The sequence below is a fragment of the Callorhinchus milii genome, unplaced genomic scaffold (genome assembly GCF_018977255.1).
Source record: "Callorhinchus milii isolate IMCB2004 unplaced genomic scaffold, IMCB_Cmil_1.0 Scaffold9, whole genome shotgun sequence".
Lineage (NCBI taxonomy): Eukaryota > Metazoa > Chordata > Chondrichthyes > Chimaeriformes > Callorhinchidae > Callorhinchus > Callorhinchus milii.
Genome location: NW_024704750.1, coordinates 16,716,656 through 16,847,366, shown reverse-complemented (window position 1 = coordinate 16,847,366; position 130,711 = coordinate 16,716,656). Strand labels below are relative to the sequence as shown.

The window sequence follows — 130,711 nt, the reverse complement described above, 5'->3', positions numbered from 1 at the left end:
TGGAGATATTGATAGCAATTAATTCTGTATGGATGAGTTAACCTTAACAGTGGACCCATCCATTATATGGAGGAGTACTAAAGCTCTTTCTGGCCTCATCATAGATATGGATGATTATACTTCTAGTTATACTGTATGAGGTCTCCAGTTATTGTAGGGCAATGTCACAGTACTGCACTACATGAACAGATGGAGTTCAGTTATGCTCTCCCTTGATTCAGTGTACTGTACAGTTTTAGGATTACCAATGTTTTGCATAATTACAGTGCTAGCTACAGCTCAATCTGAGAGCACAATAAAGCAGATGTTTCATTAGCTATAATGAGAATACTGAGAGGGCTTGACACTTAGGGCAAGCCTGTCAATTGGATAGAACCATATCATTCCATTTTCGCCCACAAAATATATAGTCAGTCCACTTTACAATATATTCTGTGAAGCGCTTTGAGACATCTCAACGATGTGATAAGGCACTGTATCAAATGTCCATGATTCTTGCTCTTCAATTGTCCTGCCTGTACTCAGTTCCCTGTCAGAATACATCTGAATGTCTATTACGGCTTAAATTCTATGTATTTAAAGCCAAAATCTTTGGGCCACAGAAATGCAGGGTGTTATTTTCAGAAGCCTCCAATGGGTTCAGTAGTGTGGAGATGGAAACAAGGAGTTGCCTTTCTCAATAGACATTTAGCACCCTGGAATTTGTCCTAAAATATCCCATTACGTCAGAGAAAAGGAGCGGGGAAATAGGCCCTTATTCAAGATAAAGTCAAAAGGGCTGCACTCTCCAGCTTAATCCTGCCACTCAAAATTACAATTTTTTTCATCCACAATCAATTCACTTTACAATATATTCGTGAAAAGTTTTGAGACATCTCAAATGACATGTTATGGCACTATATCAAAATGCAACGATTATAATTATTATTGCTATTATTATTATTACAATACAATACAAATTAGGATTTATACAGTGCCTATCACAATAGGAGGACATCCAAAAGTGCTTGACACTGCTGGTGGAAGCCGAGGGTGGTGAGCAGGGGAAAGCGAGGTCAAAGAGGTAGGTGTTGAGACAGATCTTGAATGAGGTGAGGGAGGGAGGGAGTCAAAGGGACTTGTTAATGGATGGACAAAGAGTGGGGGCAAAATGGCTGATAGCATGTCTGCACCTTTGGTGAACACTCTCCAGGGAGAGAGAGGGTACTCCATTCCAGCAATCTATCTCTGGAATTCCCATGTGTAGGTGCGACGCATGGAATTCTCCATTCGGTTTGAATACTCTTAACCATGGTGATGGGTTTCCACAGGTGTCAGACACCAGGAAGGTTAGGGTGGGGGACATGAAGCAGGGTGGTGATCGCTGAGCTAAACAACTTCATCAGGCAGGAAGAAACTCTGCTGAAAGCAGCGATTGTTCTGCTTGAGGATGCCATTTGTGGGGACAGTGGGTGTTCCTGTCTGCGTGAGCAAGAGCCAAGCTCAAGCTGCAGGCGTGCGATCAGCCCAAATGGATGAGCTGGGGAAGGGCTGGCAAGCATCGCAGCGTTCTGTAATGACAGTGCATCAGCCACCTCACTGCACATTACAGATGACAAGAAAATGATGGGAATATGCAAAATGTCATGGCTTCCCACAGCTTCATCCTTTTTTAAGGATGTATTTAAGATGCTTTTTTTGTCCATCTGTGCAATTGAATCAATTGGACGTTTTTTAAAAAAAAACTATTGTGAAAGCCGTCTTGAGCGGTGGTGAAGATCAGTCAGTGAACGGCTGTTGAGGTCAGTGGCATCGGAGGGACAGAGCGATGGAAAGAAAGAGCTGCTCTTTTTCAACACCTGGGAGGAAGTGACAACGAAGAGGCCTGGCAATAGGTACAGATGGACAGTGGGGACAGCTGGCAATGGATTCAGAGTGACAATGGGTTAGAACAGCAGTAGGTTCAAGTGACAGTGGAGCTAACTGGCAGTACGCTAGGAATAACAGTGGGTACGACTGGCAGTGGTTTCAGTGTGACAGAGGGGAGGACAGGCAATGCAGTCAGAGGGACAGTGGTATTAGGTTCACAGTAACAGGTTCTTTGAACCTCCCGGCCACAGACTTGCAGAGACCAGAGAGGAGGACAAAAGAGAGAAACAATAAAGGGTAAAATCTCACAGGTGGTAGAGTGACAGTAGGTTCAGAGCGACAGTGGAGCCAACTGGCATTACGCTCCCGAATAAATCCTTTCCACGCAGATAGTTTCCATTGTCCTGCAAGGCTTTCGGCTGCTGCTGTGTGGTAATTGCTCAGCTCTCATTATTTCACTCAATTTCACAAATAAAATAAGCGATTGAAATTTCTGGCCAAGAAATTCCTGCGTTGAGCTACAAACTAAAGCACGAGCTACCAGTGACCTTACCTGCTACTGGAAGGTGGTCGACTTAAGATGTATGTCCTGGCTGGCGGCAACACAGCACAGGTTGAATGAAATAGGAAGGGAAAATCAACAGGCCTGTCAGTCACCCTGCCCTATTCTGTGACTCCAGACACCCGGATAGAACAACAACGATATACCCCCAAATGTTCAGGTCACTTTCCCCTACACTTGTCAGGGCTTGGGATATGATACAAATGTGTCTAAGAGTGAAAGTGAATTTAAAATTGGAAATAAAAAAAGACAAAGGTGAACAAATATTCCTTATCTGGGTGTCAGCCTGGCTCGGTCGGCAGCACTCTCGTCCTCTAAGTCAGAAGATTTTGGGTACGTACAGTCTAGGCTTATACCTAATGTATAACAACAACAAAAAAATTATATTTGCATAGCGCCTTTCACATTGGGAGGAGGTCCCAAGGTGCTGGACAGATAGAGTTACGGACCCGAGCCGGGGGTCGGGGGCGGGAGGGTGGAGGGCAGGGGTGGGAAGCAGGGAGATCGAAAGCACGGTCGATGAGGAGGGTCTTGAGATGGGTCTTGAAGGTGGCGAGGGAGAGGGAGAGGCGGAGGGATTGCGGGATGGAGTTCCAGAGGGTGGCAGAGTGGCGGAAGGCCCGCCCGCCAATGTAGTGCTAGAGGTGTGCTGTATTTTTGGAGGTGCCGTCCTTCGGAATTTTTGACAATATATTTCCACCCTCCCCATCTCCTGAAGGTGTTGCTTCTAGCTGGGATTCAGTACCCTGAGCTCTGGCCAACCTCCAGGGCTGGATAGTCAATGCAGGGTCAGAAAGCAGAGTTTGACACTGCCATCAGATATCCACACAGTTTCTAGTAGGGCTCATCTTATAGCAAGAAAGAAAAGAAACAACTTGTATTTTGATAACGCCTTTATGTCAAAATGTCTCAAAGTGCTTTACATTAGTTTACTGTACTTACCTGCTACTTACCAGTAGTTTACAAAACGTGTAGTGACTGTTTTTATGTAGGCAAACATGCAGTCATTTGGTATACATCAAAGTGCCACAGATAACCATGAGGTGAATGACCAATTAATCTAGAGGATTGCTGGCCAGGACACTGGGAGAGAATGGTGATTTAACACTTCAAATCAACAACAACAACAAAAAAAATACATTTGCATCTTACCTTTCATGTCAACAGGCTGTCCCAAGATGCTAGACAATCAGGGTTTCGGACTAGAGCTGAGGGTCGGGATCGGGAACGTTGGAGGGCAGACCAAAGGCACCAAAGAGGAGGGTCTTGAGATGGTTCTTGAAGGAGGCAAGGGAGGGGGCGAGATGGAAGGACTATGGGATGGAGCTCTAGAGGATGTGGGCAGAGTGAGGCCCGCCTGCCAATGGTGGGGTGGGCGAGGTGGGGAACATGAAGCAGGCTGTTTTCTGGGCTTACGAATAAAGAAAGAAAGATTGGATGAAGACTTTTTTGTGAAGACTTCAATCGTCCTCTTTAATTCTCTCACTCTGATCAGGAGTGAAGCCTGACTGATAAGTTTTCCCTTTCCCTGGCTCAGCATGTTGAGGTCAGTATTAGCTGCCAAATCCTGTCCTAGCTGAGGTCAGCTAACTCTGTGCAGCCCAGAGATGGAACATGCCTGCCAGGTCCCTGGTATATATAGTTTGGTTTCATACAGAACAGTGACTTTATCAAAGCATGTGGGGTTTGCTGAAAAGTCAATTTAGTGCCAAATTACGGGCAGTTTTGTGGAGTGGAGGTTTGCCTACTGAGAACTAGGTGAAGACTTTGCCAAGTTTATTTCTCTTAGGACTCTTACAGCTTGGGCTGGATTCAAAAGCTGATCCCTGAGGTGACAGGACAGTGAGCTGTCAAATAGCACCACCCAGTCCCTTGAGAGGTATATATATATACACACACACACACACAGCTTGCCAGATCATTTACTCTGTTAAAGTTGAGAGTGCGATTTTGATTGAATGGTATTTTGAGGAAGCTGTGTATTGTTTTTGGATCAGCTCCTGGTATATCCCAGATCAGCCGGGAGGGAGCCAGCTGCAGCTTTAGTGCTGGAGGTTTAAAGGGCCACTGGCTTCATAGAACAAAAGTTTGTCAAACTTTCCTTGTTTTGTTTAGTGCAAGAGTACTGCCGCAAGAGCTGTTTCCATCATATGATGCTATCTCAAATCGTATAATGATACCCTTGAATGCAATTCAAATTGAGTCCTGTAGTACATTGGTTAGAGCTCTCGCCTCGCTGGGTTTGATTCCTGGGCAGGGCAAAACCTGAGGCAAGTTTCTTTACTCTACACGCCTCTGTTTACCTAGCAGTATGTAGGAACCCGGTTGTTAGTCGATTGGCGGATCGCTTTTCTGAGGGTAATAATCCCTTCAAAATGATATAATAATAACTTGGACACTCAATCCGCGATTGTTTGTGGGACACTGCTGTATGCAAATGGCTGTCGAGTTTCGCTCCCAAAATATACAGTCAATTCACTTCTGTGAAACGCTTTGAGACGTGAAAAGGCGCTACATTTAAATGCAAGGATCATTATCAAATCACTGTTTTCAGGGGTTCAACAACAACTTGCACTTATATAGCACACTCTACGCAGGGTAGGGTCTCAGAGTGCTTAACAGTGGTGAAGCCTGACTCCGAGCTGGGGCGTGGGGGTGGGGTGGGAGGTGGCCATAAGCAGGGACAAACAGGAAGGTTTTCAGGCAGGACTTGGAAAAAGGGGAGAGAAGAGGCAAGGCGGAGGGATTGAGGGAGAGTGTTCCAGAGTTTCAGGGCGTAGTGGAATTCCGATGGTGGGGAGGAGGTTGTGGGGAACAAGCAGGAGGCCGGTGCCAATCGAATGGAGGCGCTGGGTAGTGGATTGGGGTGTGAGGAGGTCGGAGAGGTAAGGAGGTGCCAGGGAGTGAAGGGATTTGAACATGAGTGTGAGGTTCCTGAAGTCGATCTGTTCAGTGATGGGGAGCCAGTGGAGCCTGGCCAGAACTGGTGGGATGTGGGTACGGAGTTTGGTCCAGGTAAGTATACGGTAAAGTAAGAAAGATTTGGTGATCAACACGTTTTCAAGAAGACTTTAATTGTCCTCTCGAATGCTGTTTTGTTAAGAAGGGAAGTGCAGTTTTGTGCGCCAAGTTTTGGGCAGGTAAATGGAATGGAAAGCATTGCTCTTTACAAGAATGGCCTTCTTCTGTCCTGTGGTTCTATTTCACTTCTTTGTTTTTCACAAGTCAGCAATGGTGAAAAAAAACAAATTACATTTACCCAAAAACTCACATACTGTTCATGCAGTGGTGAGAAAGGGTGGAATTTCTCCCCATTGACTTGGTGGCTGACAGTAATGTATATCCAATGCACTAATTCTATCTGTGCCTGTTGCTGTGCAGAGCCCCAGGGACCTCTTGATGTACAGATTCAACTTTGCAACTTCCAGATCAAACAATGCTTTCAAAACCAAGATAATGAAACCAAGTTTAATGAAAACCCAACTTGCTACACAGCCACACCCTTTCCATTTTCTCCCCTTACTGTAAATTAATATACAGACAGACAAAGTCATACACCATACAATACGCAGCATCACAGGACTTACCTCAATCAACCATTGGTTATTTAATCATTCCAGTGGCAGGAATATCACCATTATTGATCTCTTAATGCCATAACACTGACAAGAGTTTTTGTCCTTAAATTTGAAGAATCATAGAATTGTAGAATTAAACAGCACAGAAGGAGGCCATTCGGCCCATCATGTCTGTGCTGGCTAATTGAAAAGAGCTATCCAATTCAATCCCATTCCCCCATTCTCTCCCCATGGTCCTGCAAATTTGTCCTTCCCAAATAATTATCTACCTCTCTCTTAAAAGTTGTTATAGAATCCGCTTCCACCATCCCTTCAGGCAATGCATTCCAGATCTGAACAACTCGCTGTGTGAAAAAAATTCTCCTCATCTCCCCTCTGTTTCTTTTAACAACTATTTTAAATTGGTGTCCTCAGGTTGCCGACCCACCCGCCAGTGGAAATAGTTTCTCTTTGTTCACCCTATCGAATTCCCTCATAATTTTGAAAACTTTTATTAAGTCTCCTCTTAACCTTCTCTGCTCCAAGGAGAATAATCTTAGCTTCTCTGGCCTCTCCTGATAACTGAATTTCCTTATTCCTGGTACCATCCTGGCAAATCTCCTTTGCACCCTCTCCAATGCCTTAACATCCTTCCTAAAGTGTGGTGCCCAGAACTGAACACAGTCTCGAGCTGAAGTCTAACCAGTGTTTTATGAAGGTTCATCATAATTTCCTGACTTTTGTATTCTATGCTCCTACTTATAAAGCTTAGTATCCCGTATGCTTTTTTTTAAACAGCTTTATCTACCTGTCCTGCCACCTTCAAAGATTTACTTATATGAACCCCCAGGTCTCTCTGTTCCTTCACCCCCTTTAAGATTGTACCATCGGCTTATATCGCCTCTCCTCATTCTTCCTCCCAAAATGCATCGCTTTGCATTTCTCCACATTAAATGTCATCTGCCCCGTGTCTGCCCATTTTACCAGTCTGTCTATGTCCATTTGTAGTCTGCTACGATCCTCCTCACTGTTGACTACTTTTCCTAGCTTAGTATCATCTGCAAACTTGGAAATTGTACTCTCTATACCCAAGTCCAGGTCATTTATACAGATCAAAAACAGCAGTGGTCCCAATACTGACCCCTGGGGGACACCATTGCACACTTCCCTCCAGTCAGAAAAACAACCATTTTCCATCACACTCTTGCTTTCTGTCTCCCAGCCAGTTCTATATCCATGCTGCCATGTCCCTTTAATACCGTGGGCTTCTATTTTGCTTACAAGTCTCCTATGTAGCACTAATAATAATCCCTCCAAAACAAAAAACCCAATAATAAATTAGTCATTTTCAATCTACGACTGTTTGTGGGACATTGCTGTGCGCAATTGGCTGCCGCGTTTGCCCACAAATATACAGTCAATTCACTTTACAGTATATTCTGTGAAGTGCTTTGGGACGTCTAGAAGACATGAAAAGCACTATATCAAATGCAAGGATTATTATTATTATTATTTATCAAACGCCTTTTGAAAATCCATATAAACTACATCAACTGCACTACCTTCATCCACCCTCTCCAATATTTCAGTTTATTTATTAAACTCCCTGTGAGGACATTGGTCCCAGTGCTGTTCAGGTGTAACCCATCCACCTTCCACAGGTCCCACCTGCCCCAGAACTGGTCCCAGTGATCCACGAACCTGAAGCCCTCCTTTCTGCACAAAAAATGCATTCATGTGTTTGATCCTGCTGTTTTGATATTCACTTGCATAAGGCACTGGGAGTAATCCAGAGATCACCACCTTTAAGGTCCTACTCTTTAGCTTTTTCCCTAGCTTCTGTCGCTCTCCCTGTAGGTTCTCAGCCCCTTTTTTCCCTATGTCATGGATCCCAACATGGACCACGAATTCTGGATATTCCCCTTTGCCCAGAAGATCGTTTTGCACCAGTTCTGTGATGTCTTCAACCCTGGCACAAGGGAGGCAACATACCATGCAAAAGTCACATCTTTGGTTGCAAAAATGTCTCTACTCCTTTCACCGTTGTATCCCCAATGATAATTGCACTGACACTCTTCCCTGTTTCCTCCTGTGCATCCATTGGCTTTTGACACCTCTCCTCAGAGGTGTCATCACCCTCACCGTGATTCAGTACAGAAAGCCGGTTTGTGAATACCACATATCAGGGGATTTCTGCACTGCCTGTACCCTCTTCCATGCCGGGTGGTCACCCACGCACACTCCTTATGAACCCTGAGTGGCAGTGGGGTGACCACCTCCTGATCCATTAACTCTTCAGCCTCCGGTATGCTATGTAGTGACATCAGCCTCTCCTCAAGCTCAGAAATCCTGAGTTCAAGCTCGAGCAGTCGGAAGTACTTCCTACACACGTGTTTGTCCAGAGCACACAAATCCTGGCGTTCCCACATGGTACACATTGTACATGCAACCGGTCTCAGCTGCCCTGCCATATTCCTAGACATGTTTTATATTGTTTTAATATAAATATATATTTTATTATTATGCACCGCTTTCCCCCTCTGCACCGAATTTCCACTGTCACCAAATTCCTTAACAGAATTCTCACTCTGCTCCCTCCTCATGCTCTTTGCTCAAGATTAAACTATTGTTATTTGTAAAATTATGTGTTGTGAAGCTTGAGCAAACAGGAGGCAAAATGGCCTCACAACTGCAAGCAAAACTGCTCCATACAACATACATAATATTTTACAAATGACAATAGTCTAATCTTAAACTTTAGTGATGGTATAAACTGCTGGAGCTTTCCTATTTTGTGATCTGATTTTAAACCTTCAATTTGATTACAATCTTGCAACTCACTCCTAGAATATTACCTACATCTTGGAGCTCTTCATTCTTAGTGATCCATTAGTCCATACATAATTCAGAACCCCTCGATGACACACTACACCTTATAACGCACTCCTGGGGATCTATCAATCTAGTCTATGTATAAACCACCCAAACATCTCAGTTAGATTCCAGCCTGCAGCTCGCTCTTCAGGAAACCTTATTTTATACATAAATACTCAGACCTCCTTCATCAGAATACAGCCTTGTATTCACTCCTGGGTATCCATTAGTCTCCAATACAGTCATGTATATTTGTCAACAACTGCTTTGCAGGCGAATGGCTGGATTTGGTCAGTGTCTACCTGCAGGTGGGAGATCTGATTTCAGCCTCCCCTACAGTGAATGTCAGATGTGACACTCTATTCCTGTATCTGTCCGAGTGTAGATTGACACGGGTGAAGGGAGCTGGGGGACTGTCTTAGTCTGTGATCTTGCACTTTTAGCTGTAGCAAGATGTGTTGTTGTAGGGTGTAGGGTAAAAGGAATAAATTGTGTGGTGTGTGTGTGTGGGGGGGGAAAGTGGGGGGGTGGTGGCAGGGAAGGAGATGGTTGTGTGAAGGAGGAGGGAAGGAAATGATAAAGCATTTACAAGTTTCTGAATAGTGTAATTACCAGTGCTACTTAATTCATGAAATGGCAAGTAGACCTGCTGTGACAGTACTGAAAACCACAATCTTACCGTCACTGAGGCATGAGTCAGACACAATGCTATTAAAAGAAACAGAGAGTGAAGGATTAATAAATGCATAAGTCCCTTATTGTGAATGGCAGTGGTGCCACAGTCCATCAGTGTAGAGGAGAGCCAGCCAAAAGCAGTCCTTGAACCCATGGGAAACCATTAGGACTGAAGGCAAATGTTAACTCTGTAGTGGTTTCCCCTGCACCCATTGAATCCACTGTGAGCCGCAAGGGAAAGATGGTCCAGCTGACTGCTAAACAGCTGGAAGTGAGTATTAATTGGCATTTGGCAAAGACAGGATCAAGCTTCACTTTCACCTGACCTCCCCGAAGGAAAAACTATAATAATTAATAATAATCCTTACATTTGATACAACCCCTTTCATGTTAGGAGGATGTTCTAAAGCGCTTCATGGAATATACTGTCAAGTGCAATGACTGTGTTTTGAGGGCAAACACGGTAGCCAATTTGCACAATTTGTGTAAAAGGAAGAAAACTTGATGGTGCCAATAATAACTCCGTCTTTCGGATGAGATGTTAAACCGAGCAGTCTTCCCCCAATGGTCTTTTGGTAAAGGGATAACACATAGGGTGCAGCTTCGGAATCTGGACATAACTAAGTTAGCTGACCTAAACTGGGGTGAGAGGTAAGCACTGTGTGCTATATTGTGCACTTACCACTACCACCTTCGGGGGAAGCTGGCTCAGTGTCTCTGTTAATTATCTCCACCATCTGCCAACTTCTTCATTTTAATTTTGTCCTCCGGAGAGGTCAGCTGAAAGCGAACTCTGATCCTGTCCTCAGCGGATGCCAATGCATACTCGCCTCCAGCTGGTTAGGAATCAGGAGAAGGAACGCCAGCTGATCGTTACAACGGGTAAGACTGGCCTTGGTTAAGAAAGGGAATGCTAGTGGGCCCTACTCCCGATTGCTATACAACATTGCTATACAGTTGGTGTATGTGTGGATATTGGGTAAGAACGGGAATGGCTTGGTGCCTGATGTCCTATCTTCCTCACCCCCTAGGCTACTCACCATCAAGGCTCAGCTGGTGATTAGCTGAGGTGCCCTGTACACATCATTCAACACCAGGAGAAGGAGGCAATGGAATGAACTGGTGCAGACATTCCCAAGGGATAAAAACCAAAGAGACTTTCATATGTCAATAGAATCATCTTTCACTCCATGGTTGTTTGTGGGACATGACTGTGCGCAACTTAGCTGCAGCGTTCGTGCACAAAACACACAGTCACTCCACTTTACAGTATATCGGCCAAAGCACTTTGGAACTTCCTCCCGATGTGAAAGGTGCTATATTAAATGTAAGGATTGTTATTGTTATGTCCAATGATTCTGACTTAAATTGCTGGAGAGATGAGGATCATTTACAGGGTCTCTCAAGTTGCAAAGGAAAGCTGAGGGGTAATACACCCCTTGCATCATGCTGCCTATTATAAAGTGCACAGCACACAGTATGAGCAGAGCAGAGTAGAACAGCTAGGTCGTGCAGCTGAAATAATGAAGACACTCAAGTTATTGCAGTATTTTTCATTACTTCCGTCATGTTTTTCAGTGATTTAAAAAAATGAAAAACATTAAGATGCAATGATATATCATGTATTATAAACTAATTGGCTGCTATCCACATATTAGCAAAAAGCAGTTCATCAGAGGAGGCATTTCTGCTACTTCAGAGCTAATTATGTGGTATGAAAAGCTAAAAGAGACTCAGCCAACCTGCCTGGAGCCCCAGTCAAAGTAACATACTTGAAAGAGCCTCATTTGTTGTTGTTTCTCAAACAAAAAGCAATACTGTTAAACTACTGTACAACTAAAACCGTACTGCGGGAAAGCAGCATTTGTTACTCAATAAGAATCAGTCGAGATGATGGTGCAGTGGGAAGGATATATCACATTGAACCAAACCAAGACTTAACAGGGCTGGTTGTGTTGTCAAGATTTACCTTTCGCCCCCTCATGTCTCATTTCCAACATAGCAGAGCTGGCACAGATCTGAGTACCAACTGGTTCTCAGTTGATTGGCTGTTCGCTTTCCAGGGATAATAATCCCTTTTAAAAAAATTTGGTCACTCAATCCACAACGGTTTGTGGGACACTGCTGTGCAGAATTGGCTGCTGCGTTTTGCCCACAAAATATCCAGTCAATCCACTTTACAATATATTCTTCATGCGCTTTGAGACATCTCAACGACATGATATATGAAACTATATGAAATGCAAGGATTATTATTATTAATTCTAGTGGGAGATGTGGTAGAGAATGGCAATGACCATGGAGCTGAGATATTGGACTGAGATTCTTGCTGGTATCCTGTACTATGATACAGATCTAGTGATCTGGTGATCCTTCGATACAAGAGGAAGGAGATTATACATGTGTCTGAAAATGTAATTAAATCAATCATGTGTATCTATTTCACTAATTATTGGAGAGTTTCTTGTTGGCTTGTGAAACTGAGCTCAAACTACAATATAAGCCTAAGAGTAAAGTTCCAAGATTCAACAGCAGATCTGTATCTCTATTTACCTGTATCTCCACAAACATTCTCTCAGATAAAATTGGTCTTTCATTTCACAGACGTTTGTGGGACAGTGCTGTGTGTGAATTGGCTGCCACATTCGCCTGCAAAATACGTTACAGTTATTATACTTTACAGTATATCTTGTGAAATGCCTTGAGGTGTCCTTCTGACATAAAAGGCATCATATCAAATGCAAGGATTATTATTATTTTTTTCAGGTTAACCAGTCTCCATAATCACACCATGGGGATTTAATACAAAATTCTCACTTTGATGATGAACAATCTTTTATATCACCAGTTAATTGGATAGGACAGAGGAAATTATCAGCATCAGGCATACAAAACACACTGGGGTATATTAAAGTAAATAGCCTCATTGATAACGTTTGCATTGGCTGGATCCCAAATAATGCAAAAGCAATGCTCGATTGAGATATTGGTGAAGATGAGTAGAAGTAACGGGTGATGTAGTATCAGCTCCACTTCAGGAGATACAACCCCACTCATGTGTGTCAGTGTGGCTCAGTTGGTAACACTCTTGCCTTTAAGTCAGATGGCTGTGGGTACAAGCCCCACGTTGGTACTTTGAATTCATATCGTCTAGGCTGACATTTCAATGTAGTGCTGCATTGTTAAACCAAGGTCCCATCTGTCTATTTAGGTGCATGTTAAAGATCCCACGGCATTTTTCGAAAAGAGAAGGGAGCTTCTCCTGGGCAACAATCCACTGAATAAGAAAAAGTCATTCGGGTTCATTCACTCCTGTCCACAGTAAATCCTGTGAGGCGCTTTGAGACGTCCTCCCGACATGAGAAAGGCGCTATACCAAATGTAAGCATTATTATTATATACAAGTCTTACTGCAGAGCTGGAAATGATGCAGCAAATCTCCTTCCTTATTCAGCCACACATGAAAGATGTGGTCATATCAAGAACTTTCAGTCTACCTTGTGCAGTGGGGATTGGCTGATCGAACATTCAGCAGCAGCGATAGCAATAAAATAATTTACCGTAGCCTAGTGCTTAGAATTAAAAGCAAAATGTCTGTAAAAGCACTGACTGCTCAAAGTAGCTTTGAGGGCAGTAAGTGGGAGGTGTACCAAGTGTGCTACCACAAATAGGATGTGTGGGTTTATCTAACGCTGGCCCGTGACCCAGCAATGAAAACAATTATGACTGGAGAGATGCTTGGTGGGTGATATGATTTATAAAGGGAGCTTGCAGCAGATGTTAATAATAACATCACACTGACTGAGCTCATTTTTCCCTAAGTTGCATATCCTACAAATGAGCATTTCCATGGTGATATAAATCGCCCGTTTTTTTTCTCTCTCTGCCTGTGAATCTCATTGCACACTGGATAATCAAGGGGATTGTAGCTAACGTTTAGAAAGTGAAAGAAATATTACAGCGCGTGGGAGGTATAAGCGCAGGCATGGCTGAAATCTCAAACACACGAGTGCTGTAATTGGATTATGATTTTTCATGAAAAAAGTTATACAGATGGGCGAACAAACATAACACCTGACTGTCTTTTCCCTCCGCTGCACCCCCTCGCAACACACATGCTGCTGTCATAGTGTCAGTCCGCTGCTGCATCTGCTCATGTAGTCCGGTTCGTGAGCCAGGTGGGTCCTGTGCACTGCTGATGGCAGCCCAACCAGCCTGGCTCATCAGTAGGACCTGAAAGGGCAGACCAGTCAGTCGCTGGTTCCTGTTTACCCTGCAAGCCACAGCCCTAACAGATAGGCTGGTCCTAGCAGGACTAGCAGCGGGAAAGCTTGCCAAACAACAACAAGATTACATTTGAATAGCGCCATAAGGCTCTCAAAGGTGAGCTATGTGGTTTTAGTGGGTTAAACTCCACCAGTACTCCAACGCACACTCTGGGTCCCCAAGCCTTGGTTCCCTCTCGACTCTCTACCCCCTTCTCGCTCCCTCCCTCCCTTCCATCCCCTCACCCTGACCATTTCCTCCCTGCTCGGGTCCCGACCCAACTATCCAGCGCCTTGGGACGTCCTCCCGACGTGAAAGGCGCTCTATAACTGAAATCTTGTTGTTGTTGTTCCTCAGCCTGCGCCTAATAGTCTCCGGAATTTAGGTAAACAAGGCGCATTCCTCCAGGGAAAGAGTGTGCATTGTGTTCTAATAGACAGGAATGTCCATGCGCCGGTAGGTTGCATGGAACTCTGGTTTGGATACTCTTAAGCATGGCAATGGGTTTATGAATGTGTTAGGCTGCTCTCAAATGCAGCCCCTCTCATTTCAGTATTAGTTATACTCTGGAAAGTGCTTTGGGGCATTTATTTTATAGGAAAGGCGCATTCCAAATGCACGTTACTCTATTATTAAAACCAGCTAACTCAATCCAGAGTTGGATTTGTACCTTGTAGCCTTCTGGTAAGTTACATTTTGTAACCAAGCTTCCAGTCATTGTTGATGGTTACCAATTAGATGATATCTGGTTTACTAAGTATCCTACAAAGCGCCTATCCCAAAGCTCTGCACACTTAGCAATAAGTTGCCCTGAGAATGCAATATCAGCCTTGGCTTAAACTCTCTGTAATTCAGTGCAAGCGTGCAGTTTAGATGATTCTGTCAGAGCAGAATCCAGGAAGAAAGGTTGATGTCACAATTAAGGAGATAGAGGAGACTCAGAACCAGTCCTTAATCTTGGCAAGGACATCAGACCCCAATTCTAGTCCTAAGTGTATCTAAGGAACAATACAATTGGAGATTCGGCAGTCAGGCTGAATGAGCTGTAACAACCGGTTACATTTGATTTGGAGGGAATGAGTGATTCACTTTCTTTGGATTTTAAAATTATAGCAACCACAGATTTATTTGCTGGAGATTTCTTTCAGGAAGTAGAGGGTGGTTCTGCTGACAGTAGTGAGAGCATAATGCCTACCCACGTTCAGGAAGTGTTTGATGAATTACTCTGAAGGCCAGCAGGCTGCTTCATTTTTTCAGGCAGAAACAATTTGACACTGTTCTTAGCTTTTCTGGGTGTGGAGTGTCGTGGGGAGAGGGACGTGCTTATAATTTGGAACGAATACAGTCTGCACTGATACTCTAGTGCAGTGCTGGGGGAATGCTGCATTGCCAGAGGTGCTAACATTTGGATCAGACATTAAACCAAGGTGCCATCTGCTTGTTCGGGTGGACATTAAAGATCCCATGGCACTAATCGAAAAGGGAAGGGAACTTCTCCTGGTGTCCTGGCCAATAATCCCCCAAATAAAATTGGTGACTCATTCCTTGACTGTTTTTGGGACAGTGCTGTGTGCAAGTTGGCTGCTGCATTTGCCAACAAGATACACAGTCACTATACTTTAACACCTGGGTTCAATTCCAAGCAGGGCGAAATCTTGGGCAAGTTTCCTGACTCCACACGCCTAATAATAATCCCACCAAAACAAAACAATAATAAATCATTTTCAATCCACTACTGTTTGTGGGACACTGCTGTGCGCATTTGGCTGCCGCGTTTTGCTCACAAATATACGATCAATTCACTTTACAGCATATTCTGTGAAGCGCTTTGAGACGTCTAGAAAATGTGAAAAGCGCTATATCAAATGCAAGGATTATTATTATTATTTGCAGTAAAATCAAATGCAAGGATTATTATTTATTATTTGTGGTCTCACATCATCAACAACAACTTGCATTTGTATAGTGCCCCTCACGCAAGGTAGAGTCCCAGAGCGCTTGGTATATTATACATATTTTTCAAAAAATATACCACGCATGAGGTTATTTTGTGAAAATGTGTGATTTGTTCAGCTGCACCCCTCTACTCCCCATCGAGTAGCTGTGAGTTCTTATCAGTGCTTCTTGCCCTCCCGAAGCAGCATCGTTGAAGAAAAGAGTCACATCGAAAAAGTAGTTCTTGACTTGGGGTGTGGGGATGTTGGAGGAACACCATCAGGCCACAGAAGTGCTCAAGATATCTCAAAGAGAGCCAAAGTCTTGTAGAGCACTGCACAATGAAGTGACAGGATCTCAGTGTCATCACAGATGAATCTGTGATCCCACAGTAAAAATCCCATCCAGAAAGTTACAGAATGTATATGATTTTGCACAGACACTCAATGCTGTCCTGCATCTCTGTCAAATCGCCCCTTGTTGATAGCTACATTCACCTCCAATTTCAGAGCGCTCTGCACTCAAAGCTGCTTAGAGAGTTGACCCTCCATCTGTTATAGTTACAGACAGAGCTATTTGCGACACTGCCATTATGTTCCTGCCACTGCACTTCACTGAGAATTCTATTATAGCCAACATGTAGGATAACAATCCCTTCAAGGCACAATAGCTCAGCACCTTGATCTTAATGGGTGTCAGTGCTTTGAGCTTTGTGTTTGAATGCAGTCTTTGCTTTGTCTGTTAATACACTTTTCTCATCTTCTGTCAGGTGTGTGTATCTCACTTCTAGCCGTGAACAATCTTCTGCACCAGAATGGTGCCTGGCTATGTGTTCTTGGTATTGCAGGCCATTTTGCAGGCAGCTTTATATTGGATAACTTAGTTGCATTTGAGGGACAAAAGTTTGCTTCAGGCTTCTTGTAATGGCTAACAGTAACGATTGCAAGTCTCTATCTGAGCGCATTCGCTCGTCAGTGATTTACCAAGCAGCGTAAATAATCTTTCACTATTTATCCACTCAGAATTTTGAACTCCTTTATTAAATCACCTCTCATGAGAAGGGGTGAAGGTGGGGGGGGAACTGTGCTTTGCTCCAGTAAGTTAATTCATTCCTTTTCTTCCTGGAGTAAACCATCCTCCAAATGCATTTGCTGATGTGGAGACAAAGTATTTTTTCGCACTGCTGGTGACAAGATGATAAATGTGCATTGGATGATTTAATAAAGGTTTCTTCTGCAGAATCTCTTGCTCTTGTGTCTTTTGCCAGTGAATTAATGGGAAAGACAGGGAACTGAGCACATTCCTTCAGGAGCTGCAGGGGCTTCAGCTGATTCCAACGCACAAAATCCATTAGCTGAACCGCAACCATTTTTGTGTACAATGTCAACATTCTGGTGTACAGGGCAAGTGGGGGTGGGGGGGGGGTGACTTCTTTAAGGGCACTTGCAGGAACAATGAGCCAGTGGGAAAAAAGCCTTTCAGGTCACCTTCTGATTTTCAGGTTATTACCGAGACGAGCTGAGTGAAGCATCGTGTTCTTAGAGAGAACCTGAACTAGAACTAGTGCCTGATGAAAGATATTACAGAGAGCAGAGCCCTCCTCTCCAGAGTCATCATTAGTACCAACCAGCAGAGTTGACAGATGAAGGTAACTTGCTGCTGTGATAGAAATGGGTGCCCTGGGGGGACACGAGCACTGCTGATATGAAATAAAATCTCCTCAGTCCTTGTTCTGAACAGGTACAATACTAATGCACCTCAGTGCCATTGAGCCGCAGCAACTAATTAAGACTTTTATTCTACAGCTGTTGGTTCTGATTTTGCTGCTGAGGATTAATGCCTCCCCCGCTCTCCCCTTCACCCCCACCAAACAGCTTCAAGCATTTCCCTATGTCTAATGTTCCCCCATCCATCTCCACCCTAACATCTGCTAGTAAGCTATGGAAGTAACAATATACCATCATTATCTTTCACACGTGATCCAATGTATACAGTGCAAAGAGAGGTGGTTTGGCTGAATTGGTAGCACACTCACTTTTGGGTTCAAGCCTCACACCCAAGATTTCATCTTATCATCTAGGTTGACACTACAGTGCAGGACTGGGTTAGTTCTTCATTGTTGGAGATGCCCTGTCAGAGCACCCTGGTGTTTGCATTTATTGCCATAACAACGATCACTGCACCTCAAAGTAACTCATTGTGTGCCTTATCATATTTCAATGTTTCAATGCTATAAGGTACCATATTAAACGCAACTTCCAGGGATAACAATCCCTCCCCCCAAAAATGTGGTCACTCAATCCATGACTGTTTGCAGGACAATGCTGGTTGCCCACAAATTACACAGTCAATCCATTTTACAATATATGCCGTGAAGCGCTTTGGGACATCTCAATGATGTGACAAGACGCTATACCAAATGCAAGGATTATTATTATTATTATTCCACCTAACATACTCAATTACTGCAACACGACTTGATGGCAAAACATCTGCCGAACTGACAAGAACAATCTTTGCTGCAAATATTCATGTCACTTTCTGATGCTGAGGGAATGAGGTCGGAAGGAATATTAAAAACAGGAATATTGCAGAAGATACAAATAAGAAAGGAGTAATGAAAATTGCGTTTGATGCAAGTCAGTTGCTGTTTAGGTAAAGAAACTACTCTCTGTGTTCTCCTCTCCCCAACACTGTCTCCCCCCAGCTCAGGTGCTTAGCCAGCCAGCTGTGTGAAGCCCTTTGAGCAGTCCCCCAGACGTGAAAGGCACTATATAATTGTAAATTGTATTGAAACTAGTAAGTAAGCAATAGAAAGAGGAATCACCAAAATCAGCTGGTTTAATGAAAAGTGTTTAATAAAAACTCTAAATTAGTTTTCGGCTATGTAAGCAATAGAAAGCGAGTTAAGGAATAGATAGCTCCATTGAAGGCTAGATTGGGTACAACTATTACAGATGATCAAGATATGGCAGATATATTGAATGGATTTTTCACTTCAATCTGCACAAAGGATGGCTGCAGATAATCCCCAAATACAATTATTGCCTCTAAGGAATCTTGGTAACATGTGATGTTAGTAAGCCGTGTTTCATGAAGAATGAAGAAACTTTAAGGATTAAATGTTTTGAAACAAGATGGGACCAGATGGGATTCATCCTAGAATCCTTATGAAGTAGCGATGGTCTGGTTAACACTTTTAGGTGCTCTAAGTTCCTGTGAGTTGGGATGGGCAGGCATTTCCATGCATTTCCATGCATGGAACTCCCAGTTTGGTTTGGATACTCTTAAGCATGGTTCCCGCATATGTCAGACACCCAGCAAGCCCCAAAAAGTAATCGTACTAAAAGATACAGTCAATTAAATTTACAGTGTATTTAGTGAAGCACTTTGAGACGAGGTGATAGATCAAATACAAGGATTTTCATATTATTATTACTAAATGAAAAACCTTTTACCCTAAAAGCTGAAATCTGTTGTAAATTAGAATTACGGTATTCAGGGACCAACTTCACCCTACAGCCTGGCACGTAATTACAAAGGCAAATGATCAGCAGTGTATTCCTGTCGTTACAAGATACTGTATAGTCTCATTGAACTGCGATGGCCATGTCACATGCAGAGTACTGAGCACAGCTACTACAGAGATAAGAGCGGAAACCGGAGGAAGTAAAAATATCAGAAAACCACAGGAGCATGGATATGCAAAAGAAAACAAGAAGTCTGAGGAGGGAGAACTGAAATACATCAGGTGAAATAAAGATTCTTATTTAGCCACTGTTTTGTGTAAAATTAACATGTGCTGGGGAGGTCCAAGATTGACCCTTGGGATTCACTAGTTGAGGCACCGGCACAACCCTTAGACTTCACGTTCCTGGGCCGAGAGAGGGGAAAGGTAGCCCGGGTTCCCATCTCTGCTGGAAAGGGCAGCGAATGATCAGTCCCCCAATCGCCCTCCTTCAGTTAGAGGTAAACACCTGCAACGTGAGAATTAGAGAAACAAGTGCTGAAAGTTATGCTCCTGCACTTCTTTCAAGGGTTGAACCCACATTTGAAGCCCAGTCTGAGATGTAGTCACATTCAATAATAATAATCCTTGCATTTGATAAAGTGCCTTATCACGTCTTCAATAAGTCACAAATCACTTCACGTTGGCAATGAGTTATCACATTTGAAGTCGACATGAGCCGAAGTCTCATCACCTCTACCCGTATCGGTTATTCTTTCCCGTTTGAGCTTCTGAATCAAAGACGGGCAGTAAAATCTGCCATTTCGTGATTATCTGTTAATTAAAACTCCAGTGGAAATCCAATTCCAATTCCAGTCTCCATCATTACAATCGCCTCAGAATTAGACCGGAACTGAGACTTCTCTGTGAAAAAGCACTGGGTCCTGTAGCGTTAATATCATCTGCACGGATGCCCGAGGTGAGCAAGACAGTTGGGTAGAACCCATCCACACCCAGGGGACAGAGGCTTTGCATTGGCAAGCCAACACCGTTCTTGATTACTGTCCCTGTTTGTGTGCGAATGTTGGCTGAAGGCAAAATAGGGCTGAACTTTGATGTCGCTCCTATCAAACAGAGTGCTGGGAGTGACAGGCCTAGCTTGGCGACTGCAGCGAGGTAGCAGAGGTTAGCCAACACCCTTGGAACATTCCCACCAGAGGTCATCGCCTGCCTTCGTGAGACAGGGGAAAGAGGGAGGTCCACAAGGAAAATGAACAGAAACAATAGTATCAAAGCAACATATTGATCTCCAGCAGGAAACTGGAAGGTTAATTTGATGCAGAGCTTGACTTGTTGTCTGTTTTGTTCACTGTTTGATCGGCAATTTGTCTTGCAAAATTGAATTCGATCCCATAAGATTAGTAAGACTTTGATATGCTAATCGTCCCAATGTAACCTCATTTCTTAAACCCTGTAATTCAATCTGCTTTACTGCTATGAAGTCGCTTTCACTAAAACACACAGAGTCGTTTGATTCCTCCCTTCCTCAGCACCATCACCGCTGCCCATCTCACTGCAAACTTGCAAATAGTGTGTATTTTATTGCAGCCCTGTAATCAGGCTGAATTTTCATCAAGAGCACTGCATGGAGAGGCATGGGGGTGAATCCAAATGTCAATGTGCTGCAAAAGATGAAATTAACTCCCACTGGAGGCCACTCCATGAGGGAAGAAGAAAAAGACCTGTCAATCATTATGCCGTGCATTTTACCATCGCACTTTTGACAGCCGCCACTTGCTGGCCCTTAAATACGCATCAAGAGGTACCAGTGGCAACACAAATGTTCGAGAGACCCTCTTCACTTGGTACATTGTTTTCCCTGGAACATGAAATGATGCAGTTTACGGATTTTGTCGTTATCGTTTTCTTTAAGTCTTCAAGTGCACAGTCATAGAATTGAAGATTGTTTCGATGGTTTGGGAACCTGTACAATTCAGATTTTGCAAATCCTGTTTTTTCTTATATATTATATACACATATATATTCTGAAATGATGTTCGGGTGGTGAGAGTGTTATGGGAAAGTATTCTTGAAACCACATTTCATCTGTGTGTGTGTGTATGAGGGGTATGTATGTGTGTGTGTGGATTTGTAGAATTTATTCACTGAATGTCAAACAGATGTGGCATTCTAATGATTTCAACAGAAAGGGAAGCTAACAATGCAAGCCTAAGGAAAGGTTAATTCCTTCCTGAAGCCAATTTTTTTATTTCCCTTCCACTGCGGAGATACACGCTTCTATCCAGAAAATAACATTGTCAATTTATTTACGTGGAATGTATGGGTCTGCCTTGGCGTTTTGACAGAAATTGTTTGCGAACTCTTGCTTGTTCTCTTTAACACAGCACATCACTCCCAGCTATTTAGTGCTCTGTGCAAATGTGATTATCCACTGGATCACATACCACATTAGCAGTATGGTTATTTATGCTTTTGCTCGAATGTGTCTTTGGGGCAAGTATTGACTGAAAAAGAATGATTTTCTTTTACAGAAGCAAGTTGTTTTATTTATTTCATTAGATGTTAAACGCATCGTAAAGGAAAGTATGGGTTATTATGTTTTAATTGCAGCTATCAAACAGCAGTGGAACAAAATGCAGCTTTTTTGATGCTTCAAGTTAAAAAANGCAGAAGGTTATGTCTAAATTTAAGGGCGGAAATTTTAATCAAACACTTTCAAAGACCTTGTTTTTCATAGGATTTCAGTTCCCTGGTGAGGAAACTTCACAGGGAAGTCATTCTGCTGAATATCCCCTCAATGTCCAAACATTATCAAGTGAGATATTTGGACATTTGCTGCATTTCCTTCATTTATTTTGGAACTGCTAATGAATTTAATATAGACAAATGCCACACAATAAACTCTGTATGCGCTGTTTACCTAATCTCGGAGACTATAAGGCGCAGGTTGATGAGAATGAATGACACCAGCGTGAAATCAGCGGCATTATTAGACGAGTGATCTGTAAAAAAGTGTTCCAGCACTACACTTACCAAAATTGGTGACTTTACCTTCTGAAATGTTTGATGTGGCAAGTTTGCTAACAATGTTACTGACAGTTCACCCTCCTTTTGCAATCAGAGACCTGTGAACAATTGAGATACACAGCATTGGTGGGAGTGTTCCATATTTGTAAATGTACATTTTGATTTTTTTTGTTAAATTTTGGTTTGGAGCACAGTGGAGTTTAAATGACTTTCATCCTTTAAATGACTTTCATCCTCAACGTACCAAAATGTAGCACCCAGCAGGCTTCTCTTCCAACTAATAATCTTAAAAGGGGCATAATGTTAAAAAATAATAATAATAATTTGGTCACTCAATTTATGACTGTTTGTGGGACACTGCTGTGCGCAATTGGCTGCCACGTTTCGCCCACAAAACACACAGTCAATTCACTTTACAGTATATTCTGTGAAGCACTTAAAGACGTCTAGAAGACGTGATAAGGCGCTTTATCAAATGCCAGGATTAGTATAGCAGATCAGCCGTGATCTAACGGTGGAACAGGCTCGAGGGGCTGAATGGCCTCCTCCTGTTCCTGTGTTCCTGTAACTGGTAAACTAAACTTGTTGGAGGCTATTTCTTACTTCCCTCCTGTTTAAAGTCAAACGTAGAGTGTCCCTCCATATCCATCTCCTCCCCACTCTCGTTAATCTTCGGTTTAGATTAAAGGGTGTCACAGACTGGAAGAGCAAATTATTATACCATTGTACTCTGATTAACTGGAAGTCTATTGTTGATTGTTCATTTGTCAACGTTCAGCCCAGACGAGCAGTTTAAGACATAATGCGTGTAACCTGAGTGAGTGAGCGAGCGCTAATAAAGTCTGCAGATGAAAAACTGTAAAAATAAAACCTTAAAGGCCAACCGAATGTACGTCAGGAAATAGTTACTCCTTAAGGGAACGTCTTTGCCGAACAGGTTGTCCGGAGATGACAAATTTCCAGGAGGCCAGAGAAACAAAGCAGGGTCATAAATCAAACTGTTTGGAAATTTTTGGACGTGTAATGTGATTGAGTTCATGATTGGAAGCAGTTTTATTCAAGCAGATTTCAGATTATATTCTCATTCCTATTGCACTGACATTCGCTCTGGTAACCTTTTACAACATAAATGGTTCCTCATGTAGAAGCTGAATAAGAATATCTGAATATACAAGACCAATTCAAAAAAATGCTGGTTTGTAATCATAAAACAAATGCTCTGAAGGCGTTGGCTCAGCTGTTCACTTTCTACGTTCTACGTTTCCTCCGTTCAGAGGTGACCATTTAATTGAACGTATTCTGTGTATTGATTTCCCTCATTTGAATTCTGAAACTATTGATTTAAATAATATTAGTTCCACTGTATCCATAATATCTGTTCCTTTGCTTGTGAAATTGCCTGACAGCCCTTCTCAGCTTAAAGAAAGAATTGGATTTGATCCATTGTGAAATGTTTCTGAAGCCCGAGAGAGAATTCTGCTGTTGCTCAGGAAACCAAGTGGAAGGTGTTTCAATAGTTACAAATCCTACTTGAAATGTGCAAAGTTTAGGTGTAGCTCTCAGGCTCGTAAGCATTGTACTGATGACTTCTCTTCGGGATGGTAATTCATCTTGACTGCCTTTCCAGTGCAAGAATGCCTCAAAATGTTTAATGCTGTGCCTTTTGCCAGCTTGAATCCACTGTAGTACATATCCTATTCGCTGCTATCATTAAAACTTTGTAAACTTTTTTGAAACTTGTTGGAACTGAAAGGGATTCGGCCTTTTGAAATCTTTTGAGTTGCCGCGTGTCTTTTCCACTGTTGATAGGACTCAAATTATTATTGAGTTCATTTGAAGCTTTAAATCCTCCACTGGCACTGGTTGCTTTTGGAAAGGTCACCGCATTGATGAAATTAAAACAATTTCATGAAGAAAGTCAGAGAAGGACAGAATGATTATAAAACAATGAGATTTATTTATTTGGGGGCGTGAAGGTGAGGAAAGGATGCACATCTCTTGAGGTTTTTGAATGCCTGTGGTCACATTTGCCCAAGGTGTAAACATTTCAAGATGTGTAGTGTTAGATAGGAGTCATCCATTGGGGAGAATGAATACAGTTCTATATAGGATCTTTCATCTTGCAGCTCCAAACATGTAAATTTGTCTTTATTTGCTTCATAAAAGACACTCTAAGCCAAGCTGAGAGAAGCCAAATTCCTCTTCTGTCTTGTCGGGTGCTTTTGAAAGTTATACACTGACAACTAGAAAGATACACAAGGTGATACAGTAGTTTGTATTTAGAGAAGGGAGTTTCTCCCAGTGTCCTGGCCAACAATCATCCAAAATAAAAATTGGTCATTCACTTCAAGGATGTCACAAATGACATCCTCTCTATCTGTGACCAGGGCTCCCTCTGCCTCCTTGTCCTCCTGGACCTTTCCGCCGCGTTCGACACAGTCGATCACGCCATCCTCCTCCATCGCCTTTCCTCCATCATCCACCTCAGTGGGACTGCACTCGCCTGATTCGAGTCCTACCTCACAAACCGCCAGCAGTACATCTGCACAAACAGCTTCTCCTCCCGCTCTCACCCGGTCACCTGCGGGGTACCCCAAGGATCCATCCTTGGCCCCTTCCTCTTTCTGATCTATATGCTCCCTCTTGGGGATGTCATCTGCAGACATGGGGTACACTTCCACATGTCCCAACTTTATTTTTCCACCTCTCTTTGCGACCCCCAGTCCCCTGATGTTCTGTCAGCCTGCATGTCAGATCTCAGGGGCTGGATGAGTGCAAATTTGCTTCAGCTGAATGTTGACAAGACGGAAATCATATTCTTTGGCTCTCGTCAACGTCTAAAATCTCACGGTTCTCACCTCCTCCACCTACTCGACCTTCCGCTAAAACTCTCTGAACCCGTACGCAACCTAGGCGTCTGGTTCGACCCCCAATTATCCTTCCACCCCCACATCCGGTCCCTCACCAGCACCGCTTTTTTCCACCTCCGACACATCGCCCGTCTCCGCCAATACCTCACTCCAAAAGCTGCTGAAACCCTGGGCCATGCTTTTGTCACCTCTCGGCTGGACTATTCTAACACCCTCCTTGCCGGTCTCCCATCCACTACCATCCATGAAATCCAAATCATTCAAAACTCTGCCGCCCGCATTCTCACCCACACAAAACTCCGCTCCCTAACCATTCCAGTCCTTGCCAGACTGCACTGGCTGCCTGTCCCAGAGAGGATCAATTTCAAGATCCTCACCCTTGCATTCAAGCCCCTGCACTCCTCTGCACCCCCAGACCTCTCTGACCTCTTCTCTCCTCAAAACAGAACCTGTTGCCTTCGAACCTCCGAGTCTGGCCTCCTCCTCGTCCCCCAAGTCCTCCGCTCCATCCTCGGCGGCCGTGCCTTCAGACACTATGCCCCGAGGCTCTAGAACTCCCTTCGCCTCCCTCCATCCCTTCCTATTTTCAGGTCTCTGCCTAAGGCCTTTCTTTTCAACCGTGCCTTTGGTCACCTTCCTCCCCCCTCCCTCTGACTCGGTCCCAGGATCCGTTATTGTGAAGCACTCTGAGACGCCGTCCGGTGTGGAGGGCGCTATATAAATCCAAGTTGTTGTTCTTGCTTGTTTTGCGTAAATGGCCTGCTTCTGCCTACAAGTAAACAGTCACTACACTTTACAGTAAATCCCGTGAAGCACTTTGAGAAGTGCTCCTGATGCGAAAGGCGCTATATCAAATGCCAGGGCTATTATTATTTATTACTCTGTTCAGAGAATTTGGTGCATTAGCTGGTTGAAACTCTTCTTGATCAAGCTCATTCTTGGCCTTTCCTTACGGATCAGTGGATAAAACCACCTGAGGCCAAAAATTCCACATGATACGACATTCGTCTTAAGACCATCCTATAAAACATTTAAAATCGTGCAGAATTTTGGGAAAATTCTTAAATTCAGAAGTTGTTTTTCTGCAGGTGTTAAAAATAAGCAACAGCTTATTATTATTTTATTGTGTTCTCCCTCACAAATTTTCTCTCTGCTTCTGGTGACGTTGCTAACTCATACAGATGTAGAACGTCATGGGAAGTATCTAGCCCAAGTGCCACACAATGTGAGTGCATTGACAGTGCACATTAGTCGGACAGTGAGGCAGGTGGCATCATACGTACTCTGATGTAAGTGGCGTCAACAAACACTTCAAATAATAGAAAGAACTCAGTAATTTACACAGGATGTCTCTGTTCCTACAGAGATCAATGGCAAAAGTCCGGTAGAGTAGGGTTAGATGCTCAGGACAATATAGTCTGTGAAGTGCTTTGAGACATCTCAGTGATGTGATAAGGCGCTATATCAAATGCAAGGATTATTTTTATTATTACAAGAGACAAGGCTCGGGAACTAATAAAAATCTGTACCTGCAGAAGCAGAGCCTACATGTAAAAGGTCCCAAAGACAGAAATTCTGACCTTAAAACTGTGAGAAGGAGAAAACCTGAGGAGCTTTCATTGCATTTGGCTGTTCAACTGAAGCCTGTAGCTGTTTTGAAAGGGAAGAGGACTGATCTGTTAAATTTCCTGTTGAAGTGCTTCCAAGCTAATGCATTGTGGTGAGGACGCAGCACTGTTAATTTTCAAGTTCAGTCACGGAGACTAATTTCCATCATGATTCTCTTGCTAATCTAGATGGCCAGATTCCACATAGATCTAAATCAACCGTAGCTTGTGTCCATTACCCGAGGTGCGTGTACTAATTCTGGACAGCAGACGAACAGAGGCCAGATTGCAAGTGAATCTCAGTGGCTTGATGGGCAATGAACAGACTTGATAGAAAAGTGTTATAACATTGGATTTTATAATATGGGTACCACAGTGCAGTGAACCAAGTCAGTCAGGTAAGGGGGACGACATGTTTGTTTATAAACTACATACAAGGATAATGAGTGTCCCAGAAAAGTGCATCTTATTTTGTTCAGAGGCAAAGACAAGAGTTCTCTTTTACCATCGATCTCTGCAGGAACAGGGTCAGCCGGTGTAAATTGCTCATTCTTTTTTATATTTAAAGTGTTTGTTGACATCACTTTACTCAATGGTTACAACTTCCATTAATAAGTGAATTAAGTCAGAAATCCACACCACACAGATGTGCTTGAGTAGCTATAAAGGGATGTATGGTGGAGGCTTTTGTGTCAACTTGGCTCACTTGGCAGTAGTCTCGCCTCAGAAGGATGTAAGTTCAAATCCTGTGTTGGGGACTTTGAGCTCATGGTCAAGAGCTGGGGCTGTGCTGCATTGTCAGAGGTTCCATCCCTCAGATGAGACGTTAAACCTCGGTCGTTCAAGGGGACATTAAAGATCCCATGACACCAATCGAAAAGAGAAAGGAGTTTCTCCCGGTCTCCTGGCCACCAAATCCTTCAATTAAACTGGTCATTCACTTCATGGCTGCCTGTGGGACATTGCTGTGCACATATTCGCTGCCGGGTTTGCCTACAACATTAACAGCAAAAATTCTGTGAGGTGCATTGAGCTTGACGATGTGATAAAGCTCTGTAGCAAATGCAGCAATCAGGACTATCGAAAGGAAAACTCCTCAAACAATCACAAAACTCACAAGAAAGGTTCAGATAAAGAAGGCCCTTCGGCATATATGACGTATGCATTATTTGCCTTTGCCGATTCCGTATTTTTACTCATTTGTCTCTTGCTTCCTCGCAAATGGTTCCAGCTGCACTGGGACTTGCTGGGACTACAGTGGAGACTGTCTCTCACCTTGGAGCTGTCGGCTACACAACCAATATAAAGCACGTGGTTGCTGAGTAGAAGCAACTGTTAAACCAGCTTTTATGTACAGTTATTTTTTGGGGGGACATGCTTTCAGTTGATTTGCTGACAATTCCTGAAATTTTACAAACATCTGGTATGTACAGGCAGCCAGGAACTCAGTCCACTCATGTCTGTCTCCACTTAAACAAAGTGATTAGTTTCGTAACCACAGTAGTTTGCTACATCTATGGGCGTAAACAGAAATAGCTTAGTTTTGCTGAATTTGAATTAATTAGTTTGTTGCCTAGATTTGGGCAATGTATTAGCTGCGGGATTTTGCTGATCCGTGCATTACAGGGGTTGAATTCATTGCTATGGGCTAAGCACCTTCTGTTTTGTTTGGTGAGTTTAGCATATTTATCCCCTTTTAAGTACTTACAATAATAATCCTTGCATTTGGTGTAGTGCCTTTTCACATTATTGAATATCTCAAAGTGCTTCACAGAATATACTGCAAAGTGAATTGAGTGTATATTTTTGTGGGCGAAACACAGCAGCCAATTGTGCATAGCAGTATCCCACAAACAGTTTTGGATTGAGTGACCAAATTATTTATATTTATTTAATCAATTAAGGATGTTGGGAGGTGTTAGGGTGTGAAGGAACCAACAGTGAGAGACACCATTGATCAGGTTTCTCTCCCCGCCCCCTTTTAAATTTGTTGAGGAATCCCCTATCACTGTGCACCCAGTGAAAGGCTTGACTCCTAAAAACAAACAAGAGCCCAACTTTATGCATTTTGATTAATCCAAACTTGCATCTCCGTCAAGTTCCGATTGAATCTACCGCAATTTAAGCACTGTTTAGATTCACTTTGAAATTGATCTAGTTTACACAGTCCTTCTTAATCTGAATTGCATATTCGGTCTGTTTAAATCCTATTAAAATTTGTACATAATATGAATGCTGGGTTGAAATGAAGTGGGCTTTTCCAATATGGATAGTCAGTAAGCAAGTGAAATGTTTTGGTATAACATTATGTTCTTCCATTTGTTGTAAGTACTCAATGTTACAGTGTGTGGAGGTTTGAACTGAAGTTCTCCTGGAGCTCTGTGCTATTTGCTCCTAGGGCACTGCTTTTCCAGCTTCAAAACATTTTGACTTTATTTGGGTGGAAGCGGTGAAATCAAGAAAAAAAATTATGGCTCCCTCTGAGATTTGCTTTCAGTTCCAAGAATAACTGTGGATTTCTGAATTTACCGCAAGTCAGTACAGTATAATCTGCGGAGAAGACGTTCTCTTCAATGCACAGTGCTCAGGGTGTGCCTGCACTTCTCTCCCCAGTGCCTCTGAGACAGTCAGAACAAGCAATAATAACTGGCAGCATTATGATTCATCATGTGAGAAACCGGTTCTGTTCAGTCAGATTTTCACCTCCATTCACTGCAATAACAGAGGACATGATCGCAATTAGTGCTTAAACATTGCTTGGAAATGCAGTTAAAATTGGGGCCCATATGACCCATATCCGTTGACATGAGAAGCCATGAGTTTGGGATTTGCCTTCACAATCTGCATAATCGATTGCTCTTTTTACAGGTCGCTGTGAATGGAGTCTATTCATCCTATTATTTTAGTAAATTGAGAGGAGACTGGTGTGTTTGTATTTCACTCACTGTGGTGGAAAGACACAAGAGGCTATTGGAAAGAAGACTAAAAAGCAGTCGACTTGCATGGCTGTCAGCACTGAAGAAATATTAGGAGCGAGATTCATGATGAAAGAAGATGGGACGGATTGCAAACCCATTTATACAGCGAGATCAGTGTTTACATTCATGAGTAACGGGCATCAAAGTAGATTGCAATTTTCAAACTAAATCTAGTGAGTGAGATTTGACAGGCTTTCATTAATGTGGAATAATGTGACTGCTCCCACCTCAACCGGAGTGGTGTGGCTTCCCCCAATGACTCAGTGGGTAAATGTACTACTGTACCAGTGTAATACTGGACTACACACCAGTCAGCATAAACTGATCGAGGCTGGGATTCAATACAATATGCATTCAGAAAGCACCTTCTACATCAGGATGATGTCTCAAAGCACTCGACTACTACACTGGATAGGCACCTAAGCTGGGGGTGGGAGCCAAGGGGAGGGAAAGATGACTAAAAGTGCAGTCAAAGGCAAACATTTTGAGACGTGCCTTGAACAAGAGGAGGGAGTCACAGGGATGCCGGGATGGAGTTCCAGAGGCCAGGGGCTGAATGGCTAAAAGCTCACCTGCCAATGGTGCTCTAAAATGCTATTCTGTGTGAAGGTCGCTACATAAATGTAGGCTGTTGTTGTCCATAAAAGATGGGGGATATGAAGCAGACCAGTGCTCGCTGAGTGAAGGTGTGGTTGAAGGAGGACACGGAGGTAGGTTGGGTTGTGGAGAGATTGAACTCAATAACATGCATCTTGAATTCAATCCACTAGGAAATAATAATCTTTGCATTTGATATAGCGCTTTTCACGTCTTCTAGACGTCTCAAAGCGCTTCACAGAATAGACTGTAAAGTAAATTGACTCTATATATGTGTACAAAACGCGGCAGCCAATTGTGCGTGGCAGCATCCCACACACAGTCGTGGATCGAGTGACTGAATTTTTATTTATTAATTGAGGAACTGATGCCTCCCAGGTCAATTAACCATCTAACACACACATGAAGAATGGCCACGTGAGGGTAAGGAACCACAGAGCTGCCAGCGCCTGTGATCCCACAGCTCGTGAAGTGTAACTGCTGCGGAGGAGGCAGACAATTGAAGGGAAAACAAACCTACACATTGGGAGACAACAGGTTGCCATCACAGCTATCAGTAGCAGGCACCTGTGTACATTCACTCGTAGGTGCAATTCCTCCTCCCACCCCCCATCATAACTGCACATGTCATTTCGCTGTTTTTTTTACAAGTGATCTGAATTGTCACCTTTTGAATCTGCCAGACTGAACTTCAGGAGTGGGCAGCCTTTCAAGACACTGGTACGAGTCGGGTTCCTTTGCCAACCGCACAGTGCTCATACATGTCAGCAGTCTGACAAACTCAGGCATCCCTACCATGCCAAAGAAGCAGAATATCACACCAGGAGTTGCAGAGCAGTGAGTGAAAGCTCTAAAATACCTTATAAATAGTCTGAGTGAAATGGAAATTGCGTTATTGGATTATTAGTAATTGCATTTTGAAAATTAGGCAAATCCTGTTCAGTCTCTAGGCGTTAGCTCTTTATGCTGATACAATTATTTGTAGCGAAAAGAATTACGACTGAGCTGGATTGTGTGGGGATAATCCTTGTGGAATATCGTTCTTGGTTTAATGAAGGCCAGGAAAAGGCAGATAACAGCTGGTGTGATGCAAGATTGCTCGAGATTGTTCTCCTTGCTGGAGCAGTCAATGGAAAGCCATCAGTAAATGAACAAAACGCAAAAAAAAGAAATAAACCTAGCCTTTTCAAGTCTAGTGCAAAAATATTGAAGAAAAACAAGATAACGCCACAGATTTTGGTCAGCTGGGTTTCTGACACGTGGAAACCCATCACCGTGCTTAAGAGTATCCAAACCAGTATACATGCCAGTATGAGATGCTACCCTGTGTGAAGGCCCTATGTAAATGCAAGTTGTTGTTATGGTCGATGATGAGCCAGTGCCTGGAGGACTGCAGACCCACCTGGCTCAGGAACCGCACTACCGAGACCGCCACAGAGGATTGACTCAATTCTGATATTCTGTTGGATAGTACGTTACCTTGAAGCCATTTCAGCTCCAAGAAGACCCTCCTGACCTGCCCAAGTAAGACTCATCATTCGTGCTCCAAGGTATGGTCTGAACAGCATTGCTGAGACTTGCAGGTGATGCTTAAAAATAGCAGTCACTGATAGCAATGGGTTGACCTTTTAGTTCAAACTCTGCCATTTCCACAGTTCTGCACCTTTCTCATGCGATTTTAGATTTTGCCACTGGCTGTCTCCTACACACAAAAAAACAAACTCCACTTTTGGGGCCAGACCTCCATTTCCTGCGTTTAGATGTGAAACGAGATTCACAAACACTGTGGGTTGGAATGAAGCCAGAAATTGTCAGTTTCGCACTATAGTTGGGCAGAGTATAGGAGGTGAGCTTGGCAACCGTAAAGTGATAAGTTTCAGTCCTCACTGAAGTCACAGCACTCTGATTGAGTGAATGCTGAGCTGAGAGGCTGTAATGGATTTCTAGGATGGAAAATGGCCATTTCTAACATTTTAAATCGGGAAAATCAGGTGAAGAACAATGGTTCATGATCCAGGATATCACGAGGTTGAAGAAAAAATATGGGCAAAGACAAAATAAGGCAAGAAGTTGTAATAACAACAAATTACATATGTACAGCGCCTTTCACTTCGGGAGGAAGTCCCAAGGTGCTGGACAGTCAAGCATTTGCATCTGAGCAGGTTGCAATCAGGTGGGTGAAGGGCAGGGAGGTGGGGATTATCGTCATGCCTCTGAAAAGCCTGTGGATTGTAGGTAGAAGGAAAGATGAAGAATGGGGGAAAAGGAAAGGTAGAGAAGATATTCTTCAATTTGAAATTCTCTCCATCAATCCCTCCACCTTACCCTCTTCGACTGTTCTTATGGTCACCTCTTCCCTCTCCCCAGCTCGGCGTCAGGCCTCCGTCAACGTTAAGCACTCCAAGACACTGCCCCACATAAAGGATGCTATCTAAAAGCGAGTTGTTGGTGTTGTTGAGTTTTGAGCAGTAGGAACTGGCTTGAGACTGTCCAAGCATTTATAATGGGAATTCACAGAGACCCATTTGTCTGGACTGGACTATCACATGGGTCTTGAAGGTAGAAGGGTTATCACATTTCCCTTGTCGCCCATAAAGGCTTCTCAAAAATCATGCAACTTCTTTAAAACAGAGGTTTGTTCAAGGACTGTCTACACCAGAACATCTGTAACATCATGCCATGCATTGTCTCGTCTCTCAGATACAATCTCGCAAAGCAGTCTCCATTCCACATGTGAGCACAGCAGGTTCATTGTTTAAGCTGTGATAGTTATAGTCTCTTCACCACAACCAATGCAAACCATGTGTCAAGCAATGAATATTCTCCTAGCAACTACACTGCTGCCAATAAGAAAAGGACCCAGAGAAAACAGCCATGACAACAAGTACGGAACCAATCATTCTGATACAGCTTTGAGCAGGCGTGGGCTAACCGAGTTTGCAGAGAACTTTTTTGAAGTCTGCAGTGTTTCTGGTTTTATCTAAAGTGCCAAAGGCAAGGAGGTAATTTTGAATTTGTATAAGGCATTGGTTAGAATATTGTGTCATCCAATTGTGCAAAGGGATATACTGTTAGGTGGAGTGACTGTTTATTTTGTAGGCGAAACAAACAAACAAATAAACAAATAAATAAATCTACCAGCAAAAGTAAATTGACTAACAATCCCCTCAAGATGAATTGATCATTCACCTCATGCTGTTTGTCCGATGTTCCTAGCACAAATGGCTGCCGCGTTTGCCCGCGAATAAACAGTCACTACATAGTAATTCCTTGCAAAGCTCTTCTAGATGCCGGATAAGGCGCTTTCTTAAAGGCTGGGTTTGGAACAATTCAAAGAGACGGATCAGATAAGTCGACACATCTGGCAACTCTTCCAACGCAACACTACTGCTTCCTAGTGATGAAAGCAAGCTGATGTTATGCAGCAGAGAAGTTCAGCCTTTGCGGGGGTCAATATCCCTCATCCCAGATTTCAGCAAACGCGGACACACAGACGAGTCCCATTACCCAATACTTCCCCAGATGTGTACAGCACGCAGCTTTCCTGGTTTAAAGTCTGCAGTTTCAATGATAAAGGATTTGTCAAATGTGAAGTTTGTTAGGAAGGGAGACAAGTGTTTGTCATGTTTGTCACAATGATACATTTTGGCACAATCGCATTTGCATTGCACGCCTGTAAACAAGCCAGGATTGTCGCACAAACCCACATCCAGACAATGAGCTTTTAATGGCCCCGCTTTGGAGTTGATGTACTGGATAAACTCAAAATCCCCAGCCACTGCCATCAAACGATTTCAAAATGAGCACAGTGTTACATACAAAAGCAACACTTAAAAAAGCAATGGCACAGAAATATTGTAATGACAATCTAGTGAGACGCTTTCCTGAACTGACTGGAATTCTGTTCTTGTACAGAACGGCCAGACAGCTTGAGATTAGGGCTGCACCATTTTAATACATATATATGTACACACTCATCTGTGGTGACATCTCTCTCCTATTTTAGATAAAGTGGCTCTTGGCCATAAGAATACTGGCTCCCGATGACAAAACTCCTCCTTACCTACGGGCTTGTGAAACGTCAATACTGCAACAAGAAATTATTTCTACACCATAAATATTTCATGTTTTTAACACTGGGTGGATCTAAAAATATTTGTGCTGCTCTAGTATACTAGCGCATTTCAGTGATCAATAAATGTCCACAGATGGCTCCTTTGCAAATAGCATCCTTTATCTGTTTTACCTCTGAAAACCTTTGTTTTACAGAGCAGTTGCACATCACTGAAGGGGATTTCTTTGTTTTCCTTCCTTTTATCTGTCTTCTCTTCTCGTCTGCAATTCCACAGGCACCAGTTTTCTTATAGTATCATATCCAATTTATGAATGAGCCTTCACAGGGTGTCAGCAGACTGTGACAATGTGGGTTCATTGCAGTCACGTTCAATTGCATCTTATCCCGACGTTACACATATTCACCTCTTTGCAGGGGCCACTGGATAGCGATCAGAAGGGGAAACCTGACTAATTCTTCCCTCCCTTACCTGGGACAATCGTCCTGTCCCAAATGCCATCTTGGCAGAGATGGGGGGATCAAATCTGGGAATGTTCTGGTTTATCTGGTTCACCTACTGAGCCCTTGAGGAAGTGCAAGCTAACACTGAGGTCATTAAAGATTGGAACAGGTTACCAAAAAGTGTGGGTGAGGCCAGGTCATAGATTCATTTAAGAAATAGCTTGATGGGAAGACAATAGAGTGGGTATTTTGGAAAGATGAGATCAAATGGGCGAGAAATACTTCTTCATCCAAAATAATCTGTCATCTGGGAAACATGTAGTGCAATGATATCATTCTGATTGTGCTACTGTGAAACATCCTTGTGTTGTGTCACCTAAAGGCATTGTGTCACAGAAGGCACGGGTCGATTCTATTCACCTCTTTCCCAAAACCAATGGACAAATTTCCTTTAAGAGACATTTGTAGTGCCTGGAAATGAAAGGAACAACATTTGAAACCTTCCATGGTCCATTTTGTACTTAATCCCTGGACATACTTTCACAATCCAACTCCATGGTTATTTATGGGACATTGCTGTGTGCAAACTGGTAGCTGCAACTCTCCCACAAAATACATAGTCAAAATACTTTACAGTAGTATATCCTGTGAAACGCTTTGAGAAGTCTTGACCACATGATAAGGCGTTATATGAAATGCAAGGATTATTATTATACCATAGCTCCCCAAGTACTTGTGAGGTCTACCACATCTTGGTCACTTTTCAATAATTGTTTCTGACAGGAAGGAAAGATTTCATTACAAACAAGAGACACAAGATCACTGGGCACCCAACGAGAGCCACGATGTGTTTCACTCAGAAGCCTGGTTGGAGTCGGTGCTTAAATAGACCTGCGACAAAATGCCACTCGTATCCCAGTGCTCACTGTGTGATCGACCGTTGAAAGTTGCTACGACCTGCCATCAAGCAGGACGCACATTCACCACTGCAATTTGTCTCACCTCAGCTGTGCTATCAGGATCCATTCATCACAAGGATGCTCGCAGCAAGGATAGAGGTTCAGCACTCTCACTGTGGGAACGATAATCTGGCACAGGAAAGAACAATGACATTTGAAACAGAAGCAGGGAAGCCACTCTGCTCACAACACCTCGTGGGAATTGAAGAACTATTACGCTTTAAATTTGAGCTCACAGTTGGCTGAATTTCACATGTGGGACTGCTGGTGTCCCAGCCCATCTGAGGTCTTGAGAGCGCTCATTGAGCTGTTATTGAGACTGATTTGATCTATGGTCTAGGGTATTGGGGCAGTTACATTTTCACAGCGCAGGTTAGATCTATCGGGGTTAGGAATGTCTTACACTGCAGACCTGATTACAGAATATAACTGAATCAGCGAGGAGGGGAGGGGGCAGGGAAGCTTTAGCTGTAGCCAATTCAAGAGATGTAAGCAGATATTGACATCTTCAACGGGAAATGGCCCTATTAACATCAAACCGGTCAGACTGAGGCACCAGCTCAGATTTGCGAACGGATGGAGATTCTATCAGTCCATTTTTGTGGTCTCCATTAATTCCAGACAATGCTGGAACCTGGAAGGCCTGATTTCACATGGCAATGGTCTTGCTAAACCAATTATTCAGCCACTTTTCAAGCCTATTTCATAAATTTATATTAGCCTACAGAGAGATTCTTCTATTCTTTGGCATTGTCCTAATGGAGGTTTAGAAATCCTTAGTTCCACAGCACATTTCAATACATTTTAAATTGATGAATGATCAGAGGCAACACGTTACGTGAATTCATGGGGAGGATGCTTTTAATCTTCCATAATTTGATCATTATTGCCTATACTCTCCTTAAATAAAGGGATGCGGACTCTTTAGGAGGCTTGCGGGGATTCTGGCAATGTAATTACTGGTGTTGAGAGATGGTTTTGAAGACAAAACCTTGCTCTACAGATCGTTTTGAGCTTTTATAAAGGAATTATCCTGAATTTTTTATTTCCCCGGAGAACCCTTCACTGGCGCCCTGGGATCTACGGCGGAACAGGATGCAAAGGGTCTTGAGATTTTCAAAGTGGTCTCGGATGGCAGCGGAAAGCACTTTCTTCGAGCTGGAGGAGATGTGTATTGATTTGTCATTCCATATTCCTGACGGGGAAGTGGTGGGGGTTGCCGGGCTGGGGATGATGGTGGACTGTGAGTACCGTTCTGTCTCTCAGTCATCATTTGTTAATAGGTTTTATCTTTTAAAAGTGCTGAGTTGAAAAGTCTGTGAGCAGACATTTTGTGCTGAACGCCTCCTTAGTAAAAGTAATCGCAGATCAACACTTTAGGATATAATATTAATAATAATCCTTGCATTGATATAGCGCCTTATCACGTTGTTTCAAAGCCCTGCACAGAATACACCTTAAACTGAATTGACTGTGTATTTTGTGGATGAAACGTGGCAGCCAATTGCACAAAACAGTGGTGGATTGAGTGACACAATTTTTTTTGGTAGTATTATCTTCGGAGAAATGCACTGGCCTGGATGGCTGAAGAAGCAGAAACAATTAGGTTATTTAAAAGGGAGATAAGTCGCTATACATTTTTACAGTATAATAATCCCTGTATTTGATATAGCGCCATTCACGTTGGAAGACGTCGCAAAGTGCTTCATAGGATATACTGTAAAGTGGAGGGACGGAACATTAACCTGTGATGTCCTCCTGATGTGAAAGGTGCTTTATCAAATGTAAGGAATATTATTATGACTTAGGAAGTCAGGGTATTAAGGCAGATAGAAAAAAGTGGGGAAATGCGATTAAAAGATCTGCCGTGTTCTAATGAACTGATGCAACAGCCACACGGTCAAACTCTCGTATTAAATAAAAAGATTTATCATATCAAATTCTCTCTAAGTGCTGCACACAGTGAGTTACTCTCCAATGCAGACATGGCTATCGAGGGAAAAGTGACAGCTGCTGACAACCAGTGCCAGCAATGTCCCACCATCACCAAACAGATGAGTGAGTGATTAATCTGGGAGAAATTAATTGCTCTTCTTCAGAATCATACCGTGGGATCATTATCTACCTGAGCCACTAGAACAAGGCAGAAGGAGCATTTGGTTCAATGGCTTTCATTCATAGAACGGCACCTCCAACAATACAGCACTTCCCTCGGACTGAATTACTATCACAGGGATTCAAGTGGTGTGTCAAGCAGTGTTACTGTGAAAATACAGCTGCTGGAGACCTTAATGCAAGGCAGGGAGCCAGGAGCCAGACTCAAGAATGAGTAACCCAAAAGGCAGCATTGCTTCACAGCTACCCTCACATTCCAAATCCAGCTCTTGTTTTAACTCGTCACACACACGAGACACCAAACACGAACCCTCCAGGGACAGGATGTGGGATCCCTTTGGAAAACTCTGTTATGTGGTTCCAAACTATGGGATCAAAAGACACCTTTGTGGAGCCTTGTGGCATAGTGGTTAGAGCACTTGCCTCGCAAGCGAGAGGACGCGGGTTCAATTTCCGGGCAGGGCGAAGCCTTAGGCAAGTTTCCTTACTTCTCCTCTGTTTACCAAGCAGCAATTAGGAACTCGGTTCCTAATTACTGCTAGGTAAACAGAGGAGAAGTATGGTTGGCAGATTGCATTCTGGGGGTAATAATCCCCTCAAAAAATAAGTAAATAAATAATAATTTGGTCACTCAATCCATGACTGTTTGTTTGATATTGCTGTGCTCAATTGGCTGCCGTGTTTTTCGCCCACAACATATACAGTATATTCTGTGAAGTGCTTCGAGGTGTCTCAACAACATGATAAGATGCTATGTCAAATGCAAGGATTATTATCATTACAATGTGATTATGCTTGAGCAGCATAATAACAAGGTCAGCACGGAGAAAGCAGGTGCTGCGGGAATCTAATGGTGTGTTTCACAGTAATACAATCCTTGAATACAACATGAAAGATAGTTCTGTATTACAGGATAATTAAGCAGAATTGGGTTCCAGATTAACTCTATGAACCTAACATTTCAGAGGTCCAGAATTGGACAAATTATTGAATTCAGTGTCAACTTTGAAGCTGGTTTTCTGTAGTTCTTTGAGGAATTTATAGAAAAGCAGCTTCAAAATTAAGGCTGTATTTAAGAATATGCCAAATTCCTGGCTTTGAAATATGCATTAATAGAATAAATCGGGAGCCAGATGGAATTTTACCCCTCACATTTCTTAAGCATTTTGAAAGTCAGAAAACATAACTGTTCAGCAGGAAAATGGATAAGAAACCACCTTAAAAGCCTTGATTTTCCTTTAGAAAGCCACAATTCATCAGTGACACACTGATCTCCGCCTTCCCTTCAGATCAGTATTTCTCAACATGAAAGTATTCATTAAGCTTTCAGGCCCTTTCCAGGTAGTTACTGTCAGCGAATAAATGAGACTTCTGTTATTTAATGGCATACTTTTGCACAGCAGAGAACTGTAAATGACGCCCTCAGACTTAATAAATATGAGAAGCGCTTTTATAAATAGACAAGTAGGAGCTGGGCCCGAAACTTGATCATCACAGCCCACGTAAAACAAACTGGGTATCTCAATTTCATGTTTCTGAAAAGTTGATTTAAAAAAAATTCTGTCATTCCAAAGGAGCATTCTGATATTTTATTCAGCCCCTCGAGCCTGTTCCACTATTCTAGTAGATCATGGCTGATCTGTACCTCAACTCCATTTACCCACCTTTGCTCCATATCCCATGATACCCTTACCTAACAAAAATCAATCGACCTCAGTATTTTAATTGATCCAACAGCCAACAGCCTTTTGGGAGAGAGAGTTCCAGATATCCGCTGTCCTTTATGTGAAAAACTGCCTCCTGATTTCACTCCTAAATGTCCTAGCTCTAATTTTAAGATGATTTCCACAGCAGAGGAAATAGTTTCTCTGTAGCTACTGTATCGAATCTCTTTATCATTTTAAACACCTCGATTAGATCACCCCTCCACCTTCGAAACTCAAAGGAATACAAGATAAGTTTCTGCAACCTGTCCTCATAATTTAGTCCTTTTAGCCCTGGTATCATTCTGATGAAATGAATTAATCCAGCATTTTTTTTGAACTTCTTCATGAACATTCATTTTACTTATATAATTATATATTTGTCTTGCAATTTCCTGGTTTGGGGCTACAAATGATCTCCCAATAAACATCACAATTTTAATTATTATATCCTTTAATGCTAGTGTTATTGTATACCTTCAAAATGCATCAGATACATGCCTGGCTCAGGTTTCTGAAAACCATTACTTAAGGTTATCAAACTGTGCTCTATCTCCCTCTCTTCCCCTATTTCACAATATTCTCTCTAAGCAAACACTGGCATATTGCACTGGGGTTCTAGCATATTATATAGTTTGTGCCAGAAATTCCACACAGAGTAAAATTCCTTCCTTAAACAACAGTAATAGCGTTAATAATATTCCTTCCATTTGAAACAGTGCCTCATCATGTCGAGACGTCTCAAAGCACTTCACAGTAATTACTGTAAAGTGTAGTGACTGTGTATTTATGGATGAATCCAGCAGGCAGTTTGTGTGCAGCAATATCCTACAAACAGCCATGACCAACAGAGGCTGATGCTCCACCATCGGAGGGGGAAGGGGGAGTACGGTCTTTCACTTTCCACATTAGCCGTTCTTATGGCCCCCAACATGTCACTGCCCTGTGTGGTTTCACTGGCTAGGCTGGACTAACCTTCCCCAGCTAAGAGGGCAAAAAAAAATCACACGCTTCAGCAAAATTATGAGTCGTTTTGTGCCGTGAGCTCACAATACCATAGAAATTTACAGCACAGAAGAAGGACATTCGGCCCATCGTGTCTGTGCTGGGTTTTTTAAAGCGTAATCTCTTCAGCCCCATTTATTTGCCCTTTCCCCATACTTACACCTTTAATTTACTTCTTTTAAGTATATATCGAGTTCACTTATGAAATCCCTTTGGATTCTGCCTCGACCACCTAACAACTCTGGGTGTGAAAAATATTCCTTCTGAACTCTCCATGTGCTCGATTGCTGGCTATCTTAAATTGATGCCCTCGAGTCACTGGAAAGCAATTTCTGCCTCCCTTCCTTCAAAGGTAAAGATACTTTAATTTTCCCTGAACTCAAACTGCCTCAACGCACTTAGAGAGACTATTCAGTCTATTCAGCCAGTGAGCCAACATCATGTTGGAATTATCTAGCCATCAGCAACTGGACCTGAACATCCTATCAGTCTTCGCTGAATTTAAACTTAGGTCAGAGAAATAAAGAGCTAAGGGCTCTATTCCTCAATCCCCAATTGATTCCACTGAAGATCATTCTGTATACAAGGATTTGGACTGAACATTTTGTAGCATAACTATGAATATCAAATTCAGCCAAGACTGATACTATATTGGTCTTTTGTTGATGGCTGTGTAAGAATGCTACATGTATTAAAAAATACTTAGGGTCAGAAAGATTTGTGGGATCTATTCTAACCATACTTTACAAGGACATAAACAGAAATGGATATCAAGGCACTATCTATGGGCAAAGTAATGAAATAAGAGGAGTTCACTGTTACATTAGTTCTTCGTCTTATATGGCAATAACTTGGGTAAGAGCCAAGGCAGCAAAAAGGAATCGGAGAGGAAAATGATGTGTTTGTGCCAGAGCTGCTCCTTGTGGATGAAATACAGTAGTAACACTGGCAGAGAAAGAAAGAGAAAGAGAGGTAGGTATGGAGACAGCAGGGAGCAAAGTCATACTTTGGAATTAGTGAGAGTCAAAGTACTGAGAAGTTGGTTAGCATTTCACTGAGCTGAAGGCTCTGTAGGACAAAGACACCCGGAAGAATTTATGTAAAGTGAGTTACAAAGGGGCGCACAGTCCTCAGCTGGATTTGGACCATACACAGCCTTGTCTATCTTTGGAAATAATCTCCTGACCATATGCCGTTCTGTGTTATGGGAACTATCACAGGGAACACAATTATAGGAAAATAGCGTGCACATTACATCTGACATCAGAGAGTGCCAAAGCAGCTGGGGTATTGATATCCAAAGCTGGCAGGGCAAATTCTTTTACATTTATCAGGATTCACTCCACAAAAACAGGTAAAATCCCCTCCCCGCCCGCCACGATGGAATGATTTACAGTGACCACATTTCAGAAGCGGTATCCCACTGGCACGCAGAAACAAAAATCAAAGTGTTCATTTTTTTACCCAGTGGATGCCTGCAGTCCATCACAGACTTTACTGTCAAAAAATCACAGACTTTACTGTACAAACAACAACTTATACAGCACCCTTCCTGTGGAGTAGTGTCTTGGAACGCTTAACAATGGCGTTGTTTGACCCTGGGCTGGAGCAAGGGGAAGTAAGCATAACCATGTTCGAAGAGGAAAGTCTTCAGGTGCGATCTAAAGATGGGCAAAGGGGGGGCAAGGCGGAGGGACTCAGGCAGAGAGTTCGGGGACCTTAGACAATATTTAATACATTCACTCGCAATATGAGCCTCATTATCTTTTTTCATGCAATTACAAAAGGAGAACGGTGTTTCAATAAGATTTAAAACGACTGCAGCCTAGTTTGAAACCTAATGTGTAGAAGTGGCTGGGCAGGATTACTGTGAAGTGATTGGTAGAGGAGCTAATAAAATGGTACTCTCGAACTCTCTATTTCGGGAATCCTTTCATGTTCAGTGGCTCATCTGTCATGACTCATACTTCAGGTAATAGGGATGACTAAGATTTACCTATGAAGGTTCCCGATGTAGACTCTGCCCGCTGTGTACCTGGCTGGTCCCGATCAGCAGAAGGTGGCATCCTGTAAGATATCCAAGTGATGGCAGATGCAGTGACTTTCACTAAATCCCGGGCTGTACAGGGGGTGTCATTGTTGAAGGACAAGGCTCGTCTTTATGCATTACATTCTTTTAAAAAAAGTCTGTAAAGAAAAGAAAAATTTGCATTTATTATACAGTTCGAAACTACAGTATTCCAAGAGTCATTTTATTATTGAAATACAGGGAATGACCATAATTTCAAATGTTCATTTACATGCAGCCTACTTTTGTCCAGCAACAGTTTCATGCATGGACTAGGAGGAGGTCTTTTAAGTGGATTGAGTCACCAGAATCCCTGGAACCAGTGAGTCTGAGGATTTCAAAAACAAATAGGAATAGCAATCCTTGCATTTGATATGGCACCTTTCATGTTGGGAAGGTGTCTCAAAGGGCTTCACGAGATTTACCAAAAAGTGTAGTAACTGCATTTTGTAGGCAAATGCGGCAGCCAATTTGTGAATAGCAACGTTCTACAAATAGCCGTGAACTAAGTAACCAGTTTTATTTGGGGGATTGTTGTCCATGTCACTGGGCGGAACTCCAGTTTTTTTTCTAACAGTGCTCTGTGATCTTCAACATCCACCTGAACAGGCAGACAGTACCTCAGTCTCTTCCAAAGTACAGCACCGCCAACAATGCAGCACAGTCCTCAGGATTGTATTGCAGCCTCAGACGAGACTGTGAGTTTAAACTTCCAACATGTGGCTGCCTCAGAGACGAGATTGCTATCAACTGAGCCAAGGCTGTTTTGTTTTATTGCTCAATGCTTGATTGCAGCCTAGATCAGATAAAATTTGTAGTAGTTTCGCCAATATTACCACCAACCTGGCGGGGGAAATTGTGACCGAAATAGTAACTGAGTGCACAGAATTTACAACAACAACCACCGCCATTTATATAACGCCCTTCATACAAGATAGCATCCCTGAACTCTACTACTTGAATGCTTTGAATGCTCTCTGTAACAAGTGAGGCGCAGATGGAGTACAGCTGGAATACGAACAGGCTGTTTTTTTATTTTAGATCTTTCTGCGAAATTACAAAAAAAAACTTGTGTTTACAACGTGGATGGGTTATAATAAGGCAGTATGTGAAGCAGAAATAAATGTTGTGACATTATAGCATTTAGGATAACTGTTCCAGAGGTGATCCAGCTGTTTAGTTTGCAGAAGGCAGGCCAGTGACCCAAGACACAGTACAAAACAGCAGGCAAACTCGATAAGAGGACAGGCAAGTATTGAACGAGAAAGAGTCTGCTTGGCACATCAGATCCATTTCTTGCAAAGTACCATATCCAATTTGCGCGACCATGGAAACTACCCAACTTCCTCCCTCGTGGGAGGTGACTAACTTTCAATAAGTAAAACATTTCTTTGAAATTTCCCCCGAGCCCCGAAGGTAATCTAACGAAACTCAAGGATATCAATCTATTGTCTGTCCATTATGGGTTGCATTGCACAGAAGATATTCCCTTGCTCCCTGCAGCTCGGGAAACAATGTACTCTGTAGAACTGTTGTGTTGTTTTTGATGTTGCTCTCTGCTTACATTGTGGTGGGGGCAGCTGGAGGAGAAAAGTAATTGAACGTATAAGGATTGTTCGAATCTAATCTGGTATTATAAGTAATAAAATATTCTGCTCACTGACTGGCCATTGAGGTAGGGAAGCCGAGTCTTGGTTTGAAAAGATAAGCATGATATGATTAGGCAAGTAACATTGTGTGGCAAATGGGTGTCGCAATCAAAGAAAAGCGAGGAATATATGTCAAGAGCACTGTGAGAGTGAGAGGAAAAGACACACTGGTACAGAAGGCAGAGGTTTGATTGAGGAATGGAACAAGGTCACCAGAAGAAAATAACAGGATTAGAAAAAGAGATAAATGGCGGATACAATGTGGAACAGAAAAAAAAGGATAATAATCAATAATAATCCTTGCATTTGATGTAACGTCTTATCACTTCATTGAGGCATCTCAAAGTGCTTCATAGAGTGTACTGTAAAGTGAATTGACTGTGTATTTTGTGGGTGAAACACTGCCTGGGTTGCTAGATGCGATATAGCAGAACAAGAGAGGAAAATTCTGACTTCATAACGCCACAGTTTATTTCTAATAATGTGGAAAAGGTTAGAGGAGGATGGGAAAGCTAGTAAATGTGAAGCTGGCAAAGCTCCGATTGCCATAATAGGAAAATACTGCATTACACACGGCTGATGGGAACTGACTTATTGGTTCATGTTATTGGATTCCTGATGGCACCTTGTCTGGCATAGAAGAACATCACTGACTGGCACAGTCATAGCTGTCACATAAATATAACCTTCTAAAATACAATTTAAAGAAACCATTTAAGAAACCCACAGAGAGCAACTTTCCATTCATCCCCTTTAAGTGCTATTTTTTCTCTCTTTAGTTTCTGTATTTTTACAGAATATTTTCAGTCGATTGATTTTTGATTAGCAACTCAAATGAAGTCAATGCTGAACCTGTATAAGATTTAACACAAGAAACATGCAGTAGACTGTGAATACTATATTTCGCTATCTCGTAAAGGTCTGGTTTGCACACTATCCATCATTGGTGTGTCAGCCTGGCTCAGATGATAGCACTCTTGCCTCACATTGGGATTTGGAACTCATAGTCTTGGCTGACACTCCAAGGCAGTGTGCTTGGTGAGTGATACATTGCTGGAGGTGCCGTCTTTCTTCTTTGCCTACAAATACAGTCACAATCCTGTGAAGCGCTTTGAGGTGTCTCGACCAAGTGATAAAGTGCTACATCCAATGCAAGGACTATTATTATTATTATGGATAGTTCCGATATATAAATAAATAAATTGCACTATTATAGTGCCCTATCACATTGAAACATCTTAAAGTGCTTGTCAAGTAATTACTGTCAAATGTAACGACTGCAAATGCAGCAGCCTTCTGCACCAGCTAAATGCCACAAATAACCATGATCAATTAATCTGAGGAATTACTGTGATGGGACTTCAATTTAACATCTCTGAAAAGCGACACCTCCGACAATTGCAGTGCTTCTGCCGGACAAGAAACTCTGTTTTGGGGTTGGAACCCACATCCTTCTGGCCTGGAGGGGAGAGTGTTAATAGCTGAGCCAGACTGACAGAAACACTTTACTGTTTTTGAGAAAAACCTCACTCGAAGGAAATGTAGTTTTAATTGCACATCAATTTCCTGAAACTTCCTCACTCCGATCTTCAGAAAATGCCAAATTAAATCCCTCATTTGCATGACAGCTCGTATGCAGGTTTTTAAAAATTCATAGGGTTTCAGCACTAATGAGACTGCAAATTTCTAATAAGTCTCCAATTTATTTAAAAGAGACACATGAAAATTAAATTACCATTTTAAATGAAAGGCAGTTAGATCGCTGTGCGTGTTGAAAGGACAGATGAAGATTTATGTGTGGCATGGCAGGAAAGGCGGGACTCATTAACTAGCACTGTTATGCTAAATGTTTAAGCGTGGAAAGTCAGATGGCACGAGAACTTGGATCTTTGCAAAATATTGATTTTGAGTTCCCCTTCTTTTAAGTAAATGCAACATAACTATGGGGGATTTTAGAGCAAAACGTTTAATCGGTTTCAAGATCCTCACACTCGTCTTGAATGCCCTGGTACCTCCCTACCTCTCCGACCTGCTTACCGCCCCCAAACCTCTACCTGTCACCTCAGACCTTCCTCTTCGACCGTGCTTACAGTCACCTTCCCCTTCGGCATTGTGCTCTGTCACTGTAAAGCACTTTGGGACGCAACCCTGAGTGAGGAGCCCTATGCAAATGGAAGTTGTTGTTGTAATTGCTTCCGGTTGCACTTGTTCTGGAGCCCGTAACCAGGGCACACAAGTATAAGTCAGTGACTGGGGTGGGGTCTAAAAGAGAGTTTAGGGGGCACTACTACACGCAAAGGGTAGTGAGATCATGGAGCTCACTGCCCAAAGCAGTGGTTGAAGTTGATATTATAGATGCATTTAAGAGGAAGCTTGACCTTCACATGAGGGAGAGGGAATTAGAAGAGTATGAGGGAGTAAACAGTGGGTGGAGATTCGTGGATTATAAACAACGGCACAGCCTAGTTGGGCCAAATAGTCTGTTTCCATGCTTTACAATCTATATAAATTATCGAAGTGAATGGACAGAAAAACTATCAGTATATTAATAATACAGTGGAAAATGTTGAAAAGTCACAGATTGATCAGCATCAGACATTAAAAAAGGCAGTTTAATGTTTCCAAGTGACAGATGTCAATACATTTTTTTAAAAAGCAAATTATTTTCTATAATAGTTTTATTTGAAGCTAGTCACTGTTCTCAGTTACCCTTTAATGCATTGAGCTCCTGGCTCATACAGACCCAGCCGCACTCTTCCCTTTGGACGTTGCCACAGCTTAAATCATTGCTCCACTCAGGCACAGCTAAAGCTACATTAACACTGACGCAGACAGCTAATTTGGATTCGATATGCATCACCCTGATTTGGCTTACCCAGAAAATATTCAGATGGGAGAACAGGCAACAGTTCAACAAAACAGCACAAAGCTAAATAAAGAGGCACAATTACTCAAAACACTCAATGACATGGAGGTGGCTGTGTGTCAGACTGTTGCGACATCATTGCATTGGATTCTTATCTTAAAAAAAAGCTCCCCCCTACCCCCCCCACCCGCCCCACTCCACACTGAACTGACTGGGACATGGAGTGGGTTTAATCAGCTCTTTGTGGATTTCTTGCAAACTGACAGATCGTGTTGTTCATCAAGAAACATGAAGCCTCACCTGACGCTTGATGCAAAGCCAAGAACTCGGCTCTATGATTGACTTCAGCTATTTGGATCTGAATCTGAATTGATGGCCAGCTTATAGCCAACCCTCAAATTACCCATGTCTGTATGAAGTTCTGCCTTCTCAAAATATCCCCTCTGTACTGATAGCGAATACTCTGCTCTATTTTACACCCAAATGCTTCTTTTAGCATTGCCTTTTTGACCCGTTTTCTCCTTTAATTTTCTCCTCTCTCTCTCCTGAGGATGTTTTGATTGCGTATTCCTTCTATTTTTTTATATATAGTTCCTAAGGCAGCGTGTTACCACAACAACAAATTGCATTTGTATAGCATCTTTCACTTGGGGAGATAGTGATAAGGCGCTACATCAAATGAAAGGATTATTATTAATATTATTATTGTTGTAGGGTTTTCTGTTCTGGTGCCTGATTATATCTTATATCTCAAGGCTTCGATCAGAACATTACATTTACCAGCACTATGTCTTCTGTGTCTGGGACCCTATAATGCCATCTATGCCTCTGTCTGTGCTTGGATGTCTCAGAACTCAAGTGGAAAAGAATAACTTAGCTCAGATGAGTGAACCGGAACACAGTAATTATTCGGTTTAAAATTGAGCCTCTACATGCTTGTGATCTTTGACTCTTAGAAGCGAAAGACACATGGTAATTAGTTTATCAAAGCATCAGATGGATTGAACACAGCCAATTTTCACTCAACCAGCCTCGGTGGACCTCAACAAAAGCTTTTTTTTGTGTACAAGGATGCTTAATTAGCAACAATGTTTCTTTCATGCCTGTTAAATTCTGTTTCACATCACTGAAGATATCTGTAAAAGTCCATCTCGAAAGGTGGGTGAGAATGCAATAGCCAAAGAAAGCCAGGTGCCAAGATTGTAAGTGGTCTAATGCCTGTGTCCAAGGACTCTGACAAGGTCATAGGGTAACATGGGATCTGAGAGAGAGAGAGAGAGAGATGTTCACTCGCTAAATCCCATCAGGCATATTCTATCACAATTTACCAGACTCTGTCTACATGCCTGCTGAAAACATTGGCGCTGGTTCAGAGATGTAATTATGATGCCAGCCTGACTTAATATCAACTCCTGATAAAGCTCAAGAGCCTCTTGAACAATCCTAAAAATTCCCCTGTTGCATTGTATTGCAGTTCAGCTCTCTTCATTCAAACAGATCCATATGTTTCCCAACGGAGATCAGATTTGGATATAAAAGAGGTACCACAGCATTCTTAAACAGATCATGACTCATACCTGGACTGATTCCTTCTAGTTAGATGAACAAAAACATCAGGTTCAACATTAAAAATCAGAGACTTTGAGTGTATTGACTAATTCTGTACCTCCTGCATTAGCCCAGAGCATTGTTCCCAAGCAATAACTAATGCAGTATTTAAAAGCAATGAGCATCATTTCAAACCTATGTGGCCCAAATCAAAACTCACTTCAGATTCTTTTTTAGCATAAAGCTGGGTGGAGGTTATCTCTTGGTTGTAAAAGGTTAATGAAATGCTGTGTGTGTATGACCATAGCCATGGAAAACACCTTTTCAGAATGCAAGACAGGTGCACGGACTGGAAGGTATTTGGGAGTTTCACCTGATGTACCTTTGGGAAACAGGAGCAACATTGTAAAACCTGTCCTTGGGAGACTGAATCAGTTGGGAAGAGTCTGTGACTCAGTGGATTTTAAAATGAAAGCACAAACCCACACCGATTAAATGATTTTTTTTATCTCTAATACTTATTCTCCTGGGGATTTCCCTTTCATTTGAGATGTGAAAGTCTAGAGGGAGGGGCTCCAATATCAAGTGGGAAGAAATTCAATCTGGAGCTAGAGTTACTCCACTTATGTATCATTTCAGCACCTTTGGATGCCCTCTCCGACATGAAAGGCACTATACAAATGTAATTTGGGATTGTATCCAAAATTTGGCAAATTGTTGAATTCAGCCTTAACTGAAGACTTTTCCAATCCACTCCTCGCCAGTCACCATCCATAGGCTCCAACTTGGAGAAAACTCCGCTGCCCACATCCTCAGCCGCACCAAACTCTGTACACCTGGTACTCCAGTACTCACCAAGCTCCACTGCCCCCCTTCCTCCCTCTCCTCTCCCTTTTTGCTCAGCATCTGACCCCGTTCCTTGTGAAGCACTCTGAGATGTTGCCCTACCTGTAGAAATGCAAGTTGTTAACTTTGAAGTTGTTTTTCTGTAGTTACATACAGTAAATCTACACCCAGGTGAGATTGATCCCCAAAGATTGAGTGGCACCAAATGGCAACGTGTTTGCTTGCCACTCAACCAAGCTCCACAGCACAAGCGAATACTACAATAGTGCATAATTTGAAAAGTTTCATCTGGAATCATACAATCTTACAGCACAGAAGCAAGCCATTTGGCCCATTGTGCCTGTGCCAGCTCTTCGATAGAACTATCCAACCAGTCCCACTCCCCCGCTCTTTTTTTTCCTTTTCCAGTATATATCCAATTCTCTTTTACAAGTTATTATTGAATAACTATATCAATATGCTCAGGTCCTGACCCAACTGGGTCGCCTTGGGACATCCTCCTGACGTGAAGGGTGCTCTATAAATAAATGAAATGAAAATAAATGAAATATGCAATACAATGTAGTGTGTTTCATACTACAAAATCAGTGTGGATTTATTCAAGTTGTTTACCATACAAGAAAACCAATCAGTTTCACTAAAAGTAAGGCAGTTACTGGTTGGAACAGACCCCCTTTGATTCATGCGCTACTGCCTCAAAATTGGAGGCTATTTCAAATGACCCCAATTCTGACCTTGGTGACGAAATCACTCAATGAACTAAATTATATCCTAAAGTTTTTCCCACAAGAGCCCTGCCTCACACATTTCACTGAAGTATGCCTCTGGTGAGATTCAATTATACATGCCAATGTCCAACAGGGGAAATATGAGCACTGCATTGGTCATCACACAAATGCCATTCATAACTGTAACACTGGGAATAGAATCGTAAGCAGGGGTCAATTTCAAGCCGAGTAATTGGCACTTTTTTTTTTTGCAAGGAGGACCTTTAAGGCAGATTTTTCCAATGGCTGAGAAGTGCAGCAAAACATTCCTGAAGAATAATAGTTGCATTTGATATAGCATCTTATCACGCCATTGAGATGTCTCAAAGCGCTTCATAGATTATATTAATGTAATTTTGTTATTGTTGTGTTGCATATTGTAAAGTGGATTGATTGCGTAATTTGTGAATGAAATTCAGTAGCCAATTGCTCACAGCAACGAGTGACCAAATTTCTTTTTAATATTCCACTATATTAAAAACAGTCCCGGTTGAGCATTACTGATCTGGAGAAGGGTTTGAACAACAACTTCACCACAGGATAGAGCCTCGAAGGTGCTGACTTTTACTGCTAAACAATGAATCAGGGAAGACAGCGCCGGGCACTGCTGCCGTGAATACATTGCCAATCTTGTGACTGCAAACTGAAATTGCGTTCCTGAGACTAATTTTTTTTAGGGTGAACAGGAGTGAACAGATTTAATAACTGCAACCGTCAGGTTTCAAGACATACATTAACATTATTAGCATTTATAATATATAGCCTTTTGACATAAAAAATAAACACTTTAAAGAGCTTTCATTAATGTTTTTCTCCTGTGTTTTATTCATATATAATTAAACAGCAACATTCAAACTATTCTGACTTCCTAGCTGCTGCTTGTGCGTACATTTATGGGCCAGCCAAACCAAGGGAAGTTTGTGGTTATGAAAGGAATTAAGAGTTCTGTAAAAACTGAACCAGCCAGGGCATGACTCTTTTTCCCTTCGCTTTTCAGGTTTTGACAGGTCTGAGAGTGAATAGCGCAGTGTGAAAAGTTTAAGAAGTTATTTTTTGTATGGTGCATTTTGAGGTTCCTGGGATATTGGGTGTCAGCTTGGCTCAGAGATAGCACTCTCACCTTGTCGTCAGAAAGTTGTGGGTTCAAGCCCCACATTGGGACTTGAAATCACATAGTCTAAGCTGACACTCCAATGCGGTGCTGGGGATGGAATGCATTTTTGGAGGTGCTGTCTTTCAGATGAGACCTAAACCAGCGGTCTCCAATAGGTCGATCACCATTTGTGGCACTGTCGCATTTGATTAAAAAAACAAGAAATATATCAAGGAATTTCTATTTAACAAAATGCTCTCAGTAACTGCGTGGTACATTCAGAGACATCAACATATAATAATAATAATCCTTGCATTTGATTTAGCACTTTTCACATCTTCTAGATGTCTCAAAGCGTTTCACAGAATATATTATAAAGTGAATTGACTGTATATTTGAGGGCAAAACACGGCAGCCAATTGCGCACAGCAGTGTCCCACAAACAGTAGTGGATTGAGTTACCAAATTACTATTTTTTTTGTTTGTTTTCTTTTCTTGAGGGATTATTATCCCCAGAAAAGCAATCCGCCAATCAACTAACAACTGACTATCGACTACTTACGTCTAGGTAAACAGAGGCATGTGGAGTAAGAAAACTTGCCCAACATTTTGTCCTGACGGGAATCGAACCCAGGTCTCTCACTTGCGAGGCGAGTGCTCTAATCACTAAGCTACAGGAGCTTTGTATATGGTTGGAGTGGAATATCATGGAAGCCAGATGCGCATATTTTAAGACAGGCACCGAGGCAGATTATGGTAATTAAAACTTCATTTTCATAGCAATCGAGAGGAAAGATCTTTTCACTGCCTGCCCGGCTGGAATGAATCTTATTATGATTTAAGAGTGTTATTATTAACAAAATCACACATGGCAATGTTAATTTGCTAACATGCAGCAATGTATGTAAGGCAGAATACCTCCAGGGTGCTATTAATATTTATTTAGGTCTACGCTACCAACAGGGTATACTGTACCTTAATAAGGCAACTTCTCAGGTGGTTTTCTCCCTCTCCACCCTGTTCCAAGAAACCCTCAGTTTCTGTTTGCAACATGGAGATGGGGCTCAGGTTCTAAATGGTAAGGCGCCGAGGGGGTTATGGTGAGAGAGTTAAATGTCTGCCATTTGGTACCATCCTTAAATCTTTGTACTGAAATTGCAGTCGGTGCTGGGGGGGACGTGAAAAGAAAATTAAAATCCACTAGCTTGAATGCTGTTATGCCATCAGTTGTAAGTGCAGTATTCCTCAATTGCTACTGTAATTGTCTGTGTGCATAGGGGCATTGCACACATATGTTCAGGTACATTGTAGATGCTCTGTAGAAATACTGCATGTACAGATGTAAAGTGTTTCTTTACACAGAATGAAAAACAGCTGGAACAGCCTACTAGGAAGGATTGAGGGCAGAAAGCCAGACTTGGCAAAGACACAGTTTGATACTGAAATGAGAAGACGGTATTCTGCAACGATTAAATCAAATGGACTGAAGAACCTTATTCCTCCATAGCTTGAGATCTACTGTAGGTTCAACTGCACCTACAGTCACCATCTTTGTAAAGTACTTCAAGGCATTATCCTACATGAAGGCTGCTATGTAACAAGTTGTCATACTGGTGCATCCAAAAGCATTGTTCTGCGTATACTTTCTTAATCCTATTTATAATCATGTATACCTCTATAGAGTCCCGCCTGAGAAGTTTCAAGACTGAAGAGCCTGAGTTTGTCTAATCATTGTTCTAAAAATCCAGATCATTCACAAATGCAAGGGACACAAATCATCCATATATCACCCAAAAAGAGAAGCAGAGGGATGTGTTGGGTAGAAGAAGTTCGGGTCAGAGTTAACGCAAAATCGATAATAATAACAATCCTTGCATTTGATAGAGCGCCTTATCGCGTCTCTAAGACGTCTCAAAGCGCTTCACAGAATATACTGTAAAGTGAATTTGTATTCAAAAAATAGTTTTGGAAGAGGGATTCACTTTGCCTCAATTTCTACCCCACTCACAGCGGTTAGAGAGCAGGTGGAGGGGCTACATCTGTTTTCATGGTTTATGCATCAAAGAGTTCAAAAGCCATCACTTGTCCATGCAGAAGAGAAAGCCTGGAGGTACTGAGATCCAGGCTCCCAAGCTGACCTGACTTTCAGCTATGATTGTCAATCAAAAATGCTGATCAAATTCAGGAGGTATTCTAATGGATAACTACCTCCAGAGGAAGGAACACAACAAGGAACCCGAGCTCCCTCCTCAACACGCATTCTTCTTAATTAGGATTGAAATTGATTCAAGCCTCCAGCTTAGCCTCCGAAGGTGACTTATTCATTCGGTGACGCAAGCAGTGAGGCAGAGAAGAATACTAAAGACAGCCAAATGGTATCTGAATTGAGTTACATCTCCTAGCATTAGGTCTCAGAGGTAAATTGCTTTATTGCATTTGCATCTTTGCTGTGAAACGGTTCGGTTTATTTATATAATTTCACATTTTTTTTTGTGGAGTTGACTTTGATGCTGACTGAATGTAATCATGCTCCTGTTGCTCTTGGATTGTGTAGTCTTACAAAATTACCTTCATTTGGACGGAAATTTACATGAAAACAAAATTGTTCACTAATGGGCTTCCGGGAGGAGGAAAAAAAACATTAATAATTTATACAGATACATATTCAGCATAATTAAATAGCATTGTAAAGTTGAATATTTTACTCCTTGCTAAATGAAGTCTATCACAAGTATGAAACACCAGCTCTGCATTAAGTGTGCATTTGACTGCTTATCAGCGTTCTCAGCTCGGAAGGACCGCATTTTATGATTGTAGATCTGGCACTGTTGTTGGGAGAGAAATTGGATTTAACACAGGGCAGCAAAGACAATTAGGTTTCTTTCTTTGCGTGCTTCTCACTCGACTTCTGTTAACCCCGCAGCCAAACCTCTGATGGGGAAGGTGATTCCAGCAATATCGGAAGTGCCATTCTTCGGATGAGCTGTTAAACCGAGGTCCCACCTACCTGTTCAGGAGGACATTAAAAAATCCCATGGTACTATTTGAAACGAGAAGGGGATTTCTCCCTGGGGCCCTGGCCAATAATCCCCCGAATATAATTGGTCACTCGTTTCATGGCTGGTTGTAGGACATTGTGAGTTGCTGGTCTCAAACTGACCACTAGAGAGAAAGCTTGACAGTGCCCCCATTTACAAGCTTCAGAAATTGGTCACTCACCAACTATTAAGCGAAGGGCTTCTAAGAGATCCATTAGTTCCAAGTTCACAAGAGAGGTTTGGATGAAGAAGGCCCTTCGGCCAATTTGATCTCATCCGTCCAGAATATTCACCTACGAGCCAGCTCATGTGCAAGACGATCCTGTTTACCTCCCCTTCCCTCCCCACAAGGAAGGGAGCCACTAGTTGGCTAATTAATATCTGACAAGTGCAGGTCTAAGCCCTTACTAGGTGGTGAGCATGAACCAGGAACTCCCTGAAAGCCTCCTGGTGAAGAATGCAGCTAAGCATGAAATGCATAAGAGCGTTGCCACCACAAATGACATACACATCTACTCAGTGAGTGATGGTTCCACAGTTGGAGGCGTGGAGCTTGAACAGCAGCTGTTTACCTCTGCATACCAACCAAAATAGGTTGAGATACTCTGAGACCCCGTGTGAAGGGCAATATAAAAAGTTATTGTTGGCTACAAAGCCCTGGATATGTCAGGTTGCGTTCTCACCTTCCAGCTGTCGTCCTAAGTCTCAGTTTTCTCATCAACTATTCAATGAACCTCTGCCTTCAGTTTGCTTGGAGAAACTATGCAGGACAGCTTGATGTGCTAGAGATCCAAGTCCAATGCCATGTACCAAGCTTACTCAACACTGACTTCTTAGCTCTTCAAGAGCTGAAGATCGCTAGTTTGCTGCTCCTTGTTGAATCCTCTGGCATTGGGAATCGCCCTCATTACTCTTCTCTGCACAGTCGGCAAGGGCCTGTATACCTCTCAAATAAGTGGCAGCAGAACTGGAAGCAGTACTCTTGGCACTGCCCAGCTCAAATTGCTCTGGGGTATCTGAACTCAAATGATTTGGCAATATCGCCTAGCAACCCCAAAATAAGAACGTTTCAATGCTGTAAATCCACAGCAGGCGAGTTAGCAAAGAGACAGACAAGTTAATGTTTGAGAAAGGAATCTTCCATCAGAAAAGCCTGGCTGTGCCAATGAAAGGCCTGACCTGAAACATTAACCTGTCTTTGGCTTTGTGATACCGATCGACCTGCTGTACAATTCCAGCACTTTCTGAATTGAGCCGAACTTTTATTTCTGACAGCTTCATTAATATTGATAAAGATGTGATACACAGGAAGATGCAGTGAATATTTTATTTGTTTTCGGCAAACTGCTGCTGTGCGAGAGTTGTGGACTCGCATCTGAACTTTACGAATGTGGGAAGCAGGAAAACTTGATGGATGCTCAGGGTTCAGCTAAGGTTAATTCTTTGAAAGGATCAAGCTCTTTACAGTAATAGTTCAAACGACGCACTCTCACAGTTCAGTGCTGGAGCAATTTCTAACAATTTTCAACACCTGACCGAGGCTCTTCATCCTATTTGTTGTCTCCTGACGGCGGCTGAATTCCCTGGCAAGTTAACTCATACTTCAACTTCAAAGAGCAACTTGCTTTGCCTAAAGACTTGGGACTGTTGACGACCCCAATGGCTCACTTTGGAAGACACTGCCCAGAAGGAAACTGAGCCATACAGACTAAGAAGGTTTGTGGCAAGTAAATGTCAGTCAGAGGCAGAATTACAGAGCCCTATAATTGTCTCTCAGTACCCCGTCCCAGAAAGGAGCAAAAAAACACCTCTTGCCAGGTTTCTCACTTTGATCAGTATCCTTATGGCCTTGGTGGAAAGAGAACATCTGCGTATACTTTATACAACCTCAGCATTCGGGCTTCCAGCCAATCTACTCTTCACCTCGTTCAAGGTCCATCTCAAGATCTTTCTCTTTCACCGCGCCTTTGGTCACTTTTCCCCTTCCCCACCACCTTCAGCTCCCACTCCCAGTTTGGGTGTCAAGCCAGGCTGTAAAGAGCCTTGGGACGTCCTCCCAATGTAAAAGGTGCTAAATACATGTCAATTTCTACTATTTTGTACACCATGGCTGAGGCCAAGATAGGGTTTGGTATGATTCCACATCAGCACTTGGAGTCTAAGATGACACTCCAATGCAATGCTGGGGGGATATTGCATTGTCAATGAGACGTTAAACCGAAGTCCCATCTGCCTGTTCAGGTGGTTGTTAAAGATCCTATGACATTATTCGAAAAGAGAGGGAGTTTCTCCCGGTGTCCTGGTCAACAATCCCCCAAATAAAATTGGTCATTCATTCCAATGACGGTGTGTGGGACATTACTGTGAGTAACAGTCTGCCGCACTTCACCCACAAAATACAGAGTCTACAGAGTATCCTGTGAAGGGCTTTGAGATGTCTTAACAATGTGATAAGGCGCTATATCAAATGCAACGATTATTATTATTCCATTTTGCAGGAATGAGCGGCTGAGAGTGGTGGGAAAGGAATGAATGTGACAACTGTAGCAAAGGGGACAAAATGAATTTTAGATGAGATCAAATTGCTAATTCCAGGGAGCAGTGCATCGCATTTAAACAAGCTCTACTTCAAATCAAAACAGGATTGTTTTCAACAACAGGCAGCCAAAGGCCTGGGCACCATCATTAGAAATGTCAACATGGTTTTCTAAAGCTATCACAAAAGCAGAAAAATATTTTGATGATTCCCTCTTCCAATTTTCGCTTCCTCTGAGAGTGCTGACTGTCCCAGAATAAGTTACTTTCAAGTGTCGTTGCTGTCATGTGGGGATGCGTGGCAGCTAATCTACACCAACAAACAGAAATTAGATGAATACAACCCAATACAAATCTACATTTATATAGCGCCTTTCACGTCAGCCGGGCATCCCAAGGCGTTTTGACAGTACTAGCTTGGCACCTGAGCTGGGTGGGGATGGCTGAGTGGTGGGTGTTGGGGTGGCGAGAGGACAGATGACCAAAGGTGAGGTTGAAGAGGAAGGTCTTGAGACTCATCAGAAAGCGGTGAGGGAAGGGGCGAGTGAGAAGAACTCCGAGATGCAGATAATAATAAGCAGTGGAAAACTTGTAAACAATGCATCCAATGGAAGCTATGCATTTGTAATTGGTTAAATTCTAGCAAGACCACAACACACATTCTGGGGTCCCCAAACCTTGGCTCTTGCGAACCTGTATCTGTTACCTTCTTGCGTCCCAAGGCGCTGGAATTAGGTGAGCAGGGTGCGTCCCTCCAGACATGGAGAAATCTTCTATGTGTAGGTTGTATTCATATGTGGAATACACACATGTGTCACACATCTTAAAACACAGTCTGGATTAAGCATGGTGATGGACTTCCACATGTGGGCATAGCAGGAAATTGCGATAAGGATGGATATAATCCTTGCATCTTTGTATTTGATATAACGCCTTATCATGTCGTTGAGATATTTGAAAGCGCTTCACAGATGTATTGTAAAGTGGATAGACTGTGTATTTTGGGGGTGAAAAATGGCAGCCAATTGCGCACAGCATTGTCCCACAAACGGTCATGTATTGAGTTTTTGGGGTGTTGGGGTGGGAGGGGTAGGTATTATTATCGCCGGAAAGCATTCTGCTAATCGATTAACAACCAGGTTCCTAGGAGGAACCAACACCAACATGATAAAAATGAATGACCTTGCACTGTATCATATATTCCTCTACTTCTATTATAGATGTTCTGTTTAGTCATGTGCTCTTACCTAATCAAAAATACCGTAAATAAATAATCTTTTTGCCCTGTTTGAACATGGAAGCGAGTTTCTCAAGCCTCTGGAGGAAAGCATAGCCCAGAATAGTCTGCCACTGGCAGCTTTCAATTGAGTGAAATTCATGGTTTTGAGTATTTTTAAACTGATACCACTGCAATGCTTAAACCTTTAAACAACCAGGAGAGAACAACACTTTAAACACTTAAATTATTAAATGTTACAAACACGGCAATTAGTGGAACCTCCAGAGTGAGATGGACACATTTCAGTCAGCAAAGCAAATCTATGTTTATCTCATCCTGTTAACATGACTGGCCAAGACTCTTAGATCAGGTCTCTCTCTCTTTCGCGAGCTCTCTTGCTCTCTGCAGGCTGGAACATTAGTCAAAGCAGATTTCAAACCCAGACTGGGTTTATAGCTGTAACAAATAAAGTAATATTCTTAACTCCAGGGAAATTTACTTCCAGCAAATTTCCTTTCCATTTTACTGACTCCAAGCTCAAAAGCTCACAAGAACGGGCTTGGATAAAGATTGCCCTTTGTGGAGCTACGTGGAGTCCTGTAGCTCAGTGGTTGAGCACTCGCTTTGCAAGCTAGAGACCTGAGTTCAATTCCAGGCAGGGCGAAACCTTGGGCAAGTTTCCTTACTCCACACGCCTAATAATAATCCCTCCAAAACCAAAAACAATAATAAATTGGTCATTTTCAATCCACGACTGTTTGTGGGACATTGCTGTGCGCAATTGGCTGCCGCGTTCGCCCACAAATATACAGTCAATTCACTTTACAGTGTGTTCTGTGAAGCGCTTTGGGACGTCCTCCCGACGTGAAAAGCGCTATATCAAATGCAAGGATTATTATTATTATTATTATTATTATTTGTCCCATCCGATCTCACCCCTATAGAACACCCACTCCACCATCCTCTTGTCAAGCTGCTTGAGTCTTGTGTCCTGGCCTCTACCATCTTTTCTGGCAAGAAATACTGCCTCCCAATTACCCAACTAAGAATAGATCTGGATTTGAACCTGTAACCAACATATCATTTTTACAACTATTACAGTAGTCTTTATCCACTACTCCACCAGAAGAAAAGTATCTAACAACATATAATGCCCAAGCTAACAATGTTTCCCATTGCGTAAAGGGTTCTTATACACACCAACTCTCTTTTAGGTTTGTTTTCTCTATTGCAGGACTGTCAATTCTAGTAAGTCTTGACTGTCATCAGTCCATTAAACCACACTGGGTGGGTAATCGCAGCTCCACCATCTCCTCACCTGAGATCCACTCATAAATAATAAGAATAAATAATTCAGGCACTTGCATTTGTTGTAGCACTTTTCATGTCTGGAGGACAAAACACTGCACAAGATTTATTATCAAATGCAGTGTCTATGTGGTTTGTTGGTGAAAGTAGCAGCCAGGTTGCACACAGCCAATGAAGTGAATGACCAGTTTTACCTGGGAGATTGTTGACCAGGACACCGGATAAAAACTCCCATCTCTTTTCGAATGGTACCATGAGATTTTTAACATCAACAGGACCTTGGTTTAATGTCTTATATGAAGGATGGCTTCCAACAATGCACTGAGGTGTCAGCCTAGGCTTTTGGGTTCAACATCTCTGATGTGGGGCTTGAATACATTCACTTTTGAATCAAAGGCAAGATTGCTAACACCTGAGCACACCTCCAGTAGGAAGAAGCCAGCTGTAACACCTAAGTGTAGACCAGAGCAATTTCAGCTAACGCGGAACTAGGAATGGCAACTTCTACAATGAAAAGGTCTGCAGGGATTGAGCAGTGGGCACAATATTTAGGAGCACAGTCTAGAGGTCAGCTTGTTGCTTGAAACCACAAATAAAAATCACCATACTGATTGTGATAGTTCAAAACAAACTAAAGTATCAAACAATTAAAATAAAGATTGAATCGACTTAAATTAGTAGCTCCATTAATTAATTATTTGATCTGTGGCTCTACGAACCTCTACTTCCTCAGGCTTCCAACTTTCCTGTGTCTCGCTCACTCTCTTTCTCTCTCCAGTGAGTATTTTCTTTTCTGCCTCTGATGGAGCATTTTGATGGAGTTCAGCTGTTGCTCCTCCCTCTTGTTCTGTGCTACTGTCAATGGAATGACATTGCCAACCACAGCTGTGAACTGGCCTTAATGCAGCAAACCCAGCTAGGAGGCAACACGACTCACCTGAAATCTAACATGGGATTTCTGGATTGCTGACTTATTCTCCGGGCAACTGTAGCTAATAAACCTAAATGAACAGAGATTTACAGAAAGAAGAAAAATATTGTTAATTGTTTCTTTTAAAGGGGATTGGATAGATGTTTCAAAAAGTGAATGGAGAGCGAACAGGTGAGTGGGATCGGTGTTTTTCGTGGAGAAAGACACTGGTGGGTGGAGTCTGGATGAGCTGAATGGCCTCTTTCTAAATGGCTGCAACTTTCTAGGATTCGGGGGATATTGAAGTCCTGAAAGTTTTCAGGAAAAGCAGTTTTCAATGTCACCTTGCAAATGATGGCTGTGCAAGCTGGCCACAGTCATGCATATTATCCAATTAATACAAGCCCACTGGCTAAAGGCACATCCATTAACCAATTCATGCAAGTGTCTGTAATTCCTAGTAACTGGATTTTTGTCAGCTTCAGGCATCCACAACCCATCTTACCATCGTTTCAGCTCGTCTCTCGCTCGCACCCTTCTCTCAAATCAGTCTCAGTCTCAATGCAGTCAGGCCAGTTTGGAGCCGGAGCACTCATTCAGTAAATTGCTGACTGAAATATCATTAGATCTTGTTAGAAGAGGAATGAAGGAGGTGGAAAAGAGATGAACTGAGGTTCTGCAGCTGTGGATAAAATCAGTGCTGGAACTGAGGCCTTGAGAGCGGAAGTTAGATTACATAGTACACAGTGCCATCTGATGCTTGATTGTGATATTACATACATATGCTTTATGTGACCATTCTTGAATTAGTCCTATTGTACAGGGAGTCCACATAGTCCTGTTACCCCCATGTGTTTTTTTTACACATGTTTCAGCTCCTCTGGAGTCTCGTATCATTTTTTTTGTAATGGGGGGGTAAGAGGACTTTGTGGCACCTTGTATACAGACTTAATAAAGTCTAGCAGAGCTCAACCAAGTTGCCATCCTTAGGCTTGGCTTCATGGATAATGCACAGACAAGTTAGTCTGAGCCAGGAGGAAGTAGGAACAGCACTTTAACCGTACGACTTGGTGCAGCCACGGCCCTGAGTTTATCTGGGGCCATGGCCTGAGCCTTGTTTAACTAGTGAGTCAGAGCGAGTGATGACGTGCTTTGGCTTTCATTGCCTGAAGGCACTGTTTTTCTTGCACACAGCAGTGTGAAACTATTTCATCCAAACAAACTCTTTGTGGACAGGAAGGGAAGAGCTGACCTCAGATGCTTTGCTAAGTACCAAAAAATGTGTCTTGCCACAAAGTGGGAGAGCACGAAGGGGCTGAATCTTATACTGGTTCATGGGCTCTGCCTCTGAGTCTGAAGATTGTTCAAGATTCTGAACTTACCAGTCCAGGTTGACACTCCAACGCAGTGACAAGGATGTGCTGCATTTTTGGAGGTCCTTCACATGAGATGTTAAACAGAGGTCCTGTCTACCTGTCAGGTGGATATTCCGAGGTGCGGAGGCCCTAGCGCGAGCCAATCAGGATTGTTCACTTAAATATAATTAAATACAATTAAATGCCAAGTTACATGGAACTGCAACAAATATACATTATAATGGTGTTTGTTTCAAGTTTCAAGTGTCAATGTAAATTCTTTTTACTCCCCATCCTATTCCAACACTCCCTCACCACCCACACACACATACCCACACGCGTGTATTGGTGAGCCGTGTGGGTGTATGCGAATGAGATAATGGTTCATCAGTCCCTTTGGAATCACTTTCACCCGCATCATAGATAATGAGAATAATACTTGAATTGGATACAGCACCTTCCTGTGCTCCCAATGCAATTCACATTGGTACTGGACATTTCAAAGCACAGCAAACATCGAGTTATTTTGAAGTGTAGTGACTTTTGTTTTGTAGGGCAAACACGACAGCTAAGCTGCATCAAAAAACATGCCACAAAGAGCAGTGAGAAGAATGCCCAAACACAATGTGTGTTTGAAGGAGGATGTCTCCAGGCCCATCTGTGAAAGACTTTAACATCCAGGATGGGAGCAGGAAAACCTTGATTTAATTTCTCATCCAAAGGCAACACTTTGAACAATACACCAGACTTCCAAATCTAATTAATCCAAATTGGCTGGTCAACCACCAACACTGCTCTAGATAACTCAGAGACGCCAATTTGAGTGGTTGATTAATTATATTTGAGTGAACAGGGAAGGAAGCTTGCCAGCAATTGGACTAACAACAAAGTGGCTGCATGTGCATGTTAATTAGTTTATCTCTCACACCCCCACCCCACCCCTCGTGAAAAAAAACTCAAACACTTCTCTTTGAGTGCTGATGTTTGGAACCTTATTGCCGCATGGGAACAGAGAGAAGGCAAGCCATATCCTTATTTAGACTACTTCTAATATTGGGAAATGTTGAACATGGTATAAGTTTCTAACCTCTTTCACATACTTTGGTACTTCATATTCATTGTGGGAAGGATCTAAGTAGTTTGGTTTCCCAGAATAGATAAGTGTCAAGAGTGGGTTCATTCTAAGGCTGGACACACACTGCAGTTTTGCAGATGTATTTTGATGGGTTCTGTCCTTCTGACTCTATCAGTGTAGGTTGGGATGGATTATTTTGTACTCTTTGAAAGTGGTAATACTGCTAACAATCCTTAACTTTCACATAGCGCCTCATGATGTCTTAAAGTGTATCACAGGATTTTTACTGTGAGTGTAGTGACTGTGTATGTGTACATGACTCTGGCAACTTTGCTTGTTTAGGGACCAGTCTGTAAGTATTTACGCAAATAAAATCTGAATTGAGAATTGGCCAGTTAAATCTTACTTTGTAATGTGAGTTTCAGGTTATTTCCTGTTATTGTGCATCCGAATGTTACTGAATAGTGGTAACCCCAGAGAATAGATGGTCGTGTCCTATGACTGTACTAAGTGGACAATTGTAAAAGGCCATGATTGCAACTAGGTCTAATACTATCCTTTGAACTAAATTTGCAATTGATGAGTACTCCTCCACTCAGACTTGCGCAAACATATTATGAAGAAAGGTGATACAGATTAGTAAGAATTTGCATGTCTGGACTTGGTCGATTTTTCTTTCAAAGTGAAGTCCACAACTTTCTCTGGTATTATTTGAATCCATTATTTTCCTTTACTCCATCTTAAGACACTGTGGGAGAGCTGAACTGTATTGTTACGGGTAGGGTGCTATTTTTCAGATGAGATGTTAAAGCAGCATTCTGCCTGGTCGGTACATCGGGTTAAAGATCCCATTGCACTATTTCAAAGAGGAAAAATAACGTTTCTCCTGTGTCCTGGCTAACAATCTCCCGGAAGAATGGGTCATTCACCTTGTGTGTGTTTTTGGGACCTTGCTGATAAAAATGGTTGCTGCGCGTTTGCCTAAAACAGTTGCAACACTTGACAAATTACCTGTGAAGCGCTAAGAGTTGTCTGGTCGGCTGGAAAAAAAAACCCAATTCTTTTTTCTCTCATTATGGGCAATCGATTTGACGTTTGTCCATTTCAGAGGTTGATGCTCCCAGAATGTTCAGACTGCCATCGGGCCGTGCCGTGTTCTGCTATTTCTGCTACGGCTGCCTTTTCTCTTCGGTCGCCTGGATGCTCTTCCTTTTCGTTTACTTCAATGTCAATTGGAAACTGCGCTCTCTCAGCGATGTGGACTTTCGAGGCGTGCAGGAGAAACTCCAGCCGTACCTGAAGCCAAGTAAATGGCTGCCTCAGTCTCAGTGGCAGAGGGCTCAGCCTGTCAGATCATCACTCAATTACCTGAAGAAAGTTGCCCAGAAAGAGCTGAAGAAAGGTAATTTATCTCCTAAGTTGGCTGTATCTAAGCGTTCTGAGACTCAACCCTGCGTGGAGAGTGGTATACAAGTGCAATTTGTTGTTGTGTGGCTTTTCCTGAGGTGGTTACTTGAATAATAGGTGGAGTCCTGTAGCTCAGTGGTTAGAGCACTCGCTTTGCAAGCGAGAGACCTGAGTTCAATTCCAGGCAGGTCAGGGCGAAACCTTGGGCAAGTTTCCTTACTCCACACATAATAATCCCTCCAAAACCAAAAACAATAATAAAATTGGCATTTTCAATCTATGACTGTTTGTGGGACATTGCTGTGCGCAATTGGCTGCCGCGTTCGCCCACAAATTTACAGTCAATTCACTTTACAGTGTGTTCTGTGAAGCGCTTTTGGACGTCCTTCCGACGTGAATAGCGCTATATCAAATGCAAGGATTATTATTATTATAATAATGCAGACCAGAGTGCGATGAAGTATTTTATTCCAAACTAAAGTGATTTATTTTTTTCTTAGATTCTCTTGTGCTGCATTCTGCTGCTCTGCTTCTTAAATCCAAAGTAATACATTTAAAATAACAATAATAATCCTTGCATTTGATGCCTTATCACATTGTTGGGACGCCTCAAAGCGCTTCACAGAATATACTGCACAGTGGATTGACTATTTTGTGGACGAAACGCGGCAGCCAATTGTGCACAACAATGTCCAACAAAATTGTGGATTGAATAACCCAATTTTTTGTGTTTAATTTTTTTGGAGGGATTATTACCCCAATAATATATGACCCAAGCAAATTCCTGCATAATAATTTAAATTAAAAAATTACTAATACAAATAAAGTTTGCATTTGATTATCAAGTCTTTGAGACATCTCAAAGCGTTTCACAGAATATACTAGAATAGGAAAAATGTCACAGGAAGGTCACTGTAGGAGGTGGTGGGTCAAACCTGAACAGATGATTTACAGTTAGTGGTTGGTTCCAGGAGCGTGATGGCAAGGTCTGGTTTATTACCAGTTCAGTTATATCTAATCATTGTCAACTCCTGGAGGGGTTGGGTGTTGTGCAGTGGACCACAAGGTTGAGGATTTAGAAGTGAGAGCTTCAAGTACTAAGTGGAATATTTGAGTACATTTGAGTACTAAGTGGAATATTTTAAACAAGTATAACATGACAACTCTTCTTTTTCAGGTATGATTTTCAATGAGGCTGATAAGCAGATTTGGGACGTGAGAATCCAGAAACATGCCTTCAACTTGCTCATCAGTAACCGCTTGGGCTACCACAGGGATCTTCCTGATACGAGAGATCCAAAGCAAGTTCACATTCTCAGAGCTACTTTTAAGATGTTTCTTGTGCAAGGAACAGAAGAGAATTCCTTTCCAGAACTCATGCTTTGCGGAAATTAGGATTATTATTATTATTGATAGTTGAATAAATTGCTTAAACTCACCAATGGAGAAAAGGGGGATCATTGCTGCCAAGCCTAATCTTGACTTCATCTCCTCAGTAATGGTCACTGACTGGGGATCAGGAGCACGAGCTCTGGCTGTAGTTCATTCTTTGTTTCTCCAGCCCCAAAATTATTGGGGATAAAGCAGTCCTGACCACCTTGTGTTGTGGACACTTTCCATTTGGAGGCTCAGAATTGGCTATTGAAGCAATTTATTATGACAGGTTTGTTGAAAATAACCTTGGAGCTGAGATTCCAGATACAAAATGCTTAACGTAAATTCCACTATTGAACTCTTTTTGACAGATGTAAGGAAAAGAGGTATCCGATCAACCTGGCCTCTGCTAGTATCATCATCTGCTTTTATAATGAAGCATTATCAGCTCTGCTTCGGACTGTCCACAGTGTCCTAGACCGCACTCCTGCACACTTGTTGCATGAAATCATCCTAGTGGATGACCACAGTGATTTTGGTGAGTAAATGATTCAACTTCTTCTGTTGCCAACTTGCAAAGAAAATATATATTTTTTTTGCCTCTTGTAAAGCCAGTGATTGTATTGCAGGTTGCAATCCTGATAGCATAATAGCTCAGTGTATTCAAATGAATCGGATTTCCCAAAATGTGCGTCTTTGTCTCTTTCTTTGCCAGATGACCTGAAGGATTTGCTAGAGGATTACGTTCAAGACAACCTGCTTGAAAGAGTGAAGCTTGTAAGAAATGCAGTGCGAAAGGGTCTGATACGTAGCAGAATGTTAGGAGCATCTCGTGCAACAGGTACCCAAGTCTCCAAAACCGTTAAGACAAGCTGCTCGCTGCCCTATTTTGTGAGGAAATAGGTTCAGCATGTCGAAAACAAACAGCCATGGGTTACTAGGTTCCATTTATGTTCGTTGAGGTTTGTCGCTTAATACAAGGAAATAGATTTTGGATGATTAGAATATCGGCTGGAATTAGATATTTCAACTTCGAACATTCTCTTTGGAGAATGAGAATTGGTAATGATATTGACTGGTTCTGGCCTCTTCCTCATCTCTCGTGCCCTCTATTCTGCAGTCGGTGGCTCTGCTTTCCTCCACTATTCCTCGAAACTCTGGAATACTCTCCCTCAATCCCTCCGCCTTGCCCCCTCCTTCAGGTCACGCCTGAAGACCTTCCCCTTTGCGCATGCTTAAGGTCATCTTCCCCTGCTCGGGCTCCACCACTGTCAAGTGCTCTGGGACGTAAGGGGCGCAATGTGAATATAAGTTGTTGAAATTGGAATGTGCTTGTCATTATTGATCAAGCGTCATAGGTAGCTTTTCTGCGTCGATAGTGTAGCATTTCTTGATAAGCTTATATTTTTTTTCAGGGGATGTCCTGGTGTTTCTCGATAGTCACTGTGAAGTGAACACGAGGTGGCTGCAGCCTCTCTTGGCCCCCGTTTCGGAGGATCACCGGACCGTGGTGTGCCCGATGATTGACATGATTGACGCTGAGACATTGATCTACAGTTCTTCTCCGATGGTGAAGGGAGGGTTTAATTGGGGACTGCACTTCAAGTGGGATCCAGTGCCTGACTCCCTGCTGAAGGGACCAAAGGGAGCCACTGCACCAATCAAGTACTGTATTAACCCCATCAATTTGCTCTGCTTGGGGTGGGGATGGAGGGAGGAGCAGAAATAAACCCAAATCATAAGAGCTGTGGCATTTTGAAAAACTATTAGAATCATAGAATCTTACAGTACAGAATGAGGCAGACTGTGGCAGAAAGAGCTATCCAATTAGTCCTACTCCCCTGCTCTTTCACCATAGGCTTTTCAAGAACTTCCTTAACTTTTTTTTAAATGTATTTTCTGTTATGGTTTCCAAGCCAAATACCATTGAGCAATGTGCTCTGTGTTCCCTCCTTCAGATCACCAGTGATGGCGGGAGGGCTATTTGCAATGGACCGGGATTACTTCAGGAAACTTGGAGAGTACGATGGTGGCATGGATATTTGGGGAGGAGAAAACTTGGAGATTTCCTTCAGGGTATTTTTTTTTTTTAACTCACTCTTGCTCAGAATTGTCTTGTTAAATTGAAGTTGCTCGTGGAGATTCTGTGCTATCAGACCTGAAATCTATAGTCCACACTCAATGGCAGTGGATGTCGGTTAATCAAGTAACTATTGTGGTCTCACGTGCGAGATGAATTATGATGCTGTCAAGTTATTCTTTTAATAATGACCAATGAACCTGCTATTGCACTGTAATACAATCTAGACACAGTCACACTACTTTACAGTACATCTTGTGAAGCACTTTGAGATGTCTTGATGATGTGATAAGGTGCTATATCAAATGTAAGGATTATTATAAAATTTGACTGGGATGTAGAGGCCCTTCACCCTATTTGATCTCACCATTCCAATATATACTCTCCAGTTTTTTTTTAAAAATGAGTCCAGTGGCCTCAACCACCCATCCCAATAACCGGTTTATTTTCTCTGGGTGAAGAAATATTTCCCTGGTATCTGTCCTAAAATTGTCCTTTGCAATTCTAAACCTGCGCCCTCTTGTTCTGTTCTTGTGCATCCGACAGTATGACCTGTAAAAGCAGACCTTGAATTTTAGTAGTAAAATGAAAATCAAACCTTTTTGTACAAAAACACTGGTTTTACCTGCCCCTATTTTCTCTATGAATAACAAAACATTTCCTCACCCAGATTTGGATGTGTGGTGGTCAGTTGAAAATAATTCCGTGCTCTCGTGTTGGACACATTTTCCGCAAATGGCGGCCATATGGTTCACCTGGAGGTCGGGATACCATGACGTCCAACTCCCTGAGGCTTGCCCATGTCTGGATGGATGAATATAAGGTAATGGTGCCATTTCAGTAAAGGGCACATGTGCTGCTGCTTCTGATGAGGTTCCATCAATGTCCTGTACCACACATTAGTAAGTGAGCCAAACCAAAACCATCATCTCTACACAATTCAGTCCCGCAAATGCACAGTTCTGAAACCTAAACAGTAAATTGATCTGAAATTCCAGCATCTACTGGGCAGCCAGTAAATGAGTCTCATCAGTGATGTAAACACAACCCATCAGTACTGTTGAGCGTGCATTAAATCAATCCCTGTTCTCCAATCTATTTCATCAACATATCTTGTGTATTTCCAGGAAAACTTTTTCTCCACGAGGCCTGAACTGAGGAACCAGAGTTACGGTGACATTAATGAGCGTGTGGAGCTGAGAAAGAGGCTGAATTGTACATCTTTCAAGTGGTATCTGGAGAACGTATACCCAGAGATGCAAATGTCCTAAGTACTAAAGCCTGAGCACAAGCACCATGATTTAGCAAAAGTCCAAACCACTGTAACACAAGAGAAAGATCAGAATTAACCCCCATTTGCATGCTTGCACTGGTGAGTGACTTAAATGATTAAATATAAACTTACGAACACTTGTAGAATTTAAGGATAAAATAATACCTCATGCATCACTTGACAGGAGAAAGAGGTACTATAATAACAAATTAAATTGCTAGTTGAAGATGGGATTGAGGAGTACTCTTGGAACAAGCAGGATGCACCAATCATTTCCCATCGGCTACTTAACACACATCTTTTGCAATGGCTGAGCAACGACAGTGAAGCCAGCACTTGACTAAAGTTCCAGAAAAGAGATTCACTTCATTATAAAATTCCTTTTATTTATCATAATTTCTCAACTTTCAATACTGTATTTAGTTTCAGATGCAATATATTGCAAAAAAAATCCTTCCACTCTGTTTTAAAACACCAACTAGAATATTTACAAGGGTTTTATGTATTTTGTAAGCGCCCATCCCGATGCATGGTGTGTGGTGGCGCAGTGGTGGTTTGGATGCACTGAGGGAAAGGGATTCAATTGCACAGTCTGCAATGGAAACATAGCTGTTTCCTGTCACTTTCAGTCCAGTGAAATCACTGCTGAAACCCATGGTTACTTTTTCTCCCTGAATACACAGAAACTTTATAGCAAAAGGGAACAAAAAACACGTTCAAAGTAATAAATATTTTTTGATAAAAAAATCATACAACTGTACATATAGGTTCTGATGATCAAATCAATTAACAAAATAAATTCAAGTCAAAAGAAAGTACAACAGGAAAGAAAGTGTGATCGGAGCTTAATTGAATGCAAGTCAGTAAATTGCTGTTCTCTTCCCAAAAAGGCATTTAAAATAATGGCAATTTATAAATAAACAATCTGAGGAATCTCAGAGTTTTTAGTGCATTGCTGTTACTTAGTGCAGTTGTCTTTTAACACGTTTACAACTCCAAAGGAATGGGAAAGGAGCAAAATTAAAATAAAATGGTCCGACCGGACAGTCACTTATAACATTGCCGCTCTTTTATATGGTCAATAGAACTGTAACCAAGCAAGAATAAGGGAAAAAAATATTTGGACAGTTCAAATGTGCACTGTATGAAATTCATGGCGTTCTCAGTTTTTGGCAAAAAAATTAATAAATAACAAGACCAACACTTTCAATGTAATCTACTGAACAAGAACTTAAGGAAAACCGTTCTTTAAAGTATATGAGATGCAATGAAAAGATTTTTAAAAAAAATTAAAAACAAAATGATATATTAGCAGAATTCTGCCTTCATGCAGTTTTCCTTTTCTCTTTCTCTCTCGCTCCCTACCCCCTCCCTCAATTCTCACACCTATCAGATGAGGTCATGAAGCTACATCCATCCCTGTGCTCTTCACCCTGTGGCTGATTCCAGGTACAGTATTCCATTCCAGCCTCCAGCTGTTGTAGTGATGCTTTCAGACCACTAGATGGCAGAACAGGCTTTGCTCTCAGTATCAACTTCTGCTGCAAGTGTTTCAAACCTCAGCCCCCAATTCCAAGACTCCGGACTCGATGATAGCCACGTATTTGTCTTCAATTTGAACCAGCAGGATAGTCTTGTCTATGTGGGACCTGCTACTTGGTTCTCTGCTGCAAGGCACCCAGCGGTGAATCACCTAAGAACAGAGAAGAAAATGGTAATGATAAAAAAAAGGAAATGCCTTCTACAGTAGGACAACTCTTCATTTCCCTCCTAATTAACTCTGCCTACACCAGTTGCTATCGAGTACACTGGCTTATATGTTTGCATGATGCTACCAACCCAGCCGCATGTCCCCCTGCCCTGACCCCACCTCCCCACCATCAGCAGTCATCCCATCTACTTCCCTCCCAGAATCTCTACAACTCGCTCCGTCCCTCAACTCTTTCAACAACAAAATTACGTTTTTATAGCGCCTTTCACAGTGGGAGGACGTCCCTAGACCCTGGACAATCATTTTTTCGGACCCGGGTTGGGGGTCGGGATCGGGGAAGGAGGGTAATTGAAGGCATGGTCGAAAAGGAGGGTCTTGAAGGAGGCAAGAGAAGGGACAAGGTGAAGGGAATGTGGGGTGGAGTTCCAGAGGGTGGGGCAGTGTCGGAAGGCCTGCCTGCCTACCAATGGTGGGGCGGTGAGGCGGGGGACGTGAAGCAGGCCACAGCCCACTGAGCAGAGGGAGCAGGCGGTTGGTAGGGGATTTGGAGGTCGAAGAGGTATGGGTGGAGCAAGGCCATGGAAGGCTTTGAAGATGAGGATCAGGATCTTGAACTGCATCCTCTGTGTGATGGGAAGCCAGTGGAGTCAGGCGAGGATAGGGGTGATAGGGTCATGGAGTCTGGTGCGAGAGAGGACACGGGTTGCAGAGTTCTGGATGATTTGCAGCCTATGGAGGGAGGAGTTGGGGGTGCCGACAAGCCTGACCTTCAAAGTCCAGCTTATATACGATAACACTGCAATTAGTATGAAAATTGCTGCAACCCCTTGCTCATACAGCATTACCTGGTCTGTCTATGTCCTTCCACTGCAAATCTGATTTATCTCTTTTCTGCACAATGTCATTGATAAGCCCCGTTCGATGTATCCAGTGTACTGTGCTCCTGTAATCTCTATGGCGTGCGTGCTTGTGCTGCACCAAGCAGCTTTGCATCTGCTGAACATGCACTTTATTCACGGATATTAGACAAGAGGCTGCTGTTAGGTGCTCAGCACTTACATGGCCTTCCATGCCCTCCTGAGGACTCCAGTCCTTCCAACTGCTCCGACCAGCCCTCATGCGGATTGCTTCATCCGGCCAGTGCAGTTCTCTCCTCTTGGACATGTTAATGGCTTCCATAACTTGACTTGTGTCTAATATCTGCAAATAACCAGGAACAACAATACATTACACACCCTGACCAATTTGTTTCACACGGGATCCAGCACTCAGGGTTGGTATTCACAAATAATGCCCCACCACCACCCCCCCCCCCCAAAAATGTGGTCACTCAATCCACTACTGTGTGGGACACTGCTGTGCGCAATTGGCTGCCACGTTTCGCCCACAAAATAGTCAACACATGTTACAATATATTCTGTGAAGCACTGAGACGTCTCAATGATGTGACAAGATGCAATATCAAATGCAAGGATTATTATTTCAGAGGCGTCTTGAACTCGTGACAAAAAAATCAATATAGTTATGAATCTGCTTCCTAATATGTTTTGCTTGCATTGCAATGTACAAACAGATGAGCAGAAATACATTCACATCACTTTACAGAAAATCCTTTGATATAGCATCTGATCACGTTTTCAAGACATTATTATTATTACAGTTCCCGAGTGGCATCCTATTTTGAAGTGGCGACAAAAGAGGTTGTGGTTGTTGTTGAGCAACATTATTGTCAGATAATTATTTAAAGTAAAATAAAACAAAGTTGTACCTGGACTTTGTAGTTAATTTCATCTTTTTTGGCCGGAGTGTTGAACGCTGTGCTGGAGTTACTGCCTGGCTGTGTGTCGGCCCCGCTGACACCTTCCGCCCCGAGGAGCCCGGCCAGCGCGTTGCGTTTGCAGACGGGGATGCTCTGGCTGGAGCTGCTGCAGGAGGGCAGGCCACACTGCACGCTCAGAGTGCCCATCTGGCTGGAGGGTTCCACCTGGTTCACCATGGACAACCGAGACTGGATTGAGATGGGAAGGTTTCGCAGGGACAGCTGGCTGGTGGAGGAACGCCGGCACGGCACCAGGCCGGTGGCTGAGGTCCGTAGGGAGGAATGGCGGCCATTGTAACGGTATGAAGACTGACTGGCGACTGAGGCACGGGCAGGAGAGTGTCTGACCAGGCTGGATTGCACTGAGTGACTACTGTGACTGGTTCCTGTTGAAATCATGAAGGAAAGATAATTCCTTGTTCATTTCCAACCCAAGGCTGTCTACATTGCTTTAATCCCTGCAAACTGCTTTCGATTAAACAATTAACCATAAGTATATTTAAAGAAAACTTTGCCAGACAGCATCTTGTACCCCTACTAGTCCAGTGAAAAGCTTAACTGTGAACAACAAGAAATTTATATTTATACAGTACTTTTCGTGTCAAAAGGACATCCCCAAGATGTTGGGACAATTGAGGGTTTGCACCCTAGTTGGGGGTTAGATTCAAGAAAGGTAGGAGCCAAGAGGGGTGGGAAGACGACCAAAGGTGCGATCAAAGAAGAAGATCTTGAGATGGCCCTTGATGGAGGTAAGGAAAAGTGAAGGGACTCTGAAATAGAGTTCCAGAGCACTCCCCGAGATCACTCTAAAACATTTCAGCGACTGATGCATCTTTAAGACAGTATTTCCTAAACATTATTTAAAGATTCTAACATTTCTAGAGAATAAAGTTGAGGAATATGGAACTAAGGATAGGATCTCAAGATAGGCACTTGTATAGAGATTAAACACCAACCGAACTGGACTGGCCAAATGGCCAGTTTCTGAGCTGTACCATCTGTGAATCTAATCTTTATTTTTAAGAGGGCATTTTACCAAAGAATAAATTCATGGGGTAGAAAGTGTCAGATGACAGCTAGATTATGAGTGAACAAGAATGAATGGAGGTGTGAATGCACTAGTGCTGGAGCACCTTCCTATAGCATTGCCTCACCAAGTGTGGGCAGGTTCGAGGTGAGCGGCGGCGGCTGGAGACCTGCTCCAGGCCCGTGGCCAGTTGGTCCAGATCCACCGTGGGAAGTGCTGCTCTGATTCTCGTTTGCGGTCACGTTGTTACTGGCATTGGAGACCCCGCCGGCGTCTGAATCTTCAATGTTCCCCCCACTGTTACACCCGGCACCACATCCTTTCCGTAACCTAAAGAGAACAGTTGTAATCCAGTCAGACGTGATCAAAGACAATCAAACAATGAGCTGATGTCAAAGCAGACACAGGCTGCTACTGTGTCAGCAGATGTACCTGTGCCAAGTGGAGATGATGAAATTACGAATGTTTGTAATACTGATGGGGCCTCCCAGAATGGTCTTCAGCTGCTCGTGTGCGTCCGAGTAGGAAGTTGTGAGTGGAGAGACGTAAATGGGGTAACCGATGGGCTGGTCGCACGAGGAGTTTATCATGTTCCTCAGGGCTTGCTTGGCGTTTTGGATGCTTCCTCGCTCCGGGTTGCGGTTTCGCAGGAAGACCAGCTCCTGCTGCTGTCCAGCCCACAGTCCGCGGACACACTCCTTGTTCACCTGCACGTAGAGACAGAGAGAGAGAGAGAGAGAGTTTAGACAAGAAACTGAGGCAGTGAATGACCCCAGACCCATAGCTGATTCTGGTAAACACTCATTAAGTGCTGTAGATTGTGTCAATAACATAAGCTTTTTCACTCCGCCAATTTCCTCAACTCCTCCTCTCCCAGAGGCATTTTTCTGCTTCTCCAGATGGTCCTGTTACCTTGCCATGGTCACCATTATTCGCAGGCGAGCCTCAACAGCCAGTATTAGCAGACTGATCGATTGAGGAGGGCAGCATAGCCAAGTCTGATCATGTCCTTGATTTAAATGTATGTACACTCACCTTCCTGTGGCAGCAGAAGGCAGGAGGGAAAAGAGGGCTCTGGATAATAATTTGGTCAATCAATCCATGACAGTTTGTGGGACACTGCTGTGCGCAATTGGCTGCTGCGTTTTGCTCACAATATATACAGTCAATTCACTTTACAGTATATTCTGTGAAGCGCTTTGAGAAATCTCAATGATGTGATAAGGCGCTATATCAAATGCAAGGATTATTCTTATTAATGGTCAGAGATCAGTCACAGAAATGCTGTCTAAATTCTCTATCTCACCCTGTGCTGTTGCCAACAGACTCCACGTGCCCAGTATATCAGCACATTGGTCAAAGTCAACGTACCTTAATAACTCGGAAGCTGAGATATCGCTTGTTCAACATAATGATTTTATATTCATTGGTCCCGTCATCCATAACGTGTCGCAGAGCGAGCAAAGAGGGTGAGTTGGACAGCACAGCACTTCTCCAGGCCGGATCCCCCTCGTGAGCTATAACCAGGTTTTGTTCATGGGATGTTATGGCATCAAACAGTACAGCTGGGTCGTCATATTCATCGGGTGAGGTGAAGTGATCCTGAGGACGTGAAATGTAAAGAAACTAGTTTGCAGTAATCCTGAAATTGCAACTGACTAAAAGGGTTAACAATAAACAATTAAAAGTACTTGTTTCGATGTTCAAAACTTTCCAAAGACTATAAACAGACTATCAGACAAACTCATTTGACATACAGCTGCTTTTGCTTGAGGTTTTTAATTTTCTCAATTTCATGGGTGAAGAAACCCTCCATTAAGACCTTCGCAAACATTATTTGCAGTTCATTTAGCACCATTTACAGCATCATTAACATCCGAGTAAAAATAGCAGAAGCTTTAGGACACAACCACAAGTCAATTATCTGGCACCTCAAATCCTTCTACACTTTACAATATATCCTGTGAAGCACTGAGCTATGTTCCCGCCATAAAAAGGCACAATTCCAAATGGAAGAATTAATACTATTTTATAATAATATTTGTATTTGATGGAGCACTGATTGTTGAAATGTCTCAAAGCACTTCACTGTAATTGCTGTGAACCAAACCTCACCTTAACGTCTCTTCCAAAGGCTCTGAGAATGCCCTGTACTGAACTGTCAGCCTAAACTGTGAGCCTGTACATCTTCTGTGACGGAAAAGAATGGGTGCAATTCTCAAACAACTTGCTCGAGTGAGGCCCCAAGACACACAGATTCTCATGAAATGCAAATTCAAGTAATTGGAATCAATCCAAATGACTCCTGGGATCTGGGGAATTAAATCGGTAACAATTTCTCTGTAGAATGCTTGGAGCACAAGGTGCGTATCACTGGATACCTGAATTCTTGAACAGCAATAAATTTATGCAGCAGCTTTCGCCCAGTCGGGCTCCAGAAAAATGATCTGTTGTAGGCCTCAGGTTAAGTCGGCAGCTTGCTTCACCTGCCATTTCTAAAGGAAATTTCCATGTTTTGCTGCTGGCGGCTGTTATTGACTGAAGAGGCAGCAGCTGCTTACACATCATACAGGTAACAATGTGCAGTGAACTGTAGGCAACTGCATTTGAATTGGGGTGAATGATGGATTAACTGTGTAAAAGTAACTCTCGGCTTGCTGTTGACTGCCGCCATTCATTTATTGACACTTTAGTGGTCAGAAGTTACAAAAGCATCTCTCTCTCTCTCTAATAAATTAGCCATTTTCCCCCATCGTTGTAAGTCCACCTAAAGCAGGCTAATGAGCAGCTCGTTCCCCCACCACCCCCCACCCATCCAAAAAAAGGCTCAGGTCCAAGGTATTAACACTCACTCCACCCCACCATCCATCAAATTTTCCTGCAGAGAGATTCAGTGGCCCCATCCAGCGATACAGCCCAGACTAAGTAAGAGCGTGCAAAAAAGAAACGTAACCTGCAAACTTCCCCATCTCTACACCATTGCACAGTGTGAGCAGGCTGCCCAATTTATAAAATAATTTTCCTGAACTCTTCATTCATTCATTGCTGAAAAGACCTGAAGAGTTACCGACTCCCAACTTGTGCAGGCTAATGTTCTCCTGACAGCAGCTAGTGTAAACTTTTACTTTTATTTATTGGTGAGCGAGCTTAGGCCTGCTGAGCCGTTAACCGAATTAGACAGAAATATTAGACAGTGATCAAGCCCGGCTTGAGCCTAGTGACCACAGGAACAGCATTCAGCCCCCCTTCGAGCCTTTTCCACCATTCTGTTAGATCATGGCTGATCTGGACCTCAACTTCATCTATCAACTCCAGTGTCTCCGCTTCCTCTTTGTGAGGGCAGATCAAACTCCTTAGTTCGGAAGTAAATTTGTTGCTTACGGTGAACTTACAGTAGTGATTTGCTTCCACATTCAAGGCTTTACCTGATGGAGTTTAAGAGACATGCGGATTCCTGGAACAACTACTTTCCGAAGCAACTGCATGTCAGCGAATATCCACTCGTCTCGAACAGAGGAAATGCGAAAATCTCCCTTGAACAGTGCGTGCAGTCCGTACAGAAAGGACTCAAGGTTACTGGAAGGAAATACATTAAGTATTGATGTCAGATCCAGGAGCTCAGAAGCTTAGGAGTTTCAATTTTTTAAGTTTCTTTATGATCAACTTTCTAAAAAGGATTACAGGCAGCGCAAGGCATTGGAGACTACTTAGCATTATGGAGTGGTAAAACTATGGACTGAATATCCACACTCCTAATGGCTAAAATGGAGAGCTGCAGGGTGGCCAGGAACCTTAGCAACAACAAACAAATTGTTTTTTTTTTGCACCTTTCACGTTAGAAGGACACCCCAAAAGATGCTGGACAGTCAAGGGCTTACATTCGAGCTGGGGGTTGCAATCAGGGAGGATGGAAGGCAAGGGAGGTGGTGGGATGAAAAAAGGCACGGTCGAAGAGGAAGGTATTGATATGGACCTTGAAGGAGGCAAAGGAGGGAGTGAGGCAGAGGGGATGGAGTTCCAGAGGGTGGGGACAGAAAATGGGGAGTCTGCAGAAGTGCAAAGGGTCTAAAACGTTACTTCGCATTGCGAAGGATATAAACATTGAACCCCATCAGCACCCGGAACATCACTCTGATGCACCCAGAAAATACATCGGAGCAGCTTTGTGTGATGCCCAATCAGTTACTTTCAGGATTCAACCACATTGTAAATCCAGGAATCCACTTCCTGGATTCAACCACATTGTAAATCCAGATTGCAACTCCCACAATTTATACCCCAATAACAATTCTGTTCAAGCACGTCATCCATTCTGTCTTCTAGGACAAAGCAGGAGAGCAGCTGGGGAGTCGAGGGAGGGGAAGAGGTGGTAAGATTATGATTTGGGAATGTGACCATTTCAGACAGTTTTTCCTGACTGGTAGAGTCTTTTGACATGTGAAACTAACCAGTAGTCTTCAGAAGATGCGTGAGAGGTACCCAAACTCATTAAGATGAGGATGTGAGAGAGAGAGAGAAATGACTGGATTTGGTCATGTTATTCCTTCTCTCCATGCCCACTGCATCCATGTCTGCAGTCTCTCTTCCCAACCATGTCTTCAGTCTGTCTATGATTACAGTGGTGAGACATCACCTTGTTGACGAGTATCAACAAGATAATAATAATCCCTCCAAAAAAACCAAAAAACAATAATAAAAAAAAATTTGGGGTCATTTTCAATCTACGACTGTTTGTGGGACATTGCTGTGCGCAATTGGCTGCCGCGTTCGCCCACAAATATACAGTCAATTCACTTTACAGTGTGTTCTGTGAAGCGCTTTGGGACGTCCTCCCGACGTGAAAAGCGCTATATCAAATGCAAGGATTATTATTATTATTATTATTATAGTTCACTAATTTCAGCGCCTTGGGACATCCCCCCGATGTGAAAGGCACTCTATAAATGTAATTTTGTTGTTGTAGTAATCTCAGATAGAATGTGATCTTACGAACAATACTTGGATGGAGAGCTAACATGCATTAATAATAATAAAAAAAACACAGTACTTGCAACTGATATAGCGCCTATAACTTTGTAACGTCTCAAGGTCCTTTATAGGTAATAGCCTGTGTATTGATAGTGCATGAGACAATGCTCTGCTTCCCCTCTGTGCCAACATTCTTGTCAACAATCTGCCACGCCACGATTCATCAGAGTGAACAAGTACCTGGACATGTGATGGGACGCTGTGCCCAGCGCTCTCCTCCCCAGGACACTGAGCCCATAACACAGAATGATGAGTGAAGAATCCTTGTCTGAAGTTAGAGGCTGCAAAGAGCAGAAAAGAGTGGACTCGCAGCTGATCAGTCACAGTGTCGGCCTCACTACATAATTATCCTACATGATTGGGACTTTTTAAAAAAAATCTTTAGAAAATATTAACCTTGAAATTCAAATGCAATTAGGAGAATGAACCAGTGAGCGACACAGACTGGAAGTTTGAATCTCAGTTTATATTGAACGCAGCTTAACGCAGCAGGAACTGGGCATAAGGGGATGGGGAAGTGAGAGGCCTTCAATTGGCCTCAAGGCCCCAGGCTAGATAGGAATAAAAAAAACAATCATGGTCTACCTTCCTAATCACTAGCCAGAGACACACACTTCCTGGACAATATGTCTGTATGTGGGCTTTCGATGAGGACGGCATAGAACATGGATGAATGCACAGACACGCACTGCTTGGGCTCACATACAGTCGAAGCTCTCTGTATTATAACAAACCCCTTCAGGACCAGCAGAAAAAGATCATTCTATCAGGGGTTCACTACAATAGAGTTTGACTGGCAAAGAGTGCCGTTGGGATTGTAAAAATCGGGGGTTTGTTATAAGCCGGGTTGGATACAGTGAGGTTGGACTATATTAAGAACAGATCTCTTGGCCCAGATAATAGGAAGGCTGCTGGAGCCATATTCCAGAAACATTGAGACTTCAGCCATACAGCATTCACACACAGGAGGCAATGGCAACTCTTGCATTCATACAATAAATGTCTTGTACCTTCTCTCTTCTGGAAGCGCAGTACTGGATCCAGTTGAGGTAAATGGCACAGAAAGTGTCCCTGGAAATGCCGGCCAGTCTGTGATCATAGTCCTCGTCGATGTTGGGGTTGAAGGTGGGATCCACGTCGACGTAATTGTGCCCAGCACACGCCCGCAGGCCGTCCTGCATGGTCTCGTTGGCAAGCCACTCCTCCAGTTTGGGCGAACTCGTTACATAGAATAGGATACTCTGATGGGTACAAACGTGAAGATGTTGGTGAAACCACCGGAATTTAAACACAGAAACTCTTCTGCTAAGGAACACCACTCTACATCTCACTTGCCTCACTGGCCATTTCCATAGTAAAGAGCATTTTCACCAAGAAACAAACACCTTCTACAGTTTGAACTGAATGCAATGATGAAGACAGTGGCAATCCCAGAAGTGAGCACATGCTCCTACACAACGCAATCAGTTTATAATGTGTTGTATTCTAAGGACTCTTAACTACCGCTGTAACGTAGCTTCCTCTTAACGTGGTTTCTGTCTCTGATTGACTCTCCCTGCGTGATGTATGATTTTGCCCCTCAGGAGGGGCACTGAGCACGAGAGACTCAGGACAGAAAGGAGAAGGTACAGCAATGAGTTGAAGTGAAACATCACAACAGTGATACGAGGATTGGGGAGTCCTCAAGTCCTTGTTTGCTGCCCGGTACCAATAGATAAAATACACAGACACTCCACTTTACAGAATATCCTGTGAGGCACTTTGAGAAGTATCAACAGAGTGGTAAGGTGCTATATCAAATGCAAGGATTACGTTATTTATTATTATAAACATCTACAGTGCAACGTTACTAAATCAGGATAATCTATCAATTTAAACAATCTTGGAGATTCCTTGTCTGCAACAATATTCCAATTCCATACCTAAAAAAATCCAGATATCTCTTTAGAGACAAGTGCCAGGAGCGCTGTAAATCCATGTGTACTGCTGTAAACTTTTCATTCACGAATAAAAATAACTTTTCTAGTCAATGCACCCAACATAACAAGAGAACCGGAGGTTGTACAGGTAATGCTGAACTATTACACATTGCGAGATAACCAGATACAATACCTTCACGTAGTATGTTGTGAGGATCTTTCTCAGATCAAAGACCTGAAGCATGGAAGCGGCGCTGTTATCAGTGATGCTGTACCCTTCCAGCACGTATTTGGTGACCAGGACCTCCCAGGCTAGCCAGCGCTGGCCGAATGCAGCGTTGAAGGACAACGTATGAGGAATGTGGCCTGGCTCACAACAGCAGAACCCCTCGTCTTCCTCGACCCCTTCTGTGATCGCTTCCACCTCTCGCTGCTGACAATAGGTACCTGTGACAGACGAATGATGGTTAATGTTAGTGACATAACGCCCAAGCCATTACCAAGGAGTTGAATTTCATGCACAAACAGTAGCATTTGTTAGCTTATATTTGGTTAGCGGATGATACACACATTCAGGCCCCATTACGTTGTTGAAGAGTATCCAAACCAGACAGAGTTTCATGCAGCACACCTCACATGGAAATTCCTATGTATTGGAATGGAATGCACCCTCTAGAGGGACTCAACAGTTTACCTAATTCCAGAGAGTATTACATACAGGGGGCAAGAATATTAGTTTACAATAAAGATAAGAATTTGATGAGCTTATCTCAATAGCCCAATAGGTAACAGAGTCCTCGACTCCCAGACACCAGCAGGTACATTCCCAAACAGCAGTTTGTCCTGTATCATCCTAAAATCCCATCACAGGAAATACTCTTCTCAAAACCCAAACTTGCCCAAAATATACAGATAAGTAATTCACAAAGATAATAAATACAATGCCCAACAAAAGCAGATATGGAGAAGTTAACAGAACTGGCTTACGTGCCTCATTTCAGAGATGGAATATCAATGGAACCTAAATTCTTTTGAAGTCAGGGTTGTGAAAGTAAAGGCTACTCACCCCTGAACTCCAGACCCCGCAACTGATAGGTGACCAGCCCATTCCCGATTTCAATAAGGTGAACCAGTGCGTTGAGGTAGTCTGAGGCCAGAATGAAACAATCCCCGGTGTTGAAATTGCCCCAACGTCCCAGCATCAGATCCCCACACAGGCTATGCTGCAGGGATCTCGTCAAATGCTCATAAAAGATGGAATTTAGGTTGTTATCATCAGAGCCTACAAGACAGAAGAAAGGCATTAGAGGCTTGAAAGAACAGGAATTATAATAATAATTCTTGCATTAGATAGGAGTGCCTTATCACGTCATTGAGAGGTCTTACAGGATATATTGTAAAGTGGATTGACTGTGTATTTTGCAGGCAAAATGCGGCAGCCAGTATACGCATAGCAATGTCCCACAAACAGTCATGGAGTGAGTGACTGATATTCTTTGGAGGATTGTTGACCAAGACACCGGGAGAAACTTCCTTCTCGAATAGTGCTATGGGATCTTTAACTTCCACCTGAACAGGCAGACAGACCTCGGTTTAACAATTCATCCAAAGGAAGGTAATTCCAACATCACAACCTCCCCAGCATGACATTGGACTGTCAGCTTAGACTATGTGAGTCTAAGTCCTGAGACGGGGGTTGCACCCACAATGACTCAGAGGAGAGCATGCTACTACTGTGCCAGGCTAACATTATAATCAGGTTAATGAACAGAGCATTATAACGTTTAAAGTAATGACTGTTTCAACTCCTTTGGCTTTTCAAAGGAGTTTTATTTGAGAGATTGTTGACCAGGACACTGGGAGAAACTCTCTTCTCTTTTTGAATAATCAGAAATTGCACATTTCAACCTTTTTTCACTTGATTTTCAGGGACATTTTATCAGTTAAAAATAAATCTGGCTTTGAAATGTTGCTTGTGTTTTTCCTCCTTCGACGAAGGTGAATTCTGCAAGCCTTAAGTACAATGGTTTAAAAACATTTCTTAAGCTGTTCATATAGATCAACCTGAAGCTTGTACTTTCTTACCTGGGTTCCTGTCGAGCTGAGATGCCAACCTGGTGTTTGAATGATCGACCCGCTTTGTGCTACCAAAAAATGAAAACTGAAGTAGTATTTTGCCCAAATAATCCAGCATTTTATTTATCATAGGGCAACAACTACCTTCATTCATACTACACCCTTCATGCAGGATAGTGTCAGAGTGCAATGAGTCTGTTTGTACAATAAGCTTTGCCACTGTGTTTGAAACACAATTTTTTTGGGCAAATTGTAAGAAATTCAGAACTCTAAGGTTTAGCAACACTGGAGCCTATTAATATGAATTTTAGTAAGCAATCCTTTTCATTGTAAGATTGAGAGCCTAATAATAATAATAATCCTTGCATTTGATATAGCGTCTTATCACGTCTTCAAGATGTCTCAAAGCACTTCACAAAATATACTCTAAAGTGAATTCACTCTATATTTTATGGGTGAAACAAGGTAGCCAATTGCACACAGCAGTGTCCCATAGTCGTGGATGAAGTGACCAATTTATTATTAAAGCATTTTTGAAGGAATTATCTTAGGCGATTATACGATTTATACAGATCAGACTTATGCCAGTATTACTGTACATCAAGTGGATCCACAGTCACCAGAATCTGACTTCCCTTCATTTCTCTGATCCTGGCTAGGATATTTCCCTCCAGTTTAGGGAAAGAAAGGCTTCAGAGGAATAGGTTTGGATCAATTGTATCAACCAGATAGCTCTTCAGATGGCAGATCTTTTAATCAAACTTACCCTGTCTTTTCCCTGTACTCGTTACTTCCCAACCACCTATCTGCTGCACTTTTAAATCTTAAAATTTGTGCAAAGTGAAGAGAGGAAAGAAAAATAACAGCTTATCCTGTTCCACATGGCCTTTATAACAGCTTGTTGATGTGGGCTGTGTGTCATCAGAATAAGAGAGGAAACCATAACAGTATTTGTTTCCACAAATTGCCATTTACTGAACAAATAGCTATCATCCGAAGCGGAGACATATTGGTGATGGTAAATACTTTGTGCATCACATTCTTCAATGAGCACTTACTTGTAATCCCTTTCCCAGAACTTGACTGGGCGAACGTATGAAGTAATAAATATTGCACTTCCCAGAAATGGATTTAAAGGAGTTGAGAAGAGAGCCGACACCATCGCCTGCACAAATAACATGGCAGAATCTGAAGCAGCAGATAAGGAATGAAGAAGCCTGTAATAATCATAAGACACAGGGCACCAAAGCACTGCACTACATGGAGTCCTGTAGCTCAGTGGTTAGAGCACTCGCTTTGCAAGTGAGAGACCTGAGTTCATTTCCAGGCAGGGCGAAACCTTGGGCAAGTTTCCTTACTCCACACAGAGCTAATAATAATCCCTCCAAAACCAAAAACAATAATAAATTGGTCATTTTCAATCTACGACTGTTTGTGGGACATTGCTGTGCGCAATTGGCTGCCGCGTTCGCCCACAAATATACAGTCAATTCACTTTACAGTTTGTTCTGTGAAGCGCTTTGGGACGTCCTCCCGACGTGAAAAGCGCTATATCAAATGCAAGGATTATTATTATTATTATTATTATAAAATATCTCAGGTGCTTCTCTCTGGCGTCTGCAAAACTTCAGAATTTCCTTCCTGTTGTGTCGAGATCAGTATCTACAATGACAATATAATAATAATCCTTGCATTTGATAATAATAATAATCCTTGCATTTGATATAGCGCTTTTCACATCTTCTAGACGTCTCAAAGTGCTTCACAGAATAGACTGTAAAGTGAATTGACCGTATATTTGTGGGCGAAACGCAGCAGCCAATGCGCACAGCAATTTCAATCTAATACTACCATTTGATTCTACTACGAGAAGGTCTAAAAGCAACACACAAAACATGTATCCAGAACCAATAGCTCCCAACAAAAAACAAGCTGGCTCTATCCAGAGTCCTGGGTAATGCCAGCAGCTGATAGCTGCCTGTATTGTCGTGGCTGTGAGATTCCAGATCAGCATGCCATGTATTTACCCTTATTTTTCATACTCTTTCACTAAACAAGATCACCTCAACACCACTACAGCAGAAAAACAGTGTGAGCCAATTCAGAAATGTTCCTTTAAAGCGGATGCTCAACAACATGTTCTTTAATACTCTGAAAAGCAGCACTGGTTTAGCAGAGCTCTGTGTATGTGCTAAGTTGCACATTGGGCAGATTCCCCTCAGCTCCAGTCAACGTGTAGTGGGTGGTTTAAATCAAGCTTCTCTAAAGCTGGATCTAAGTGAGTTAGTGTGGCACTATTTCTAAAATAATCCTACACTGCTCTTCAATACGCGGCAAGAAAACTGAATAGTAAATAAAGGTATGAGCAATATAAATAATTCATGACTAGCAGGATGTCTTAGTGAAAGGATACGAGGCACAGCAAAAGGCTGAGCGAAGGCATGAAACGCTGATCCCCATGTGATTTGCCAGGGAGCGATGTAGGTGTAAACAAATCGCAGTTTGTAGAAGAGTTCCCATAACTGAAATCAAAGGAGAAATGGGAGCTTTGTCAATGTATTCAACTTCACAATGCAACAACAACAATTTACATAGCATCTTTCAAAAAATTTTTACACAGCTAACTGGGCATCCCGGTTGATTACAGAGGGTGGGGGGTTGGGAAGAAGAGGAACGAAAGCTTGCTCCAACAGATAGGTAGGGAGGCGGAGGGAGGGATTCCAGGATGGGAGTTCCACAGAGCAGGGCAGAATGCCTGAAAGCTCACCCACTGATGTGGGTCGTATCGGCAGGGGACACGAAGCTGGCGAGAACAATGAATTCACACGTCAACAGAATATTATATCACAGAGAACTTATTTTACAAAATAAGTTGTGGTTTAAGTTCTCTTCAATCCAAGACTGAGCGCAAACTGCTGGCTGCTGAAAGGGCAAACAAGAAACCTGCTCCTAGGGGTTCTACCAACATGATTCAGGGCCTTCACTATAAGATCCTAATAAGTATCGGGTATACGAGTTGAGTGAGAGAGAGTCGTGATTGGAGAGACTTTGTGTGTCATCTGTGGTAGAATAATTGAGTTTTATTAATGAACAGACTGACATTTTTTCTTCTAAGTTAATATGGGACTTTAGTCTTACATGATGAAGGCTTTTTTAAAATACATCTCAAGCTGATAATTTTGTTTATTTAACAAGTCCATCATGTTAGCAGATCAGTCCACAAGAATCACAATTTGGTGCAAAATGGATTTTCAGAAGGTGAAGAGCTTGTTCAAACATCAGCATAACATCAGGTTACATAGCAATCTTTTACTTGAAAATTATAATATTTTGACATCTCACTGTTAGGAACCTGTTCTGTAACTTACCTTGCTAAAGAGTATGGACATGAAGAAGAGGTCCAGAAGCAGAGTCTCTGAAAATGCTTTGTAGTCAAAGGTGAAGAAGAGCACTGTGAAAACGACAGTCACATACTGGTATGTGGGGCTGCTATAGGAAGATCGGAGCAATTTCATCCCCGCTACTGTGATCATTAAAGCACCAAACCTGAAAGACAATACAGAATTGGTTCTTGAGAGTACCATACTTACAGAGGGCAAACATAACCAACAAAGCAGACTAAACATATGTGATCCAAATCACGAGGTCCACTCAAAAGGGCAAACTTTGTGGATGTGAATCAAAATACCAAAATAAATAGACAACAGCACCTTATAATAAACCCATGGCCGTCTGATGGCTCGCCAGGCTGCTTTACTATTTACCAATGGGGGGGGGGGGGGGGGGGAGTGGGAGAGGAGGTCAAATACCTCAAAAAGAAACAACTTTTATAAAGAAATTTTAAAGAAATCCTAACTAAGAAACAGAAAAAACTGGTAAAAATTTCAGGTATGGCCCAAAGTTAGTTAGCAAATAAGCTCAGTTCTGATGAAAGTCATACCCAGAACATTAAATCTTCCTTTCCGATATTGGTCAGCCGTTGTGCAGCCCACGATTAGCACTTTCTATTTATGTTCAAGAACCATTAACCAAAAGGCAACTCACCCCGGCTGCTGGTGTGTCTCCCAGTGACCTAATGTCACTGACTTGGGAGGCTTGATCGCCTAAATCACGCCCAAGGATGGGGTGGAGAAAATAGAAACTTAAAGAGGGTGGGGGGGGGGGGGGAACAATTCAGTCAAGCTGGGAGGGAATAATTAATAAAGAGAAACACCTTACTCTGCGTCCAGTTTCTTTGGGCTAGCTATCATCTTGGCACTGCTACTCAGCTCGTTGAGGACAATCAGTGGGTAAATGACATTCTTTTCCACAAAGAGAAGCCAAACATACATCTTTTCGAACCACATGACGTGAGCAGCATCTGGAAAATGTAGACAGGTTCAAGCAACTCGCTGGAGCTCACAAAGGCTGCACATATTGGTCCAAAGTACAATAGATTCCTGATAGCTCGATGCTGTTTCAATGAATCACTACTCCTTAAGTCATCAGGCTGTCACTAACCTGGCCGCATTTATTCATGAGTTTATACATCAGCCTAACTCACCACTCTGGACAAACTTGTCACTGAGCCCTTTTCCCCTGGAGCGACTCGTTATCAGAAGTCTACTGTATGACTTTGCTGATGAAGAAAAAGTGTCTGCAGCACCACACTGTCCATTTGCTCTCTCTTATAGTCCCGCTTTCCTCTTAAGCTAATTTGTTTCCTGGACAAATTGAGTTTGTCTCACCGCGTTATTATGGGCTCAGCAAAATGTCACAATACAGTCAGTTCCTGTGGTAACAATCAAGTACGGTGTGGACCTCTTTACAGGTGTCTTACACAATAGTCAGTATATACATATACCGTAAATAAGGCACATTTCTGGCCTCTGGCTTGGACTAATCAGATTTCTGTGCCAGCAGCACTCCGCAAGCATAGCAACCACACACAGCGGACAGGAAGTAATACAAGCAGCAACTTTTATTGCGTGTTGTTTTAATGAGGTGTCTGAAAGTCTGCTCCCAAACTACTAACTTGAGAAAATAATATAATCCTTGCATTTGATATAAGCCTTATCATGTCGTCGAAATGTCTCAAAGCGCTTCACAGGATATACCTTAAAATGGATCGTGTATTTTGTGGGCGAAAAGCGGCAGCCAATTTGTACACAGCAGTGCCCCTCAACCTGCCATGAGTACTCAATTTGATTTGGGGGGGTTGTTAGCTAGGACACCAGGAGAAACTCCATGAATAATGTCATGGGGTCTTTAACATTCACGTGAACAGGCAGACCAGACATCAGTTTAACCTCTCATCTGAAGGACGGCATCTCTAACAAGGTAACATCCCAAATAGAGGCGAGAAGGTGACCATGGGGCAAGGCGATGTTACAGAGCAACAATTAATGTCATCAAGCTGTTCATTCCACTTTTATGGACAGACAGAATTTGCGTCATCTGTTAGAAGCGACACTTACTTCGCACTTCAAACTGATAATACTCCTTGGTTTTCAGCAGTGGATGAGAGAAACAGTGCCAAGGGAGCTGTTTTCTGAGTTGAGGCAGCAAGTAATGAGTTAGGAATCCCACTGCACCCACCAGAGCATAGAGCACGTAGCTAAGCACAGGCTGAGTAAGAAAAGAAACGTACAGTTAATAGATTTACTTTCCACAGAATTACCCATTCCAAAACACTTAACAATATGGAAGTCTCCTTGTTCACATGGGATGTCCCTGGCTTCAGCTCAACACATCCACATAGTGGGTAATCTTGGCATAAACACCCATATTCTAACACTTGTGAGACTCAGCAATACAGTGATCGCTGCAAACTGACTTTTGTTCCCCATTTTTATAAGGAAATCCTATTAAAAAATGAGGGGAAAGGACCAGCACGAAGCGAGTGTTCTAACCCCTACACGACAGGACGCCACCATTTTGCACTGGGCCCCGTTTTCACCACTCACTTGATTTTCCACCAGTCCCTAAATTGCTTACCTGCAGAGCAATGAAGACTGTGCTGACGTGGATAGCGAAGTAGAGCACAGCAATCACAGTGCAAACTATCAGGTCGGACTGTAAACGTTCACTCTGGTGGTGGTGGTGGGGGGAGACAAACAAAGAATAATCATTGAAAGCTCCAACATTTCAGTAACTCCACTTAATTGTTAACTCCTTTATAACTCGCTTTGTTAACCACCTTCTTTGAGATAAAAGTATTCTACAACCAACATACAGGCTCAGATCTTCTACTGGTCAGTAAGGTTACAGATCTTAGTGGGATGAAGAGGAAATCCCATTATAAGCCCATGAGAATAAGGACAGGAAATTTAATGTGTTTATACCCTGTATGAGTCTATGGATTAACCCCAAAGCTCTGGAACTCCCTCCCTCAATCCCTCTGCCTTGCCCCTTCCCTCCCCACTTTCAAATTCCACCTAAAGACATTCATTTTTGATCGTGCTTACGGTCACATCCCCCCGCCTCCCTCTTACCCTGGTTCGGGGTCAGATTCCGCCACTGTCAAGCACTCTGGCATGCTAGCCCAAATGAAGGGTGCTATATAAATGCAAGTTGTGGTTGCAGATTTAAAATTTGAGACAACACAAAATTGTAGAAAATTCTTAAATCCAGTTTTATCTTGGAAGCTGGTTCTCCACATTGCTTGAAAAGAACTGCTTCCAAAGTAAACAACATTGAAGAGTTTTCTACACCTGCGCATCATCTCAAATTACTCAATAAAATGGTCTTACTGGCAAAGAAATGTCAGACTTATGTTGAAATAAACCCAGAACCTCTGGAGCAACATCCTGGGAATTGATCAGGGACACACGTGTGTCCGATCCGTAATTCATAAAGATGACTTACAACAGACTGCTTCAGCTTCTCAGGGAGGGGATCTTTCACCTCTGACAGCGGATCTTCAGGATTCCTATCGTTGGTACTTGGAAAGATCTTCGATCTCGCTAAAGACCTGCAATCCCAACACAAATGCAAGAGTATTGTTCAGATCAAATGCATCTTAGACACGAGTCCGCACAAATGACGATATATTAATGCAAGCTGTAGACTTGATTCAAAGACATTGGCTTTTACTGTGTGGATATCCAATGCTCAATCCTCAGTAGACCTCCTCCCTCCCCCATCAGTTTATCCAATATGCGTATTTACATTAAATGGTTAAACTCTTTACTAGCAAAATAAACATTTAAGTTCAACAAGAATACATTGCCGTAACTAAAGATTCTGGGCCTCAAGACAATTTTTGTTTAAAGAAGAACTTAAAGATGCAAAATTAGATGAAATTAATGGAGGTAACTCAGTGATGTATTTTATTAACCTTTCCTACACTGGAGTATATGGGCAGGGAGCAGCTGGATCTCATTGCAAACCATTTGCAGCAGTTAAATGTGCCTTCATCTTCCTTATGTTTCTACTTTATGAAAAAGTGGAGCTGGGCAATGAGTGGAGACCCGTCAATGATCTAAAGACTGTAGTTAGAGAGAGGCTAACAGAAGGTAAATCAATTTTTACTTTGTTCCACAGCTTAGAATATGCTTATAGAGAAAAGCCAGGAAAGAGTCCCAGGATCCAATAGTAAAATTCACTTACATCAGGACAGAGGGATCACTGCTCTGTCTGCTCAGATGGTAGGAGACAGCCACCAATAGGCCACAAAAGACAGAGAAAAGGACAGGGATATGTTGGGCATCCCAAGAATCCTGGAAAGCATCAGAAATAACATGTTTACTTCAAGTCGCTCAGCGGAAATAATGCACATAATTTGCAGATCCAGCTCAGTCGTTTCAGTGACCTTGTCATTTGATGAAAGATAGAATCTACTGGATGACAGAACTCTGAGATAAATGACGAACGTCACAACAGAAGGTTCCTGAATGAATGGCTAATTATTCTGAAGAATTGTTGGCCAGGATATTGGGAGAAACTCCATTCTATTATTGAATAGAACTTTTAAGATCCACCTAAAGAATAGGCAGGTGGGATCTAGGTTTAACACATCACCTGAAGGATGGTACCTCTGATAATGCAGCACTCACCCAGTACTGAACTGGAGTGGCAGCCTAGACTGTGACCTCAAGTCTTATTGTGGGGCCAGAACCCACAACCTTCTGGTCCAGAGGTCAGATGGCTACCAACTGAGCCAAGCTGGCACCCAAGTGGAGGGAAGGAAAAGAGGGATAGGCTGGTAGTTACAATTGTAATAATGCTGTACTCTCAGCTGTGAATCATGAACTTCAATTGCAAAACAAGCTTGCACACTCACTCAGCCATCCTCACCAGACACAGACCACTTTGGTCCTGGAGCCAAAGAGGACATCTAGTTTAGGGGAGGGAAAAATGGGGAAAATGGAAAGCAAGAGACAACTGATAACAGATAAATCACTTATAACGTACAGACACAAGCACACTTACCCTCAGGGCACCATAACACAAGCCGTACAGCAAACCCACTGCAAAGATACTCCGAATAAAACTGTAAAGTGATGCGAGGAGGCTTGTGGTGGCTGAAGAGTAAAAATAGAAGAGGTCTGAACATCTGCCTAGAAAATGGGTTTATTTTGTAAGAAGCATCTTTAATGCAAACAGCTACCTGGTTCCAAATTGACATGAAAGTTTTTGCATAATAAAAAGAGTAGTTGGTAAAGCCAATGGCCAGAATAAAATTAGGAGATGCAAAAGGGAGACCTTTTGCAACCATCAATGCCATTAAGGGCGAACTCCATTTCCATGAAAGGCAACGCTACTCTTGTGCATCTCACAACTCTTGTGCAGCTGAAATCTTACACAGGTTATCAGTTGATTTAGCAGAGGCTGGCAACCAGATATACTGCCTGCCTGCCCTCAATAGCACAAGGAGGTGGAGTGAGAGGTAAGCCCTGTCCGGAACAACCAATTGGATGTACAGTAACTCCTGGGCACTCAGCAATTCAAGAACAATTCGCAAATAAGTCATAAACAACAACAAATTACATTTGTATAGCAAACTCACCATTCCCACCAAACACATGAATATCAAGTTGCTCACATAGGTACATCACAAAGGTATTTACTTGTGGAAGCAGCCCAATGAAGAAGATCACAGGGAAACAAAGCGTAAATGCTGCAAAGTAAAAAAAGAAATCGTTACAATCAAGGATAGTTAAGGTCAACAAGTAAAATCAAATATTAACATGAGAAAACAGGGGAAAGCTCAGCCAGTGCGAGGATTCTCTATACCGGAACTTGAGCAGCACAGCCATAGGCACCACTTGTACTGAGTTGTAGCTGTGGGTCAACATTAGGATAAAACGTTCCAGACGTTTAACAGAGCAGGTACTCTACATATACATGATTAATAGCACAAGGAACACAAGGGGTACACAGGTACCAGGTAGGCACCAATATTATACTATATCCTGCACAGATATCAACAGGGACCATAGAAATTGGATGCTACATGTATGGATAACAACACCAATTTGCATTTATATAGTGCCCTTCACGCTGGACGGCGTCTCTGAGCACTTATTGATGTTCTATCACTACAAAAAAAATTGAACGCTTAAGTACATATCTTCCATGTACTGGCAATGAAGAAAGGTGAGCAGCAAAAGGGCTTTGGATGGAATAGCAGGGTCTGTGGCAGTACAGGGACACATGACACTCGAGCTGAACGGACAACATAAAGGTTAAAGATGCAATTGTACTGTATGATTATAGCAGCTCTGATTGAGATTGAACTGTCCTAATACCTTACAAATGTAGGACAGATGTTGATAATATCAGCAGTAGCAATGAACAAATGGATACTGAATAGAAAAGTATCAGATTAGAGTGGGCCTGCTATATTGTAAAGCTAAAGCTGGTCTCCCGCAAATGCAGTTTGTATTCGTCCACAAAAATACAGTCAATCCACTTTACAGTATATTTTGTGAAGCATTTTGAGATGTCTCAACGACAAGATAAGGAGCTATATCAAATGCCAGTTATTATTCTATTATTTTGCATCAAATCAATGGAGATGTGCCTGGTTACTAAAAGACACTCTCCATCACGTCTTTTTGCTTTGAAAGCATTTATTCGCTTTTTTCCCCCCCATCATAAAACCAAATCTAAGAATTTAATCTATGGTTAAATACGGTATAATCTTCTTAATAAAAAATACTCCCAAAGTGAGCAAAGTGTTCCTTCACTGAATCATTAACCTAATAGCTGATTGTACTAAATGTAAATGAGGGCTGAGCAGATGTTTCAATTCACAGGGCTTTTTATATAACAAATAGGAACACAACCATAGCAACCAAATTGCTCCCATTATCTGCATGTTTGTTAAGCAGCCATCATTGAATAATTGCAGTGATCCCAAATGGCAATATTATTTCCTTGAACTCAAGTCATCAGCTCAACTCAAATTGAAAATATGGTACAAAACAGAGCTTTGTGCAACTTGTGTCTATTATAACAAAAAAGGGCAAAAATGATATTTTTTGCTTTTCGCTGAGCTCCCTAACTTTATAGAAACCCAATCGTTCATCATTCAGACAGGATACAACATTGGATTCACTGCGCACAAATTACATTCGGACTCCTGCTTTTGCTTAAAGTACTTACATCTGCTAATCCTGTAATGGCTGTTTAAGAATTGTGGCTACAAAGCAGCAACCTCAGTCTATATTGTCCCTGTAAACCAGCACGTCTCTCATTAGAATATAAAAGTGAATTAATCTATACCTGAGCAAATGACCTTCTTAAACAAGGAGTATATTAAACAACACAAAAATGTTTGAGAAATTACAAACCAGATTCAAGTTTTAGTTCCATGCTCGACCATGGATTTACTACAATACTCCAGATGCTGCCCATGATTTGCTTATCTGTAGCTAGTTTACACTCCACAGCACAGTCCGCTGACTGCAGCAGCTGGCCTCTGATTGCTATGGTCACGTTGCAAGTCATTGCAAAGTGTTCTTTCAAAAGCAGTTATAACCTGGGCCAATAGAAAAGTGTGGCCGCAATTTTTCTGCGGAATCTGCTACAAACAGCCTCCTCCGCTACAAACCTGTAAAAGCACATTGTGCTTTGCCCCTGGCCTCTGCGCGTTGCTGCTAGCTGCTAACTCAATGCTGTTACTGTGGGAGGTGCGAGCGGCAAATGGGCTTTACTCACCCTGAGGCCCCGCTGTTGACATTGTCTGTGTTTCTCTTTCTCCTCTGTAGTTGTGTGTGTGTGTGTGTGGGGGGGGGGGGGGGAGATGGTGGTGGGGGGAGGGCAGGGGTGTCTCTCTCTTGCCCTGTGTCTGTGTGCGGTGGTGTGCAGGTGGTAACCTCCTGGAACCCTGCAGTGCGGGGTGGAAATGGACCATTCAGCCCTTTAGGCCGAAGGTCCGTCTCGGTTTTACAAACCATTAAAAATGATGTATAAATAGGGATTGATATATTTTTCCCAAAGAAAGTCTAAATGGCAAACATCTGATCTCAGTTTCCTTACCCATTACGACATCTCTGGCTGAAGCCAAAAGTAAGGGACTTGTAAAAGCCACTCCGTACAACCTGAACCTCGTGATCAAGGTGTGTTTACTCCCGTAATCCAAAAGCCAGATCAGACCACAGCACGCACAGAAATAGACAGGCCTACTGTAGGCTATAATACGATTGTGACCCTGAGGGAAAACAAAGAGATTCAAGACATAGCATTTTACTTAAGGTTCTACTAAAATAAAGCCAATTATTTTAAATGTAGACAACCAGTGAGTGTATGCATTTGGGGATAGAAAATAATAACATACCTCCATTAAAACAAAATCACAATTTCCTAAAAAAATGAAGCAAGGGCTTGGAAAAGAGGAATATTAAAATGGAGCAGGAGAGATGATTATATTCAGGAGCTGACGTGGAGAAAAATATCAGTGAAGAATTTAGGCAGAATGGCTCTGTGCTGTGCTATATGAAAACAATCTTTCCAAACCTTCGGGGGGCAGTTTTAAGGAGTCGTTAACACTAATTTAGCCTGCTTATAAGAGGCGAGGGGCTGAGCCTTAACTGCAAGTGATCTGAATTACCAAGTAACAAGTTCCTGGAAACTGACAAGACTCAGGGATATTAAATGATGAGATGATACAATGAATGAGTCTTTTGGGAAGTTGCGTAGGCTGAATGGACTAATGGTTCACTCCAGCTTGAACTGTTGCTATGTTTTTATAGTACCCACTGCATATAAAACCTTCAAATATACAGTGGCTAATTTCCCCCCACCCCGCATTATTTACTGCCATCCGCACTTTGTGAGCATAAAGAAATATGCAGTGTTGCCAGCATAAAGAAAACAAACCATCGCTGTGACCCTTCATGACAAGAATTAAACCCTGCAGAGCGAGCAGTGCAGAAATAAAACAAAATTGCTTTAAACTGAGTTTGGCAAATGTCCCATTCTTAATATCTCAATAACATTTGAATCACAATCTTTGCTGCAGCGTAACTGTGTGTTTCGGGAACACTATGTGGGGCAAAGTGGCAGAGCAATGATACAAACTTTCAATGCTGCCAAGCTAATAATAAAGGTTCTGCTCTATGCTTTGTCAAAGACATGATATTACATTGCTGGTAGTTTTGAAACTAACCAAATCCAAGCTGTGGGAGAAGGTACGGATTTATCTTTTAATTGCCACGAGATACGATCATAGAAATTACATAACAAGTAGACAGCCATTCAGCCCAAGAAGCCTATACCGGTGCCTACTCCAACTTCCCTTAAACTCTTTTACATACACTCTAGTTCCCCAAATCCAAACTGTACTTCCATAGCAGACCCTTACTGGAAACTTGGTCAGCATGTATTGAAAGCAGCAAATATTTCGCTTGTGAAAACAAGTGCAATTTGAATACCTCAAAAATCATGAGTACAGCTAATCGTCCACACACTTTTTTGGGTTAGAGTATTCCGTGTGGAAGGGGAGGGGTAACTAATGTGCCGTGATACAGTATAACTGCTGTTAAATACATTTGATTTCACAAGCTAACAGCAAACCCAAAGTTTCCACAAGTTAAGCTTTAGTTACTGGAAGATAATGGCTCTTATTTACGATATTTTGAAAAAGGGGAGGGGAAGCATTATTTGCGACTTCCATTTAACTTGCGATATTTGCAGGATGAATAATTGCATTTTCCAGAAGTGCAAAGAAAAGGAGGAGAAAGCAGCTGGTCACATATTCAAGATAACAGATTTTTATGAGAGTAGAAAGTGCTCGATCCTTGGTCAGTGACCTCAGGTTAGGAAATAACACACATTGGCCACACCCAACTGAACCAAAACAGCTTTACTATCCTGTTCTTAAAACAAAACATGCTCATTTGTCCAAACAGCTAAATCTTTTAACATAACATGTAGGAGCAGGAGTAGGCCATTTGGCCCTTCGAGCCTAACCCGCCATTCAATCATGGCTGATCTTCTAATCTAACTCCAGCTAATAACCTGACCCTGCCTTATCCCCATATCCCTTAATCCCTTTTGCAATTTTGCAATTTTACTTACATGTCTCGGGGAGGAAGAATCAGGCTGCACACTCTGTTGAAAGAGAATTATCATTTTAAAATTGTGAATATTCCATTGTACAAGGTGAAATAAAGTGAAATAATAGTGGCTTCAAAACAAGGATCACCTTCAGGAGTGAATACTGGCAGCTGGCAATAACCAAGCAGAACTGGAAGACCCAAATGTCCTTAAAGAAGCCATCGATTAACAAAACAGATCCAAGGAAGGCCACAAGAACAGCCAAAACGATGGCCAAAACATTCTCCATAATTTCACGATTCCTGGGAGCAAATGAGAAATATTAGCGTTCAACTGTCAAACTGTGGGAACTCCAAGTCAGATATACAAAGTTTGACTGAATCATTCCACATCAATCTTGCATAAAATTTCCTTTATATTTTATTACAATTTTCTATAAAATCACACTTTAAGGAAAGGGCAGTAAAGAGCTAGACAGGGACACATTCGTTCACATTTGGGAGAGAAAAAAAGTTTGCCGAGTTTGTTATTTGACTGCCTAAACTCATGAAAGTCCACAAGCTGTCAAATATACAGTGAGCTCCACCACCTACTCTGGTACTGGGACAGGTAAGAGCTGAAGTAGGTAAAAGCGAAAAACTGTTTGTGCTGATAATAAAAACAGAATTCAGTACAGTTTCAGCATTGTATATTTTTATCAGGGCACAATGATCTGGAAATTTAATTCACATTTGAGATCTTCCAGTGTTTACGGTAAATTCCGGTGGAACATGTTCAGTGAACTCCAGATAGTGGCTGGGCTATCAGGTGGGATCAGTTAAGGGAAAATGAGTTTATTTTCCCTTGTGGGAGTGGAGGGAGGGGGAAGGAGAGGCAGAGAAGGGTAAAGAGGGACTGAGACTCGTTGTGAGAGGCTTGTTGGCTGCTAAATCCTAAAGACCCCGATGCTTGCTCTCCTAAGGAATCTTGAAGAGACATTGTGCCCAGTTGTCCACTGTTGACTACAGTCTGGCTGCAAATATTTGGCAGTCTAACCTTCAGGAAGGATATAAACTGTCTTGACTTTGCTTTGATTCACTGCAGACACAGTAAATAGAAGTGCAGAGCCTTTCGCAACTTCAGAACATGAACTTTTAGTTCTTGGAGGTTTGGATTTAATCCATGAGTTCCTCTATGTTTGAATCCATAGTGCAATTTGAGAGAAGAGACTTTGAGCTCATAGTCTAGACTGACATTACTTGTAGTGTTGGGAGTATGCTGCATTGGCAGAGGTGCTAACCTTCAGATGAGATGAGGTCCTTCTACCTCGTCAGTTGGACATTAAAGATTCCACAGCACTACTCAAAGGCAAATGGAATTTTTTTCCCCCTAGTGTTCTGGCCAACAATCTGCCAGATTAAAACAAAATTCACTTCATGACTGTTGTGGGACATTGCTGCGTGCAAATTGGCTCCATGTTTGCCTACAAATACAGTGATGACCACACTTTACGAAAAACCTCAAAGCTCTTTCAGAAGTTTTGACACGAAAAGGCACTATCAAATGTAAAGAATAAAATGATAGAACAGAAACTAGACCCGGTACAATATCTATCCAAAAAAATATAGGTTCAGAATTAATAATCCTTACATTTTATATAGCACCTTATCACGCCGTTGAGACGTCTCAAAGCACTTCACAGGATATACTTTAAAGTCGATTGACTGTTTATTTTGTGGACAAATTAAAATAAGCTTCTTCAAAAAAACATAATTGGACAAATATTTGGTTGAGAATGTTATAGAGAGGATATAGAGATCGACAAGGATTGAGGTGACAATTACTTTGCAGAACACAATGAATTCCTAGTTGTCAGATCTGAGAATGGAGGCCAGACTTCAATAGTGCAGCCTCAAGAATGGGAGATGACAAAACTTTACTTGATGACTTCAGGGTTCAACGTGGAGATGGAATGTTATAAAGTCGATCATAGAGAAGGTTTTGTGTAGACTGTTGAAAGGCTGAATAGCTTTTCTCATTTTATGTTTATATTCTTCAAAAGACTGGCAATGACTTGCTGAGTTTATTTCTCTGTACTTGCTGGTTGCCTTCTGAACTGATCAATTCACTCAGCTCTGTCCTCAAGCCCAACACAATCTTATGCTTTCGACATTAGCAACATGAATTTGTAGCTTCTTTTCAAGTAGGAGATTATCTCAAAGTGTTTTACAGATGAACAGAGGGAGAGTTCCAGAGGGTGAGGGTAAAGTGGCTGAAAGCTGATTCTGAGGCAGAGGAATTCACCCATTATACATTGTGACACAACTTCGACAAAAGATCTCCTAACCATTTCAGGCGGAGTATTTATTGGATCTTACCTATCAAACAGTGCTAACAGTGTTAGGCGGTCAAAGTTCACTCCTATCCAGATCTTGGGCAGGATCCAGAACCTGTAATAGTGCTTGATTTTCTGGGTCTCCTCTTGTGGTTGCATGTGATCTTGTAGGTCAGGGCTAAGATCTGCATCCTGCTGCTCAAGCAGATCTGGATCAATTGTCAACAACCTGTTCATTCGAATCTGTGGAAGAGACAACTGTAATTGTGTTAGCTCAAAGCTGTGATGAAAATGTCCAAGTACATTAAGCTACATTTCTTGTGAACTGCTGTCAAGCTAAGAAATTAGAAGGATCTAATTTTTGTATTAATTCCCAATGTTCCATTCACAACATTATCATTAAGCAGAAAACCAAATCGTAGCACACAATATCTGTGACAACCCATTGAATGCTGAGCCATGTTCACAGATTAAAACTCTCAAAATTGAATATACCCTTCCTTACCTAGAAGCACTCAAAACCATAATGCATTTATATAGCGCCACTCACGCCCAATGTGTCTCAGGAGCATTTAAATCAATGCAGTTCCAGATTAAAATGAATTTTACAAGCATTACTTTGGTTTTCAAGCCTCTGCGGTTTCAATACCACTTTCACATTAGCTACATATCTGCAGGAGGCAGAAACCACCCCCTTTTGTAATTTCAAACTGCTTTATGGTAAATTAGGCTTTACATTTCAACAACAAATTACATTTGTATAACACTTTCATGCCAGGAGGATGTCACAAGGTACTGGATAATCAATAATTTGGACCCGAGCTGAGGTTAGGATCAGGAGGAGTGAAGGGCAACAAGGGTGGGGGGTTAGGAGGGTGACCAAAGACACGTTAGAAGAGGAGGGTATTGAGACGTGCCTTGAAGGAGGCAAGCAAGGCGGCGAGGCAAAGGGATTATGGAATAGAGTTCCAAAGGGTGGAGCAGAAAGGCTGAACATTATTGCCAATTACTGGTATAAAAGGAGCAACATAAGAAAGAACATAAGATCATATGGGAAAACTACAACCACTTTCAACACTATTAAGTTATTACTTGAATATCTGAAGGTTTCCCCGTATCCAAATGTATCCTCAGGCCCAGCGTTCAGATCAACAACATTCCTTCCTCTGGGTCACATCTACACCATATATTTTGAAATGGAATGTAACCATAATGGGAGCTCCACGAGGAGTTGTTTTTACATGCACATGTAATACCAAATACTTACTAGATCATGTGGATAAAATCTTACTGAGGTAGAGCTTGATAAATGGGAGTCTGTGTCCCTGTAAGGAGGAAAAAAGAAGAGAGTTCGTTAGTGTAAGGTATAAATCCTACTTTGTTCTATGACTGGGTAAGAGCCACAAATGACATTTGGAAAAGGTCAGTGTCTGGTTGACTTGGAACTTTTGTGGTTTTATTAACTTGGCTGAGCCTATGATTAACTGGAATGTTCAAAGAGAGAAAACAGGAAGATTTTAATCTTCAGAAGATGACATCCTGACATTTCACATTTGAAGTGCTAAATACCCCAAGCTGTAAATAGCCCACACCATCCCCTTGAAGTGATAGAAAAGGAGTCAAAAAAGATAACCACTGGCCCATCCTCCATGCCACGATATAAATCCCATTCATCTGCATTTTATGATCACATTCCAAACTGGTTCCAGATCAAAGACAAAAACCCTATTAAGTCTGGATAGTCTGATCAGGCGGCTGCTGCTTAAGTTTTTGGCATCAGAGGTTACCTTACAATGCTTGCACTGGTAGATCTTCAATGCTGCCAAACATGCATGGTGACAAATTTTGTTACTACTCAACAGAAAAACTGCCAACCTTTCTGCTCTCCCTTGTCATAATGCTTCTGGCTGAACTGTGGACCAGCACCAATGCTGGAAATACAGGAACAGTTTCAGGCAGGAGTGCACCATTGATCCATCCCACCTACCCTGCTAATTTCCCAATAGATTCCTATAAAGATAAGAATTCTGATAAAAATACGTGCAGGAACATCTATTCCAAAAAAAATAGTATCTAGAATGAAGAGGTCCAAGAAAATATTCTGTAGGTCTTGATCTTATTGGGTTTGGAACAGGGATTTGAGAATGTCACAGGACTGGATGTGAAAGAATAGATCAGTTAAATTGGGATTAGCTGCTTTTTCTCAGTTACTCTCACCATATGTTGTTTGATCTTCTTGGGGCAGTTTCAAAGTTGACAAGTGACATATCGCAGCCACCGGTTTCATACAACTTGCCTACAAGAAAGAGAAATGGTTATTTCAGAAAAAAAATCCAAGGTGACAATAAAAGCTTTTCGAAGCAGAGACATTGAAAAATTACATCTTAACTCCTGAGGGCAGTGTAGCTGGTTTATAAATGATAATCTGGAGGATAAAATAAAACTGCTAATATTTCATTCTTGTCCTACCTCACCTGCAAACGCTGTGGTAATGCTGAGATCGGTTTTCAACAACCCTTATACAATGGTTGGCCGATGAGGTCTTATTTGGAAAGCAAGGAGTATAGGGCCTTATCGCTTTGGAAGAACATCTCAAGGTGGTTCACAGGATTTACTGTGACATGGAGTATACAGTTAGAATCTACAAATACTTAATTTTCACCACTGAGTGAATGCAAGGTCAAAAAACGTTCTTGAAAAAGAGCTATCTGGGTTGATGTTGGCTTTAGTACCAGTAAGCCAATTGAACAATGAAGCCAGTGCCAGGTCGTTTACCTTAAAAGTCCCTAGGTGTAGAAAATAAACCTGCTGGATTGCTCGCAAGTATGCATATGTTCAAATTCACACCAAAAATCTACATCATGGGAAAGATTCCATTGTTGTAGTTCAGTAGTTGTTCGGCAATCTACTGATGCTCCTCATGAAAGTGCGACAGGTTTCATGCTTGGTTTGGGCTCGTATTCCAACATGAAACAATATGGAAAAGTTCACTGTGACTATAATCCAAAAGGCTTTGAAATTCAGGTCATCACTCACTCGGGAACAGATGAGTTTCATATCCAACCCAATTACACCGATGTACAACAAGCTCTTAATAGTCCCAGCAGTGAATTAATTGATGTTTAAAAGATTTGACGGAGTGGGTCAAATTTAGTGGTGGTACTATATATAGATAAGAATTTTTCAGCTTTATACTTTTTTCATTGTGATGAATTAAACAGGATTTCCAATAAGTAGTTTGTGCAATAGCCTAGAACGCATCCTTGCTTTAAAGATGCTGTTTTCGTCAAAAACGTTGATTTTTACATCAAGGTAAATGAATAACTGTCAATGAAAAACGGATTTCTTATGTAACAGAAACATTCACGTCTTGGTGCATCAACATTACACCAGCCTTTTAAAGGGTTCAAAACGATTTCCCTTGGAAAAAAAAGTGAATGCATTTTAATAATAATAATTCTTGCATTTGATATAGTGCCTAATCAAATCATTGAGCCATCTCAAAGTACTTCACAGAATATACTGGAAAGTAGATTGACTGTGTATTTTGTGGGCGAAACCCGGCATCCTGTTGCTCACATCAATGTCCCATAAACAGCCATGGAGCGAGTGACCAAAATTTATGGGGGATTCTTTGCCAGGACCACCAGACAAAACTCCCTTCTCTTTTCGAATAGAACCATGGGATCTTTAACATCCACCTGAACAGGCAGATGGGCCCTTGGTTTAATGTCTCATCTGGAGGACAGCACCTGATTTCACTTCAGCAAAAGGCTAAAATTCTCGAGGCAGTACAAGTATGTACAATCATCAGCACTCAGTGTTATACAAGGACATTAAAGTGTTAAAACGGAAGAGGACGATTGACTATTATCTGTAATAAATGAGGTCTGAGCTAAAAACATGTCTGACAATCAATTTTAAATTGTAACATTTAAAAAAAAATCAAGCAAGTCAAATGTTATAATTTGCCCACAGGTGAGCACTTGAAGATGTGTGCAGAATTATTTTATGATTTGATGCAGCGATACTCTCAACCATTTTTCCCCTCTCCCAAGGTGAGAGGCTTTAAGCAGTATAAAAGGTCATTAAAATATATTAACCTGAGGAATGATGAAAGATTACAGTATTATTCAAAAACATAATCTACCAGCCAGCTCATCGTTTGACACAACCAGCAAAGTTAGAGTGTGATCATTAGAAAGTTACATTGGGATGTTCCTTCTGTTCAATAGAAAACCACAAGCTTCAGTTGGTGAAATAGCTAAAAGATGCAGTCTTACCTAAAACATGAAATAACTATTTAAAGACCTTTATCATCATTACACCTGCTTAAAGATAGTATCTCCTTTGTGTTGGGTTAGGGAGAAATTCGGATAGTTAAGCTACAATTTCGTTCCCAAATAAAATCTGGACAGCGAGTTAAATCTAATACTCTGGGTACATTTGCCACAGACTAATGATGACCATTTTTCTGGACCCAGAAGTGAGAATACTGACTCGCGTTTCAGCCGGTTTTATTTGGGGTCGAACTATCAATTTCCAAAAGTGATATGATCTGTTTGCCGATGAGCTTGGGTCAGAGCTTTACAGGATGCCTACCAAATTCATCTTGCAAACTGCTGCTGCCCACAGCAGAGGCGTTATCATGGGATGCTTCCAGGTGGACACTTCCATTTCTGACCAGTAGGGAGGCGCTAGCACTAAGTATGGCAGTTTGTGAAGGGGGACGGGACTGCATTTTGAGCTGGGAAGTTGATGGCTGGCCCTGCTGATTATCTTGAAGGCTGTAGTAAGAAGGATGAAAAGGGAGATAGTGCATCAAATACAAGGAAAAATTATTCATCTGCGAGTTTACAGAAATGCAGAGCAAACGGGAGGGACAATCACAAAAAGCTTTTGAAACACACGAGTTGCAGGTTAAATAACTCATGCAATTATTTTGTTCGCAAAGCGCAGGAAGATATCAAATTAAGCACACAGCATATCTTTAAGAAGGAAGCAGAAGGAAAACAATAAATTTTTACGGTTAACAGAGAATGTGCATTAATGTCCACAAAACAGCAACAGAATGGTCTATGTAACCCACATCCATGACAAACTACAACAATGTTTGTTCAACGTCAGCTATTCAAGACCAAATTACAGGTCGAGACGATGTATGACTTATGTCATACATGAAAACTCTCTACAAAGAATATCAACAAACCCAGAGACAACGTCATGTGGAGTTTTCAGTTCCAGAACGGAACCCCTGTACTTTCACGGAGAGCTCCGTGGGTCACTTTTTGTTGCTTAATAACTACATTTAACATCTGAAATGCTAATATCGATAATCTTACAAAACGTCAGAATTTGTATTTCATTGAAAAAAAGTCGATCGAATTTTACAGCCTGTAAAGCATTTGCCACAAGTTTGAGTAGATCCAAATGTTTATTTTGGCCTCCGAATCTTAACTATGAAAGGTGACAAAAAACATTTACTTGGCTTCAATACTGAAATCGCTCTGAACTTAAAGCTGTGCATTCCTGATACTGGATTGCATGCTGCAAGAAGATACTGAAAGGGAGATAGTGATTGGGGGGGGGGGGGGGGGGAGATGTAGAGAGAAAAAGAGAGAGATAGACTCTGACACTAAGTTATACACTGCAAATAAACCAAAGTGTTCTAACACAGGTGTACATATTGCAAGTAAGTTGCATATAAATAAGTAAAAGCACATAAGTATTCTTTGACCATATCTCCACAGCTCTACTCTGTCAAGTTATCATGTAGAACACCACCCCCACTGATACGATAGATCATACAACAAATATTGGGATAAGAGGTACAAACACGACATTGAATAGGCATAGACACACAGGTGATGTACATGGCTCATGGCAAGACTTGTCCCATCTGTTTAATGCAAACCTTTTCTGGTTTACGCTATGAAGAAGTTACACTAAAATGTCCATTCCACAGTGATGACACACAAAACAGCCAAGTGGGCTAAAATCTAAAATTCAATGGCAATAACATCAATGCACTTTGATCAACATGGTTATCAGCAGCATCTCTGGCCTCACTTTAGCACAATGTGAAACAAGTACTTGGGCAGATTAATAAAATCTGGCTTGGTGGAATGCAAGTTGTATTGGGGGTAAAGATTTGAGGTGAGAAAAACTATTACAGTTTGTTTTATCTCAACCGACTTGAATGTCTTGTTCTGCCTCCAGAACTTTACCAGTTGACCAATTTGCACACTGGTAACGTTCTGGAGGCAGAAATACGGGGAAGGAGCAGAGGTTGACCATGAAATGTGAAGGCTTAGGGTGCTTTAATCTGCTTGATTTTAACCACTGACCTGTTTCACTGTCAGGAAATCCAAGTACGTGAGTTAATAATAATAATAATCTTTGCCATTAATAAAGCACCTTATCATGTCATTGAGACATCTCAAAGCGCTTCACAGCATATACTATGAAGTGAATTGACTGTATATTTTGTGGGCGGTTAGATTTGGGGACACAGTTTAAGACCTTTAACTGACATACAATACAAAATTACATTTGAATAGTGCCTTTCATGTTGGGAGGACGTCCCAAGGGAATGTATGTAATACTGACATATAGAATATTACATTTCCAAAGTGCACACAGGCACAAAAAGAAATGCTTTTCCATTTTAATCAACTATACCACAAACGGTGCTTAGAACGGCCTGACTAATGCTGAATAAGGGGATTGCTTTTCGCAGACAATTAACAGCACAATGTCAGTTCACACAATACATGAGGGTTGGAGTCACTTTTAATGAAGAAGCTTAATCTTGGTCACGATTTGCAACATTAAAACTGCTTGCAGGTACAAAGCAAACAACATGCACTTTCACTTAGCCAACAAGCTCATGAAGCAATGCAGCAACAGCACAAAGCATAAGCTTTGAAAAGAAAAATGGAGGAAATAGCGGAATGGAAAACTTATGGCAGGCATGCAGTTGGGACAAGAGGGTGTTTCACGTCATACCTGAGCGGTGATCCGATGAGCGAGGCCGGAGGGGTGGGGTTACTCCCTGCATTGTGCCGGCGCCGGACGGCTTGGCGCCTGAACGTGCTGCGTTCGCGACGGAAAGTAACCGCCTCATCGGTGGCTTGTGCTGGTACAGCAAGACAGGTGTAAGCAACTCATCACATAGAATAAACAGGAGGAACAATTCTGTTCAATTGGCCCTTTGTCCTCACCGATCAGTAACCTCCCTCAGGATTAAAACAGCATTTTTTTGTACCAAAGTAGCTTCTCTGAAGTTATACATTGTGATATAACTGCATTAACTCATTGTTGGTATCAAAGAACTTTAATTTAATGGTCTATAAAGTTATCCAAATTAACCTCAATTTGCCCAAAAGAACATTGAAAATTACAGGTATTTATTTTCACGTGTGGTTTAAAACCATGGTCAAGAGTAAGAATTTGTGTTTCTGGGTTTAAGTTTTTGTTTTATGTGGTTAGAAATGAACCACCCTAGGTTGTATCTACATTTCCAGACCACAGGACATCAATCTTCTGTATAACCATGCAATTATATTGTTCCAACGTAAGAATCCCTTTGGGTTTACTTTGTCAGTGAATAGCAACACAGAAATATTACACTGGCTGCTGCTGACTGGTTGGAATTTCTTGCCAATGTTGCTCGGTCGTGACTTCCAAGGGAAACAAATATAAAATGAGAGACTGAGTCACCACCAGAATCAACTAGCTTTAACCAGCCATCCTGCTGAATAAACAAGAACTCCAACCAACCTGGCACGAAATCATTGGCTAGCATCTTAAGATTTATTTCAAAATGAAAGATCAAGAAGTGGGAAGGAAAAGAGGGAAAGAGGGGGAGGAGGGGGAAAGGGGATGAGTCTATCCAACAAAACAACCAGGTTAGATTAACTCAAACATGCTGAAATTGGAATATGCTGCTGAGTAAAAGAATATCTGTAGTCATTAATTCCATTTAGCAGCTAATATACTTGTAGGGTCTCAAGGCTGAAGAGCCGTAGTTTATATAGTTATTCCCCCATAGTAAATCTCTAACACTGGGGTTCAACCTCATTGCTCTCCTTAGAATCCCCCTTTACATTGTGCCAGCCAAAACTAGATGGAATATTCAGCTTCACTATGTCTTCTGGGGATTGAAACAAGCTGGTTTGATAATTTAGTCCTCGGTTGGGGTTCTTGAGACAGATCAAGGCAGTTCACAGGTCACTTAGCTCTGAATATGATCTGATCTTGTAGATTCTTGTAGAAAGCTGTGTCACAAACATCCAAGTGGAACCTACTGTCATTACCTGCTATGCTCTGCAAACTGACAGCTGAAGTGAACCTAACCTTGAAAAGGGAACATTGGACTATACAGAATAGTGAGTTTACACATGGTCAAACGTGACCACATATTGTTTTAAGCACTCTTGAAATTAAACATCAACTTAATTAAGCACAAGCACTGCATAAAAATGGGAAACCTTCAAAGTACATAACAGATAATTATGCTCAGAATTAAAATCCCAATTTCAAAAATGATAGCATACGCGTAATACAATAATGCATTACAGCCCAATTCCATTTTCAATTCTCCATCCACTGAATAGAAAACACGAGGCATTGGATAAATGGATGGTAACATCAATAACATAAACGAACTGAGTTCAAACCTAAAGGACATCAACCTAACGTTGTTCTAATGTGATATCACGCTGTGTCAAACAAAAAGAACAATGAGGTTATGAAAAAACTCCATGAAAACTTTGCTTTACAAACAAAGCAAAGACTTCCTGATGTCTGTACAGTTAATACATGATATCAGGGGCCTCTATGAAACGCACGTAAACATACAAAGTTTGGTATTGAGTAGCGTCTATGTAGTACCACATGCTTAATGGTAGCAGGAGAACCACTGAACTAAAGTTTTAGTTAGACAGACGGATTGAGCAGTTAGTTACACGCAAACAAGATTCAGATCGGAGTCACTGGGCTTTCTGGCACGAGCATCACTGCATGTTTGCACACAATGAAAACTAAACGTGACGGCTGCTGGTCTCCCAGCTTGGGACACTCACTCAAGAAATGGCTTTGCATTTCTCTCCAACCTGTTTATAAGCAGCACCAGCCAAATTGCTTTCGAGATGGCCTAAAGTCATTTCCTTTTCCTCACAAAGGAGAATGGTCACTCTGTGAGAAACAGACTCTTTGACGCACGACTCAGACACAGTTTCCGTCAACACATGGTTAAATGGCATCCTCCTAGCTTTCTTTGCCGGGTCTCTCTTAGGTTACATCTTACAAACAAACCGCTGGCAATCATTTGCTGTTATCTATCAAGCCTCAACTGCTTGTTCCCAAGGGTCATACTTATTCCTACAGGCAACTGATCAAAGTTCAGAAAGATAAGGTTGATAGCAAAGTGCAGTAAAGCAAACTGCAGTGTGGTTTCAGACAACAGAGGTAGACCTCCTGATTAGGCCCTGCATAATTTCAAGTTTCTTTGGCTATACAAAAGCCAGGCCCCACAGAGTAATTTTACAAACCACACTCTGGCCCAATACATTTCTCCTAATATCACAATACTTGGAAAAAAAATCAACAAATAGCCAGTCACTAAAACTGGAGGAAAAAAATACATCAATTGATGTGAACCTTTATATGTGTATTAAATTTACACTGTTGAAATATTGACCCGATGGAAAATCAATAAAATCTAATTGAGCAACCTACCTCCGCTTCTAGCTCCTTTTTCTTCAGATTCTGGAAATGTAACTTGACTGGGTAAACTATTTCGTGAGCGAGTCACTGATTCCAGTTGGGAAGCTCTACCTATAAGAGACAGTTCATCCAACACCTCTCCGTCCTTGGCTTCCAAATCTGATTTGGATGTGGTTAAAGGCCTCACTTTATCTGGCGTCCCCAGTCTGCCGGGATCATTCAAACAGGCTGCTGTGCCACTGTCCAAACTCAGCACTCTGGCGTGAGTCTTGGCACTGGACGCACTGGGAGTCCTGCGGGTTGACCGCCTCCTCGCGTTAGCACTGCTTTCCGAGCCAGAATGAACCTTTAGAGTGGCTTCAGAGTCGGCGACTCTTTCTCGAGTCAAGTACTTTGCTTTGAAGACATGGTAACGCCCCTCAGGCGAGTGGCAGGAATGGGAGGTGGTGCTGGATGAGCTGTCTGAACTGAAACGGTGAGCTGAGTGCATGCTCGAGGTCCTGCTCAAGTCGCTCTGATCGCTCGAGTCCTCGTCCGGACAGAAAACAGTGTTGCTGCTGGGTTTGCCACCAGTTACCGCGCGAAATGACATGTACTCCCGATGCCGGCTGGAGTCAAAACTGCTCGCCCGCTTTTTCCCCGCCTTCCTCCGGTTCGACTTGTGTGTGGAGGCAGCTCGGTGGAGGAAATTGGAGGATTTGGGCCTCACATCCCCTTCTCTTTGTTTTGTCACTTCTTCCTTTAGAGCTCTTGTATCAGTGGGCACCAAGGATTTTTCTTTGGCCTCCTCTCCCGCAGTCTCGGCCGCCACGTCTGTTGGTGACACGCCTTGCAGCCTCATTGTATCTTCACACAATTCATTAGCATGAGGATTCTTGTTGGCATCACCAGAACCACCCAGCTCCTCTCCAGTCTGAACGCGGTCAGAAGGCTTCCCGTGCTTGGGATTGCAGCCTCCAGGTTTACTGACCCCATCCAGGCGTTTCCTTTTGCTACTAGTCCTTTTGTGATTCTCCACGGTGCTGTCACCGTCCGGCCCGCTGCTGTAGCCACTCCGGCCGTCACTTTTCTCACAGCTTGGTTTCTCGGAGCTCTTCTCGTCCGCCGAGGTTTCTGCTTGCTCCGAAAGAATGCTCTCCACATGGGTTGAGCTGGTCTGCTCGCTCTTATAACTGCTGACGGTGCTGTTTGTGTCACGGTCTGTCCCGCTGCAGTAGCTCTCCGTCGAGCCGCTGCTCCGTGTGCTCAGACTCCGCAGGCTGTCTACACTGTGATCTGTTTGCAGAGGCTTGCTGAGCCCAGATTTGGAGCTTTGCTGTGAAGTCCTACTCTTAAGCAGGTCGTCCAACTGGAAAACGCCAGAGTAGCAAGAGTTTTCAGTCAATGATTCCTTGGACCCCGAAAGTGGTTTGGACCCTTCTAATTCACAAACCGTGTCTAACCCTCGTCTTTGCTGAAAGAGGGCAAAATCACTGAGAGAGGTGTCTGGAAAAGCGACTGCTGAGCTGGAAGTCCTTGGCACCCCCCTGGGTCTATGATCTTTCCTGTAAGACTGGGAATGCAAAGGTACAAGGGAAGCTGCTTCGGTGTCGCAGGCAGCAGACAGCGATTGCTCTGTGTGGTGGTGGCACATTCGTTCACTGGCATCTCTTGGAAAGTCCTGCGTTCCCGAGGATGTTAGCGGCTGGTTAGACATGAAGGAATCATTTGAGACCACGTGGAAAAGCTTTGAATCTAGTACCAGATCTGCAGAGAGAGAGAGAGAGGTGGGGGGGTGGGGGAGAGGGCAGAGTAAATATGATGTTGTGTGCAACCAGCAAATCTGTACAGCTCAACAGTGCAAATGGTCTCCACTGTGCTCACGCTCACATGTTCAAAGCGCACTTTCTCATCACCTGAGGTTACAGATAATGCCTTAGATAAACCGAAGGAAATTGGATAAAAATGTTAGGACAAATTGTATGAAAAGGGCTCAGAGAAAGTTCAAGGGAATGAGATCCAGTGGAGGAAACGAGTACCAGCACACACGATAGGCCAGGCATCCTCTTGCTGGCCTATATGCTTTCTATAATTCTAAACAATAATAATCCTTGCATTTGGTAACACATCTTTCATTTTGGAGGACATCTCAAAGTGCTTCATAGGATTTTACTATGAAGTAGAGTGACTGCATATTTATAGGTGAAACACTGGAAGACAAGCACTTCTGAAAATGTTATGTTTAACAAGGTGCAGGGAACTACATTGTGCAAACAAATCAACTCTAATGGAAATGCAGTTCTGAAGCTTTAAGATCCACCTTTTCATAGCTGTGAGCTCATAGTCTAGGCTGACATTCCAATATAATATTGGGGGAGATATCACCTTTGGATGAATCATTAAACCAAGAACTCGTCTGCATATTCAGGACATAAAAGATGCAACATCACTGTTTGAAGAGAGAATGGCATTTCTTCTGGTACCCTGGTCAACAATTTTGCAGATAAATTGATCATGAATTCATGGTTGTTTGCGGCTCCTTAATGTGCACAAGATAGCTGCTGTATTTACTTACAAATATGCAGATCCTATACTTCACAGGAAATATGTGTGAAGGGCTTTGAGACGTTTTAATGTTATGGAACTTGTATATAATGCAAGGATTATTTGTTCTGAAACTCTAAGCCCTATCTTGTCTACTTACATTCTCCACAAGGATTCACCTATGGAACAAATTGCTCCAAGTTGTCCTGATAAGATCTACAGTAGAGTAACTGGATAAAACAATTTAATAATGCCCACCACAAGTACATATATAAAAAACACATACATTTATTATGCTATTAGTTATAGATCTTGTGCAAAGACAATTGAGGGCAGTCATTGCCCAAATGTCACTGCTCCCTAAAATAGATGCTTCTACTATTATAGCGACCAGATGATTTTAAATGGCACCATCCAGAATGTCAGCCAGATTTATCTAGGAAAAATTGCAGCACATTAATGTGAAATTGCTGCATTGTTTGTCAGTCGATTTGATTGCTCACAGAAGCCTACCTTGTTCGTTGTTCACATCCTTGTACAAAGTGCAGCTCTGGCCCAGGCTCGAACTGATGTCGTCCGAGGTTTTCGCAGTGTCTCCGTCCGCTGTGGGGGACATCAAGGGCAACATCAGACTTACAAGCATCCAAAAATACAAGTAAACGGTTTCACAAATGTCACCACAACTCTTTTTTGCACGAATGCCTTTTATTCTGGAGGGCTTGGTAATATTTCTGCAGTCAAAGGACACAGTTAGTCAGTATCCCATTTTATGACCTCCTTTCAAATGCACAATGCATTTCTGGATGTTCTGTGTCCTATTAAAGATCAACAAAAGTAACTTTCTCGTCACTCCGTCCATGTTATGGACAATGTTGCACCGAACATGATGACAACAACAGCAAATTACATTTGCATAGTGCCTTTCAGTCAGGAGGTCGTCCCAAGGAGCTGGATTCTGTGAGGGATCCTACAGAGGCTAAAGTTTAAAGAATTGCGACATCGAGCTTTTAATGGTTTGTTGTGTCTTCACGTTATAGGTAGACCTCAGAACCACCACAAAATAATGGTCAGGCCCAGAGGGAAAAGAGCTCAGCTGTTAAACTGACAATAGCACGTTATGCTTTGTCTCCCACACAAAACAATTACAGAGCCACATTCCAAAGCATTTGTTGCATGCAAGAGGTGTTGCCGCAGTCCGTACCAGAATATGTTTTTTTTTGTTCTAAAAAAAACTTAAGGGACAAAAGAGACGTGAAGGAAAGCTGAGGCAGTATAGGAAATCCGTCTTCAAATGTTTGCTCTGAAGCCCACATCACCATTACTCCAGCACAGCAAGTACTAGTAACAACTTCACAAGTGTTTCTCCTGAAGATGCTGCTCACTCTACTACATTGCCCATGTGGCTATTTGTCATGTGTAAGGTCAGAGAATGAATAAGCCATCAAAACTGTGGAATCACCATACAGAGGGCAAGAAATTATCAGAGGCCAATTATCCAGCGTCTCTACAACTGAAATTAAAAGTGTAGTTTATATAATATACAAACGCACAGGCACTCACGCACATATACACACACACACATGTGTACTGGATGTGATCTGTAGAAAACACATGCAAGAAGTTTTACCTTCCCTCTAGGAAGCTTTACCTTCCCAGAAAGACAGAGCAGTGAAGTTGTCAGACCACAGAGCACCACACAGTGCTCACACAGCTGCCTGGAAGCCCAATCAAGGATGCAGGTATGGCCAAAAGCCCAGTCAAAAAGAGATCATAGAATTATACAGCACAGAAGGAGGCCATTTGCCCCATCGTATCTGTGACGGGCCAATTTAGACACATGTTCATATGTCTAAAGTCAGGTTTTGAAGGTGAGAAGGGAGAGGGCATGGTGGAGGGTCTGCGGGGTAGAATTCCTAAAGCAGGGCAAAATGGCTGAAAGCTCGCCCATTAATGTACCAATTACATTCTCATCATACAGCGCACTTTGTACCTTTAATGCTTGCTGCAGCTCCATGGTGAGGTGACACAATCTATTAAAGGAGAAGTCATTATTAAAAGAGTGCAATTAGAGATCAGCTGTGCTGCAATGAGCTGGACACAATCCTAGATCTTCTCCCTACTTTAGCACTTGGGGACAGTATCAATTGTGTATAGTGTTTCGCCCACAAAATATCCAGTCAATCCACTTTACTGTATATCCTGTGAAGCGCTTTCAATAAGTTGAGTGACACTGATGGCAACCTTTGCCTGTTGATGGCCAGCTACATAGTTGATGATTGCTATATAATCACTGCTGATTTATTGATAAATAGTTGACAAGGGAGCTGATCGTATGGTACAGACCTGTAAAGGCTAGCTGACTTTCTGATTGAATGTCGGATTCTTAAAGGCTGTTCCTTTCTTCATTTCACCCTCCCCCAAACATACATACAGGTACAACATGACTTTGCCTTAAAAGAAATGTAGTTTTGTTAAGAAAGTCCGATAACTTTTTCCTTTGTTGGATGGTAGCAGTTTATTAAGGTTCAGCATATAGAAATTCCTAGGTTAGAAACTGGGCGGCCGTGGTTGCCCTTAAAGTTACTGACACTTTATGAACATGACAAAGAATTTCTGAATATTTTTTGGCTCTTAATTTGAAAAAATGTAATTAACCTGAGCTTTACTTCATACAACATTCCTAGTTTGATAATTTTGGAATTTGGAATAAAATTTATTAAAAATATATAAAAAGCCTGATTGTCAAAAATGCTTTAAATCCCACTGAAGGGAACATGCTCGCCATTCGTTCCATTTAATTTTATTTACAGTACAAAGCTCCCTTTCACTTCCAGGTCAAAATAACCCATTCTTAACTTCACAGGCGCTGACTTTTTGTAACAAACCTGCTGGTTGCTGGATTGCAGATTGAATTACAAGCTTTTAGAACCAAGCGAAACACAAAAGAAAATGTTTTCCTATCCTTCGGTAGCCACAATATGCAGCGCACGGTACAGTGGACACTACAATTCTACTATAGTACCTGATGGTTTGTGTCCAGACCAGCGTAGGAATTGCGTGAACTACAGCCAACCGGGGGAGTAGCTTCTCGTACAAACTCAGTCATCTCGATCCCACCTCCGGGGTCTCTGTAAATTCAGCAATTCAGAAACATGAGCAGGATAAGAATAGAAGCAACATTTCCTTCTCTGATGGGGTCTTGCTTAAACCTGGCACTAACCCTTAGAATTTAAACTGTTCACCTCAACTCTATAGCTCTATAACTTCTTTAGACTCAAAACATGATTACATTCAATGTTTAATCCTACAGAGCTTAAAAATTCAACGGTGGTGGTAATGGGTTATATACGCATGTGTGTATATGCGTGTTGATTGCCCAGGGCACAGAGGTCCAGTCTGACACTTTAAATCCTGCCTCCATTGAGAACAATTTTGCTCATTTTCTGGTTCTAAAGCTGTGTATGTGTGTGGGTACATGTGCATATGCATCCTCTCAATATGAGATGTAAGCATTATTGTTTTTGTGAGTGAGGCAATGGGGGGGGAAGGGGGGCAGAGGAGGAAGGGTGGACGCACCCGTGTAATGGTTACCAAATGGAAGGAAAAAGGATTGGGGAAAGCAGAAAGGAATAATTGTTATGGGAAAAAACATTCTGAACAGCATCGGCGCAGTCCTCAGATAAACATTTTGCCAGCAAATCTTCACATCTGCCTAAGCAATCAGCCTACACCACAAGAGCAAAGCCAGGCAAATGTTTTACATTGCCTCTGTTGCACAAAGTTCTCTCCCAGACAAAAACAAGCCCTTTCACTGAAGACATTCCCCGCTTCAGTCTGAATGACAAACTGCCAACTTCCACCATCAAAACAAGTTATCTTTCACAAAGCCAACGTTTCACAAATATGTGGATTCCGTAAATGGAGAAGAGAGAGCTTTAGATTCCAGCCAACACATCAATCATTTTTATGACTGATTTGGAAGTAAAGCAATCATATTGTTTAAAAGTCATGGGAGTTCTCGTCTTTATGGTGCAAGTCAATGCCTTTTCCAGGAGTAACCTCCATTATCACGCTGGCTTGGCCTGGCCTAGAGCACTATAAATAGAGATGATTGTGGTCACAGTAGTCTGTTTATTCAGACGATTCTTTGCTGCTTCAGACAGCCGAGAGACACTGCAGAGCTCTTAGTTTCTGTGAGTCAAAGCAAGCAACTAACTTCTGACCTCTTTTTTTTTTAAAAATGTCCTTACCTCTTTTCTCTCCCCACTTCCCCAGAATCGACACAATTTAATTGCTCTCCTTAAGTCTCTAAAACACGTCAAGTTGTAAGTCACGATTAACTTTTTTGTTTGATCTGACTGCTTGGCCAACCAACTGTTGTTGATGCTGTTGACTGTCCAAAGTTTTCTCATCAATGTTTAGCAGTTCAGCTAGTAGCCTATGTGAGTGGCGGCTCACAGAAAAAACATTGAAAAGGAATAGGCCATTCAGCCACTTGAGCCTGATATTCTATAAGATCACGGCTGGTCTGTTCCTCAACTCCAATTAGCCACCTTGCCCCATATCTCTTGACATCCTTACCTAATAAAAATCTATCCACCTCAGTCTTGAAAATTTGAACAGATCCAGAATCCACAGCCTTTTGGGGGAAGAGTTCCAGAATTTCACTACCCTTTGGGTGAAAAACTGTCTCCTGATTTCACTCCTGAATGGCCTAGCTATTATTATTATTGCTCTAATTTCAGGATATGCGCCTGATCTGCATTCTCCCACCAGTGGAAATGGTTTCTCTGTAACTACCCTATCGAATCCTTTTATTATTTTAACCACCTCAATTAGATCACCCCTCAACCTTCGGAACTAAAGGGAATACAGACCAAGTTTATGCAACATGTCCTAACAATTTAACCCTTTAAGCCCCGGTATCATTCTGGTGAATGACTGCCCTACTCCAGGGCCAATATATCCTCAGAGCAGGTTGTGTGATGCGCAAGGTGTGATCCTTTGGTTGCAATAAGTTTGCTTTTCGTTTGGTCAGCCGGGTGTCTGATGCATAAATGCGGAAATCCATTACCACACTTATGAATATGCAAACCAGACACTGTTCCATATATGTATGACACGCAGAAATTTCTGTTTGTCTGGAGTGAAATATGCATTCTCTCTGCAGAAGGTCACTCTCTGCTTGACTGGAGTCAAGGCTTGGGGATCGCAGATTGTGTGTTGGGGTACTTTTGGAGTTTAAACAGTGAAAATGGATGGCTTGCCAATGAGCATACTATCTGACAAGTTCCCACTGCTGGTCCAGCTATAACCAAAGTCCACTAGACTTTGCCTTGAAGAACTAGAAGGAACTGACCGGGAAGCTTTCTGGCTCCCAATGACTGGTCTGCCCGTCCAAGTCCTGCTGATGAGTGCAGGATGGCTGGTCTGTCATCAGCAGTGCACTGGAGTACTGCAGACCCACCTATCTCAGAAACTGGACAGAGGACCGACTCGATTCTGACATTCCGTTAGAGTAAGAGAGATGCGAAGAAACCCAGGGAGAGCACAAAGGAGCAAATGTAGTAGGTGGCACAGGGAAAGAACATAAGAGGCTGAACAGAGTCTCAGCTGTTCTACGTGAATTATTGATGGCATATCCATAAGCTGCTTTCTCCTCACATTATAACATAATGGAACTTTTATAAATACAGTTTATACAGCATTGAAAGAAATCTCTCTCAAAGATCCCATCCATTGTTCAGACAGTGTAGTCATCATTGACTTGCAGTCATTAATCCCGAGAGCATTGCAAATGTGTTTACCTGTCCTAATGTGTCTCATTTCCATTAGATATTCTTCTTTGCTTGTTTTAAGTTTTCACCGGCTGCAAAACTGGCCTCGCTGCCGAGGCTGACTTAACAAAAAAAAATATTGCTGTCATCTTCGAAAATATATGGCAGGAGCTCATGGAAAATAGCCGAAAAAAGGTTTAAAAGTAAATGACTGATCTCCTGTCTGTCTTCAGCCATTTCATAAAATGCAATCAATATGGTGGTGTTGGGTGGGCTTTTGATCTTATTCCCATCCTGTAACAGGCCTTTTTTGTTCAACAAGTGATACATATAGAATCATATATAATGGAACTTTTACTTATCTTTCTCAATGATCCCAAGCATTCTTTAGACTTGATGTATTTATACATATGCTTAACTTGACAATCCGGATAATTTGTTATTGAGCACTTTTCTCTTGAAGTGACGAGTTACACACTCTCTTGGAGTGACGTATTATATAAATATATATATTAACACGACCCTGGTTTAACTTGTCACTACCACTTAAGTCATCATGCTGTCAATATCCTATTTATTTATTTATTTATTTATTTATTTATACATAAGCCTAACTCGCCACTCCAGATAACTCATCATCACTGAGCCCTTTTCCCTTGGAGTGACAACTTATCAAGAGTTAGTGTATTTTCATAATTGCCCATAAGATACACACAATTACACCACTTTACAGTGTGTCTGGTGAAGTGCTTTGAGTCTCAATGCCGTGATAAGGCAATGTATCAAATGCAAGTACTTATTATATTTAGTCAGACCCTGTTTTGAAGCTTCCCAGTAAAGCTTGTGGCTGTTTCAAAAGCAGGTGTACCAGGGACCCTACCTCCACCAGAAGTGCAGCCACTTCCACTGCTGAGAGGACAGCTTCCTGCACGTTCCTGTGCAGAAGGTCTCCCAGATGAAAAGCAACCACTGGAAACCCTTGCAACACAATAGCGGGTAGCAAATATCAACAGCAACTTAATGACCCAGAAGCTCTGACCATTTATTATACAATGGGATCCAACGTATTATAAATGCTGGCTGATTGCAGCTGTCTGTGTGATACCGGAAAGATAAACTTTTTCCAAGTGAAGGTCAGGACATAGGAGAGCAAGTCAGACCAGGGCGAGTGCAAATATATTGTTAAGTGTGTTTATTTCATTTGAAATTATGTTTTTGTACTATTGGTATTGACGTTCAAGTAGTCTTATTGCTAGATTATCAGTGCTTTATCAGGGTAATGGTTCATGCGTTGGAAATGCACAGAACCAGGTCCAAACACAGGAGGCTCAGTGGACTCACTTGCAGTTTGTAGATAACAAAGATGCTGTAGATTAGGTGACTATTTTCAGAGGCAAGAAAAAGTACAATACGCAAATAAATTTTTAACACGGACAGTCTCCCAGGAGTTGCGTTGCTCACCCAGGTCCATTGCTGTCTTCCCGTCGGGCAGAACCATCTCCCTCCTCAGTTTTCGGGGCCCTCTCGGTTATCGCGCTGCTTTTCCGATCCACAATCTCGCCTTCATCTAGTGCTCGGTGCAACCGATAGTTCACTGTTTTCAGCACAATAAACACAGCAGCTATAACCGCACTATAGCTTCCTACGATGACCATACTTGAAGGAAGAGCCTGCAAAAGGGAAAAGAGCAAAGTCTAATGATTTAATAGAAATCATAACACAATGAAAACCAAGCCTGTTGTTTCTCTTAGAATAAGCTGCAAAAAGCCCCAATCAACCAGTGCACAAATCTCTAGTACCAAAATCTTGCATTTATTTCAACAACTATTTAGCCTATAATGTCACATGGCTATATCCAATCCTATACAAATTGTTATACGTATATCAATCATCTGCAGGGAAAGCAGGTATCTAGCATCAGGATCTGCTAATAGCCGCTGAATGTGCTAGCTGATTCCTGATTTTCCCTCTATTGTGCAATCATCCCACAATTTCCACCAACCCAAATTCTCCCACTATTGCAAGACAGTTTCTAAATGATTGTGGCTTTGAACTGCAGTAAGTTTTGCTTTCAACTTTTTGATCATTACTGAACTACAAATTTTAATCTCAGGAACAAAACGCTCTTAAACATAGAAACAGCACCCCTGATAAACGACCCTTGCCAGGATCATTTCAGCTTCACAGTGAGTGCTGATTCGATAAACAGGTCACGAAAGCAAAACACAGTGCTAATTTATGGCACCACCCAGTTCCCCATTGCATCTATTCTTTATTGTGCCCTTCTGTGACTAAGCAGCTATCAAAGCTCCGGAAAATAACTTGTTCTCCAAAGACTCCACCAGCCTGAGCTGACTAAATTAATGTGACAGGAAGACTTCTGAAATAAAAGAATGTTCAAATGGTTATCTTGTGACTCTCCCTCTGAACCTTAACTTCAACTCGCGATATGCTGTAGCAGAGTCTGGAGCCAGTTATAATTGACATTTTTTCTGCACCCGTTCTTTCCTTTCATTATCTGACTGTTAACAAAAAGGAAATGAGCCATGCCCTTGCTGCTCTATTTATATATGGAATCTGATGGGATAATACTCTAGCGGTAGTCGTAACAACACGGCATAGTCTAAATCAAATATTAGAAAACAGCACCATTTGCTTAACCTAAGTTTACCAATATTGACCGGAGCAATAGCCATTGCGATTCCATCACCGCAGTTTGGTAAAACAGCCAATGTTAACTCTGTGAGGGCCAAATTTCACTCATAAAGTGAATTATTATGGGAAAGATTGAGCTCCTGGCAAAGGCTGTGCCTTTGGCCATCTGTTGGCTGGGATCGGTATTGAAGTACGTCTGACAGGAGGTGTCTGATATGCCTTCACAAAGCAGAAGCTGCGATACTGGAATGCAGAAGTCACTAGGCTCAGGGTGGGCTTGCCTCGCTGGAGAGAAGATACAGTCACCTGACTTGTTCGGGTGGTCATGAAGACAGGTTTCAAATCCGCATTGTCCTTTGACAATTTGGGGCCCAGAGGAGTTCGGGGATACAGGGGCTTGTTTGCGGGGACAACCCTCGTTCCCTGGTGGAATGCATTAGGTCTACTTCAGTTAATGGGGGTGAGCAGGGCTTAACCTCGCTCACCAATAAAAAAAAAGCATGATCCTGGTTTGTGCCACAAACGGCTGCTGATCCTACAGGAAAGGGCTACAGCTACTAAACTCAAACTTCTGCCTTTCGAAAATAAATAAAACCCAAGCACAAAACCCTGGTCCCGGGTTAGATTAGATGTGATCTTTTATAGCTAAACTGATGTTTTTCACAAGTCCAACCCAATTTCTGCTCCAAAGCCCTTTGTCAAGGCTGGTCTACTTCAGTTGGCCATTTACAAAGGTGGCAGTGAACAGAGGTTCAGAGTTGATTTTTATGTAAAGCAAGTCTTTCTTGTCGTCCTCCATCACCACTGAGATGAGGCTGAAAGCTGAGAGATCACTGCGTCAGGTCTGACTCTATGGTTTCTACAGCACATTAAAATGTTGCCCAGGAAGTCCCAACAAATCTGATTCTCTATCTTCTGAAACAAAATAATGTTCCTATGGTTATCTTGAGGCTCTCCTGCACAGCCTGGCTCAGCTCGCAGCACTCTCGTCTCTGAGACTTTAAATCTAGATTGCGTTGCATAGCTCTGCAGAGATACCGTCCTCTGGATAGGACGTTAAACCAAGGTCCTGTCTACCTGTTTAGGTGAATGTTAAAGGTCCCATAGCACTATTCGAAAAGAGAAAGGTATTTCTCCTTGTGTTCACGCCAACAATCCCCCAGACACAATTGGTCATTCACTTCACGGCTGTTTGTGGGACATTGCTGTGCTTAAATCGGCCGCCTTGTTCATCTACAAATACACAATCACTGCATCCTCCGAACGTGAAAGGCACTATATATATATATCAAATGCAAATACTATTAATCTGACTAACTGATTTGGTAGCTCAATTAAAACATCACTGAAGGTCTCAGTTCAGAACAGTCTTTGCATTTTGTTACTTTTAGCTACAAATTAGTCTAATATAATCCCTCCAAAACACAACAATAATAAATTGGTCATTTTCAATCCACGACTGGCAGCATTAGCAGACTGATCGATTGAGGAAGGCAGCGTAGCCAAGTCTGATCATGTCCTTAACTTAAATGTATATACGTTCACCTTCCTGCGGCAGCAGGAGGCGGGAGAGAAAAGAGGGCTCTGGGTAATAATTTGGTCAATCAATCCATGACAGTTTATGGGACACTGCTGTGCGCAATTGGCTGCTGCGTTTCGCCCACTAATATACAGTCAATTCACTTTAAAGCATATTCTGTGAAGCGCTTTGAGACGTCCAAGAAGACGTGAAAAGTGCTAGATCAAATGCAAGAATTATTATTATTTTATTATAATAAATGCATTCAAGGAAAATAAAACAGGAAGTGAAAATTTTAATTCTTTGCACGTCTGAGAAAAGTGTTACTAATTTCACAAGAGTGATTGTTTTGATGAGGGGAAAGAAACATATTTGGCTATTGCTTTCAAACATTCAGATTGCACAACAAATAATAAATGCTCCGAGCCAAGCGAGCCAGCGAGGTGATTCATGCTTATTGACGGAGCACAAGGGATGGTTCCAGTTAGCCTGGGACCATTATTCACAGTTCGGAACATACACACGCAGCAACCAGGAAAGGAAAACAACAGAGATTGGAACTTGGTTACAGGAACAATGCTTCGGGGCCTGAAAGTTTGTCGTGTCTCTAGGTTCACTGTGGTTAATACCACCAGACATGATGTCCATAACACATCTTTAAAATGAGTGCCTAATTTATACAAGGGGTGAGGTCATACATCTGTCCACATCTGTCCCTTATAATAATCCTTGGATTTGATATAGCATCTTATCACATAGTTGAGACGTTTTAAAGTGCTTCACAGAATATACTGTGAAGTGAATAGACTGTATATTTTGTGGGGGAAATGTGGCAGCCAATTGCATACAGCATTGTCCCACAAACAGTCGTGGATTGAATGACCAAATTTGGGGCACAGGGGGAATATTACCCCTAGAAAGCGATCTGCTAATCAACTAACAACTGGATTCTTACTTACTTCTAGGTAAACAGAAGCGTGTGGAGTCAGGAAACGTTAAGGAAATGGACACCTCCCCCTCCTCGCTCCCAAGTTCGGGGTCAGACTCCGCCACTATCAAGAGCTCTGGGACACTACCCCACGTGAAGGGAACTGGATAAATGCACGTTGTTGTTGCCTAAGGTTGTGTCCAAATCCAACACAAAGTAATGAGCAATTGTGATTGATGACTAACCAACAACTTGCATTTATATTGCACTTTTCATACGGGGTAGTGTCTGAGCGCTTACCAGTGGCAGAGCCTGACATCGAGCCAAGGGGATGTGATCGTAAGTAGTCGAAGAGGAAGGTCCTCAGGCATTATCTAAAAATAGGGAAGGAGGGAGCAAGGCTGAGGGACTGAGGAAGAGGTTTCCAAAGTTTCGGTGAATAGTGGCTGAGAGTGGAGCAGAGGGGACGAACAGGAGACCAGAGACTGCCAAGTGGAAGTGGCAGGTGGTGAATTGAGAAGTAAGCAAGTCCTTCTTCTAAACTTTTCTCAGTAAATGCCTCGCCACTCCCCCACTGCCCCCCCTCCTATCTCCTTGGCTCAGGCGATGAACGTGAAACTGAGCAGCACACAAAAATGGAAGGCTAATGACCTGATCACTTGTCTGCGCTGAGTCAGTTGATCTCACCCAGGCCAGCGATTGGAGTGGGAAAATTGAGCGTGCAAGTGTGAACATGCATGCATGATTTGGGTGAGAACAGGATGTGACCGTCCCCACCACCAGAGTCTTCTACCTCTCAATCATTCGGACTTGACAACCTAATTTCAGCTATAGGCAATTATTGCACCATATCCAAACTTTGCTGGATTCTTTTGCCAAAATACAGAGGACAACATCTGCACAAATAAAGAGCAAAGAACATTAAATAAATTATGCAACTCCAAGATTACACGCAAGTTGAGTGCAATGATGACTGTGCAGCTTGCTTTCCTAATACAAGGCAGGCTAATCATTTGCTCAGAGTAGCAATGAGAAAGTGACACCGACATACGCACAGCAACCGGATGGTTTGGCTGGGGAAAATCATCTGGTTAGCACAAAACTAAGTCCTGAAAGGTACCAGATTCTATTTGTGCTGAGTTAGTTGATCTCAGAAGCAATAAAATAAGCTGACACATGAGGAATTCTATTTCAGTGAGGTAGCAGAAGGCAGCTAGCATCTTTGAAATCAAACCCAGAGTCACACAAGAGTAAATGTGCACAGTTTGAGCTTTGAATCAGGAAATACGCAATGACCCTGAAACACCTTCGCCTCAAAGCACCTTCCAATTAATCTCCGACACACAGACGCGCTCTTATCCACAGAAATCACTGGCTCATTAGCTCAAGATGATTATACAGTTGAGTTCGGGAAATGACACACACTGTACGTGTTGTGTATGTACTTGATGATTGCAGAATGGATACTCAGTCAACATCAAATACACTGCATAGCAATCAAATAAATTGCATAGCACAGCGTAGCAATCTTGCAGGAGACAGTTAAGAGAAAACGGCATAGAGTACTGCTTGCCAGAATAACACAGGACGATTTTGCAAACAGTAGGTTACTGAACCCATGCACCTCCAGGGAGTTGAACTTGCATGGAGATAACTGCACTGAGGAACAATAGGAGAACAGACGTTTTTTAAGGAACAGGACATTTTTAAATACGTTAGGAATTGCAATATGTCAATTTATTTTTAAATCATTTGTTTACACAAATAAGAAACCTGAAAATGTCAACGTTTCAGATACTGGCTTGATGCGAAATGGAATAGGGACCTTCAAGAATGTGTTGCCTTTTCACAATTGATAAACAAATAAAGGTTTTCCAAACACTTATTCATCAACATGTTACTCTGCTAAAGGGAGTAGAATCATAGAATTATACAGCACAGAAGGAAGCCATTCGGCCCATCGTGTCTGCGCTGGCTCTTTGAAAATAGCTATCCAAATCAATCCCACTCCCCCTCTCTCTCCCCATAGCCCTGCAAATTTGTCCTTCTCAATTGTATTAATAATAATTCTTGTATTGACAGGAAAGCACACTCTGCAACCAGTGTGAAGGCCAGACCATCAGGACATCTGTGCATTTTAATATTCAACTTGTGGTTTACTGTAACTTCTTACACATTCCAAAAAAAACCTTCAGTCCTTTAACTCGAAGGGTCAGTACGGTACTGCTGGTTTAGAGGCAATTCTCCTTTGGAACAGATCTATTGCAACTACAAGGAATTTTAACTTTTGAACTCTTTAAATCAGGAACAGGACCAAGACTGCCTCCGGAACATCTCCAGTGCAGCAGTTGTTTTTGTTTGGGAAGAGCCCTTTCAATGTCTATCAAGACATAAATATTTGGCTGCTCAGTTGTTTTTAAGACCCTAAAATTTACAAGAATTATTTATCTAAAGTTGTTTACTAATGCCAACATAATGTCAAGATTTGTCTAAAACACTGACAAATAATTTGGTCACTCAACCCACGACTGTTTGTGGGACAATTGGCTGCTGCGTTTCACCCACAATATATAGTGTCAATTCACTTCACAGTATATTCTGTGAAGCGCTTGAAGACGTTTCAACGATGCGATAAGGCGCTTTGTCAAATGCAAGAATTATTATCATAATGAGCAGCTTCCTGGAGGTCACACTCCAGGAGACTGTGACAGTACAGTAATTAATTACCCTAAAGAACTAGGGGAGGTTGGTCCTAGTTGGACAAGCAACGGAAAAGCGTGCCAGACTGCGAGATTAATGGCAAGCTGTGTGTTTTTAACTGTTAAGATTCCAGCAATACCCCAACACACACTCTGGGTTCCCCAATCTTTGGCTCTTGCCAACCTGCACCTAATACTTTCTGGAATTAAGTAAGCAGAATACATCCCTCCAGGGAGAGAGTGAGCATTTCATTCCAACAGTCTCTCTGAAATTGTAGATGTGACGCATGGAATTCTCAGCTTGGTTTGGATACTCCTAAGCACAGTGATGGGTTTCCACATATATCAGACACCTGGCTGACCAAAGAAAAAAAATAGCGCCCTGGGTTCTCATCCTGATCGCTACCTGGCTACCCATGCTGGAGATGGGTGTGGAGGACAGGATTGGGCTGTGCTACTTCCCACAGTCAAATAGTCTGACTGACATGAATAATGGTCAATTCAGTGAGTTGTCATAAGATACCAAGCAGCCATGGAATTCTACCTCTCAGTGGGAGGGAAAAGGGGGAAAGCAGCTTGTACTCAGCTTTCTAAGGCGTGTGTGAAGCGACTAGGATTACGTGATAGTTTGACACATGTATAATATTTTTACTTTCACTACAACAAAACATCATCACAGGGGAGCGTGAAAACTGGAGCAGAGGATGTGTGATGAACTATTAATCCTGTGATGCTGTCAGCCGGGAGATGTGGATGACCCACATAACATTTATACTCAACTGTGCGAACACTTCTAGGGGCAAACTGCTAGAGAAATGATTTTGGATGTTGAATTTTTTGTTGTTGTAAGACTGCAATGAAATATTATCTTTCATCAAGCAGTTGGCTCAGTCTGGTCTTAATTTTTTTTCCATTCTTAAAACAAATCTGCTTTCTTAAAGGCTTTTGAGAATCATTAAAGGGTCATGGACTCTTCAATGGATTTGAATGTCAATAACACCCTGTTCAGTTTACAGAAGCCATGCTTGCAGTACGAGCAGAACAATATAGTGTGTTCTTTCTTACTCAAGACAGGACAATCCATTTAATTGACAAGAGTTGAAATTTTTACAAGCATTTAGTTGTCCAGGGCCATAGAATCATACTTAAGTTAATTACTGATGCATTCTCTGGATTTCCAATACAGAACCAATAAAGGACCCATCTGCCTTTTCATGTGGATGTTAAAGATCCCAATGCACTATTCAAAAAGAGAAGGGAGTTTCCGGAGTACTGACCAACAATTCCCCAGATAATATTTGGTTGTTTAATTCATAGCGGTTTATAGAACACTGCTGTGCATTAATTGGCTGTCACATTCATCTATATATTCGTATATAGTGTGTGAAGCACTTTGAATCATGTTGATGTGATGGGCACCATATTAAATGCAGGGATGGTTATGATAATGCAAATCCATTAACACACTACTGTACTCTACTACTTGTTATTTGCATCTAAGAGAGATGATCAACAAGCTGTTGTTAAGAGAGATGATCAACAAGCTGTTGTTAAGAGAGATGATCAACAAGTTGTTGCATCTAAGAGAGATGATCAACAAGCTGCTCTCATTGTTAGGAGTCCTGTAGCTCAGTGGTTAAAGCATTCGTCTACCAAACGAGACATGGGTTCGATTCCCGGCAGAGCGAAACCTTGGGCAAGTGTCCTTTCTCCACACGCCTGATAATAATCCCTCAAGAAAAAAAAACAATAATACAATTGGTCACTTCAATCCACGACTGTTTGTGGGACACTGCTGTGCACAATTGGCTGCCACGTTTCATCCACAAATAGAGTCCATTCACTTTACAGTCTATTCTGTGAAGCGCTTTGAGAAGTCTCGAAGATGTGAAAAGCGCTATAATCAAATGCAAGGTTGATTATTATTATTATTATTATTATTATAAGCTGCCCTTTGAAATGGTAGCAATTGCCAAAAGAGCAAGGGATGTAAACAAACACTAAGCTCTGGGATCAGGGCTGACAATGTACATTAGCTTTTTGACTGGTACACAGGCAGATTAGGAGAGACGTGATCAAAAAACTAGGAAAACAGTTATTGGTGTTATGTGAAGGCAGGTTGTAACAACCAGGTCCTCCTTACTTTGAGACTTCTCAACGACGTGATAAGGCGCTATATCAATTTCAAGGATTATTATTATAGGGGTATAGAGAAAAGTCACACAATAACAAAGCTTATTGATATATTATTCCCACATAAATCTTGTTCTTTGAGCATATTTTTGAGATGGGAACAATACTGTGGAGATCTGTAACTCAGTGGTTAGAGCACTCGCCACACAAGCAAGAGACCTGGGTTCGATTTCCGGCAGGGTAAAACCCTGGCCAAGTTTCCTTACTCCACAAGCCTGATAATAATCACTCAAGAAAAAAAATATTAAATTGTTCAATTCAATCCACGACTATTTGTGATTCACTGCTGCCGCTGGTGCGTTTGGCCCACAAATATACAGTCAATTCACTTTACAATATATTCTGTGAAGCACTTTGATACGCCTAGAAGACGTGTAAAACGCTATATCAAATGCAAGGATTACTATCATATATAAATGATCTTGACTGTATGTTGCATCTAAGCAGAGGGCACATCTTCCACATGCTGTAAAATGACACACTTCAACATTCAGAGTTTTTTCTTAAATTGTGAATAGACCATTTATACTTGATTTATGTTGGTTTTTGTTTTGAGACTAAACAGAATTTCAATTGTATGTAAAAATGTATAATATTCACATGAATAACAAGGTCAGTTTTCAGATAAGGTCAGATAAAATCCTGACAACACGCTATTGTTCTGCACAGACCGGGAATCAAAATAAGCCAGAGACCGGAATCTCAATTCCCAGTCTGTGCTGAGTTTGTCGATTTCCCACCCAAACAGTAGTTGGGATTATTATAGTGATCTCCGAATTCCTAAGATAGGGAGAGGAGAAACCAACCAGAGATTTGTAAAGAGTTAAAAATCCTACACCTAATATTAAACGTATATAATATAGAAAAATATTATTTAATATGTCGCGCTCACAAGCATATACATATTGACCAAACAGACGCCATTATTGCCTTTTGAATTACAAAACAATTGTTCTATTTTTCGATATTCAGAAAATAACAGGAAATACAAATAAAGTACAGTGAAATTCAGACAATTGAATAGTTCAGTTTATTGAATAGAATTTAGAAATCCCAAACAATCTGCATGTCTAATCTAAGAATATAGATCGGGTAATTGAATACTGAATAGGGAAAATAAATTGGTTTATTGAATAATTTTCCCCGGGATCATTTGTATGAAAACAAATAAATCTGAGACGAGATAAATGAATCCTTTTACAGGATTACCAAATTACAATCTTCTACAGTACAGTGCGGACATCGTTGAGGTCCCAAACAACTGCTTTCTCCACATGTTCAATGGTAGTAATAGGATCTAAACCAGGTCGCGTTTGCTTTGGCTCTGTCCTTATTTCACTACAAAAACAGTGGTTGCCAACACGAACAGCAGCAGAGACCAAGAGTAGCTTTGGGCACTTTTGCATACAGAAAAGACCCAACAGTAGTTTGCAAGAAACAATGAGAGCAGAAGCTTCTTAAATGCAATTGCTTACAAGCAGGGTGCAATTGGCACTTTGAGGCTTCTTAAATTGAAGTACAAAACATGTTTTTGAGCCACAAGTATTTGCAAGATTCTGTAACAGAACATCCCTCTTTCAGCCAGATCAGGATGTGTTATGAGCAACAGAAAACTCTCAAATGGAAATGACCAACAGCTAAAATAGATAGTAAGATAATGGATGTGTCCTAGGTCTAGTGTTCACAAACTTCCTGTGGTGTCAGTGTCCAGTTGTGACCTACGTCCATATCTGCTCCATTAACTCAAGCTTAGATAGTCTACCCCATACATACTCATCAATAAAACTAATGTTGGCAACAACCACTAACCCCGTGCACAAGTGAGAAAGAAGGTAAAGGTAAAGGACCGTCTTCATTAACACGCAATGAATGTGGTGAGTGAACATGTCTCTTTCGTCCCAGATGCCAAATACATAAAGTTAAATAGTCAGTACATCTTTCTTGGCGATTCCTGCTTCGTGCTATGGTTGAAGCCATCAGAAGCACGACTTGGTGTGAGATGATACCCTGACTCAGTTTGTGCACTCTCACATCTGGGTTAGAGGTGTGGGTTCAAGCCATACATCAAGTATGTATATCAAATTGCTGTGCGCAATTGGCTGCCGCGTTTCGCCCGCAAATATACAGTCAATTCACTTTACAGTATATTCTGTGAAGCGCTTTGAGACGTCGAGAAGACATGAAAAGCGCGATATCAAATGCAAAGATTATTATTATTATTAAGTCTCTGAGCTCATGGTCGAAGCTGATAGTTCCCTGGGGGTAGCACTACATTGTAAGAGCTTCAGATGAGATGTTAATCCGAGGTTCTGCCCGCCAGTTCAGGTGGACATTAAATATCCCATGGTGCTATTGGAAAAGAGAAGGGAGTTTCTTCCTGGACAATCCCCGAGATAAAATTGGTCATTCACTTCATGGGGAATACTGGTGTGGTGTGCCCTATAAAGACACAGTCACTACACTGAACAGAAACTTTGGGAAGAACTTTGAGACATTCTCAAAGTTATCGATGCAATATCAAATGCAAGGATCGTTTTTATTACAATAATCCTGCATTCTGCACAAAGTAAGGTTGCAAGGTTTATTCTACCTATGAAGAAAAACAAAGTTTGTAAAATGTGAAACTCAAGTTGCTTTCTCAGTAAACTTCCATATGATGAATGTTCAAATCTCCAGAGCAGAAATGAGCATTCTCTTAAATCTATAATAGTCGCAGTTCATTTTACCGAGAAAATTAATACGTTTCTTTTTTAGTTCGAGAAGTCCTTTTTTTGGACCCACTTTTACTGTTAAAAAAGAAAGCAATTAAGATTTAGCAGCAATCGTCCAAAAGTCTTTCCCTGAAGGCAAGGAATAAAAGGTAAAGCAGTACGTCAAAACAGTAGCCTATATAAAGTGTGATGTCTGCTGAACTAACCACCTACCAGTGCCTTGGGACATCCTCACGACGTGAAAGGCACTGTTTAAATGTAATTTGTTGTTGGTTCTTCTCAATTGTCCTTCAAAGAATGCAAATCTGGGCAGATCAAGCCAAGAGGATAGTTTTAAAACAAGCTGACTAAAAAAAATGTAAATAGGGTTCACCAATGGCTTTAAATACAATACAAAATTACATTCGTATGGTGCCTTTCACGTCGGGAGGATGTCCAAAGGCGCTGGAAAGTCAGGGATTTGGATTCGAGCTGGGGGTCAGGATCAGGGAGGGTGGGGGGCAGGGAGGGTAGGAGGTTAGCCGAAGGCTCGGTCGAAGAGGAGGGTTTTGAGACCTGCCTTGAAGAAGTGAGGTGAAGGGAATGTGGGATGGAGTTCCTAGGGTGGGGGCAGAAAGGCTGAAGGCCTGGCCGCCGATGGTGGAGCATGCCGGGTGAGGGACATGGAGCAGGCCAGAGCTGGCCGAGTGGAGGGAGCAGACAGGTTGATATGGGGTTGCGGAGGTAAAGAGAGGCAAGGCCGTGGAGGGCCTTGAAGGCGAAGACAAGGATTTTGAACTCTATCCTCTGGGGGATGGGGAGCCAGGCGAGGGTGATGGTGTCACAGAGCCTGGTGCGGGAGAGGACACGAGCTGCAGCGTTGGAAAGGCCGACAAACAGAAAGCTTGCGCGGTCGAGCCTAGATGTAATGAATCTGTGGTTGAGGGTTTCGGCAGCTTGAGAGGTGATACAGTGCCGGAGCCGGGCAATGTTGCGGAGGTGGGGCAAGACGGAACGGGTCATGGCACGAATGTGGGGTAGAAAGGACAGTTGAGGGTCAAACAAGATGCCAAGAGGCAATGTTACAGCTCAAACTTGAAGGTTTAAAGATCCATTCACTCAATATCAATATAACAGCTAAAACACCCAGGGAGATGATCTGCTGACTCACCAACAGCTCCCATTTCTTTTGTTCAAGACAATGTTTATGTTATCAGGGCACGTTTCCGACTAAAGCATGATGACATGATCAGGACTCAGTGTACCAAGCCTGCTCGCTTGGGTCAGGGGAACTGCCAAAACCTGGCGTCCAACCTACATACCGTCCTTTCTCATTGAAGCAGGGTCAGTACAAGGGGCAACTGTGTAAGTTTGAAGCAATTACCATATGGAAGAGAATAATTATAGGTGCCCAGTAAAAGAAGATTTATTTTCTCAAACATCTGCCTGGGAATTTCAATCATGACTTGGCATCAAGGGATTTATTCATTACACATGAATATTACTGCCCCTTTTAATTCTTGTGAAGAGACTCGACAAAGCAGGGGATTTCTTCATTCTCCAGAGATTATAAGCACCTCTGAGACATCACACGAGGAACACACCAAGCCATTTGCTTTCAACTCACTAACTTTCTCAATATGAT

At 42.1% G+C, this 130,711-nt stretch overlaps 2 protein-coding genes across 2 annotated transcripts; one reads left to right on the top strand and one right to left on the bottom strand.

Moving 5' to 3' along the window:
- The first annotated feature begins 64,007 nt into the window (after nt 1-64,007).
- On the top strand, nt 64,008-69,008 carry LOC103178486 (polypeptide N-acetylgalactosaminyltransferase 11). Its single transcript, XM_042337954.1, has 8 exons — nt 64,008-64,261; nt 65,423-65,548; nt 65,993-66,159; nt 66,337-66,462; nt 67,037-67,286; nt 67,580-67,697; nt 68,372-68,524; nt 68,829-69,008. The coding sequence occupies exons 1-8, from the start codon at nt 64,041-64,043 to the stop codon at nt 68,970-68,972; spliced, it is 1,305 nt and encodes a 434-aa protein (XP_042193888.1). The 5' UTR covers nt 64,008-64,040; the 3' UTR covers nt 68,973-69,008.
- A 338-nt stretch (nt 69,009-69,346) lies between these two features.
- pcnx1 (pecanex 1) lies at nt 69,347-118,541 on the bottom strand. The gene is made up of 36 exons (XM_042337953.1): nt 118,528-118,541; nt 117,844-118,052; nt 113,628-113,733; nt 112,596-112,635; nt 111,119-111,208; nt 108,095-109,828; nt 105,362-105,491; nt 102,956-103,140; nt 100,571-100,649; nt 99,621-99,678; nt 98,397-98,596; nt 96,188-96,341; nt 96,061-96,093; nt 94,021-94,192; nt 91,544-91,654; nt 90,967-91,058; nt 90,145-90,254; nt 89,401-89,506; nt 88,531-88,623; nt 88,011-88,161; nt 86,773-86,914; nt 85,923-86,100; nt 84,968-85,076; nt 83,613-83,742; nt 82,564-82,622; nt 81,545-81,760; nt 80,672-80,925; nt 79,570-79,800; nt 78,740-78,840; nt 76,957-77,107; nt 74,903-75,133; nt 73,964-74,238; nt 73,659-73,861; nt 72,454-72,890; nt 71,745-71,885; nt 69,347-70,667 (listed from the first exon to the last, which is right to left on the bottom strand). Exons 2-36 carry the CDS (start codon nt 118,035-118,037, stop codon nt 70,527-70,529), a joined length of 6,837 nt encoding a protein of 2,278 aa, XP_042193887.1. The 5' UTR covers nt 118,038-118,052; nt 118,528-118,541; the 3' UTR covers nt 69,347-70,526.
- Between the last annotated feature and the right edge of the window lie 12,170 nt (nt 118,542-130,711).

What these genes read in the sequence shown, in the direction of transcription:
- LOC103178486 (XM_042337954.1), top strand. Translation starts at nt 64,041, where the DNA reads ATGCTCTTCCTTTTCGTTTACTTCAATGTCAATTGGAAACTGCGCTCT. An exon ending in GGTAATTTATCTCCTAAGTT is followed by an intron (nt 64,262 to 65,422) that starts GGCTGTATCTAA and finishes CTCTTCTTTTTC; the next exon opens with AGGTATGATTTTCAATGAGG. An exon ending in CCTGATACGAGAGATCCAAA is followed by an intron (nt 65,549 to 65,992) that starts GCAAGTTCACAT and finishes TCTTTTTGACAG; the next exon opens with ATGTAAGGAAAAGAGGTATC.
- pcnx1 (XM_042337953.1), bottom strand. Translation starts at nt 118,037, where the DNA reads ATGGTCATCGTAGGAAGCTATAGTGCGGTTATAGCTGCTGTGTTTATT. An exon ending in AGTGATCCCTCTGTCCTGAT is followed by an intron (nt 89,507 to 90,144) that starts GTAAGTGAATTT and finishes TTGGGATTGCAG; the next exon opens with GTCTTTAGCGAGATCGAAGA. An exon ending in CCAAAGAAACTGGACGCAGA is followed by an intron (nt 86,101 to 86,772) that starts GTAAGGTGTTTC and finishes ATTGTCTTTCAG; the next exon opens with GTTTGGTGCTTTAATGATCA.